Source organism: Mesoplodon bidens (genome assembly GCF_964165515.1).
Source record: "Mesoplodon bidens genome assembly, chromosome: 7".
NCBI classification, from domain to species: Eukaryota; Metazoa; Chordata; class Mammalia; order Artiodactyla; family Ziphiidae; genus Mesoplodon; species Mesoplodon bidens.
The window spans coordinates 36841784-36958817 of record NC_138164.1 but is presented as its reverse complement, the minus strand read 5'-3'; the positions used below and the strand labels follow the sequence as shown (position 1 = coordinate 36958817).

Genomic DNA, 117034 nt, shown 5'->3' with positions numbered 1-117034 from the left:
GATAAAAGTCTCTAGTAGAGAAATTTTATCAGAGCCTAGTATTAAGAGCTGTAGAGCCACAAGTTTCCCACGATACAGCCTTAGCAGAGGCTGTTAAGGCAGTGACAGAAAATTTGTACCGAGGGAAATAGCAGAAGAGTTTGCCTACAATTCACGAAAATGATCCCTGCACTTGGCCTGAAGGAAATCAGCAAAATTTGTAACAGCTTGTGTATTTGTATGCGGGATTGAGAACGAGTTTAATTTTTTAATTTCTCTGAATTATCACGTAATATTCAGAAGATGCTCTCTCTGCCTAGAAGCCACCCCACTGGGATAACTATGCCTACGGAGTGCCTTTGCCTATGACTCCTACTTGCTAACAGACTGGCAGCCTGGCCCCAGGGCCTGGTCGCTGCTCCCAGTGCAATGGTGGATATGGTGTCAACGGTTGCAAAATCAAAGCCCCTTACATCCTCTCCATGCCTCGGTCCCACCCCCCACCCCACTCACCATTGATGTTCAGGAAGGGGAAGGTGTCCTGGATGGGAACGTGGTGCTGTGACTGGTCCAGCTCACCTTCCTCATCTTCTTCATCCACACCATTATCTTTCTCATCCCAAGGAGCAGATCCAGTGGATCCTACACGAGAAACACACACACACACACACACACACACAAAGGTCAAAAGTGAGGCGCTCACGTTGCACTGTCATCCCTGCAGCTGACCCACTGTTCAAGCTAGGCACTGCCAGCACAGAGGTTCCTTGGGTTCAGTGTGCACCCTCAATGCCAAAGAGTGGGAACCAAGGGTGTTCACCCCACTCCCAGCTCCTCCTACGGAGCCCCAGTGCAAGCTCTCATCCCCTCCCCTATCCAGGAGCTGCACACCCTACTCCCTTCTCCTAGAAATCTTTTAATTCCTACTCTAAACCCCTTTCTACACATTCGCATCCCTTCTAAGGACCCAAGGAGCACAGCTTCTCTCCTTTATAAGCTTACTGTGAAGACAGACCCTCCCCTCATGGCAGAGCCTCACTAGATTCACTGGAGGTCAAGTCTAAATTATCTGGCTCTTAGTCGGAACTGGCTCAACATTGAGTAAATATAGGGATCAGGTGGTATTCTCCTAGGAAAAATACCATACAAATTAAATGATCACTTACCCATCATTTATAAAGAGAACTTAATAGCCTTCATAATGTCATGGCAATTGATTCTTAGAACAGCCTTTGAAATACGCAGGAAAGATGAGAACCCAGATTTTATAGTGGAAGAAGCTGAGGCTCAAAACGTTGAATGACTTGATTCAGTGTCCCACAAGTAGTGAAATGGAAAGACCGAGGTTTATAACTCAGACCTTCTAAGTTTTAAGCCCTCCTTCTTCTAAACTACCTGGCCTCTCTTCTCAGTGTTGAGTCCCAAGAGAAGTTATTTTTTATAGAACTCAATACCCCCTCTTCTTTCTAATGCTTTACTGTTCCACTGGGTGGGCAGGAAGACTGTGCTGAGTTTATATCTTTTGTTCTCTGGGTTCTTTCTAGGGACAGCATTTCTTGCTTTATTTACCAGTCTTCAACTTTGTAAGCGAGGCGACTTTCAAGTCGACTATCGCTTTAAGGGTCCAGCCCGGAACCTGGCACACTGTCCACCTTCTCCCCAGCAGCTGGGGCCTCACCTGGGTTAATGATAGAGCCCTGGGGCTGGGGGATGTCACACCCTTGATATATCTTCACTGGGTTCATGGGCACCTCCTTGGTGCCGTCGTACATCAGGTTGAATTCCCTGCTCTTGTCGAGCACACAGCGGAGCTGGGCCTTCCATTTAGCTGGGTCGGGGTCGTCCACCCCTTCCTGGTACTTCCCCTGTCTCCACAGCCCAGGCCTGAGGGATAGGAAACTGCAGTGAGTGCCTGCTTGTTGCCCAGAAACACTGGAAAGTGTGCCCGCCCTCCCTCATACAGACACAGATACACACAGCCCTGCCTGACCGCCCCATCACCCCAACTCCAATTTACAGAGATGGCAGCAGAAAACACCACGCTGGGGACCAGGCAAGGCAGGGCCTGAGACAAATTAAGCCAAATGCAAATACAGTATTTTAAAAAGAGGAGCCTCATCTCAAGTGCTTGTGCCAGCATCATCTGTCAAGACTACAATGGCCTTAATGAAAGGTTAAAAATAAAGAAAAATCTGGAACAAGTATACACCAAAATACTAATGGTAACTTTTGGATAGCAAGATTTCAGGTAATTTTGTTCTTGTTTGTTTGCCTTATTTGTTTTTCACATGAATTGCTTATATAATAAGAAGAGAAAGGGAGGTGGCGTATGATATGAAGAATTTAGGCTTGCAGTTCCCTCTCCCTTCAGTCTTTAACCTGATGCACAAATAACTGTAGAAACCAAGTACCTTTAGGAGTAGCAGCCCATAGGAGGGCAGGAAGCACGCTCTGGGGGTTCAGCTGGCCTCAGTGCGAGGCTGAGGGCCTCAAGTCCTAATAAACTCACACCACCTGCCTTTCCCTGCTTCCTCAAACTCCCACATTGGGAACATTTTGCTGGGAACACCAGTGGCTGGTGGCCTGGGCCAAAACCAGTGTGGCCCCGCCTCTCTGGTTTTCAATTTCCAGGTCTAACAGGCATCTATGTGTCTGTTCACGGGATATCAGCTCTCCCCCACTGTTAACGTATCTCAGATGTCTACACTTTCTTCAGGGCTGTGACGTATGTGCTGGTGCAGAAAAGGGGGATGTCTTTTGCAGAGGACTCAAGATCAAGAGAACGAGATGGACCGGCCAGACTGCTCCCACTTGATGTTAGGAAGATAAGGTGGCCATGTAGTTAGAATTCTGCAGGGGAACATAGCCTATAGAGTCTATGGGTTTGCGGATCCACAACTTTTATTTTTTCAGTAATGCCAACCAAGCTCATAAGAGACTGACATATAATCCAGAATGCCAGTCTACTCGTTTTCAAAGGGGGATAAAGCTGGTCAGTGACCAGCATGGTTAAGTCCAATAACCTGGACATAACCATGTATGATCTCAACCAGTAACTCCTGTATCTGGTTTCTAATGACAATTCCAAGAACATAAGACCCACTCAACATTTAAATCCAAATTTTCAGATGACTCCAAAGCTAAATGGAAATGATTTGATATTGAACTCTAAATCTGCATTATCTAGACTACCTCTTACCCAGTTGGGTAACCCAGAATCGACAGTAAGAGGCTCCTGCTTTCCCAAAAATCACAGGGCGTAAAAATGAAAAGCACTGGAAAGGCAAGACCCCCAGTGAATTTGCAAAGCTGCTCTTGTGTCTTTTTCTTTTTGACCTTGAAGCCAGGAGAAATTCTAAAAATACAAATGTATTAATTTTTAAAACTTGACTTTACTGAATATTGTTCAGATCCCCAAGCCTACAAAAATAATTTTATTTTTTAAAAAATGCTCCCTCTTCAGACTATACTACAAAGCTACAGTAATCAAGACAGTGTGGTACTGGCACAAAAACAGAAAGATAGATCAATGGAACAGGATAGAAAGCCCAGAGATAAACCCACGCACATATGGTCAACTTATCTTTGATAAAGGTGGCAGGAATGTACAGTGGAGAAAGGAAAGCCTCTTCAATAAGTGGTGCTGGGAAAACTGGACAGGGACATGTAGAAGTATGAGATTAGATCATTCCCTAAGACAATACACAAAAATAAGCTCAAAATGGATTAAAGACCTAAATATACGGCCAGAAACTATCAAACTCTTAGAGGAAAACATGGGCAGAACACTCTATGACATAAATCACAGCAAGATCCTTTTGGACCCACCTCCTAGAGAAATGGAAATAAAAACAAAGATAAACAAATGGGACCTAATGAAACTTCAAAGCTTTTGCACAGCAAAGGAAACCATAAAGAAGAACAAAAGACAACCCTCAGAATGGGAGAAAATATTTGCAAATGAAGCAACTGACAAAGGATTAATCTCCAAAATTTATAAACAGCTCATGCAGCTCAATAGCAAAAAAACAAACAACCCAATCCAAAAATGGGCAGAAGACTTAAATAGGCATTTCTCCAAAGAAGATATACAGACTGCCAACAAACACATGAAAGAATGCTCAACATCATTAATCATTAGAGAAATGCAAATCAAAACTACAATGAGATATCATCTCACACCAGTCAGAATGGCCATCATCAAGAAATCTAGAAACAATAAATGCTGGAGAGGGTGTGGAGAAAAGGGAACACTCTTGCACTGCTGGTGGGAATGTGAATTGGTACAGCCACTATGGAGAACAGTATGGAGGTTCCTTAAAAAACTAAAAATAGAACTACCATATGACCCCGCAATCCCACTACTAGGCATATACCCTGAGAAAACCATAATTCAAAAAGAGACATGTACCAAAATGTTCATTGCAGCTCTATTCACAATAGCCTGGAGATGGAAATAACCTAAGTGTCCATCATCGGATGAATGGATAAAGAAGATGTGGCACATATATACAACAGAATATTACTCAGCCATAAAAAGAAACGAAACTGAGCTATTTGTAATGAGGTGGATAGACCTAGAGTCTGTCATACACTGTGAAGTAAGTCAGAAAGAGAAAGACAAATACCGTATGCTAACACATATATATGGAATTTTTAAAAAATGTCATGAAGAACCTAGGGGTAAAACGGGAATAAAGACACAGACCTACTTGAGAATGGACTTGAGGATATGGGGAGGGGGAAGGGTAAGCTGTGACAAAGCAAAAGAGAGGCATGGACATATATACACTACCAAACGTAAGGTAGATAGATAGTGGGAAGCAGCCGCAGAGCACAGGGAGATCAGCTCGGTGCTTTGTGACCGCCTGGAGGGGTGGGATGGGGAGGGTGGGAGGGAGGGAGATGCATGAGGGAAGGGATGTGGGAACAGATGTATATGTATAACTGATTCACTTTGTTATAAAGCAGAAACTAATAAAAAATAAATAAATAAATAAATAAATAAATAAATAGAAAAAATACAAAAATAAAAATGCTCCCTGCCTCAAAGGAGTTTACAATCCCTTAAAGGAGACAGATGAGTCAATAGATCAGAAATATAGATACTATGTGAACACCAGTAAAACTGCCTAATCCATAAAGAGTCGGGGGGTAGGTATGGTTGGCCAAGTTTGTCAGAATTTATGATTCTAGGGCTGAATCTTGAACATGGGTAGAAGTTAACCAGGTGAGAAGTGTGGGTCACGATACTCTAAGCAGAAGAAGCTTTATGGGCAAAGGCAGAGGCTGAAAAGCACAGTGCTTAGGGGACCTACAAGCAGTTCAGGTTGCGTGGAGGCAGCATGAGATGAAAGTCTGGGCTTGTAAGTAGGAACCATGCCAAGGAGTTTGGACCTGATTCTTAGAACACTGAGAACCACTGAGAGATTTCAGTAGGTTGTGATGGGATCAGATTTAAGTTTTAGAAAGAACCCTCTAGCTGCAGGACTGAAAAGGGTTTGGAGGGAGGCAAGGCATGAAGATAACACATAGTCTCTATATAAACCATATAATAGTGTCACTAGGGTCTGAACTAAGGAGGTGGCGGTAGGGATAGAGGATACAGGTAACGAAGGAGCCGTTAAAGACGCTGAGTTGACAAAGCTTGATGATGAACTGAGTCCTTGAAGAAGGTGAGAGAGAAATCAAGGATGATTCCCTGGTTTAGGGTTTGGGAGACTGGGTGGGGGGTGATGCTGGCCACTGAGATAGGAGCAGGTTTAGAAAGATGATTTCCCTTTGGAAATGTCGGATTTCAAATGCCTGTGGAAGGCCTAGGGGAGGAGGCCCAGCATGCCCAGGGCAGTTTTTTATCCCCACTCACCTCTCACATCACCTGAGGGACTCTCCCTGCCTGCCTCCAGCCTGGACGAAGGTCCACCAGATTACGGACATCTCTGCCCTGTGGGCAAGGACCAATTTCGTTTCATTTCTGTATCCCTGCTCAGGCTTTAGCACACAGTAGGTCAATGTGTATTTGTTGAATTGCCTCAAATTTACAGAAATACACTTCTTGGGGAATGAATAAGTTGCTATTACGGATGGAAGACCAGGAAAACAGCTATGAGCAGAAGGCCAAGGAGACACTGCAGAAAGTGCTGGAGGAGAAAATGCGTGCACAACAGCAACCGCAGAGCAAACAGGTGTGGGGATGCTCCATAATCCTTGGGGCTGGGAACCCTGGGGCAGTCTGGGTGGCAAGGGAGCCAGCTGCACAACTCCCTGGAACCCCCAAGGCACCACCCTCTCCTCTGATCTCCCTCAGCGGTCCCTGGCCCTGGCCGAGCACAAGTGTGAAGAGTGGAAGAGCCAGTACGAGAGCCACCCCCAGCATGCAACTGTCCCCTACCCTGCCAGCCCAGTAATCATGAATGCCGTCTTCCTTCTCTTTTTTACAATGTGGTACATATGGATTTTTTTTGAATGAGATTTAACCAGCTTTTAAACCTTTCTTCTTTCTAACAATATCAGTACTCTCTGACTCTCCAAATGCGCCTTTTCAAGTTGATTTAATTTATGGAAAAATCACCCTTCATACTTTCCCTTTCTTTTTTAAACCTCCCCATGGTAGTGGAATGTAGTAGAAGGAGATTTGGCCTGGGAGTTTGGACACCAGGGTTCTAGCGGCAGTAACCCACAGTTACACACGTTATATTATTAAAGAAAAAAGTAACTTACAGAAATGTATGAGGCCATTATGCACATACACACAAACATATATTCACTCATATATCCATAAAAAAGTAGTCTGGAAGGTTCTATAAAATGTTAAAGGTGTTCATCCCAGGGTGGAGGAGATATACGTTAACTATATTACCCTCTTAAATTTTTACAGTAAATATATATTACTTTTATAATTTAAAAAGCCAAACTTTTCATTTTTAAAAACCTAAAACATGAAAGAAAACTGGAAAACCAACAAAATTAAAACAATCCCTAAGTCTGAGGCAACGATTTCTTTATCCGAGTACAAGTGATGAATTAAAATACTAAGAATGGTGTGTGACACCTTAAAGTATAGAAAAAAATACAGTAAGGCAAGTAGGCATTAAGATAATAGAATATAAAAAGTTACCCAGATATATTCAGACAATGGACTATTATTCCAGTAATAAAAAGAAATGAATTACTAATATGAGCTACACGGATGAGTCACAACAACATGAGGAGCCAAAGAAGCCACGTGCAAAAGGGTACTTATTGTATGCTTCCATTCATATGAATTTCTAGAATAGGAAACACTAATACATAGTGAAAGAAAGCATGTCAGTGGTTGCCTGATGCCAGGCCTGGGAAACTGACTGTAAAAGGACAAGAAGGAACTTTTTGCAGGTATTCGAAGTGTTCTGTATCTTGACTTTGGCGATGACAATATAGATATACACATTTGTCAAAACTTATCAAATTACATGCTTAAAATGGGTACACCTTGTTGAATGTAATTCATACTTCAATAAAGTTGATTTTAAAGTTAAATTAAAAAGTCACCTATGGGGACTTCCCTGGTGTCACAGTGGTTAAGAATTCGCCTGCTAATGCAGGGGACGTGGTTTCAAGCCCTAGTCTGGGGAGATCCCACATGCCGCCGAGCAACGAAGCCCGTGCGCCACAACTACATAGCCTGTGCTCTAGAGCCCGTGAGCCACAACTACTGAGCCCGTGTGCCACAACTAGCGAAGCCCACGTGCCTAGAGCCCATGCTCCACAACAAGAGAAGCCACCACAGTGAGAAGCCGGCGCACTGCAACAAAGACACAATGCAGCCAGAAATAAATAAATTAATGATAATTTTTTAAAAAATAGTCACCTAGATGTCTGAGTGAGACAGAGTCCCTTTCAGCTTTCAGTCCCAGCTCTTCTCTGAAGCCTCCCCTCGTTTACCCTGGCAGCATGTGACCACTTTGCATCTCTTTAACACCTTATATTTATCGGTTCCATTCAGATTTGGTGCTTGAAAAGTTTTGTATATTTTATGTCTATCTTCCATTAAACTTGGTTCCTCTAAGGCAGGAGCAATCATCTCTTTCATAAATTGAGACCATTACAAAAACAGAATTATGTTCCCTTTCCTCCCAATCAGGGGAATTTGAAGTAGGATTGATGAAATCCTGGAAATCATAAGCAAAAATGTCATTTCTGCATTTTTATGGCCAGAGGGTCCTGTGTTTTCATCAGATTCTTGAAGATATCACAGAGCCCAACAATGTTAAGAATCTCTGCTTTGAATCCATGTGCTTTCACCCAGCTCTGTGGTACAAGGCACCCTGCCCCTGGGGCAATCTGTCTGTGGTCCCTGCAAAGATGATAAACCCACATCAAAGACACTCACTCTTCTGCATGTCAGTGGACTCCACTGCCATCTCTTCCTCCACAATGACGTCACTATCGCCATCTTCAAGATTCATTTCTGTCTCATCTAGAACACTGTCTTCCTCCTCTTCCTCCTCCTCATCTTCCTTGGAGACATCCTTTAATGTGGCAAGTGGTCTGTTGTAACCAGAAACTTGGTCTGGTTCACTCTATGCTTCACTTTCAGAACTTGAAGTATCTATAAACTCTCTGACTAAAAGGAAAATGGGGTTTTTAAAAACAAAAATTATACTGTTCTTGTTGCTACCCCACGACTATCATCAGGCCCACAGTGGAACCAAGTTCAGACTTTTCTAAATAAAAACTAGCTTTTCTGCAAATATGCAATCCTATCTATTCAACCAGACCGAGCACCAAATTTGTTTAAAACAGCTAATCTAGCTATGATTCTAGAAGCGCTTCCTCTTCTTTGAACTGCTCATGTTCCACATGGGAAGACAGCAAACTAAACACATGGAGCTTTAGGTTATAAGGCGATCTAACCTATGTGTCAGACATTTGGCACCTTTAAAGGAGCAACAGGAAAACTTACAACAAAAAAGTGTACTTTATTTCTGAGTCTGTGGTAATGAAATAAGACCTTTGATGATTTTGCACTCTATTTTATGTTAAGCAAACATGACATTCCCTCTTAGGATTCACCAAGAGCCCTCTGGTAAGCCTCCTTAACAGGTTCTAACAGGCTAATCTCTCAGGACAGTTCCATACTCTATACTATATTAGTTATCACAATGGCATTTTAACAGACATCTGCACTTAAAACTAAGCAATATTACTAAAATATAGCTTACATCTAAAATCAAAGAGAGTGGAAATGTAGCCAAACTTTACTACCATATATAATCTTAAAAGTAACAGTCCAGAATCTACTATCATAAAGAAGGTATAAAGCATTACCAGTTGACAAGTCTGTGGTTTTGCTTCCTTTCTGGAAACCCTGAGAAGAAACAGGCAATGTTAAACTTTAACTACTAGTAGGTAGCAATTAGGAAAAGTCTAATGATACAACTTTAAATGAACATGGCAGACTATACCGTTATAAATACATTATATCTATTGTCAAGTAAAAACTCCATATGCATTTGGACAGGTTTTGGAAGGATATGCCAAATAGATAATAAGAGACGAATGAAAAAGTCTAACAAGACCACATGACAAATACTACAGTCACACAGTAACAGGCTCTCATCCAAAAGATGGGAAATTTTGGCAAATAAAAGCCCTCGGGGTTCACCTTTTCTAGCAAATTTCTTAAGTAGACTATCCCTCTAACTGTTGATAAAGCAGCCCAAAGGGGTGGGATGAGCACTAAGATCATAACTGAGAGTCTGGACACTTAGAGAGGAACCCACAACTACCCAAACATTAGTTTCCTCATGGTCATTGAATAGATAGGTGATGTCGAGGGTCCCAAGCAATTCTTTTTTTATTTTTTTTAACTTCTTTAATTTATTTATTTTGGCCTGCTATGGGTCTTCGTTGCTGCGCCCGGGCTTTCTCTAGTTGCGGCGAGAGGTGGCTTCTCTTGTTGCGGAGCAGGGGCTCTAGGCTCGTGGGCATCAGTAGTTGCACCACCCTGGCTCAGTAGTTGTGGCTCGCGGGCTCTAGAGTGCAGGCTCAATAGTTGTGGCGCACGGGCTTACTTGCACCGCGGCATGTGGGATCTTCCCGGACCAGGGCTCGAACCCCTGTCCCCTCCGTTGGCAGGCGGATTCTTAACCACTGCGCCACCAGGGAAGCCCCCAAGCAATTCTTTAAAAACATATAAAACGAAAACAAGCTTATAAAATCTCTGCCCAGTCGCCACACAGGAGGCGTGCCGTCTAGCATAAAACTACAGGCTCAACAAAGGGTAGGAAGACCGGCGAAGAACCCCACCTCAGGCGGGAAGCCGCCAGGATCCCCGGGCGAGCTAGGCCGGCGCTGGGGCAGCGTGGCACGCGGCGGGAGCTGCCCTGTCACTACCCCCGGGGCACCGGCGGACCAAACGCGGGGACACGCGGGCTCCCACCGGGAAAGGACGCCGGCAGCGCCGGTCCCAGCCTCGCCTCTCCATACCTGTCATAGAAGGGATGCTCCTCGCCGAAATCCCTTAGATGCTTCTTCTGCTTTTTAGTTAGGGAGTTGAGCAGCTGGCTCTGGCTACGGCTCCGGCTCCGGCTCCCGCGTTTGCCCATGGGGAAGACGTCAAGTCAGCCAACCTCCAAGAATCGCGTCTTTCACCTGGAAGTCGTCTCCTCAACCCACTCACGCGGGATTGCCAACGGCGCTTTACGGCGGAAGCAGGGTGCCATAAAGCAGACCCGCTTTACGTCGCGCTTGTACGACAGGCGTGGCTGTGAGAATCAGCCTGCATAAACATGTAGTAACTGAGATGGTTGAATGCAGTGCCTTTCTATTATGCCATAATACAAATACCAACTAACATTTAAGGCTGCCGGTGCATCTCAATTCATCCTCACAACAGTAAACAAATAGACCTTGTTAATAAGCCTGATATTGGAGATGAGAAAGCTGATGCTTACAAAAGGTTACATACACACTAGCAAGAGAGGAGATGGAAACCTAATTCTCTCTGATGCGACCACAGGCTTTTCCCACTAGGATCTGCCACATGCGTGTGCTGTGTGAAGAATGAGGACGCAAGGCTGAGATTCCCGCCCTTACCCTACCCCCTCATTTTCTGAAATTATTGCAAGGGCCCTTGGTAACACATCTGTTCTGGCATTTTTCATGTTATAAAAGCAAAAACACATCCAGAGAGGTAAAGTGACTTTCCTAAATCACCCGGAGAGTCGATGTTAGAGAAAGCAGTAAAACTCAATAAAGTGTCTCAAAACTGAATTGGGGCAAATTGGGATGGAAAACTTTTAAAGGGTAAGTAACTTTTCTATATCTGGGTCGTGGTGGTGGTTACACCTGGTATACAATTACCAAAAATAATCAAACTGTACCTTTGAAATTGGTACATTTTAATGCAAGTAAATAATAATCTCAATAAACAAAGAGGTAAAAACAGCGCAACTGGACTTAATACTCTAGAGACAGGCAGAGTGTGCAGGGATACTTAAAAACCACAGGATAGGGCTTCCCTGGTGGCGCAGTGGTTGAGAGTCCGCCTGCCGATGCAGGGGACATGGGTTTGTGTTCCGGTCCGGGAGGATCCCACATGCCGCGGAAAGGCTGGGCCCGTGGGCCATGGCCACTGAGCCTGTGCGTCCGGAGCCTGTGCTCCACAACGGGAGAGGCCACAAGAGTGAGAGGCCCACGTACCGCAAAAAAAAAAAAAAAAAAAAAAAAAAAAGAATGCATATTGTAGTCTTCAGGATGACTACTAAGAGAATAGTAGAAGAGTGAAAAACTTAATTAATGTGTGATTTTGGTGAGTCAAGGATGAATGCTATTGTCTTACTATTACTAAAAGAATAGTAAAAAAGTGAAATATTTCCAAGCTAATAGAGGGCGAAAGTGGAATAAGAGAAAACCATCCACTAAGAAGAAGGCAAGAAAGGAGAGAAAAAGGAACATAGCACAGATGGTACAACTGGTATTGAGCAAGAAGGTAGATTTAAACCCCAGTACACGAGTAATTACATAATATAAATGGACTAAAAGTCAAAGATTGTCAAACTGGATTTTGTAAAAATGATATGCTATTTGAAGGCATATGTCTAAACCTTAAGACAAAAATTGACAGAGAACATATGAAAAAGATATGGTATGAAAACTCTAACCAAGAGAAAGCCAGTGATGAAGCTAAATGACAAAGGAGACGTTAAGGGAGAAACACTACTAGAGATGAAAAGGGACATTTCATGATGATCTAAAGTTTTGCTCTACAGGAAGTATTAGGATTCTAAATTCATATGCACCTAGTAACACAGCCTCAAAATATATAAAGCAAACATCGTTCATATTAAAAGAAGAAACACACAAATGACAAACATGTTGAGATTTTTAAAAACATTCTCAATGATGGAACAAAAAGACAAAAAAAATCAATATGAGAATTTAAGTTGGAACATCATTGGCAAACTTGATTTAATGGATCAATTCTTTCTTAGATAATTTCACAATTAAGATCTGAAGGCAGTCTAGGGTAGTGGTTACACACAGGAGCTTTGGAGTCAGGCAGACCTGGATTCAAGTTCTGCCACAACTACTTTATGCAAGTGAACTTGGATAACTTCCTTCACCTCTGTGAGCCTCAGTTTTCCCGACTGTAAAGTGGGGTTAATACCAGTATAGACCGCATGGGGTCATTGTGAGGATGAACAGAGATGATGCAGGTGGAGTGCTTGCCCCAGAGTGGTTCCCAGGCCGACCTGTCCCTGCCATACCTTGCTCTTTTCCCACAGCGTCATAGAGATCAGGCTCTGCTCGGTACTGCTCCTTTTCAGCTCCACCCTGAGCTTCCTCATTTCTTTTTCCATGCCATGGATTTGCTGAAAGAGTTCCAACAACAGGGAAGTCAACTTCAGAACTCATTTCATCCGGTTCATTAAGGCAGAAACCTAGTCTGGGATTCGCTTCATTCCTTCCCTTGGGGGACGATTCCACATCTTTGAGGCAAAGTAGACTTTCTTTCAACGGATGCAATGAAAGGGCTGGGTGAGGGAAAATTTGAGTTTCTTTTGAAGATCAGCATGGATCCTGGATTAAACAGTACAAGATACCTATCCACTCATTAGAGTCTCTTTCCTTGGGGCACATTTTTGAGTTCAATCTAAATAAGGGCTGTTTGGAAGACACAATGGGCACAGTTTGGAAGAAAAGAACAATGACATTTTTCTTTTATCTCATTTGAGGCAGAGAAGTGTGCTCCTGACAGAGAGAAGAACACACGTCTCCTCCCCCCGTCCCAGGCACCGTCCTTCCCAACGGATGGAAAACGTATGCCTGGTGATGTGCACGAGGGTTCGGGCCGGTACAGGGGATGAACATTTACATTGAGTGGTCAACTTTTCATTTTATAAATTTTTATGTTCACCTTCCATACAAGGCCAGTGATACATTTGCTTTTTATTTTGTTTTTAGGAATTGTTGTAAAATTGAATGTATTTAAGTAAAAATACTTCAAGAAGAGTTGTGTTAATAACAGTGCTCAGGGCTGTGCTAAAACTTGTGACAGTGGATCATGAAAGTCTGGGCATCACAAGTCCAGGGGTAGGGACCACGTTGAATTTCTAGCAGCATACGGTGGCCACCTCTCGTCCCTTTCCCCAGGGGAATCCTGATGAGGGGCCTTGAGCCAACTGCCCAGAAAATCTGGGGAGCGTGTGTTTTCCATGGTTTTTTCATCCATCTCCTTGAGGCTAGCAAATCAAAGAATTAGGAGACTACATTAACAGACAAACACCCAGAAAGCCCCAGAGCTTGTGCTAGCTAATGGGCCAAGGAACCCCTCCAAAACCCTCAAGGCCACAATCTAGGCTTTCAGTGGACACCTAGGGGGCAGGAGGTTCAACGCACGGTTTTGCAGAGTTTTAACTCTTTCTCTTGGGCTTCCCACTTCTCCTTCTGGTCATCTTCCTTCTGTAACTCTTCTTTCAGCACTGAGCACTGTGGAGAAAAAGGACAAGGCCACGGGGGCTTGGCAGGGGTTCCCAGTACCTGTGTTCACGCCCAGGAGTGTTTCCTGCTGTATAACCCAATCACACCTCTGAATTCTGAGAGGCGAGACCATTTGTGTGATGGGAGCACGGGATCCTACAGTCCTTCCCAGTTCACCCCTCTCATGAGTTCTGAGGAATAGAGCGTCTAAGTTCCTCTTCAAAAGCCAGCAAACTTCACTGCAGGCGAAATCCAGCTTTGTAGAGTCTGGGTACTTAGGGTGAAGGAATTGGGATGTTTTCACGCTGTGACCGGTGAGGGTGGAGGGGGCCGAGCCAGTGAGCTCGGGTCCAACTTAGGGCTTTTGTGCAGGTTGCATCTCAAAGACACAACTGCCCTGACTGGTGTGGAGGGGTAAACGGAGCTGTCTTGCCCGAGGGCGGCTTGGCAACTGGCATTAAGTGCATAAGGATGGATGTGCCTTCTTTTGAACCTGCAATTCCCACTTTAGGAATGTACCTTAAGGACAATGACTGGAGAAATAAGTGAATCTGTAGTTTCAAGGATGCTCTTCACAGAATTGTCAGTAACAGTGGAAGAAAAAAAAAAAAAGAGGAAACATCCCAAGTGTTGTTTAGAACAGCAGACCACTTTATAACACTGGGTACATCCAGGAGAAAGTATGTAGCTTTTAAGACGAATGATAAGAGCGTTGATTTATTAGAATGGGAAAATAATAAGTATTTAAAAATTTAAAAAATGTGCATAGTACAAATTCACTATAAAATGATTGATTGATTGATTTCTACGCAATATATAGAAACAAGACTGGAAAAACAGACATGAACATATTAACACTGATTTCTCAAGGTAGCATTTCCTCTCCTCTCTTTTTATTTTTTCTTCTCAATGTCATCTACTTATTTTTCTAAAATTAACACATATGATGTATGTCATTAAAAAAAAGGCATCTCAAATGTTCACAAGAGCAGTACCCTTGGTGGTGACGAGCCCTTGTGCTACTGGCCAGAACAGTCTAGAGGAGAAGGGACCTCATTCCAAGGTCAATGAGGAAGGGGAAACGGGGACATAAATCATCCAAATGCACTTCAGGAGGTAGAAGAGCCAAGCAGGTGCTGTCTTTGCAGATTCCTTCTACTTAGCACCAGCTCTGCATTCCCTTTCCGTCCCCAACACACACACACACACACACACACACACACACATACATAAAACAGGTATAGCACATGCCTGGGAAGACAGTCTGCTTGGGAGAAACGAATGCAGAGGGCTTGGCCAGGCAGCCAACCTCGGGCAGAGGCAGAAGAGCACAACTAAAACCAGCCTCCCACTTCTCGGAAAACGATTTTGTCAACCCCATTTCACAGATGAGGAAATGGAGGCCAAATAAGTTACAATAAAAGAAAGCTCTGGGATTGGACCCTGGTCTGTCTGATCCCAAAGCTCATGCAGTGCCTTTCACCAGCTCCAAACTGGGTATGGTACTACGTACCAGGTATTACCTACTGTGTCTTTTCCTTGGAACCTCAAGATCTGTTCTCACCCCACCCCCATGCAGACCTAGCTATCGGGGATCCTCTGGGAATCTCTGAGTTGCCACCTGAGATGAAAGCTTTGAGGTTTTACCTTGACTCACAGAAACAGGCACATCATACAAATACTGAGAAATCTTATCCTCTAGAGTCAGGATTCTAAAGTTAGCATTGAAGGCAAGATTTGCAAATAGTCAAAGTTACATGTAAAAAGCTCTTTGCTTGCCTACCATGTTCATCTTCCATAGAGGCATTCTACACACTAAAGTCTAAGGAAGAAATGAGAATCTGCGTGTTTGCATCTGGATCTTCAAACGTTCTGCTTTGAAGACAATTATGAGAACCAGTGGTGCTGGGACCACGATGCAGCCGTGTGTCATCCTTGCTCACAGAGAGATCGTATTCTGCTTAATATTAAACTTTGCAATGGCAGTATATGCTCATAGGTGTGTTTGTTGCTGGGAATAAACAAACTCATTTATAATAGGGGTTAGAAAATGTTTGCTGGATTTGAAAATCTGTTATGCTTATTCTGAGCCTCATACATGCTGTCCTTTGAAAGGCTTCAGAGAAGTTGGCCACCTGCCCAGCAGCTACCCTCCCTGTGTCCTTGGGCACTGGCCTCATCTCACCACCGTGTGTCATGTGACTCCACTGTGTCTGCTTTTCGCAGCTACAATTTGCTGATGACCCGACACTCACTCTGGAGCTGAGGGCTTCGAGCTGGTGATCCTTTTCTTTGTTCTCACTTTTCAGTTGATTCACCTCCTGTTTTCATTGTTGAAAATGACCATCCTTTACTAACACGTCTCTTTGCAAAGATGACACCATCTCTGTAAAAGAACCAAACAAACCAAAACAAAAGACTCATGGAGGTGAAAGAGGCAGGAAGGATTATTGGCAACACCATGGCTGTCAGCCAACGTTCGGACAAGACCTTCCAAGCCTGGGCCACCACCGGTGCCCGCCTAGAACTGGGGAGGCTTTTTCCAAGGGTCCCAGAGCAGGAATGGGAATGAGAGCAAAGTCCACGGAACAGGGTTTGAGGCTTCAGTGAGAATGAGGGGCAGTCAGCACCAGCGAGAGGAGAAGCCTTTGGGGGCCCCTTGTGGGCACAGGCCAGGCAAAGCTGGGAGGAGAGGCCACACCATGGGCCTGGGGAACAAAGGCCCAGCACAGGGAAGGTCTAGGAATTCTTCTCCAGAGGCCAGGAGACGGGTGTGTGGCAGAGGGCACTGCTGGACGCTATTGATGGGGTGGTTGGTTTCACAGTCCTCTGAGTTTGGACCCCTCTCTACCACTTATTAGCTTCATGGTCTTGGACAAGCTATTTCACCTCCCACTGTCTGTCCCACACAGATTTATTGTAAGGGTCAAATGAGACAGTATGTCCCAAGAACAAGAAGTGGCTAAATTATGTTTGTTCCATGGCGCCTATGATTTTTCTCGGCAGCCAGCTTCCAAAATGTCCCCAATGATCCCTACCACCTAGAATTCATGCCCTGTGTAGCCCCTCCCACCCTGAATAGGGCTGCCATGGGTAACCAATATGATACTGTGGAAATGACGGACTGTTTCCTCTCAGGCTGAGTCATAAAAGACACTGTGGCCTCCTCTTTGCTCCCTCTTGAATCACTCACTCTGGGGGAAGCCAACTGCTGTGTTGTGAGGACACTCAAGCAGCCCTAGAAGGAAGCATGTGTGCTGAGGGACTAAGGCCTCCAGCCAATAGCCACATGAGCAGCCATTCTGAAGGGGGATCCTCCGGCTCCCCCCGAGGCTTTAGATGACATGACTGATGCTCCAGCCGACATCTTGACTGCAACTCATGAGAACTAAGTCACCCCCCTCTCAAATTCCTAAACTACAGAAACTGGGGGAGATAATAAATATTGGTTGGGGTTTTATCCATTACATTTTGGGGTAACTTGTTATGCAGCAATAGATAACTACTCCATTACTGTAGTATCATTTTTTTAACATCTTTATTGGAGTATAATTGCTTTACAATGGTGTGTTAGTTTCTGCTTTATAACCAAGTGCATCAGTTATGCATATACATATCTCCCCATATCTCTTCCCTCTTGCATTGTAGTATCATTTTGAATAAAAGTGGGAAGAAGGGTGCATAAATGCAGTGGTATTAGGTTATCTCCTACGGTTCTTTTCTTGAAAGAACATCAGGCCCAGTTTTAGTGGTAGGTATCAATCAAGAATGTCTATGAAATAAAGCACAAAATGCTCCAGAATTTCATTTTAAAAATGAGCTTTGCCTCCAGGACACAGTTCAGTTACTTGGAAATCCCTCTGGGGCTTGCCACACCTTGAGTGGGTCCAGCCCATCTCAAGCGTTATCCCAACCCAGGTCTGTCCGACTCCCTGATCGGAGAAGGTGGGATCTGAGACAGGCTTGATGCTTGGATGAGGTTTCACTGGCCGACATACGGGAGGAAGGTGAGGACCAGCGAGTTCATCCTTCCATTCCTGGTGCCCAGAACAGCACCTAGCCTGGGGGAGGTGCTCAGAAAATATCTGAGGACATCCCAAGTGAGGGAGGAGCATAAGCAGAGACGTGGGGGTAGCAGGGGGTGGGGCTGGGTGTGATTAATTTGCAGAGTGAGGCAGAAGAAAAGCACAGATTCATACAGAGATGGGGATTCACGTGCGACTCAATGCTATGTCTGGCTTCTACACCTGTGGGCATGTTTCCTGTTACGCGCCGGCTGCTTTCAGAGTGATGTGCCCCTCCGAGGCTCACTGCCTCCTCCCTGTCACCTGCTTCTCTCCCTCCCCTCGTCTGTGAGTGGTCCCATCCTCTTCAGGTCTCTAGGCATGTCAGTTTCTGCTTAAAAACCTCCACTGGATTCCCAACACCCTTGGAATAAAAACCCAGACCCCCCGACCCTGAGCAGACCCACAATCCCCTGTTCACTCCATGCAACCTCTCTTGCCCTTGGCTTGTCCTTGCCCACGTGAAACAGGTCCTCTCTAAAAGAAGGACATAGCCGTGGAGGATACAACATAAACTGGTTAGAATCAGCTAGGTCCAAGGGGGCGTAAGATTCGACTTCCAGGGGGACTGGAGCGTCATTACAGACTCATTGTAATACATGAGCGAAATGACACACCCACCAGTACAAGGACAGTTCCGAGGCTGACCATAAAGGTCAAAAAGTGGGTGGTGGGGCTTCCCTGGTGGCGCGGTGGTTGAGAGTCCGCCTGCCGATTCAGGGGACACGGGTTCGTGCCCCGGTCCGGGAAGATCCCACATGCCGTGGAGCGGATGGGCCCGTGAGCCATGGCCACTGAGCCTGTGCGTCCGGAGCCAGGGCTCCGCAACGGGAGAGGCCACGGCAGCGAGAGGCCTGTGTACAGGGAAAAAAAAAAAAAAGTGGGTTGTGGCCCAATTCCTGGAAATCCCTGCCCCTTCCCCAAAATATTAGAGTTGTCACAATCCTCCCACTCATTAGCCAATAAAATTACCCACCCCATAAAAATTAACCACCCCATATTTAGGGGCCTCTAGCCTTCTGAGATGGCCCACACTCTGTCTGTGGAGTGTGTTTCTCTCTAAAGAAATCCACTTCTTACTTTGTCTCTCACTGGATTCTTTCTGCATGAGACATAAAGAACCTGAGCTTTATTAAGTCCCGAGACCACATGCGTGATCTCGATTAAAAGATAGTGGGTTCTCATGAGTGGGTTCTGAGTCCCAGCCCACGGGTTCAAGTCCCACCTGAGTTCCATGGTTGTACACCCACTAAGCTGGTCCCCCTTGGCCTCCCCCCTTGAAGCACTGGCCACCACGACACACAGTTTATTTTCTCCACAACACCACTGCTCTCTGAAGTGGGCTTGTTTATTCATCCGTTTACTTTTATTGTCTGTCACCCCCTCCCGAATCTGTGAGTACAGGAATCTGAGTGTCTTGCTTGGCTCTCCCTCCCCAGAGCCTGGAACGGGGCCTGACACCTAGTAGGAGCTCAAGAAACATGTTGAAGCAATGAAGGAATCCAGGGAATCAAAGCTCAGCCACAGCTGTGCGTTGGCTGCCCCTCTCCCAACCCAGGCCCTTTATCAGGTAACCACCTCTGATCAAATTAGAAAATGGTTTCCCTTGGGCCCAAGTGCACTCGGCTGAAATGGGTGAGACAATGGGTGCCTTAAAGGAGTGACCCCATTTTGTCCACGCTCTAGTTTGCACTCAGGCTGCTTTGTGGAACCACCCAAGCCACAAGGCGACCTGTGTTCTCCCTGGTGGGGCCAGTGCTCAGGAGACCTTGTAGCCAAGAGATACCATTCTCTCAAATATTTACCAGGCCCTGCCCTCGGAACTGGGTGGCAAGAAACCTCCACTGAGGGAGAACTCTAATGCACCGACACGGGTGATCCCTGAGGCTGCACCCAGGTCACGGGCACAGGTGTGCTGGTTGACTGGTGATGTCTGCAGGGGGAGGGCAGAAGCTCTGGGGCCTGAATGCAGAAGGGCCTCACCTGACGTGATGGCGGTCTCCCTCCTTAAGTTCTCGGCCTCGTGCTTCCGGGAGGTGATTTGTAAGTTTCTCTCAGACAGGGTCTGGCACAGCACCTGGTTGAAGCCTTGCTGTAGGGCACTGATCTGTGGAAGGAGGCAACACACAGTCAGAGGGGGCCAGCCAGTGCTGCAGGACACGCCGGTACTTCTCCAACATTGGGCAAAGAGTCGGGTTGATCTTGGATCGGGGTGTTGGGGAAACCAAAGTTTTCAGTTGTCACTAGTGGAAGGGGCAGGAGGGAGCCTGTTCCTTCAGTGACCACCATGTCATCGGTCCTCGAGACATGGACCTTATCTTTGTGGCCACCCAGGGGATCCGGTGCTGCTGTCTTCCTATGACCTGTGGGTTTTCAGCCATAAATAGACCAGCTGTTGGTTCCAGATCATCCAGCACTGACTGGATGCACAGCAAAGTTCAAGAGCCGGGAGCAGGTTATGAAATGAATTCCCTCTAATGAGAATAGAGGGTAGTTTATACCTCACAGAACACTCCAGAGTTTACAAAGCCCGTTCACACATGCTACACTGATACTCGTCACAGCGTTGCTGAAGGCTGACGTTCCCATTAATGTGCCCATTTTGCAAGGGAGCCAGGTTGAGACTCAGAGAGGCGAGGCCCCCTGCTCGGGATCATGTGGCTGGTCAGACGTGGAGTCTGATTCAAACCCAGTCTTTAGTTGCCTGGATCCTCCTTCCCAGGTGGCTCTAGGAATGAGCGTGAGAAGTTGGAGGCTGTAAAGCATGGCATGGACTCGGGAGCCGGACTGTGGCTTTCAAGTCCTGTCTCTGCCAGTTAACGGGCTTTGTGAACACAAGGAGGACACCATATTCTGTTTCCTTTTGTTCAGTCTGTACGCAGGGTGATGGTAGTCCCAACCTGATAGGATTGTTAGAAGTATTTTAATAAATTAACATGTGTACAAGTGCTCAGATCATGCCTGGCACACGGCTCAGGGGGATGAGCTGTGACCGTCCTCTCCTCTGACTACCCACGGGGTGTTTTTTTTGTTTTGGTTTGGGGTTTTTTTGTTTTTTTTTTTTGCGGTACGCGGGCCTCTCACTGTTGTGGCCTCTCCCATTGCGGAGCCCAGGCTCCGGATGCACAAGCTCAGTGGCCATGGCCCACAGACCCAGCCAATCTGCGGCATGTGGGATCTTTTTGGACCGGGGCACAAACCCGTGTCCCCTGAATCGGCAGGCGGACTCTCAACCACTGAGCCACCAGGGAAGCCCTCACGGGGTGTTTTAGCTTGAGCTTCCCTCTTCCTTCTCTGTGGAAGGTAGTTGGTAATCTTTATGTGTGCATTTGTAAGCCTAGCCAGGCTCACCTAAACACCAGTGTGGTTGTTATTAAGAGGAAATACAGGTGCCCCAGTCCGGGAGGATCCCACATGCCACGGAGTGGCTGGTCTCATGAGCCATGGCTGCTGGACCTGCGCATCTGGAGCCTGTGCTCCACAACAGGAGAGACCACAACAGTGAGAGGCCTGCATACCACAAAAAAAAAAAAAAAAAAATTAGGAAACTCCATTTTGCTGGTGTAGAGAGGAAGGCTCAGAGGGATCCAATTATTTGCTCACGATCATCCTTCTAGGAAGCAGCAGTGCTTGGATTAAAACAAAGTCCTCCCCAGTTGAAAGCCCATCTCTCGCCCTCTGTGCTTGCATACAGAACAGGGGCTGTCCTTTTGTACCTCCACACTTAAATACTCAGCACAATTTGTCCTAGGAGCTAAATGGGCCTGGCCAGGGCCCTTAAGGCAACAAATGAGACCAGTAATCCTCAGAAGGGCTCTTCGTGTACTGCCCATTTATGGCCTGTGGTTTGATTGATCCATCCATTTCCAGGGATAAAGCTGTGTCCCATTTTCAGTTTTGCTCCACAGTTGTGGGTTTAGTTTAGATTTCCCATCTCACACGTGTTCATCCAGAGCCAAGGCGTCTCAGAACATTTGGCATCAAGCAACAGAAACCCACTGCAACTCGTTTAAGCATAAGATAGGACTTTATTGAAAGTAGCCTGGGGCATCCTATAGGACAGTGAGTGAGGCCAGGCTAAGGAGAGCCCAGAACTATCTCTTTCTATGAAGGACTGTTTTCTCCGTGAACCTCTGCTTCATGAGTCTCCTCTTGCAGATCAGCTTTCTCTGTGCACGTGGCTCCCTGGTGGCTTTCAAGTTGATTAGATCCAGTGCAAGTAGCCAGTCCAAAATGACCATGGTTATGGTCACCCAAGGCCACGGGACCCACTTTGGGAAACACTGTTCAAGCAAGGACCCTTCCCATGGAGAGCGGGGCTTCATGCTTTATCCCCAGAACCCAGAACAGTACCCTGGCACATATCTGTGGAGCTCCATACTTATCTGTGGGTGGATGCAGCTGACTTAGCTGCACACACACACCAGGCAGCGCTCTGCACTGCAGTCACAGTTGTGCTCCAACACGATCTTTTATCTCAATCATCTGCTTGTGGCTCCCCTTTTCAGAACTGTAACTGGTCTGAGAAAAGTGAAAATCAAAATTGAGACCAGGTGGAGTATCCACTGTGGGCCCAGCACTGCCTGATATGATGCAAAGGCAGGGCCCGCCTTCAAGGACATGGACTAAATTTAGGATCCGACCTTAAAAGGGGAATTTATTGGGAGGACACAGCATTTCTTGTGGAACCCAGGGGCAGAAGTACAGCTGGGCTTTCCAAGGCATCAGGATCAAAGACCAGAAAGTCATCAGGACACAGCTATGTCTGAGGTCTCATCCTCATGTCGGCCTCTTTCAGCAGTCATCTTCTCTCTGTGCTGAGGTACGTCCCCTGCTTCACTCACCTGTGGCCCCTTAATCCCTGATACCACATTGCCCAGCCCAGGACCTGGGAGAGATAAGCCTAGCCCAGCCCAGCTTCTGATTGGTTCTCCTGGGTCAGGTGAACACATACCTATCAGCTGTGACTTGAGAGGGTGCAGGTCACATGGCACCAATATGGCTGCTGAGATTCCTCCTTTTGGGTGGGGGGGGAGTGCTGGGGGAATTTTCTTTGCTCTTTCATATCCCTGGGGCCAGTTAGGGCCCAAGAACAGGTGAGGTGGGTGGCTTTTGATTTTTCTCCCCTGTCTCTGCCTTTCTTATATTTAGTCTAAGAACAAAAACACAGCGGAGAGGAAAGGAAGGGCCAGGGTCTTTCTTCTGGTTTTTACCTTTTTAGCTTTTTCTATACTGAAAAGAGAGAGAGCTCTGAGAAGTCTGAACCAGTGAACAAGCAGGATGAGTGCGCCTTCGGGAATTTTGAGGTGAAAGTGACCTCCTGCTTTGGTTTTAATTTACTCTTGCAGATAACTTCCTTGTCTTCCTAGGCACTATTCAGGGCTCCAGCCTATTGCTACCATTCCCAGCTAACATTCTCCCTGCCTTCCTTTTAGACGGAGGTGCATCCATGCTCCATAGTTTACGTACTAAACATCCATGAGCTATTCTCTGAACAACATGAATAATTTTCTACTTGATTGTTTCCACACATACAAAACAACTAAGGTCCTTTGTGTAATTCCCACAGCACTCCTGCCGTATAGGAAGAGTCCAGAAGTGTTCAGATCAAAGTGGGGGGCTGGTCTCTAATGAGTTGAAGATTGAGCCCCGTGTTGGTTTGCTAAACACAGTGATGAATTCCCACAAGCTTAGTGGCCTAAAACAACAAACGTATTCTCTCATGGGTCTGGGGGCTGGAAGCCCCAAATCAGCATCAGCTGGGCTGCAATCAAGGTTTTTCAGAAGGAACAAACTCCCTTGGATGCTCTAGGGAGGAGTCCATCCCTTGCCTCTTCCAGCTCTGGTGGCTGTTGGCATCCAAGGAAGCCCTGCCCTTTCTTTTTTCCTCCTGTTTGTCCTCAACAGGGGGAAGCATTAAGAGTAAATGAGGGGCTTCCCTGGTGGTGCAGTGGTTAACAATCCGCCTGCCAATGCAGGGGACACAGGCTCGAGCCCTGGTCCAGGAAGATCCCACATGCCGCAGAGCAACTAAGCCCGTGCGCCACAACTACTGAGCCTGCGTTCTTGAGCCTGCGAGCCACAACTACTGAAGTCTCCATGCCTAGAGCCTGTGCTCCGCAACAAGAGAAGGCCATGGAATGAGAAGCCCGCGCAACACAACAAAGAGTAGCCCCTGCTCGACACAACTAGAGAAAGCCCGGGCGCAGCAACGAAGACCCAAAGCAGCCATAAATTTAAAAAATAATACTAATAATAAAAAAGTAAATGCATTAGCAGATTTTGGGTGTCCTCTCATCGTTAGTGTATTGCTTTCATTCCTAAGACGCTAAAAAATTGGAAACCACTCCACTTACCAGGAACACACTTTGCAACACGGATCCAGGGGAAGCTGTTTTCTTCCGTAGACACTTCATGACCCCGGTTTCCAAAACAGCAGGCACTGCTGGCTCTGCCAAGTTGCTGGAGAAGGGCACCTTATCTGCAAAGTCACGAATCCAAATGGGCCCCCATTGCCAAGGGTGGAAGGAAGTTGTTTGGCTTAGCTTCTTTGGGGATCAGAAGATTGGGAGTTCTGGTGGGGGGACTGCAGGTACCTTGCTGTCCCTTGGTACAACGTCAGGGGAAAGAAAGGTCGCTGGTAGCTTCTCAGAACTACCAGTTGGGGCTGTGCAGAGCGTCTTAGTAAATGCCATTTTGGTTGCAAATAACAGAAACTCAAACCGGCTGAAGCAAAAAAGGGGACATCTACGGGGAAGAAAAGATGGCTCCTGCCTGTCCAGACTCCTCCGCTTTGCTTGCCCGTTGATTCTCTAACCTTCCGCATTTCCTTTCAGTAAACTCCTTTTCTGTTTAAGTTAGCCACAGGAGATTTCTGTTGGTTGCAACCAGAGAATCTTGAGTGATACAAAAAGTCCTAGTGGAACCCAAGGGCAGGCATTGGAATGGGCCTTTCCAAGGAAAGAAACCAAGAACCAGAAAGTCATCAGGAATCAGGGCAACTTTCTGCATCAGTTGGAATGCCTTCAGCTTTTTTTTTTTTTCCCTTCATGGAGCTCATAATCCATTCATTTATTCAATAAGCAATTATTGAGTGTCTATCCTGTGCCAGGCACCCTGCTAGGTCTTAGAGTTCCATCCAGGTATAAAATATGCCAAGACCCCTGCCCTCAAGTAGTTCACATTCTAGTGAAGATAAGACATGTGAGCACATAGAGTATATTCACAACACAGAATAAGAAGAGCTATGCCATGGACACATATACACCAGCAAACATAAAATAGATAGCTAGTGGGAAGCAGCCGCACAGCACAGGGAGATCAGCTCAGCGCCCCGCGACCACCTAGAGGGGTGGGACAGGGAGGGTGGGAGGGAGGGAGACGCAAGAGGGAAGAGACATGGGAACACATGCACATGCATAACTGATTCACCCTGCCACAAAGCAGAAACCAACACACCATTGTAGAGCAACTACACTCCAACAAAGATGCAAAAAAAAACAAAAAAAAACAAAAACAAGAGCTATGCCAGAGGGATGAAGCATGACTGTCTTCATAGACCTAGAAAGCACAGATGCAATTATCCTGGTAGAGAGGGCCTGGGCAGAGAATCGCAGGTAGGTGAACCTGTGTGCACAGAGAACATGGTATGTATGAGAAGCTGCAAGTTTTCAACATCCGTGGAGCAAAAGAGTTCTTGTAAAAGTAGTGGGAGACGTGGCTGAAGAAATTGGTTGAGGATGAAGCATAAAAAACCCACTGAAGTGTGATCTTTTTTTCCTGAGGAGGCATGGGGGAGCCCTGGAAGATTTTTAAGCTGTTTGAGGACATGGTCAATTCTCTGGGTTTCAGAAAAGTCCCTCTGGAGTCTGGGATGTGGTGAAAGTTGGGCTGGACCTTGCACCAGCGGGCATGCTCAGTCGCTCAGGAAAGGTTTTCGCTCTGCCTTGGGAAATTTTTCACGCCGCTCTGGCAGAGGAGCTCGCCCCGCCCACGGCTTCTCCTCACTGGATTGGTTGAACTCAGGGAGGCTACCAGGAGGCCCAGTTGACCTCCCAACTCCACACCCCCGCCCCCGCCCGTTAACGCTCTGGGCGCGCGCTGCCTTCAGCTTTAAATAACAGAAACCTGGATGTGGGTAGATGGTAAAAATTTGGAGCCCCTCCCAAATGAACTCTAGCCATGTGGCTTGCTTTGTCTGATGAGATGTTGGCAGACACATGGCAGGTGGAGACTTGAAAAGTGTGCTTTGGGGCTTTCTCTCTCCTGCTGCTCTTGGAAACCTGTACCCACCACACGTGGCCTGGTCTGGCCTGCTGGGTGATGAGGGACCACACCAGGCAGAATCAGACGTCCCAGCTGAGGCCTTTCTAGACCAGGGTTTCTCATTCTCGGTACTATTGACATATTGGATCAAATAAGTCTTGGTTGTGGGCAGCTGTTCTGTGCACTGCAGGATGTTTAGCAGCATCCCTGACCTCTACCCCGAGATGATAGGATCACCCCCACCCCAGTTTAACAACCAAAGTGTGTCCAGACATTGCCCAATGCCCCCTGGGTGGCAAAATCGCCCCCAGGTGAGAACCACTGTCCTAACCCAGCTTGCCGGGCAATGACCAGGCAGGCATGTACACGAAGCCGCCCTAACCTAACCCCAGCCAAACCAACCAGACCAGTACAAGTGGCCAGCTTGACGCCTGGAATCATGAGAACTAATAGTTGCCATTTTAAGTCACTAACTTTTGAGTGATTTGCTCCACAGCACAAACAGGTACATCTGACTACAGTGGCTGAAACTGAGAGGAATGATTTATTTATACAACAGGATGTACAGAGGTAGGCAGTTGAGGTACAGTGCAGAGCACAGTGATGCCACTAGGCTCCCACCCAGGCTTTTCATGTCTTTCCACTCCACTGTCCTTTGAAGTGGGCTTTGGTCTCTTGCTTGTTACCTGGTGATCCCCAACATGGCTGCTCCAGCTCCAAGTCCGAGCTCCAGGAGAGGAAAAGGAGACAAGGCAAAGGGACGAAGAGAAAAACTTTCTCCTAGCAAAGCCTTGTCTTTAATTCCAGAAGGGAAGCCCTGCCCAGGGCCTTCACCTGCATGTCACTGGCCAGAACTGAACAACACAGCCAGGTCTAGCTGCAAGGGAGGCTGGGAAATGAGGGCATTTCCTGTGCTGCTTATACAGTAGAGGGAGGCAATGACTAAGGGGCTTGTAGTGTCTGCTGCACTGTCTCACTGGGGGTCGTCTTGGTTTCTTCTTCTTCTTTTTTTTTTTTTTTTGCCACACGGTTTGGCTTATGGGATCCTAGCTCCCTGATCAGGGATTGAGTCCGGGCTCTTGGCAGTGAAAGCGCAGGGTGGACTGCCAGGGAATTCCCTGGGTCTTGGTTTCTTGTCTCTACCTGTTGCTTATCTATCCTGGCCATCTCTTTCTAAGACTGGCTTTGTTTCTCCAAACACAGTGGGAGAAATGGCCACCCCAGCTGGGAACTGCACCAAGACTTTCAGCTCCGGACCCTTAATGACCTGTGTGGTAACTCCGTGTCCCACTTCCAAATATCAAGGGCACAGGTGCTGATTGGCCCAGCTTGGGTTAGAAGAGAAACCTGATTGGTCTCGCTTGGGTAGACTATCTACTGATCAGCCAGTCAGGTGTGGCCAAGAGAGCAGCAGTAGGTAGGGTAAACCTGGTTGGGGAATGTGCATTCTCAGAGAAAGGGGTGTGTGGCTGAGGAGACACCTAAAGAACCATCTAGTTCAAGGAGTGAAGAAAGGACATTGCCATTGTGGGTTGCAATGTTGATATGATAAAGATTAACACGTCCTTTGAAAGACCTCAAATACAGTGGAGCCACATAGGCATTACATTTAACTTATGCAAATTCAAATATTTGTATTCAACCAAAGTATTTTTTTCCCACACAATTTGGCTTCCAAACATGAGCCAGCTACTTAACTACTGCCTGACCAAGTGATCTTTTCTGGTGCTGGAGATTGCTGTTTTGGATTTGGGGGATATGGTACAGTATAAGTAATATGTTCTTTATGGAAAACTGCTGGGATTTTCAAGATTATTTTTAAGGTCAGGTGATGCTCACCCTTCTCACTGTGTAAGAAGTACCTTTAGTGGAAGATCATGCAAATCATTTTTCCCATTTCCTTCTAGTTTTAATCAGTATAAAGAATGCATTTGGTTTTAAAATATCAAAATACTTTTATTGTGGCTTTTTAAAAATAAAAAATAAATGATATTCATGGCTTCTGGCTCTTCCTCCTGTTTTGTTTGGTGGTCTCTGGCTGTACAAGAAAGGCAGGGAGAGAACAGATGGCTGGAGAGAAGGCAAAAATGAGGGTCTCTTCAAACACCACGGGAAAGGGGTGTGTCCACCTGGGCAGTGTGTGTTCTTTGATGACTGGGTACTTGGTCTGTCCTGATGGCCTGGGACTTGACCTACTGGGCTGTCTTGGTGCGGCAGAATGGGCAGCGTGAGATGGAGTTAGAAACCTGGGTTCCAGACCCAATTCTTGAATTTACTAGCTGTGTGACTTTAGATGGGCCATTTAACCTCTCTGGGCCTCAGCTTCCTCATTTGTAAAATGGGGAACATAATGCTATTTACCTCCCAGGGCTTGAGAGAGGATTAGACGAGAAGTGTTTTGAACACCGTAGAGCGCCATATAAACATGACTCACTGTTATGGAAGCAATAAAACTGGTTGCTGTTCACATTTATTATAATCAATTCAGATATAAATGCACTATACCATGGCCCCAACAGCCCTGAGGTTACCATTCTGTCCTGTGGCCCCAGTACATGCCCTGGGTTTTCTCAACTGCGGGCTTCTGAGAGCTCCTTGGAGGTGTGACATTTGGGTTTGTCACTACCCAAACACATAATTGCATCTACCACGACTAGGAGTCTGAATTTCAAACTTATTCTTCATATGCCTGTGTATGTTTACATTCATAATATCTGTGAAAAGAACCCCTCTCCTCACACACTCCAAAATACAGTATTTTGCAAAATACCAGTCTAGGAAGCAACACACTAGGGTAGCAACCTTTAATGTCCTAAAAAAGCATCTTAGTAGTTTGACGCAGAAGAGTTACACTGACTCACGGAGGATCACGCGAGGCCCAGCGGGACGACGTTTCTAGTTCCTTCCACCAGGTTTAGAAAACAGAAGGCTCTCGCTGGATTTGCTGGACATTTCTCTCTTCAGCATCTCCCTTCCTTGGTCCATATTTGGGGTGCCTTTTCTGGCTCCAACCTACAACAAGCAAGAGCAACAAATGCCCAAACTCTATAATTGTAGGGAGATCCCCAAATATTTCTCAAATGGCATTTTTTTTTTTACTGAAAATAAAATCTTTGCTGTAAAAAGTATTTATATACACACATAGACGTGAGCAAAACGAAGGTAAAATGATCCACCATTATCACACTACCCACAGGTAACCTTATTCACATTTTGGTGTACACTCTTCCAGATACACAGATAACGTTTTCTTCTGACATTTGCATCTTTTTTTGAACCAGGAGTTTCTGATGATAGGCAATTTCATTGGGATGGACTTTCTCTCGAAAAGCTGTTACTGAACTGAATGCCTTATGTCTCTGATGTCTTAGGAGGGTAAAATGCAGCATACTCTAGGAGGTCTGTCTAACCCTTTTCTGAGCACTACTCCTGGATCCAGGCAGCCATGTGTGTGACTCTGTCCCTGGTCATAGCTGATCGGGCACTTGGCACGGGCTGGGCTTTTAAGATGGTCACTCCCAGGATTTGGGTTATGGGTTCTAAGATGCTACTTGCTTCCTGGGCTGGTCCTTTGAACTGGGGGACCATGAGGTCATTCCTTCCTGTCACATGACTGGAGAGAGCAGAGATCAGGGGAGCCACACAGAGACACAGAGAGGAGATACGGCCTATGTGTGCATGTGCGCATGCTTGTGTGTGTGTAAAAGAGATGATGCCTGAGATCTGATGGCTTACCAGTTCTATTTCGAGGCCAGGCTCACTTTCAGCTCCCAGTTTTTATGAGGCACTCACCCCTATATCCTTAAAAAAGCCCCCTCCACCCGCCTTTTTCTTTTTGTGGTACGCGGGCTTCTCAGTGTTGTGGCCTCTCCCGTTGCGGAGCACAGGCTCCGGACGCGCAGGCTCAGCGGCCATGGCTCACAGGCCCAGCCGCTCCGCGGCATGTGGGATCTTCCCAGACCGGGGCACGAACCCGTGTCCCCTGCATCGGCAGGCGGACTCTCAAACACTGCGCCACCAGGGAAGCCCAAGGCCCACTCGTGGGGAAGGAGTCGCCCAAGTTACACTTGGCAAGGAACCTGGAGGAAAACTTTCTGTACTGAGGAGATCCTAGACACCAAACTTCTAAGCTCAGGCTGGAGGGCAGGGAGAATGGGAAGCTGGCTCTTTGCTCTTAGCCGAAGCACCATCTGCCCCGCTTCTGTTAAAGCCAGAGGCAGCGTGAAGTTCCAGGGGGTCTCACATCTCAGAGAAGCACAATGTTCCCACAACATCCGGGGCCCATCCCAATATCTCCTCTGCCATTTCACATCCGCAGGTGGTCCTCAGACACAACCTAGATGTAGGGCAGTTTCTGCCTCCTCCCAGCTCAGTCATATATGTGAGTGAATAAGTAACAAACTTCCAGTCGTTTCCACTTTGCAGGGTGGCAAACGTCTCAGATCAAGTGGGGCCCTCAGGATGCTCTCTATCCTCTTAACATCCTGCTCTGGGGAGTAACCACCTTCTGGTCTTAGCACAAGGATGCTGGTTGAGAAGCTTCTATTTTCCAAATATATCCCTCACCTAGAATATCTTCGTTTCTTCCCATGATAATTTGGTTGCCTCAGCATGACTGTGGCCTTTTATCAAACTTGAATGTCTCCTCTCTCATATTCAACCAAAATGTGTTTGGCTTTCTAGCTTCCTGAGAGCTCGCCTCTACTGTCTGCAAAGTGGGAACGTGGACTGGCTTAATTGCAGTTCCAGGGCTGATTTGTCAATGGCAATGTTTCAACATGTTCAAGATTTCATAGTCTTAATTCTCAACTTTGAAGAGAATTCTAGAGGATGCTTCCTTGAAATTTAAGAGAAATGCCACTGGAAATGTATCAGGTTTATTACCTGGAGGTTTATATCCTAAAGGAGGAAAAGCTAGCACTCACCTGGGTGTCAGATCTGCACTGATTCCCAGCTCTCCTACTGAGCTGTGTGGCTCTGGACAAAGAAAGTCTCTGAGCCTCAGACACCTCATCTGTAAATTGGGTATAATAACAACACCCACCCCATAGGGTTGTTGTGAAGCTTAAAAGAGATACTGCATGTCGAGTGTTTGACTCTGTGCCCAGCACATGCCAAATGCTCAGTACATAATAGATGTGGGATAACTGTCCACTGGGCTTCTTGCTGACGTCCTAGGGTTTTCTCTCTTCTCTCTTCTGGCTCACCTGGAAATGTGAGTTCTGCATCTTTGAGTTCTTCATCAGCTCTACAAACATTCATCTCTTTAACACAGAAAGAATATTGACAAAATTTAGCTTATGTTCGTCTTTGCCTTTTGCATCAGAGAAAAATGGATTTTTCTCAACTTTCAGATGCTACCCATTTGGATGGAATGTTGAGCCTTCCTAGGTGAGGAGGTGAGGATAGAGTTCTGCAGAAGCGGGTGTGGCTTTGGGGTAACGCTACACTGTCCTGCTGCACCTTTTAGGGAATCTCTGTTCCAGATTCCAGCAGAGAAGGAGGTGGTCAACCAAGAAGGCTATGAAGGATACTGTATTCTTCTTGGAGGACAGATCTGCTTTAGCTGGAAGTAGAGCCTCCTAGATCAGTGGAAGAGGCTGTAGATGTCCAGTGGCTTTCCACCCAGTGGAAATGTTGAAAGCCCCAGTGGCTAACCTCCCTGGCAGGGACTACAGGGGCCTGTTGGCAAGCCAGCATCACTGAAAACCTGGAGCTTGCCGCTCCCCTGGGGTTTGATGACTATTGCTGACCCTGATCTGCTCAAGACCCTGCACCTCAGGGGCAGCTCATCAAAGAAAGAGCATCCCCTAGGCACTGGAGACACAAAAGTGAGAGGGAACTGGGGTCTCCCTTGCAGACTGACTCTCCGCAGGTGAATGTGCAGTGGTGTCAGGAAGGAGACGTTCTCCTAGAGCCCTGAGCATCACTGGGGTCGCCAACCTGATTCCTACAGCAGCCAGGAAAGTAAAAGAAGTGGGTGAAGTGAGCTGGGGTGGTGGTGGACAGCAGCAAACACACGAGCCCAGCGCCTTTCTAAGGGGCCTGGAAGATGGAGGCTTGTGATGGTGGCTTGTGGGTCTGTGGGCCTAGGGTCACCAGATCTTCCAAGTTTCCCAGAGAAGCTGGAAATCCAGAGTATTCCAGGAAACTGCCCTATTTTGAAATGTAACTTAAAAAAAACTCCCATGAGCCAAATGGAATATATCTGTGGGCTGCCATCTTGCGACACCTGGTTCAGAACCTCCCTGCTTGGTGTCTAGTTGGTGCTCAGTAAATGTTGGAGGGGTTGCCAGATAAAATACAGGATGCCCAGTTAAATCTGAATTTCAGAATGAAGCCAACAAATTTGTGAGTGTGAATATGCCCCGTGTAATATTTAGGACATTTATACCGAATAGCTTTTGTTGTTTATCTGAAATTAAAATTTAACTGGGCATCGTGTTTTTGGTTTGTTTGTTTTCCCCTCAATCTGGCAACCCTACCGGGTAGTCACAAAACTCAGGGAGGAAATAAGGCTGTCTTTTGGGACAGGGCATAGGTGCTTACAAGACTCTTCCATTCTCCCAGAAGGATGCTAACTCTACCCTCAGAGGACTGTCCGTGAAGGCTGATGGGCCCGTATTGAACTGACAATTGCCCTCCACGCATTTTCCGTGGAGAAGGCCTCGAGCCTGCAGCCACTCATTATTTATCACAAACTCCGTTGAGACAATCACTATCCAAATTCCCAGATATTATAGAGCAGGGGTTAGTTTTAAACCAACAGCCTTCTTCTCTCCCACCCCATCCCCCCCCCTTTGGTTTGCAGAACCGTTTATCCAAGCAAAATCCCATGAGGAACTTGGAGTATAAGATAACGGAGAGCTTCTCTGGCGGGAGAAAGGTGTGTGTGCTTTGAGAGTCACACCCTTCCATGGCACCCAAAGGCTCCAGGGAACCCCAGTTTGAACATTGCTGCAAAATTCCTTCCTGGATTAAGTTCCATCAGTGGGCAGCTGGGCACTGAGGGCAGAGCCTGGCCCCTGTGCACCTGCTTTTCCTGAACTTTACTGAACTCACTGGGATGTGATGAAGGGGGTGGGGGAGGGTCTTTTTCTTTAGCCTTCTTCTATCCGTATGCTGCATAGGCCTGGCCACATGGTTCTACTTCATCATTGTGGGCGGAAGAGCACCACCCGAAGCCCCTCCAATCCCACGCCCCTCCTACACAACATCTACCAATTGTGGGGCTTCCCTGGTGGCGCAGTGGTTGAGAGTCGACTTGCCGATGCAGGGGACACGGGTTCGTGTCCCGGTCCAGGAGGATCCCACATGCCGCCGAGCGGCTGGGCCCGTGAGCCATGGCCGCTGAGCCTGCGTGTCCGGAGCCTGTGCTCCGCAACGGGAGAGGCCACAACAGTGAGAGGCCTGCGTACCGCAAAAACAAACAAAGTAACAAACAAACAAAACACACAAGTGGCACGGAGGAAGCCAGAATCTTGAGAATACCTGGGCCCAAGGAAATCTTGGAAGATAGTGAGTTAAAGAGAATAGTGAGGATAATGACGATGGTAGGAGAGCATGTATGCTTTGTGGTCCTATGTGCTAAGGGTTTTGTATACAAGCTCCCATTGGGAAGGCTACGAGCTAGGTGCCATTTTTATTCTCATCTTAAAGAAGAGGGATCTGAGCTAATTAAGCAGAGGGAAGGTTAGGGGGTTTTCCTGGCTGAGACCACAAGGCAAAGCAGTGGTCACGCCGCTAGCCAGGACTTGATTGGCTGGAAATTTGATTGGCAGGAGAGCTGAGCGGCTTCTCCTGCCAGAAGCAGCCGGTGCCCTTCAGCCTTTCTTACACTTCAAGCCCTAAGAAAGGGCTTGCGTGCTTCCCAAGTGGCAACTTCTGTGCATTTAAAAATTTCCTCTTGAAAATCCCAGCCTTAGCCCATTCACAAAAGGTATCCGGGTCCTTTCTTGGCCGTGGCCCTAGTCGTATTCACCAAAGAGAAGAGCACGTCCCATAAGAGCTGGTGGCTTTGGGAGGACCGGGGAAGGCGTCGGCTGGCTGGAAGCTCCCTGAAAGAATTAGAGGAATCCCCACCCATCCATGAGCTGCCTATTCTTCCCCCTTAGAAACGGGGCTTGTGATGTGCCAGGCACTGCAGGCATTTTGCCATTTAACCCTCCCGCTGCCCCACGCAGTAGGCCCCTTGCTAACAGTTTTGGTTGCTTTTGTTGAGGAACCTGTGATACAGAGGTCAAGCCACTTACTCAGGGTCATTCGGGGCAGCGGTGGGGCTTGACCCCTATTTGTTTGACTCCAAATCTGGCCTCTGAACTCTGAGAGACACTGCCGGCTTCTCGAGTGATGTGGGAAGTGGATTCGAGTGAGCACGGCCTGGGCCGCGGTTCCCGTCCCTCTGCCACATGGACAGAGCCACAGGCCCAGTTCGCTGTGAAGGCCCAGCATCTTATACCAAGTCTCATTTTCACAGCCAGAGATATTAGTGTGGAAATAGGACTTTTGATTCTTGAAAGGTCTGCTTGGTGAAGAGATGGTCAAACATTAAAACTACAAACTCCATTTTTGGGGGGGGGGGCAAATCTGAGGCTTAAGATGTGTCATTTCATCTCAGTGCTTCAACCTTGCCACCTCTGTGAACGGGTGAAGAGTTTCAAAGTTTTATACAGGAGGCTAAGAAACTAAGGCTCCTTGTGAAAATACTAAGTGTAAAACTTAGAAAAGAGGAATTCTACTTTCTGTTAATTTCTGCTTAAAGACAACGAAGATATACTCCCTGGAAGGAACGGATGCCAAGACAGATGTATACAAGTGCCCTTTAGGATCCAGCAAAACATAAAATGTAATATTGTTTTCTTCCTGACAAACAGGGATTTCTGACAACATATTAACAACAAGCCTGAAATGCAAACCTGAGTCCTGGAGTGAAACCCCCAGGAGCAATGGTGCGAGGTATCCAAGGGGGCCACCCTGGTAAGGGAGACACAGAAGGAAGGGGTGTGGAAAAGTGAACCTGGGCGGGGGAGGGCAGCAGGTGGGGAGGAAATCCTGTTTCTGCCACTTAGTAGCCAGGGAAGGGTACCCTCTGTCAAATCAGCTTTCCCCTCTCTCTAAGGGGACGACACTTGCCAGCATCCCTTGCGGGTTGATGGGAGAGATGAAGCATGTGCGGTGTGGAGCAGGTGCCTGCCTCTTGGTAAGTCTTTCCCCCAGTTGTGCATTCCACGAATTTGAAAGCTACTAGTTGTAGCTCTTCTGGGGACCCTGACACAGGTTCAACTTGGCCATTTCAGACCCTTCTCAGCTGAGGGATATCTAGCGCCAAACAGGCAGGCATGTCCCTTGCCTTGTGTGTGAATGAGGCAGCCCAGGAATAAAGCATGTGAAGCCTGATTATGTAAATCCTCAGGCTTTCAGTACATGACAGTGGCCTTTTTTGGGCCCTTCGCTGTCCCATTCTGTGGTCTGGTGTCTCTGCTTTGGGGCCTAGTCTGCCAAGCCCTTGGGGCGGGTGGGGGCACTTCGGGGAGGGGTGAGCTCTCCAGAGGGCACATCAAAGGGAAAGTCACAACTCTGTCACTGGCCCAGCTCTCCCTGGCATTGCTTGGTGTGAAAGGAAACTGTCCTCTGCCTGAGGTAGCCCCATGACATATGCAGACTAAGGTCTGTGATGTTTAATTCACAGCAGTGAGCACTGGAAACACTGCATCCAGGCTCCCTCAGAGCAGGACAGCCACTTTTTCATTTTTGGGGCTCTAAGCCAGAGAGACTGCTGTCTGGAAACCTATTGCCTGGAAGGTTCGCAGGATGGGGGGCAGGCTTCTGCAAGGAACTATCTGACCATCACCTCCTGGTTGAGGAGAAGGACACCTTCTATGACCTTGGCCTCCTTAGAGCTCATGCAGGCAACAAACACACACATACAAATACACACACATGCCAACACACAGCACATACTCACATGTACACACATACACGCAAGCATGCGTATACAAATACACAGCCCCATGTCAGAAAGACTGGAGTACTATTCTGGCTACTCAGAAGAGCAAACCCAGATCTTTATTCTCAGAGAGCTTATTCCTCGGTGTATCCCTGGCACCTGGCAGAACAATGACAGTCAGAATCGCCGCCTTTGAAAACACTCGGGCTGTTCACTCAACTGATTGTGGTCATCATTGCAGGAGGCAGGGAAGTCAGATCATGACACTGGACACCCTTAAACTCAGTACAGTGCTGTGTGTCAATTATGTCTCAATAAAACTGGTGGAAAAAATAGTTATCTGGATAGAAAGAACAAAATAAAATACACGAATTATCAAAAGTTAAAAAAATACAGACGAGCTAGACTATGAGTCTCAGAAAGCACTGTTCACAACAGCCAGGACATGGAAGCAGCCTAAATGTCGATGGAGGAGTGGATAAAGAAGATGTGGTACAAATATACAGTGGAATACTACTCTGCCATAAAAAAGAATGAAGTAATGCCATTTGCAGCAACATGGATGGACCTAGAGACTATCATACTATGTGAAGTAAGTCAGACAAAGACAAATATCATTTGATATCACTTATATATGGAATCTAAACAAAATGATACAAATGTGCTTATTTACAAAACAGAAACAGACTCACAGACTTTGAAAACAAACTTATGGTTACCAAAGTGGAAATGTGTTGGGGAGGGACAAATTAGGAGTTTGGGATTAACATATGCACACTATTATACATAAAATATGTAATCAACAAGGACCTACTGTATAGCACAGGGAACTCTACTCAATATTCTGTAATAACTTATATGGGAAAAGAATCTGAAAAAGAATAGATATATGTATATGTATAACTGAATCACTTTGCTGTACACCTGAAACTAACACAACTCTGCAAATCAACTATACTCCAATATAAAATAAAAATTAAAGAAAAAGAAAGTTTAAAAAAATAGAGGCAAGCTAGACTATGAGTCTCAGAGAGGTTAATCTAACACATATATATGGAATCTAAAAAAAAAATAAAAAAACAAGGTTCTGATGAACCTAGGGGCAGCCAGGAATAAAGACACAGAGGTAGAGAATGGACTTGAGGACATGGGGAGGGGGAAGGGTAAGCTGAGACGAAGTGAGAGAGTGGCATGGACATATATACACTACGAAACATAAAATAGATAGCTAGTGGGAAAGAGCTGCATAGCACAGGGAGATCAGCTCAGTGCCTTGTGACCACCTAGATGGGTGGGATAAGGAGGGTGGGAGGGAGACACAAGAGGGAGGGATCTGAGGATATACATATGCATATAGCTGATTCACTTTGTTATACAGCAGAAATGAACACAACACTGTAAAGCAATTATACTCCAATAAAGATGGTAAAAAAATAAAAGCTGCCTGAAGTCACACAGTAAATGGCAGAACAAGAGTCTAAACCTAAGTCTGCCTAACGCTAAAGCTATTCTGCCACCTTCCTTTGCAATGAGCGAAAGCATTCTGTGCTGCCTGGATTCCACTGGGACCTCAGTTGGCTGTTTCTAAAGGGAGCTGAGGGGCAGCCTCAGAGGCTCTGCTCCGAGCAGGGACCTCTCACCTTCTGCTGCCTGATCGCCCTGGTGACCCTCTTCTCCTGGTGCAGCCGCTCTTCCATGTGCGCCAGGGCCTCCTTCAGCAGCGCCTTTTCTTCGGCCTCTTTGGAGATGTCGTCCTTCAGCTTTGCCACCTGTGACTGGTACATCTGAACCGACACTTTGCTCTGCCTGAGCACACGGGAGAGACAAAGTCTCTTTTCTCCTCAGCTTTCTCACTCACCACCAATGCTCCCGACCTGGGAGATCCTCAGAACACTTCCATATATGCCTGGCTTCGCGGTTTCCTTACAAGTGGGGGGAAGGCTGAAGATGTGGGGACTGGAGGGCAGAATAAATAGCCCATTGGCTGTGGACGTGCAGCATGAAGGGGGCAACGGTTATGCTACCAGCCCCTCCCAATTTCCCAGAGAGGGTGGGGGAACGGATACCACTGAAAATAGGGTGGAATTACGAAAAGCACACACATGGTGAAACATCAGACACATTTATAAAAGGTGCACCTTATTCCTTAACAGTAGGGTACTTTAACTGCTGCTTTCTTGCCCAGAGACTTGGGTCCATAAGGCCCTGAGTCACCATACCGCCTCCCCCCTCCACACCCAGGCCTCTGTCCTCTTGTCCTGGTCCCTACGGGTCTGCAGCTGCACCGAGGTTTAGCCTGGAGAATGGAGGCCTGGGCCTTTTGCCGGGGACACGGGCCATACTTGAGCTGTTCAATGTCCTCCTCGTATCGTCTCAAAAGCTCTTCTTTTCTCTGCAGCTGGTTCTTGAGTAGGGTGATCTTATCAAACACCAGGTACAGGTCTCTTTGTCGAAGCTGGTAGACTCTCTCCCTCTCTTTTGGGGAGAGGTGTTTCATGGACACGTGACCTGACATATCTTTGATGTTCATCAAAGTCCCGAGGGTTTTGCTCATATCCATGTACTACGAGAAAGCATTTCTCAGGTAAGAGGCCTGGCCCAAGACCGCTGGTGGCCACTTTGAGGAGGCAAACATCTAACTCTGTTTCATTCATTTTCTGCAGTTGCAGAGAAGAAACACATGCTTTGCAAATGAGTGCATTTGGGGTTTTTAGTACGACTTTCATTTTCCCCCGCATCCATTTACACTATGCCTTTTTGAGAATTGGGGTGGGGGAGGGGGAATGACAACAGACATAAACATTCATTCTTACTACCCAGTCTTCCAAGGAATTGGGCTCTGCAATTTCCAGCCCATGCTGGGATAGGAGATGGGTCTCGTGGAGCTACTGTAACAACTAAACATGTATGTGGAGTTGATGTTTAAACTATCTGCAGGGCACACAGGTTTGGACAGGAGGGGACTGATGCTGGGTATACCTACCAGGTTTTCACTGAGATCTAAAGCGTCAGCCACATCCATTTTCCCTAACTTCTCAGAGACCATGATGGACCCTGGGCTGGAAAAGCCATTTTGAGGCTGAAATTAAAAAAAGAAGAAAAACTCTCTTGGCATTCCATTATGATTTTCTACATCCAGAATAATAACCCAAAGAATAATGGAAGAACTGGAAAGTTACTAAAGAATAATTTGAGCGAGTTAATTTTTTTAACATCTATATTGGAGTATAATTGCATTACAATGGTGTGTTAGTTTCTGCTGTATCAAAAAGTGAATCAGCTATACGTATCCATATATCACCATATCCCCTGCCTCTTGCATCTCCCTCCCACCCTCCCTATCCCACCCCTCTAGGTAGACACACAGCAACGACCTGCTCTCCCTGTGCGATGAAGCTGCTTCCCACTAGCTATCTATTTTACCTTTGGTAGCGTGTGTGTGTATATATGTCCACGCCAAGAGAGTTGGTTTTAAATCCACTCTGACTCTGTGAACTGCTTTCTTTATGACTGTGCTCCTACCCCTTCAGAGCACAACTGCCTTTGAAATGATGCATCACTTGTGCCGTTCTTTGGCCACCGTCTCGTCTGTCTTCCCTTTAGGCCAGTGGTTCTCAACCGGGGGTGACTCTGGCCACCCTACCCCCTCCAGGACATTTAGCAATGCCTGGACACATTTGTGGGTGTCATAATTGCTGCTGGCGTCTAGTGGGTAGAGGACAAGGATGCTGCTAAACACCCCATGATGCATAGGGCAGTCTCCCAAACAAAGAGTTACCTGGCTCAAAAAATCAGTACCGCTGATGTTGAGAAGACAAGCTCCAGAAAAATGGAGACCATGTGGCTTTTGCTCACTATCTCCCTCCTTGTGCCCAGCATGGCACCTGTCACCGAGTGGTGCATAGTGGTCATGTTTGTTGAATGAACGAATGAAGGTTAAGTGGAAAATGGCCTCCCTCCTTTTTACTAAAGGAATCTCATTTCTGTGCAGCAGAAACCATACCCTCACAAAATTCGGCCCAACCTTCTCCTAGCTCTGGAACCTGGTGGGTGGGCATCCCTTCAGAACCTTTCCAGAGACAATGCAGATAGTGTTTGCAGCTGCATCTCCCTAAGACCCCAACCAGCCAGCTGGCTGCTGGAAGCCCAACTGACTGCATGGAAAGGCCACCAGACTGAATAGGGGACCTGATCTGAACGACTACAAATAACCATAACAAGCCTCCTTAAAAAATAAATTGGCTTTTAATGCTTGCCATGAGCACCTCTTAGCCCTAGCATTTGTTGGCACTACCCTGAAACCCTCTGAGATTAAAAACAAAACAACTACAAAAATATAAATGCCCCAAAGTGACTGTGATAGATAAGAGTGGACATATTTGTCTATGTACCTATGGAGATGAGAATAAAAGAGGGTATCTGAAGATGACAATAAACCGGGCAGATCTGCTGCAAAAAGAACCTGAGATGCTGTTCAGTGTCTTCAGCTACCCTGAGCTGCATCCTCTGTACCTCTCCAGACGCCCCCTCTTTTCCTGAGGGGAGGGTCACTAAGGAAGAGCCTGGGCTACAGGATCCAACCACACAGTCCCCACCTGGTCTCTGCAGGCTAGCAGACACACCACCAGGGACACACCCCTGGTGTGTCTTCAATCATTATTCTGTGACCTTGGGTGAGGTACTTGACCTCCTGAAGCCTTACTTTTTCTTATCTGTTAAATGGGGACAATAATAGTAACTATGACACAAGGCTGCTACGATGGTTAAATGACATAAGGCATGGAGCCGGCTGAGCTCAACGCCTGGCACACAGTAAGCAGTTCACAGATGTCAGCTATTCTTCCTCCTGCTCTTTCGTTTAATTACTGCCAACCTTGGAGGATTGAGAGTTGGGAGGTTTCCTGCTCTGTGGTGTCAGTGGTGGGATGAGGGCTTGTTGCCAAGGGGAAGGTCAATCTTGGAAGCAGGACCATCAGGACGTGAGATCCAGCTGAGCTCCCCACCTGGAGACAGGCCCTCTACTCCCAACCTCAGAGAAGGAAGGTTCGATTTTATCAGGAAAACCAACACGTTTCTGAAGACTCACATCTCTAGACGTGTGAGCAAATGTCTAGAAAAATTGTAGGAGAAAATGCTGGTACAGATAGGATGGCTTTATTATGTTTTCCAAAAGCTGGTTTAGACTAGCTGCCGCAGCAAGCCACGCTGACCTGAGCTGTCCATTGTCATGTGTCAGTCAAACACCCGATCAAACATCCATTTAGGATACACGGCACCTTCAACCTAACAATCAAATTACTTCTGAAAATCCTGGAAAACACAAACTATGCTCCCTAAGAAAGGAAGGTTTTCTTGGATAATACTCTTTAAATACTGTTTGACAATAATAACTATCATCTATTAAAGTGCTCGCTATGAGCTAGGCACTGGGATAATCACTTTACATGATGATCTCCTTTAATTTTTCCATCATCATTTTACAGCTGGGAAATGAAGTCCCAGAAAGGTTAGGAGCCTGCCCAAGGTCACAGAGCTTGCAGAGCTGGGATTAGGACACAGGTCTCTGATTCTAGAACTTGTGTCTTCTTAATCATCATGGCTCCCTTCTGCTGCCCTTTATGTGTTCATGTTTTTCAGTTTATAGCAAAAAGCAAATGTTAGGCAAGCTCATGACATAATGTTGTACATTAGCTTGTTGGATATTTTCTGCAGAATATAACATGTGATGTGAAAAGGAGGGCCCAGAGATTGACCTGGCCAGCATCAGTGCAATGCTATATCATGCTGTACATGATGGGAAGCCGCCTTTCTATTCAAACATTGGATCACTATTACGGCCAGGCACCGACCAGTCCATACAGGTGCCAGCCCATCAGGGAGGACCTGGCCTCGAACCAATGATGTATACAGTGGTGCCAGGGCACACGGCTCGTGTCTGTCCTCATGCCCACCCTCCCCACGTGTCAGTCAATGCAGAGACAAAGTTTCTTTGGTTACCGTTCCGATCTCTACTCTTGAAAAAGTTGGCAAGTCAGGTTTTACGTCCAATATTTTCCGAACATTTTTTTCCATCCCGAGGGTCTTTAAGTCTAGAAATGATCCATCCATGTGGTCCTTGTGATCTATAAAAGAAAAAGTTTACACTCAAAAGAAAGGCTCAGGAAGAAGTTACTGCATGTAAAAGTCACAGCTGCTATTTACTGGACCCTTACCACAGGCCAGTACTAATTAGCTCACCATCCTCCCTTGGCAGGTGAGGCATCGAGGCCCAGAGAGGTGAAATGACTTGTCCAAGGCCACACAGCTCATATGAGGCTGCAGCCTCCCAGGGCGGGGGCACTGAGGGGGAACCTTCGGCCACAGGTGTGAGGATGGACTTGAACCCAGGCTTCTGTGTCCTAGCCCAGGGCTCCACCCAGCAGCAAGCTTGGCTTCTTGAAAGCCCTATTCCCTCTAAACAGGGTATTTATCTTGGGAAGTTCCGCAAGGTTGGTCCTTGCACAGCATCAGTCTATGAAAAAGTTTTCACTGGGCCACAGTGAAATAAGAAAAAGAGGGACAAGGTTCTGAGTTTTTCATGAAATCCTGTTTATTTAATATCAAGGCCTGCTCTTGACCCTGAGCTCATGCCTACCCATCTATTTTTTTTTCCTGCCCATCTTTTTTTATAACTCTGTTTTTTTAGTTATGAAATGATGGGGATAGAAGATGGTGGTCCTGGCAAATTGGTTAGTCCCTAAAGTGAACCCTCAAGTCTGGGGTCCACGGTTCTCAGCACAGAGGGGGTGACTAGGCAGGAGGAAACTTACTTGACAAGCAGGCCTTCTCAAGTTCTTTAATTCGTGCACGAAGCTCAGATAAAGCCTTTTTCTGACACTGAATGACTTCCTCATGTCGGGACGCTTTGCACTTGGCCCCTAGATCACTGAAGGACTGCTCCTGCGGCCAGAATGGTGAGGACAGCAGCTTTATCAGTGATCACAACCTCCCTCTCTTGTATTTGAAGAAACATGAACAAATCATGGATTAGCAGCAACCCTGTCACTTACTCAGTACCTTGGAAAATATCATTACAGGGCTTCAGCAGAGAAGGAATTTAAAAATTTCATTTCGAATACAAAGTCACATCTAGGAAGATTTCCAACTTTCCTACCCACTTAGCATCACTGTACATAAGAGATCCCCCCTGTGTTCCCTCCCCACGTTTTCTTTCTCTTGTTCTTCTAATGCTCTTCTAAGCTGGGGTTTCCACTTGTTGTCATTCTGGTCTCATCTCTGAACAATCACATCAATTTGCTCCTGGAGGGGCTTTTTTTTTTTTGCCGGCACCATGCGGCATGCGGGATCTTAGTTCCCTGACCAGGGATCGAAACCGTGCCCCCTGCAGCGGAAGCACAGAGTCTTAACAACTGGACCGCCAGGGAAGTCCCTGGAGCGGCCTTTTTTTTTTTTTTTTTTTTTTTTTTGCGTTACTCGGGCCTCTCACTCTTGTGGCCTCTCCCGTTGCGGAGCACAGGCTCCGGACACGCAGGCTCAGTGGCCATGGCTCACAGGCCCAGCCGCTCCGCGGCATGTGGGATCCTCCCGGACCGAGGCATGAACCGGTGTCCCTTGCATCGGCAGGCGGACTCTCAACCACTGCGCCACCAGGGAAGCCCCAGGTGGTTCTTATCGGCCAACTTGGGGTAAACCTTCTTCTATGACTTTGTGGCTGAAAATGTAGTCTGCAGAGCTGTGCTATCGGTACCAGCTGGGAGCTGTTCAGAAATGCAGAATCCCAGGCTCCCCCGACCCGAGACCTGCTGAGTCAGAATCTGCATTTCAACAACATCCCCATATGATCTGTGGACAGCTTTGAGTTGAGAGGTGCCACTGTAAAGTATCCTGTAATTGGCTGGTTTCTGGAAAAGTAAGTAGCCGTTTTGGCCATGTGTTTCCCCTGATATGCATGAAGAGAAAGCAAAAGACTGAAATACTATTGGTTGGTCTTGCACACACTTAGACACAAACCAGGACCCGCAGTAACGACTGGGATTTGTATCAATAAAATCAGCTGCGGTATATAAACAAAGTATCATTTCTAGACATTTCAATAAGCTTGCCTCTTCAAGTTGATCTTCAAGTTGATCTCTGAGTTTTAGGATTCAAGCTTCATGTTAATTCCTCCTACATCATTCACCCTCTTTAATTAATTTAGCTCCCAACAAGGAGTTGCTGAGATTCCTCCATCTAAGTACGCACCCTCTGTTTCTCATAGGAAAGCCCATTTCATCAGTTTCCAGTAGTAAAGAGAAGGACGGGGACCACCTTACCGATTTCTCTTCCATTAGCTGCTTGACTCTAGCTTTCACCTTCTCCTCTTGCTGTAGCCTTTCCTCGGTCAGCTTCTCCTTCTCTGCCAGATGCTGCCGAGTTTCCTGAGAACTGTTGATCTTCATCTGAAATGAGGGGAAGGGGAACTGCAGCTGATGGGGGACAGGACTAACGCAGGAGTCATTTCCACTACCTTTGGGGGCGGGACAAAGGTTCACGAAACTTTCTTCAAAACACAGAAAAACGATGCTTAGCATAGTAACTAATAGCTAAGTAGTAGAGCATCGTGGTTAAGAGCTCAGACTCTAGATCTAGATAGAATCTCAGCTCTAGTTCTTTCTAGACACTTCTTCGTATAGAAAATAAGCGGGTGAACTAAGGCAGGCCGTCTTCCTCCTCATTCATCCCTGCCGGCCACTTGGGTGTGGGATTCCGTGGAGAGCACAGGCCCGTGAAGGGGCTCTGCAGCACGCCTACCTGACCTACTGCCCTTTTCAAATTGGCTTTAATGAGGTTTGCTCTGTTCCTCATTTCTTGCAGTTGAAGCAATTTCCTTCTGGAATCCTCCCGAAGCTTCTCTTCAACCTGAAAGGATGATGAAACCGAGGGCTTGCTGCTAATGTGATCATCATGCCCTCTGGGGAAACTCTTCTTGGGGGGTGCTAGTGGCAGTGGGGGAGTCCCTGAGGGGTAGGGACAGCTGCAGCCCAGCAGCAGGGGTCACAGGCATGCACAGGGTGGAGGCAAACTCACAGGGAGTTGCCCCCTACGGGAAAGGGATGAGCTCTGCATCCGGGGCTCAACTATGTTCTACCGCACACTCCCATCCCAGCTCGGTCCCTAACAAGCCGTACGAGACTCGGAAAGTTATTTCACTGCTCCGTGACTCAGTGCCCTCATCTGTCAAATGGGGATGATGATACTAGTATCACTGCATAGAGTTATTGTGGGGATTCAATGTTTGGCATAGTGCTTAAGGGCTCTGTGAGTGTGTTAAGTACTGTTGTAACCTATGAAAGGTGGACGGGAATGTCCGCCGTACAGTCTCTTTCTAATAACTCGTGATGGGTACTTGGAAATGTTATGATTGGGTTTATTATCATAACTGTTTGTCATTACCACTTTGAGCACACTCACTGGTGGTAACCTCTATGGAGGCTTGCTAAAGCAATGTCTATTAAGAATTGCAGCCTGCAAACGAAGGCATTTAAAGTGGAGAAGCTTGCCTACTTATCCCCCCTTGCTTGGGTAACAGTCAACGCACGGTAGGCTTGGGAGTGCTCCACGCTACCCTTGGCTGGCCAGTGTAGGCCTCGCAGCTGCTCAATTCTTGGATGCACCTGCTGAGCCCTGGGCCCTGGCACTAACAGGAAATGAGGCAAACTCTCGTAAATAAATGGAAAGTGTTTGTGCTGAAACAAATTCACAGGCTGTTTTTTTAGGGATCTGAAGAGGGGGATCACAGGGATCTAATAAAAGACCCAGAAAAGCCCTTAAGAGATTTCTTCTGAGTAGTGTGGTCCAGTGGAAGAGCCTCTACCCAGCTCCGTTACCTTGGAAAAGTCATCTAAACTCTCTGGGCCTTAGTTTTCTCCCAGGTCTAAACATGCTCTGACTTCTATGTCAGCAGCCTGTTTCATGTGCTACAAAAGCCAAGTCCAGCCTTGGACTCTGCCCCTGTCTGTGTTCTGCATGAACAGCCCCCGTTCCCAGCCCCAAGCCTCAGAGTCACCTTCAGCGGCCGCCCTGCTCCCTCTCTCACACTCGGTCGTCTCACGCCTGTCCTCCAGTCCCTCTCACATGCAAGCTGGACTGTGACAACTGGCCTCCTTGCCTCAAGTTTAGTTTCTTCCAGTGCAATCTTAACGGTACTGTGAGAGTTACCCAGCTGTAAGGCAGCTCTGTCCAACAGAACTTTCTGCAATGGTACAGGTACTCTGAGCGAGGCTGTGTTGTCTAATACGGCAGCCACCAGCCACATCTGGGGATCAAGCACTCGAAATGGGGCTGGTGTGACGGAGGAACTGAATAAATAATTTTATTTAATTTTCATTAATTTCAGTGTAAACAGTAGCATGTGGCTGTTTGCTACGCCAGGGTAACTGAAGTCAGAGGAACCTGCAGTCAGACAAAACCGACTGTGCCATTGGGCTAGTTACTTTACTAGTAACTAGTAGCCTTGACTTTCTCATCTGTAAAATGGAGAGGATGATTTCTAGATCACAGTGCTGTTGTGAAGATGAAGAGATGAAATGTTCAAGGGAACACCTAGTAAGTGAGAAATTGTAACTATCATTGTCACCCTGATTACTGTCCACGAAGGTCATTGCATCAGTCACTTGTTCAGAAGCCATAGTAGCTCCCCACTGCCTGTGTGGTACAGAGCCCAAGCTCCTGAACTAAGGCAAAACACCAAGCCAGGGATTCAAGAAGCAGCTACGAACTCTGAACGAGGTAAATAAAACTGAATCCACCCCTAGATAAACCATAATAAAACTGCTGGAAATCAAGGGAAAAGACAATCTTAAAAGCAACCGGAGAAAAAGACAGATTATGCAAAGGTACAACAGTTAGGCTTACAGATGACTTCTAAATAGAAATAATAGGAGCCACAAGACAATAGTGACATATCTAATGTGCTGAAAGAAAAGAATTGCCATTGTAGAATTCAATACGCAGTCAAATGTGTTTTAAGAGTGAAGGTTAAATATACATCTCCAGGCAGACACACAGGCACATGTGAGAATTTGTCATCAGCAGAGCCACAATGAGGGAAAACATTAAAGGGTATTTTCAGACACAAGAAAAATGAACCCAGGTGGGTGATCAGAGATGCAGAAAAGACAAGCAACAGTAAGGGTAATGTGTGGATATGATACTGACTATAGAAAAACACTAATAATGTCTTGTGGGGTTTTAAGTATGAAGAGGAGTTTAGAAAATGACAGCAATGGCTTATAAATCTGGAGGGGGTAAGTGAAGTTAAGGTGTTTGAAACTCATTGCACTGTCAAGGAGAAGGGCATAATTATCAACTACTATTGCCTCTTGGTAAGTTAAGAATGCAGGGCTTCCCTGGTGGCGCAGTGGTTGAGAGTCCGCCTGCCGATGCAGGGGACATGGGTTCGTGTTCCGGTCTGGGAGGATCCCACATTCCGCGGAGCAGCTTGGCCCATGAGCCATGGCCGCTGAGCCTGTGCGTCCGGAGCCTGTGCTCCACAACAGGAAAGGCCACAACAGTGAGAGGCCCGCGTACCGCAAAAAAAAAAAAAAAAAAAAAAAAAAAAAGATTGCATATTGTAGTCTTCAGGATGACTACAAAGAGAATAGTAGAAGAGTGAAAAACTTAATTAATGTGTGATTTTGGTGAGTCAAGGATGAATGCTATTGTCTTACTATTACTAAAAGAATAGTAAAAAAGTGAAATATTTCCAAGCTAATAGAGGGGGAAAGTGGAATAAGAGAAAACCATCCACTCAGAAGGAGGCAAGAAAGGAGAGAAAGGAACATAACACAGATGGTACAACTGGTATTGAGCAAGAAGGTAGATTTAAACCCCAGTACATGAGTAATTACATAATATAAATGGACTAAAAGTCAAAGATTGTCAAACTGGATTTTGTAAAAATGATACGTTATTTAATGGCATATGTCTAAACCTTAAGACAAAAATTGACAGAGAACATATGAAAAAGATATGGTATGAAAACTCTAACCAACAGAAAGCCAGTGATGAAGCTGAATGACAAAGGAGACGTTAAGGGAGAAACACTACTAGAGATGAAAAGCGACATTTCATGATGATCTAAAGTTTTGCTCTACAGGAAGTATTAGGATTCTAAATTCATATGCACCTAGTAACACAGCCTCAAAATATATAAAGCAAAAATCGTTCATATTAAAAGAAGAAACACACAAATGACAAACATGTTGAGATTTTTAAAAACATTCTCAATGATGCAACAAAAAGACAAAAAAAATCAATATGAGAATTTAAGTTGGAACAACATCATTGGCAAACTTGATTTAACGGATCAATTCTTTCTTAGATAATTTCACAATTAAGATCTGAAGGCAGTCTAGGGTACTGGTTACACACAGGAGCTTTGGAGTCAGGCAGACCTGGATTCAAGTTCTGCCACAACTACTTTATGCAAGTGAACTTGGATAACTTCCTTCACCTCTGTGAGCCTCAGTTTTCCCGACTGTAAAGTGGGGTTAATACCAGTATAGACCGCATGGGGTCATTGTGAGGATGAACAGAGATGATGCAGGTGGAGTGCTTGTCCCAGAGTGGTTCCCAGGCTGACCTGTCCCTGCCATACCCTGTTCTTTTCCTGCAGCGTCATAGAGATCAGGCTCTGCTCCGTACTGCTCCTTTTCAGCTCCACCCTGAGCTTCCTCATTTCTTTTTCCATGTCATGGATTTGCTGAAAGAGTTCCAACAACAGGGAAGTCAACTTCACAACTCATTTCATCTGGTTCATTAAGGCAGAAACCTAGTCTGGGATTCGCTTCATTCCTTCCCTTGGGGGACAATTCCACATCTTTGAGGCAAAGTAGACTTTCTTTCAACGGATGCAATGAAAGGGCTGGGTGAGGGAAAATTTGAGTTTCTTTTGAAGATCAGCATGGATCCTGGATTAAACAGTATAAGATACCTATCCACTCATTAGAGTCTCTTTCCTTGGGGCACATTTTTGAGTTCAATCTAAATAAGGGCTGTTTGGAAGACACAATGGGCACAGTTTGGAAGAAAAGAACAATGACATTTTTATCTCATTTGAGGCAGAGAAGTGTGCTCCTGACAGAGAGAAGAACACACGTCTCCTGCCCCCGTCCCAGGCACCGTCCTTCCCAACGGATGGAAAACGTATGCCTGGTGATGTGCACGAGGGTTCGGGCCTGTACAGGGGGTGAATATTTACATTGAGTGGTCATCTTTTCACTGTATTGATTTTTATGTTCACCTTCCATAGAAGGCCAGTGATACATTTGCTTTTTATTTTGTTTTTATGAATTGTTGTAAAATTGAATGTATTTAAGCAAAAATACTTCAAGAAGAGTTGTGTTAATAACAGTGCTCAGGGCTGTGATAAAACTTGTGACAGTGGATCATGAAAGTCTGGGCATCACAAGTCCAGGGGTAGGGACCACGGTGAATTTCTAGCAGCATATGGTGGCCACCTCCCATCCCTGTCCCCAGGGGAAACCTGATGAGGGGCCTTGAGCAAACTGCCCAGAAAATCTGGGGAGAGTGTGTTTTCCATGGTCTTTTCACCCATCTCTTTGAGGCTAGCAAATCAAAGAATTAGGAGACTACATTAACAGACAAACACCCAGAAAGCCCCAGAGCTTGTGCTAGCTAATGGGCCAAGGAACCCCTCCAAAACCCTCAAGGCCACAATCTAGGCTTTCAGTGGACACCTAGGGGTCAGGAGGTTCAACGCACGGTTTTGCAGAGTTTTAACTCTTTCTCTTGGGCTTCCCACTTCTCCTTCTGGGCATCTTCCTTCTGTAACTCTTCTTTCAGCACTGAGCACTGTGGAGAAAAAGGACAAGGCCACGGGGGCTTGGCTGGGGGTCCCAAGTACCTGTGTTCACGCCCAGGTGTGTTTCCTGCTGTATAACCCAATCACACCTCTGAATTCTGAGAGGCGAGACCATTTGTGTGATGGGAGCACGGGATCCTGCAGTCATTCCCAGTTCACCCCTCTCATGAGTTCTGAGGAATAGAGCGTCTAAATTCCTCTTCAAGAGCCAGCAAACTTCACTTCAGGGGAAATCCAGCTTTGTAGAGTCTGGGTACTTAGGGTGCAGGAATTGGGATGTTTTCACGCTGTGACCGGTGAGGGTGCAGGGGGCTGAGCCAGAGAGCTGGGGTCCATCTTAGGGCTTTTGTGCAGGTTGAGTCTCAAAGACACAACTGCCCCGACTGGTGTGGAGGGGTAAACGGAGCTGTCTTGCCCGAGGGTGGCTTGGCAACAGGCATTAAGTGCATAAGGATGGATGTGCCTTCTTCTGACCCAGCAATTCCCACTTTAGGAATGTACCTTAAGGACAATGACTGGAGAAATAAGTAAATCTGTAGTTTCAAGGATGCTCTTCACAGAATTGTCAGTAACCGTGGAATAAAAAAAAAAATGAGGAAACATCCCAAGTGTTGTTTAGAACAGCAGACCACTTTATAACACTGGGTACATCCAGGAGAAAGTATGTAGCATTTAAGACGAATGATAAGAGCGCTGATTTATTAGCACGGGAAAATAGTAAGTATTTAAAAATTTTAAAAAGGTGCATAGAATAAATTCACTATAAAATGATTGATTGATTGATTTCTAGGCAATATATAGAAATAAGACTGGAAGAACATACATGAAAATATTAACACTGATTTCTCAAGGTAGCATTTCCTCTCCTCTCTTTTTATTTTTTCTTCTCAATGTCATCTACATATTTTTCTAAAATTAACACACATGGTGTATGTCATTAAAAAAAAAAGGCATCTCAAATGTTCACAAGAGCAGTACCCTTGGTGGTGACGAGCCCTTGTGCTACTGGCCAGCACAGTCTAGGGGAGAAGGGACCTCATTCCGAGGTCAACAAGGAAGGGGAAACGGGGACATAAATCATCCAAATGCACTTCAGGAGGTAGAAGAGCCAAGCAGTTGTTGTCTTTGCAGATTCCTTCTACTTAGCACCACCTCTGCATCCCCTTCCCGTCCCCAACACACACACACACACACACACACACACACACACACACACCCCACATAAAACAGCTATAGCACATGCCTGGGAAGACACTCTGCTTGGGAGATACGAATGCAGAGGGCTTGGCCAGGCAGCCGACCCAGGGCAGAGGCAGAAGAGCACAACTAAAACCAGCCTCCCACTTCTCAGAAAACGATTTTGTCATCCCCATTTCACAAATGGGGAAATGGAGGCCAAATAATTTACAATGAAAGAAAGCTCTGGGATTGGACCCTGGTCTGTCTGATCCCAAAGCTCGTGCAGTGCCTTTCACCAGCTCCAAACTGGGTATGGTACTATGTACTAGGTATTACTTATTTTGCCTTTTCCTTGGAACCTCAAGATCTGTTCTCACCCCACCCCCATGCAGACCTAGCTATCAGGTAGCCTCTGGGAATCTCTGAGTTGCCACCTGAGATGAAAGCTTCGAGGTTTTACCTTGACTCACAGAAACAGGCACATCATACAAATACTGAGAAATCTTATCCTCTAGAGTCAGGATTCTAAAGTTAGCATTGAAGGCAAGATTTGCAAAGAGTCAGTTACATGGAAAAAGCTCTTTGCTTGCCTACCACGTTCATCTTCCATAGAGACAATCTACACACTAAAGTCTAAGGAAGAAATGAGAGTCTGCGTGTTTGCATCTGGATCTTCAGGTATTCTGCTTTGAAGACAATTATGAGAACCAGTGGTGCTGGGACCATGATGCAGCCGTTTGGTCATCCTTGCTCACAGAGAGATCGTATTCTGTTTAATGTTAAACTTTGTACTGGCAGTATATGCTCATAGGTGGGTTTGTTGCTGGGATTAAACAAACTCATTTATAATAGGGGTTAGAAAATGTTTGCTTGATTTGAAAATCTATTATGCTTATTCTGAGCCACATACATGCTGTCCTTTGAAAGGCTTCAGAGAAGTTGGCCACCTGCCCAGCAGCTACCCTCCCTGTGTCCTTGGGCACTGGCCTCATCTCACCACCGTGTGTCATGTGACTCCACTGTGTCTGCTTTTTGCAGCTACAATTTGCTGATGACCCGACACTCACTCTGGAGCTGAGGGCTTCGAGCTGGTGATCCTTTTCTTTGTTCTCACTTTTCAGTTGATTCACCTCCTGTTGTAGTTGTTGAACTTGACCATCCTTTACTAACACGTCTCTTTGCAAAGATGACACCATCTCTGTAAAAGAACCAAACCAAACCAAACCAAAAGACTCATGGAGGTCAAAGAGGCAGGAAGGATTATTGGCAACACCGTGGCTGTCAGCCAATGTTTGGAAAAGACCTTCCAAGTCCTGGCCACCACCACTGCCTGCCTACAATTGGGGAGGCTTTTTCCAAGGGTCCCAGAGAAGGAATGGGAATGAGAGCGAAGTCCACGGAACAGGGTTTGAGGCTTCAGTGAGAATGAGGGGCAGTCAGCACCAGCGAGAGGAGAAGCCTTTGGGGGCCCCTTGTGGGCACAGGCCAGGCAAAGCTGGGAGGAGAGGCCACACCATGGGCCTGGGGAACAAAGTCCCAGCACAGGGAAGGTCCAGGAATTCTCCAGAGGCCAGGTGACGGGCGTGTGGCAGAGGGCACTGCTGGACACTATTGATGGGGTGGTTGGTTTCACAGTCCTCTGAGTTTGGACCCCTCTCTACCACTTATTAGCTTGGTGGTCTTGGACAAGTTATTTCACCTCCCACTGTCTGTCCCACACAGAGTTATTGTAAGGGTCAAATGATGCGGTATGTCCCAAGAACACAAAGTGGCTAAATTATGTTTGTTACAGGGCGCCTATTATTTTTCTCGGCAGCCAGCTTCCAAAATGGCCCCAGTGATCCCTACCACCTAGAATTCATGCCCTGTGTAGCCCCTCCCACCCTGAATAGGGATGCCATGGGTAACCAATATGATACTGTGGAAATGACGGACTGTTTCCTCCCAGGCTGTGTCATAAAAGACACTGTGGGCTCCTCTTTGCTCTCTCTCGAATCACTCACTCCAGGGGAATCCAACTGCTGTGTCGTGAGGACACTCAAGCAGCCCTAGAGAGAAGCATGTGGGCTGAGGGACTAAGGCCTCCAGCCAATAGCCACATGAGCAGCCATTCGGAAGGGTGATCCTCTGGCTCCCCCCGAGGCTTTAGATGACATGACTGATGCCCCAGCCGACATCTTGACTGCAACTCGTGAGAACTAAGTCACCCCCCGCTCAAATTCCTGAACTACAGATACTGGGTGAGATAATAAATATTGGTTGGGGTTTTATCCATTACATTTTGGGGTAACTTGTTATGCAGCAATAGATAACTACTCCATTACTGTAGCATCATTTTTTTAACATCTTTATTGGAGTATAATTGCTTTACAATGGTGTGTTAGTTTCTGCTTTATAACCAAGTGCATCAGTTATGCATATACATATCTCCCCATATCTCTTCCCTCTTGCATTGTAGTATCACTTTGAATAAAAGTGGCAAGAAGGGTGCATAAATGCAGTGGTATTGGGTTATCTCCTACGGTTCTTTTCTTGAAAGAACATCAGGCCCAGTTTTAGTGGTAGGTATCAATCAAGAATGTCTATGAAATAAAGCACAAAATGCTCCAGAATTTCAGTTTAAAAATGAGCTTTGCCTCCAGGACACAGTTCAGTTACTTGGAATTCCTCTGGGGCTTGCCACACTTTGAGTGGGTCCAGCCCATCTCAAGCGTTATCACAACCCAGGTCTGTCCGACTCCGTGATCGGAGAAGGAGGGATCTGAGACAGGCTCGATGCTTGGATGAGGTTTCACTGGCTGACATATGGGAGGAAGGTGAGGACCAGCGAGTTCATCCTTCCATTCCTGGTGCCCAGAACAGCACCTAGCCTGGGGGAGGTGCTCAGAAAATATCTGAGGACATCCCAAGTGAGGGAGGAGCATAAGCAGAGACCTGGGGGCAGCAGGGGGTGGGTGTGGGTGTGATTAAGTTGCAGAGTGAGGCAGAAGAAAAGCACAGATTCATACAGAGATGGGGATTCACGTGCGACTCAATGCTATGCCTGGCTTCTACAGCTGTGGGCATGTTTCCTGTTACGCGCCGGCTGCTTTCAGACTGATGTGCCCCTCCGAGGCTCACTGCCTCCTCCCTGTCACCTGCTTCTCTCCCTCCCCTCCTCTGTGAGCGGTCCCATCCTCTTCAGGTCTCTAGACATGTCAGTTTCTGCTTAAAAAACTCCACTGGATTCCCAACACCCTTGCAATAAAAACCCAGACCCCCCAACCCTGCCCAGCCCCACAATCCCCTGTTCACTCCACGCAGACTCGCTTGCCCTTGGATTGTCCTTGCCCACCTGAAACAGGTCCTCTCTAAAAGAAGGACATAGCCGTGGAGGATACAACATAAACTGGTTAGAATCGGCTAGGTCCAAGGGGGCGTAAGATTCGACTTCCTGGGGAACTGGAGCCTCATTACAGGCTTATTGTAATACATGAGCAAAATGACACACGCACCAGCACCAGGACTGTTCCGAGGCTGACCATAAATGTCAAAAAGTGGGTGGTGGGGCTTCCCTGGTGGCGCGGTGGTTGAGAGTCCGCCTGCCGATGCAGGGGACACGGGTTCGTGCCCCGGTCCGGGAAGATCCCACATGCCACGGAGCAGCTGGGCCCGTGAGCCATGGCCACTGAGCCTGCGCGTCCAGAGCCTGTGCTCCGCAACGGGAGAGGCCACAACAGCGAGAGGCCCGCGTACAGAAAAAAAAAAAAAAAAAAAAGTGGGTGTTGGCCCAATTCCTGGAAATCCCTGCCCCTTCCCCAAAATATTAGAGTTGTCCCAATCCTCCCACTCATTAGCCTATAAAATTACCCAGCCCATAAAAACTAACCGCCCCATATTTGGGGGTCTCTAGCCTTCTGAGATGGCCCACACTCTGTCTGTGGAGTGTGTTTCTCTCTAAAGAAATCCACTTCTTACTTTGTCTCTCACTGGATTCTTTCTGCGATGAGACATAAAGAACCTGAGCTTTATTAAGTCCCGAGGCCAGATGAGTGATCTCGATTAAAAGATAGTGGGTTCTGACTGGGTTTGAGTCCCGGCCCACGGGTTCAAGTCCCACCTGAGTTCCATGGTTGCACACCCACTAAGCTGGTCCCCCTTGGTCTCCTCCCTTGAAGCGCTGGCCACCACGACACACAGTTTATTTTCTCCACAGCACCACTGCTCTCTGAAGTGGGCTTGTTTATTCATCCGTTTACTTTTATTGTCTGTCACCCCCTCCCAAATCTGTGAGTACAGGAATCTGACTGTCTTGCTTGGCTCTCCCTCCCCAGAGCCTGGAACGGGGCCTGACACCTAGTAGGAGCTCAAGAAACATGTGGAGCAATGAAGGAATCCAGGGAATCAAAGCTCAGCCACAGCTGTGCGTTGGCTGCCCCTCTCCCAACCCAAGCCCTTTATCAGGGAACAACCTCTGATCAAATTAGAAAATGGTTTCCCTTGGGCCCAAGTGCACTCGGCTGAAATGGGTGAGACCATGGGTGCCTTAAAGGAGTGACCCCATTTTGTCCACGCTCTAGTTTGCACTCAGGCTGCTTTGTGGAACCACCCAAGCCACAAGGCGACCTGTGTTCTCCCTGGTGGGGCCAGTGCTCAGGAGACCTTGTAGCCAAGAGATACCATTCTCTCAAATATTTACCAGGCCCTGCCCTCGGAACTGGGTGGCAAGAAACCTCCACTGAGGGAGAACTCTAATGCACCGACACGGGTGATCCCTGAGGCTGCACCCAGGTCACGGGCACAGGTGTGCTGGTTGACTGGTGATGTCTGCAGGGGGAGGGCAGAAGCTCTGGGGCCTGAAGGCAGAAGGGCCTCACCTGACGTGATGGCGGCCTCCCTCCTTAAGTTCTCGGCCTCGTGCTTCAGGGAGGTGATTTCCAGGGTCTGGCTCAGCACCTGGTTGTAGCCTTGCTGTAGGGCACTGATCTGTGGAAGGAGGCAACACACAGTCAGAGGGGGCCAGCCAGGCCTGCAGGACACGCCGGTACTTCTCCAACGTTGGGCAAAGAGTCGGGTTGATCTTGGATCGGGGTGTTGGGGAAACCAAGGTTTTCAGTTGTCACTAGTGGAAGGGGCAGGAGGGGCCTGTTCCTTCAGTGACCACCATGTCATCAGTCCTCAAGACACGAACCTTATCTTTGTGGCCACCCAGGGGCTCCGGTGCTGCTGTCTTCCTATGACCTGTGGGTTTTCAGCCATAAATAGACCAGCTGTTGGTTCCAGATCATCCAGCACTGACTGGATGCACAGCAAAGTTCAAGAGCCGGGAGCAGGTTATGAAATGAATTCCCTCTAATGAGAATAGAGGGTAGTTTATACCTCACAGAACACTCCAGAGTTTACAGAGCCCGTTCACACATGCTACACTGATACTCGTCACAGCGTTGCTGAAGGCTGACGTTCCCATTAATGTGCCCATTTTGCAAGGGAGCCAGGTTGAGACTCAGAGAGGCGAGGCCCCCTGCTTGGGATCACGTGGCTGGTCAGATGTGGAGTCTGATTCAAACCCAGTCTTTAGTTGCCTGGTTCCTCCTTCCCAGGTGGCTCTAGGAATGAGTTTGAGAAGTTGGAGGCTGTAAAGCATGGCATGGACTCGGGAGCCGGACTGTGGCCTTCAAGTCCTGCCTCTGCCAGTTAACGGGCTTTGTGAACACAAGGAGGACACCATATTCTGTTTCCTTTTGTTCAGTCTGCACGCGGGGTGATGGTAGTCCCAACCTGATAGGATTGTTAGAAGTATTTTAATAAGTTAGCATGTGTACAAGTGCTCAGATCATGCCTGGCACACGGCACAGGGGGATGAGCTATGACGGTCCTCTCCTCTGACTACCCACGGGGTGTTTTTTTTCTTTTCTTTTGGGTTTATTTTGGGGTTTTTTTGCGGTACGCGGGCCTCTCACTGTTGTGGCCTCTCCCATTGCGGAGCACTGGCTCCAGTCACGCAGGCTTAGCGACCATGGCTCAGGGGCCCAGCCACTCCGCAGCATGTGGTATCTTTCCGGACCGGGGCACGAACCCATGTCCCCTGCATCGGCCGGTGGACTCTCAACCACTGCGCCACCAGGGAAGCCCTCACGGTGTGTTTTAGCTTCAACTTCCCTCGTCCGTCTCTGGAGAATGTAGTTGGTAATCTTTATGTGTGCATTTGTAAGCCTTGCCAGGCTCACTTAAACGCCAGTGTGGTTGTTATTAAGAGGAAATACAGGGGCTTCCCTGGTGACGAGGTGGGTGACAGTCCGCCTGCCGATGCAGGTGACGCGGGTTCGTGACCCAGTCCGGGAAGATCCCACATGCCGCGGTGCGGCTGGGTCTGTGGGCCATGGCCGCCGAGCCTGCGCATCCGGAGCCTGTGCTCCGCAATGGGAGGGGCCACAACAGTGAGAGGCATGTGTACCACAAAAAAAAATAATAAAAAAAAATAAAGGAAATACAGGAATCGTGGGTGGGAGCACCACAGGCCGGCTCTATCTATGGCTGCTGTGAGCACCCTCTAAGTCCATGGCTCAGAGCCCCCTCAAGGGCGGGCCCCCCTCTAGGGGTCTAGGTCTACACGTGGGGTGTGGAAGGCTCTCCATCAAATGCAACGTTGGTAAGGGCCCGAAAGTAGCTGCCAGGCCTCGGCCTCCACAGAGCAGGTACCCGAGAGGCCGGGAAAGAGAGCTGGGCCCAGAACCCCCTCCCTCTCGGTTTGATGTGGCCAGACTGCTTGTTCTGAGTGGCCCGGACATTCCCACCTCAAGGTGCACTGTGGGCCTTTGCCCTGTGATTTTTCAGATGTCAGGCCTCAGTACTTCACAGGGACACGTTTATTGGGGCATACATGTCAAGCAATCCATAGACAGGACAAGAGCTAGCTTGTTTTTTTTTTTTTTTTTTTTCGCTGTACGCGGGCTTCTCACTGTTGTGGCCTCTTCCGTTGTGGAGCACACGCTCCGGAAGTGCAGGCTCAGTGGCCATGGCCCACGGGCCCAGCCGCTCCGCAGCATGTGGGATCTTCCCAGACCGGGGCACGAACCTGCGTCCCCTGCATCGGCAGGCGGACTGTCAACCACTGCACCACCAGGGAAGCCCCACTAGCTTGTTTTGATAGATCAAAATGGAAGTGATAAGGAGAAGGATGCAATTTCTTTTCTTTTTTTAAAAATAAATTTTATTTATTTATTTATTTTTGGTGTGTTAGGTCTTTGTTGCGGTGCATAGGCTTATTGTGGCGCCTTCTCTTGTTGCAGAGCCTGGGCTCTAAGCACACGGGCTTCAGTAGTTGTGGCAAGAGCGCTCAGTAGTTGTGGCGCACAGGCTTACATGCTCCACGGTATGTGGGATCTTCCCGGACCAGGGCTCGATCCCGTGTCCCCTGCACTGGCAGGCGGATCCCTAACCACTGTGCAACCAGCCAAGTCCTGGGTGCAATTTCTTTGTTCTCCTAAGGTAAGGTTGCCAGATTTAGGGGAGGAAAAAAGGATGTTCACTTAAAATAGGATTTCAGATAATGAATAATATTTTAGTGCAAGTGTGTCCCATGCAATATTTGGGACACACACTAAAACGAAATTCTAAAATTCAAATTTAACTGGGTGTCCTTACTTTATCTGGCAACCCCACCCGAAGAGAGTTCCTAAACTTCAGTTATTCATATACCACTTTCACCATTTTTCCCATGTCTCTTGGCTAGCCCCACTATAATTTCTTAGCATTTTTCGTAGAAGCAGCTCCCTTTTTAAACTTAAAAACGTGCATTAAATTAAAAATAACTGTTATAAGAATAAATAGAGACTCAGTGTCTTAAATAAAAATAATCCCTCCAAAAGAAGAAATACAGGAATTTCCCTGTTTATCATCAGACCAGGTTGCGGGCATCACTCTAAAAAAAAAAAAAAAAAAAAGATTGGGGGGAGGTGGTGGGCATGCCCAGTTAATGGAGTTCGGGCGTGCTGATATGGCCACCAGATGGCGCTCACAGCCTTTGGTCTTGGTTTGTGTCCTTGGAAATCTTGTCATTATTACTCTGGTAGAGTTAACAGATACGTCAAGGTCTCACAAGTTTTCTGACTCGTTTCATACACCATCATGGTTCAGAGTCTAGGACATTTGGGGCAGTTACACTTACTTTTTCCCTGGGGCACATGAGACATTATTGGGGGGAGGTCTATGCTGGAAGTTGCGGGGACACAGGCCACTCTGACCCCCACTCTCCCCAAGGCTATACTTTTGCATGTTTGTGCTTTGGAAACTTTGAGTAAAAAAATTCTTTCACATCTTACTTTTCTCTGTTGGGGGGAACTACAACTTTTCCATAAAAGGTCCTTGGAACACTGAAAGTGTTTGTAAGCTCTTCTCAGCTTAATGCTTTTATTTGCATGATACCAGAGATAGAACACACAGAGACAAACTTCCGGGAGGGAAAACATACGTTCCCCTCTAAGATTCCAGTGGTTTTGACAGATTTAAAATATTTCAATCTGAGTGTCAGAGTTTTAGGATTTTGGATTGCTGGAAAACTCCAAAGACTCTTCAAACCTCTTTGATACTTTTACTATCAAAGTAAATATCCATATTGTTTGTAATGGCATAAATTCCAAGATGTTTAATGTCTGTTAAGCTGTGTAATAAAATGGGCACTGAATCATAAGAAAGTTAAGAGTGCTAGGAGGAGTGATTGTTTCAGGATGATAATTTGGCTTCTAATTACCACAGGCGTATAAGAGCACATGGAGGTAAGAATTTTCTAGTGATACTGTAGCAGATCAAAGATCTCTGAGAGCAAATCATTATGCACACACCTTCGGGGACCAGGGAAAACACATAAAGTAATCAGAACCATAAATCAACCTGCCATGTGGCTTACACTTCTGGTGGAATGCTCTGCAGGCAGTAGAATACTTAAGAAACTAAAATGTCAGTGGATGAAACTCGATTTGAGTTCAAACCGATGGAGCCTCTGGTTCATATATGCCTTGCTATAAAATATTCTTCTTCAGTTATAAGTGAAGCTCCAGGGGTAGGGGAGGCAACAGCACGATGCATCAGTGTAATTATTTCTAGATAATTTCTTTGTAAAAAAACATTTTTCCCCCAGATATCGGCAGCCACTTTAAATAATACTCAAATTGGGACCGGCTGATATTCAAAGATATGTGGAAATTATATAATATTCTATGTCAAATATATTTCAATTATTTAAAAAAAGGTATGTGGGGAATTGCCTGGCAGTCCAGTGGTTAGGACTCTGTGCTTCCACTGCTGGAGGCCTGGGTTTGATCTCTGGTCAGGGAACTAAGATCCTGCAAGCCGCGTGGTACGGCCAAAAAAAAAAAAAAGGTATGTAGGAATAATTCAGCCTCATCCATGTACCTGAAAAAGACATGTCACTTTCTCAGGAAAGCTCTGAAATGGGAGAATAACTGAAAGGAATATTTCAGCAAAATTGTGTTCAGTTCAAGAAAAAGATGCTCATTAATGTGTCAGCTACATGTCAAGGTAGCTGTTTGCACTAATAATCCCTACAGGACCTGTTACTTTCATTGTTTTTTCAAAACCAGGTTTGAAGGAGAGTCATTAGTTCCTTTAAATATTAGAGCATGTATTTGTTGACTTGTTTATTCTGTCTCCCTCACTAGAGCATAACAGGGGGAAGGATCATGTCTGTCTTGTTCTCTGCTGAATTCTCAGAGCCTGGAAGAGGGCATGGCACGGGATAGGCCCCCCAAAATATTTCTTTGGATTAATGGACGGATGGATGGATGGATGAATAAAGAACAAACAAACAGACACGGTCCTAACAGAGTTCTAGAAGGTTACTGGGCCCAACCTTTGCCTTCATGGAGCTTACAGTTTCCTGCTAGAATCTCCTAGGTTCACCATACACAATCTGTGTCCTTTCTAGAGCACCATTTCTAGGATTGAAACTGTGTACCTAGAATCGGTTACAGAGGGAAAGACAGTAAACAGAGAACAAGAGAACAAAGGCCCCCAAGCATTGACTATGGTTTTTTTTTCCTCTCTCCTTTTTTAAAATGTTTATTTATTTATTTATATTTTTCTTATTAGTCACCCATTTTATACACATCAGTGTATACATGTAAATCCCAATCTCTCAATTCATCATACCACCACCCCCACCCCCTGCCGCTTTCCCCCCTTGGTGTCCATACGTTTGTTCTCTACATGTGTGTCTCAATTTCTGCTCTGCAAACTGGTTCATCTTTACCATTTTTCTAGGTTCCACATATATGCGTTAATATAGGATATTTGTTCTTCTCTTTCTGACTTACTTCACTCTGTATGGCAGTCTCTAGATGCATCCATGTCTCTACAAATGACCCAATTTTGTTCCTTTTTATGGCTGAGTAATATTCCATTGTATATATGTACCACTTCCTCTTTAACCATTCGTCCGTCAATGGGTATTTAGGTTGCTTCCATGATCTGGCTATTGTAAATAGTACTGCAATGAACATTGGGGTACATGTGGCTTTTTGAATTATGGTTTTCTCTGGGTATATGCCCAGTTGTGGGATTGCTGGGTCCTATGGTAATTCTATTTTTAGTTTTTTAAGGAACCTCCATACTGTTCTCCATAGTGGCTGTATCAATTTACATTCCCACCAACAGTGCAAGAGGGTCCCCTTTTCTCCACACCTTCTCCAGCATTTGTTGTTTGTAGATTTTCTGATGATGCCCATTCTAACTGGTGTGAGGTGATACCTCATTGCAGTTTTGATTTGCATTTCTCTAATAATTAATGATGTTGAGCAGCTTTTCATGTGCTTCTTGGCCAGCGGTATATCTTCTTTGGAGAAACGTCTATTTTGGTATTCTGCACATTTTTGGATTGGGTTGTTTGTTTTTTTAATATTGAGCTGCATGAGCTCTTTATATATTTTGGATATTAATCATTTGTCAGTTGCTTCCTTTGCAAATATTTTCCCCCAGTCTGAAGGTTGTATTTTCATCCTGTTTATGGTTTCCTTTGCTGTGCAAAAGCTTTGAAGTTTCATTAAGTCCCATTTGTTTATTTTTGTATTTATTTCCATTACTCTAGGAAGTGGATCAAAAAATATCTTGCTGTGATTTATGTCAAAGAGTGTTCTTCCTATGTTTTCCTCTAAGAATTTTAGAGTGTCTGGTCTTACATTTAGGTCCCTAATCCATTTTGAGTTTATTTTTGTGTATGGCATTAGGGAGTGTTCTAATTTCATTCTTTTACATGTAGCTGTCCAGTTTTCCCATCACCACTTATTGAAGAGACTCTCTTTTCTCCACGGTATATCCTTGCCTCCTTTGTCATAGATTAGTTGACCATAGGTGTGTGGGTTTATCTCTGGGCTTTCTATTCTGTTCCATTGACCTATATTTCTGTTTTTGTGCCAGTACCATATTGTCTTGATTACTGTGGCTTTGTAGTATAGGCTGAAGTTAGGGAGTCTGATTCCTCCAGCTCCGTTTTTTTCCCTCAAGACTGCTTTGGCTATTCGGGGTCTTTTGTGTCTCCACACAAATTTTAAGCATTTTTGTTCTAGTTCTCTAAAAAATGCCATTGGTAATTTGATAGGGATTGCATTGAATCTGTAGATTGCTTTGGGTAGTAGAGTCATTTTCACAATATTGATGCTTCCAATCCAAGAACATGGTATATCTCTCCATCTGTTGCTATCATCTTTAATTGCTTTCATCAGTGTCTTACAGTGTTCTGCATACAGGTCTTTGTCTCCCTAGGTAGGTTTATTCCTAGGTATTGTATTTTTTGGTTGCAGTGGTACATGAGAGTGTTGCCTTAATTTGTCTTTCAGATTTTTCATCATTAGTGTATAGGAATGCAAGAGATTTCTGTGCATTCATTTTGTGTCCTGCAACTTTACCAAGTTCATTGATTAGCTCTAGTAGATTTCTGGTGGCATCTTTAGGATTCTCTCTGTAGAGTATCCTGTCATCTGCAAACAGTGACAGTTTTACTTCTTCTTTTTCAATTTGGATTCCTTTTATTGCTTTTTCTTCACTGATTGCTGTGGCTAGGACTTCCAAAACTATGTTGAAGAATAGTAGTGAGAGTGGACATCCTTGTCTTGTTCCTGATCTTAGAGGAAATGCTTTCAGTTTTTCACCATTGAGAATGATGTTTGCTGTGGCTTTGTCATATATGGCCTTTACTATGGTGAAGTAGGTTCCCTCTATGCCCACTTTCTGGAGAGTTTTTATCATAAATCAGAGTTGAATTTTGTCAAAAGCTTTTTCTGCATCCATTGAGATGATCATATGGTTTTTCTTTTTCAATTTGTTAATATGGTGTATCACATTGATTGATTTGCATATATTGAAGAATCCTTGCCTCTTTGGGATAAATCCCACTTGATCATGGTGTATGATCCTTTTAATGTGTTGTTGGATTCTGTTTGCTAGTATTTTGTTGAGGATTTTTGCATCTATATTCATCAGTGATATTGGTCTGTAATTTTCTGTTTTTGTAGTACCTTTGTCTGGTTTTGGTATCAGGGTGATGGTGGCCTCAGAGAATGAGTTTGGGAGTGTTCCTTCCTCTGCAATTTTTTGGAAGAGTTTGAGAAAGATGGGTGTTAGCTCGTCTCTAAATGTTTGATAGCATTCACCTGTGAAGCCTTCTGGTCCTGGACTTCTGTTTGTTGGAAGATTTTTAATCACAGTTTCAATTTCATTACTTGTGATTGGTCTGTTCATATTTTCTATTTCTTCCTGGTTCAGACTTGAAAGGTTATAACTTTCTAAGAATTTGTTCATGTCTTCCAGGTTGTCCATTTTATTGGCATAGAGTTGCTTGTAGTTGTCTCTTAGGATGCTTTGTATTTCTGCGGTGTCTGTTGTAACTTCTTTTTCCTTTCTAATTTTATTGATTTGAGTCCTCTCCCTCGTTTTCTTGATGAGTCTGGATAATGGTTTATCAATTTTGTTTAACTTCTCAAAGAACCAGCTTTTAGTTTTATTGATCTTTGCTATTGTTTTCTTTGTTTCTATTTCATTTATTTCTGCTCTGATCTTTATGATTTCTTTCCTTCTGCTCACTTTGGGTTTTGTTTGTTCTTCTTTCTCTAGTTCCTTTAGGTGTAACGTTAGATTGTTTATTTGAGATTTTTCTTGTTTCTTGAGGTAGGCTTGTATAGCTATGAACTTCCCTCTTAGAACTATGGGATGCTTTTGCTGCATCCCATAGGTTTTGGATCGTCGTGTTTTCATTGTCATTTGTCTCAAGGTATTTTTTGATTTCCTCTTTGATTTCTTCAGTGATCTCTTGGTTATTTAGTAACGTACTGTTTAGCCTCTATGTGTTTCTGTTTTTTACAGGTTTTCCCCTGTAATTCATTTCTAATCTCATAGCGTTGTGGTCAGAAAAGATGCTTGATATGATTTTAATTTTCTTAAATTTCCTGAGGCTTGATTTGTGACCCAAAACGTGATCTATCCTGGAAAATGTTCCGTGCGCACTTGAGAAGAAAGTGTAATCTGCTGTTTTAGGATGGAATGTCCTACAAATATCAAGTAAATCTATCTGGTCTATTGTGTCATTTAAAGCTTGTGTTTCCTTATTAATTTTCTCTTTGGATGATCTGTCCATTGGTGTAAGTGAGGTGTTCAAGTCCCCCACTATTATTGTGTTACTGTTGATTTCCTCTTTTAGAGCTGTTAGCGATTGCCTTTTGTATTGATGTGTTCCTATGTTGGGTGCATATATATTTATAATTGTTATATCTTCCTCTTGGATTGATCCCTTGATCATTACGTAGTGTCCTTCCTTGTCTCTTGTAACATTCTTTATTTTAAAGTGTATTTTACCTGATATGAGTATTGCTACTCCAGCTTTCCTTTGATTTCCATTTGCATGGAATATCTTTTTCCATCCCCTCACTTTCAGTCTGTATGTGTCCCTAGGTCTGAAGTGGGTCGCCTGGAGACAGCATATAGATAGGTCTTGTTTTTGTATCCTTTCAGCAACCCTGTGTCTTTTGGTTGGAGCATTTGATCCATCCACGTTTAAGGTAATTATCGATATGTATGTTTCTATGACCATTTTCTTAATTGTTTTGGGTTTGTTTTTGTAGGTCCTTTTCTTCTCTTGTGTTTCCCACTTAGAGAAGTTCCTTTAACATTTGTTGTAGAGCTGGTTTGGTGGTGCTGAATTCTCTTAGCTTTTGCTTGTCTGTCAAGCTTTTGATTTCTCCATCGAATCTCAATGAGATCCTTGCTGGGTAGAGTAATCTGGGTTGTAGGTTCTTCCCTTTCATCACTTTAAGTATATCATGCCACTCCCTTCTGGTTGGTAGAGTTTCTGCTGAGAAATCAGCTGTTAACCTTCTGGGAGTTCCCTTGTATGTTATTTGTCATTTTTCCCTTGCTGCTGTCAATAATTTTTCTTTAATTTTTGCCAAGTTGATTACTATGTGTCTCGGTGTGTTTGTCCTTGGGTTTCTCCTGTATGGGACTCTCTGTGCTTCCTGGACTTGGGTGGCTATTTCCTTTCCGATGTTAGGGAAGTTTTTGACTATAATCTCTTCAATATCTTCTCGGGTCCTTTCTCTCTCTGTTCTCCTTCTGGGACCCGTATAATGTGAACGTTGTTGTGTTTAATGTTGTCCCAGAGGTCTCTTAAGCTGTCTTCATTTCTTTTCATCCTTTTATCTTTATTCTGTTCTGCAGCAGTGAATTCCACCATTCTGTATTCCAGGTCACTTATCCGTTTCTTTTGCCTCAGTTATTCTATTGATTCCTTCTAGTGTGTTTTTTTTTTTTCAGTTATTGTATTGTTCATCTCTGTTTGTTCTTGAATTCTTCTAGATCTTTGTTAAACATTTCTTGCATCTTCTCGATCTTTGCCTCCATTCTTTTTCTGAGGTCCAGGATCATCTTCACTATCATCATTCTGAATTCTTTTTCTGGAAGGTTGCCTATCTCCATTTCATTTAGTTGTTTTCTGGGGTTTTACCTTGTTCCTTCATCTGTTACATAGCCCTCTGCCTTTTCATCTTTTCTGTCTTTCTGTGAATATTGTTTTTGTTCCACAAGCTGCAGGATTGTAGTTCTTCTTGTTGCTGCTGTCTGCCCTCTGGTGGATGAGGCTATCTAAGAGGCTTGTGGAAGTTTCCTGATAGGAGGGACTGGTGGTGGGTAGAGCTGGCTGTGGCATTGGTAGGCAGAGCTCAGTAAAACTTTAATCTGCTTGTCTGCTGATGGGTGGGTCTGGGTTCCCTCCCTGTTAGTTGTTTGGCCTGAAGTGACCCAACACTGGAGCCTACCCAGGCTCTTTGGTGGAGCTAAGGGCAGACTCTGGGAGGGCTCATGCCAAGGAATACTTCCCAGAACTTCTGCTGCCAGTGCCCTTGTCCCTTGGTGAGCCACAGCTGTCCCCTGCCTCTGCAGGACACCCACCAACACTAGCAGGTAGGTCTGGTTCAGTCTCCTAGGGGGGTCACTGCTCCTTCCCCTGGGTCCCAATGCACACACTACTTTGTGTGTGCCCTCCAAGAGTGGAATCTCTCTTTCCCCCAGTCCTGCCAAAGTACTGCAATCAAATCCCACTAGCCTTCAAAGTCTGAGTCTCTAGGAATTCCTCCTCCCATTGCTGGACCCTCAGGTTGGGAAGCCCGACGAGGGGCTCAGAACCTTCACTCCAGTGGGTGGACTTCTGTGGTATAAGTGTTCTCCAGTTTGTGAGTCACCCACCCAGCAGTGATGAGATTTGATTTCATTGGGATTGCGCCCCTCCTACTGTCTCAGTGCGCCTTCTCCTTTGTCTTTGCATGTGGGGTATCTTTTTTGGTGAGTTCCAGTGTCTTCCTGTCGAAGATTGTTCAGCAGTTAGTTGTGATTCCAGTGTTCTTGAAAGAGGGAGTGAGAGCATGTCCTTCTACTCCGCCATGTTGAACCAAATCTGACTACGGTTTTAAGCAGAATTATGCACTGAGGCCAAAATTCATCAATGACCAATTGCTTTTTTATCAACTTTGTTGCGATATAATTTATGTACAAGATCAGTGGCCAATTTTAAAGTAGTTCTTTAAAACTTAAAAAAATTTTTTTTTCTTTTTTGGATTTAGTTTCAGGAGGAAGGAAGTTGACTGGTAAATCCAGACATTCTGGGTGGAGATTTTTTGGTGAAATTCCCTATAAATGAACCAGCAGCTGCCTTCAGGGTTTGATAAAGGCCTCAGTGTTTGGAACACTGTGGGGTTCCTCCTCCCCACCTCCAGCTCTTTCTGGCTGGGTCTGGGTGGGTGTGAGAAGTGGTCACTGAAGCGACAGGACTTGGGTGGAAATGCAAAGTGGGTGTGAAAGCATGAGGTGTACAAGGTGGCAGAGCTGAGCCCAAGTCACATCACTGCCTCTCACTTGCTGTGCAAGCTGTAACAAGCTCCTGGGCATCTCTGAGCGTGCCTCAGTCTCCTCATCTGTAGAATGGCATGTGTCAGAAGACTGAGGTTTAACTAGCTAATGAGGGGACTTCCCTCATGGTGCAGTGGTTAAGAATCTGCCTGCCAATACAGGGGACACGAGTTCAAGCCCTGGTCCAGGAAGATCCCACATGCCGTGGAGAAACTATGCCCGTGGGCCACAACTACTGAGCCTGCACTCTAGAGTCCGCGAGCCACAGCTACTGAAGCCCTCATGCTGCAACTACTGAAGCCCATGCTCTGCAGCAAGAGAAGCCACTGCAATGAGAAGCCCACGCACTGCAGTGAAGAGTAGCCCCTGCTCACTGCAACTAGAGAAAGCCCGTGCACAGCAACGAAGACCCAATGCAGCCAATAAATAAATAAATAAATAAAATAAAATAAATAAATAAATAAATAAGCTAATGCACCCAAAGCACCTGCACCGGGGCCTGAACATGGTAGGCACTTAATCAAATCTAATATTGTTCTTACAAGGCTAGAAATTTGCCAACCCTCCACTCCCTGGATCTGCACTCTTCTCCATGCTGTGCTGACTGCCCATTTCTAACTACCCGGGTGGCTCCGCCAAGGCTCTACCTGAGAGCTGTCACCCTGTGTTGTGACCCCAAGACCCCGACCCACTTGTCTCTGAGCCCTACCTGCTTTTTCAAGCTCTGGATTTCTCTCTGTTGGGCATCGTCCTCTTCATGCAGAACCTGAAACTTGGGCGGGATCACCCTCTCCTTCTGCCTGGAGGCAGCTGTTTCCAACAGCTTCTGCCTCAGGTTGGCCACTTGGTTCTGCAGGCTTGCTATCACCGTGTCTTTGTATTTAGATTCAAGTTCAAAATCGGAGAGACGGCTGACTTCTTTTCCCAGCAGCAGAATTATTTCATCCTGGGTGGAGGCCAGATGGGAAATTTACTAGGTGTGGGTCTGGGTGTAAGGCTGAGCCCATTTAAAGAAAGACAGGAAAAATATGGTATCATTCTTTGGGAAGGTGAGGGCAGGCAGGGAGGGAAAAAGCAGACTTTCAAGGCTATCTCTGTCACTTGGAAAATCTCATAGAGACAAGAATTGGGTTAAAATGATGTACTTGTATATAGACTCCTGTAATGGATGTCTGTACCTCACAGGTACGGAAACTTTCCTTTCCCCGAGAATTAGACTTTCATATTAAGAACAACCATCCCACTTGGGAACTTTTGTTGCTAGAAAGTTTACTTAGAGTGTTTTCATTTATAATATTCAGCCTAGCACACCGGGGACCTAGGAAAGGTAGTTAGGAAAACAACATTCTGTTTGACCACATTCTGCCTATAATGAGGGTTATTTGTTTTAACTTAAAACATTCTGAACTATTTGTTTTCCCTTTCCTCTCTTCTAATATTTCCTGCCTCTTTTGGCTATTCATGTATGAATTTTTTCCAGGTAACTCAATCTGGAAAGTAAATGAGACAGGAATACTGATTTATTTGCATGGGCTCATGTAAACTTTTGGCTGGAAAAACAAAATTGCTGGTAGACTGTACCCACAGGTATAATTAACCCTGTCCTCCATCTCTCCAGTGATAAAGCTCTGCAGCCAAAGAATTGGTTAGGTTTTCAAAAAAGGAAAAAAAATTTCCCCCAAACTTCTCACCAGACGTTATCAATAAAATGTCAGAAAAACTGAAGAAGAAGAAGAAGAAATTCCCCAGAGGCCTTTTCCAAAGCAGTCACGGGAGGAGGTAAACGGGCAATTTCTGGGCCAGCTCATTCCCAGGAGAGCCGTGCAGTCAGCCTCACGACCTGCTAGCTCCGTGACCTGGGGAAGGACAGGGTCTCGCTCATGAGAAAGCCTGTCTGACACAGCCAGCTGCTGCCAGGGGCCGTCCTTTGGGTCCTTGTGAAAGTTGGTGGCAAAACTTCAAGAGAGAGCATCAGACATATTCCCTACTCCTGGGCAGTTTCCCCTGTTTCACCCTGTTATGATCAGCCAGGTGCTTATTCATTTTTCATGCAACAAACATTCAACGGGCAGCAACTAAGTGCCAGGCCCCGTGCCAGTGCTGGAATATAAGAAGTTTGCAGAGAGCAGTGGACAGCTGTGGGTTCTGCTTTCCTGCTGAGGGTCCCCTTGCCCTTCTTGGAGGGAGTGTTCCTCCTTCCATTTGGTCTGGGTAGGACTGTCAGTCATGTGCCCTGCTCCTTCCTGTCCCACCTCCCCATGTGCATGTGGCCCAAGCTGGTCAATCAGAGATTTCACACATCGATTACAGAGGGAGAGGATCTTGCCTTCTTTTGGATCATGTAGGCTTGTTTGCCTGAGTTTGTCTTTTCTAACACACAAAGCCAGCCTTATGAAGAAAGCCAGACACTGAGGGAAACAGAGGGGAGAAGTTGGTAGTGGGGAGGTGTTCTGATGACATTATTCAAGCTCCTGGATCTAGCCATACCTGAAGCTAGTGGCCCTTTAAATTTTCCAATAAGATGAGCTAATCAATGCTCCCCCTCAAGCTAATTTGTTTATTGTCACTTGAAGGAGTCCTGGCAAGTCAGGGTATAAACGACTTATCAAGAGAAAGAATTATTTCTATTATAAATAGAAAAAATGATAAATGGCTTATAAAAATTTTCTATAAATAGAAAAAATTATAGTGGTTGCACTATATTTCCAAGTTAAAATTGAGGCAGGTTGAAAAATGTCTACAAATACTTTGCAGTTTTGCCATCCAGTCTATTTCCTCACCCTCTAGTCTGGGCTGGCCCCGTGACTAGCTTTAACTAACGGAATGTAGTGGAAGTGATGTTGCATGATCTCCAGGCAAGTTCTTACAGGCTGTGCAGCTTCTGCTCTGACCCCCTGGGAACCCTGAGACCACTGTGCTGTGATGAAAAACCACATGCACAAAGGGGCGCACCAGTCCAGGCGTCCTGGCTGAGGCCCTAGATGTGGGAAGGAGGCCAATGGAGACCGACCACCAGCCTGGCCAAGCCAGCGGCTGACTGAGGCCGCATGAGTGAGGCCAGGGGACACGAGCAAAGGAACCTTCCAGGTCAACCCATAGATTCTGGGGAATAATGAATTGCTGTTTGAAGCCGCTAAGTTTTGGGATGGCTTGTTACACAGCGATAAATACAGAATCTGAGTGTGGCTTCTCGCCTTTCTGCAACATTTTGCAGAGTCTGGTCCCAGGATGCCTGGGTTGGAACCCCCTGCCTCCTGAAGGTTTGGATTTCCGTGTCTGACAAGAACCCCAGGTAGGTCTGCTCCTCACAAACTCTGAGAATTGCTGCAGGAGCAGGCCCTGGCCCTGAAGGAAAGCGAGATATTATAGACTGCTTCTTTTAGAGTAACTTTCAAGTCGTGTCTAAGTGGGGAGAAATTGACCTGGGCCCTTCCCAGGATGGCTTGAATCCACCTGTTCTGCTCGCATCCCTGTTTTAAACCTCTCTGGTTCTTTAACGAGTCTCTCGGCCCAGGCCTCCCTGACTTCAGGGCTCAATTCCTCCTGCTAGGAACGTGTTTTTGCATCACTGTTCCATCACTGAAGGTTGACCAAGTGATTACTGTGTGGGAGTTAGAAGTACCCGCTGAGAAGCTAACCAGACCTCGCTTTGAATCCTAACACTGCTCCTTGCATTGGACAGCCTTGAACACATTACTGAACCTCTCTGAGATTCAGTTTCCTCATCTGCAAAGTGAGGGTGATAAAATCTATTTTGAAGATGGTGAAGATTAACGAGCTAATAAATGTCAAGTGCACAGGACATGGCCCAGCACACAGTAGGTGCTCAGTACCTTGTAGTTGTAGATGTTATTTGGGATAAAATGAGCAGTGGCCAAACCTGGCTGAATGTCTTGGGAGGAAGAGGTGGTTTCTTGGAAGTAGGAAAAAGGGACAGTCCTTGAGACACAGAGAACAAGAGGCAGTGGCAATCTCTCCATGGTCCCTCTTGCTGCTGTAGCTCTGTGCTTCCCCAAGACCCCTCACCTTATCGTGCTGGGACAGGTCCTGGTCCACAAAAATTTCTCTGTAGGGCCCTGTCCCAGGACTTTCCTCGGCCACTGATTGTTCCGACAGTTCCGCGGCGTTGGTCCACACTAACACACAAGGTCAACAGAGAATGCAGAGGAGACAGTGAGTTTCCCCAAAGTCTTAAAGAATATTTTCAGATTAACCTTCACATTCATGAGACTTATGCACTGAAAGCATTACAGGAGGACTGGAAAGGGTAAGAGCTGCCTCATTTCTCTTCCCCAGCATTAACTGAACTGATGCACTGTGGTGTGTCTCTTTCCAGACTTTTTTCTATGCTGCATAAGAGCTGAGGACCTTGGGCAAGTCATTTGCTCTCTCTAAGCCTTCGTTTCCACATACATAATTCAGGATCCCTGATAGTCTCTGTTATAAAGGGCTATCTGGAGATTAAATAGAATAATGATATAGAGCAGGGCTTGGCAAACTATGGCCCTGCGGCCAAATCTGGAATTCTGCCTATGTTTGTAAATAAAGTTTTATTGCAACATAGCCACAGTGATTGATTTACATATTATTTATGGCTGCTTCCCAGCTACAAAGGCAGAGCTGAGTAGTTGCAGCAGAGACCATGTGACCCACAAGTACTACAGTATTTACTATCTGGCTCTTTACAGGAAAAGTTTGCTGACCCCTCACGTAGAGCATTTAGCCCTAAACATTAGCTATGTTTGTTTTATTGCAGCCATATCTTTTCAAAAAACAAAAATGCATTTACATGTCAGAGATGCTTATCCAGCTTACTTTTCAGCTAACAATATCAAAAACATCTTCCCATGTCAGTATTTGAGGCTGTACTGGGTTCTTTTCAAGGGTAGCATTGGGGTCCATTGTACAAGTGTGCCAAACGTGTTTAACTAGGATCCACTTGACAGCCATTTAAGCTTTCCTATATTTTTTCTTATTTACCCCAGTATTACAAGGCCTTTTGATATGACTTTCAGGGAGTATGGCATTGTGTTTGGGGGTCCCACTCTGTATCACATCAGACATCTCGCAATTCACTCACATCAACACTGAATACATTTCTTTTCATTGGTGTAGAAACGTTTGTCAAGATTTCTATAATTCTACGTGTGAGATCACTTGGGCCCAAGCAGCGTATTTTAAATTTCCAGGTGACTATGGTTTCTGGACAGTCACTGCACATTCTTATCTTCCTGTGAAGTGAGAAGCTGAACAAATTGTTCTCAGTGGTGATGGAACTTTCATGAGTCTTAACATCAATGATGGATGAAGCAGGCACTGTCATGTTTGTGGACATTCATCATCTATTCATTTTGCTTCTGCCTTTTTTATTTATGCATTTTAGAGTCAAAGATTCCTGCCCCCCAGCCAGGTCTCAAACCTGTTTGTGGACCCCAGAACCTCTAGTGGACATAGCTGATGGCCTGTGGTGCCCGGAGAATGCACAGCCTTGCGTGTTGAATGAACAGCCCTGGCCACAGTGGTTCCTGGGGCGCGAGGAACACAAGGGCCTGGAACTTCAGCAGCTGCCCATTTTCTCTCCCTCCACCTCCCCAACTAGGTCCATGATTAGAAAACTTTTATTTGAAGCTCACTGCCCCCATCTGACTCTCTTGGATCCTGAGCAGCTAAGTCCTAACTGAGTCATAGCAGCAGTGCCTGATAGAGAAATGATGGGAGCTACAGAATGCAATTTTCAATTTTCTAGTAGTCGCATTAAAAAGGTAAAAAGAAGAGATGAATTTTTTAATGATCAATTTGATTTAACCCAATACATTAAAAAAAACATCATTTCAACACGTAATCGACAAAAAATATGGAGATATTTTATATTCTTTTTCTTCGAGGCATGAAGCCTTTGAAATCTGGGGTTTATTTTACACTGATTGTGTATCTCAATTTGGAAAGTGAATTTTCAGGAGGAAGACTTGATCTGTTTTCAGATTCCTCAAGAAATCGGCTCCCACTGGAGGAAGGTACTGCCTGGCCTGTGTCCCCAGGGAGGGCCACGGGGTCTGACCCTAAATGGGCCCCTGTCCAGTCTCAGCTTAGAGTTCTGGCATCTGATGCCATCTCTAGGGGTGACTCCGGCTGCCTCTGCGACCCTGTCGTGGCTGTCTTGAGGGACCCTTCCCCGCAAGATGATGGCCGGAGGGGGGACTTCATAAAACTTACAGAACAGGCTGATCGATGGGGTCCCTTTATTAGGGAAGGTGTGTTTACCGAAAGTCTTTGTAGGGCTAGAATTTGCTCTGAGACTTGCTTTCCTTACACCCAGGCAGGGAGGTGCGGGAGCAGTTACCCCTCACCTGCCGCAAACTTCTTTACCGGCTACTGTTATTTATCAGAAAGAACCTAAGGGCCATGTATGACCAAACCGGCTTAACTCTAGATGCTGGATCCTTCGGAGGTCCCAGTGGGGAGAAGCCCCAGGTAGGGTCGGGAGGGCTGGGGCGGTGGGAAGGCGGATATGGGGACGCAGGCACTTTAAGAATTTTCGGGCATGAGCTGTTGGCCAAAGGGCAGGGAAGTTACTTTAATATTTTAACAACCCCCAGCTGTCCTGGTGCGCTCCAATTATCACCAGTGTGCAGCAGGGGCAGTTTGTGTGCACCTTAACTGTGTCTTTCAGACATTGTAAGTTGTAAATAAAAGTTAAATAACAATCATGCTTAGGTAATAACTTAATTTTTAAATTTTAATATTTAAAATTTAAATATTAAAATTATTAAAATATTAAAATTTAAATATTAAAAAATTAAATATTTTAATATTTACTGAATGTTTGCTATGCACCTGGCGCTGTGCTCAGCACTTACACGCAGGATACGATTTCGTCTTCATAACAACCCGGTGAGATAGGCATTATTATTCCCATCTCCATTTTATACGTGAGAGGTATGAGGCACAGAGACGTCAAGTCATCTGCTCAAGGACACACAGCTGGTAAGTGGTAGAGTCAAGGGATGAACCTAAGTTTGTTGGATTCAGAGCCTATGCTTTTAACCACTATGCAGTCAATGTATTGAAGTGGGAAGATGTTTATGATATATTATTGAATTTTAAAAATCAGGTAGGGAATTCCTTGGCAGTCCAGTGGTTAGGATTCTGTGCTTCCACTGCAGGGGGCACAGGTTCCATCCCTGGCTGGGGAACAAAGATCCCGCAAGCTGAGCGGCACGGCCAAAAAAAGAAAAAAAAAGGTTACCTATGTTAGGTTCATATGATCCCATTATTGGGAAAAAAATATATATATATATATGAATCAAGATGCTATTTTAATAAGTCACTCCACATATTTTCTTTTCTCAGTAATTCTTCCCCACCTCCCATGAGCTCTTGCCATTAAGATTTGGCCTTGGAGCTGATGTTTTATTGCCTTGTGGTAAAGGAAGGATGAGTATTAACTAAAACAGGGTGATTTTTCCCCCAGGCAAAATGACGTTTTGATTTTTGACAATGTCTGGAGACATTTTTGAGTACCACAGTTAGGGGTGGTGGTGGTGGTGGTGTTGCTACTGGTATCTCTGGTGGGTAGGAGTCAGGGATGCTGCTTAACTTTCTACAGTGGACAGGACAGATCCTACAACAAGGAGTTATCCGGCCGCACATGTCACTGTGCCAAGATTGAGAAACCCTGACCTGATCTGCAGTAAATAAATCCTTGGCTTTGGGTTTTCAAATAGAATTTTTCAAGTCTAAAGCAAGGTGACAGTCTAACAGTAAACTAATTTAATTGGAAGAGCCCAGCTTTGCTAAGAGAGGAAAGAGCTTTCTCGGAACCCTTAAAAAGAGGTGTTTTCTGTCAAGAGACAGCATGGAGGACTGGAGAACAGAGTTTTCTCTAAAGCGTGGAGTAGAGAGGCCCAGACAGAAAGGAACTCCCCATGACACGGGAAGATGAAAGTCCTTTTCTGAGGATGGGGAGTGTGTCAGGGGAACGAGGGCAAACGTTTGGAAACATGAGACCTGGCTGAGAGGCTGAGGAGATAGAGCCCAGGTAGATGTGAGGGAATCTAAGCCATACGAATCATCCTTCATTTCTCCAGGGGGGATGCAAGTCTTTTAGAGAAGCCCCAAGTTCAACATGGCACTGGAGAAACCGGTGATTACAGTGGAAAAACTTAAATGGCGGAGTGAAAAAAAGAAAAGAAACAGCCCATGTGCCATGTGTCCAAAGGACGCATTAAAAAAACAACCCCCAAAACCCTGTATATATGTTCATAAAACAGAACATGATCCATACAACAAAATGAATGAATCTCAGAAATACTATGCTGAGTGAAAAAAGCCTTCCACAAAGGAACATGTACTACATGGTTCTGTGTACTTGAGATTCTAGAACAGGAATATCTAATCCATAGCGGGAAGAGAATTCAGAAGAGTGGGTGCCTCTGGGGCCTGGGGCTGGGAATTGACTGGGCAGGGACATGAGGGAACTTTCTGGGGTGATGGTAATGTTCTATATCTTGATAGGAGTTTGGGTTACATAGGTGTACACGACCGTCAAAACTCAATGAGCACACTCAAGATCTACACCTTTCATGGTGTCGTAGCCAGTCTCCAAGATGGCCCCACTGATTCTTGTCTCCTGGTATTCAGACCCTTGCATCATCCTCTCCAATACTGGATGGACTTTATATTAGTTAGCTGGGGCTGCCATAACAAAACACCATAGGAGGTCTTAACAAAAGAAATTCATTTTCTCACAGTTCTGGAGGCTGGAAGTCCAAGATCAAGGTGTGGGCAGGGTTAGGCCTCTCTCCTTGGCTTGCAGACGGCCACCTTCCTGCTGTGTCCTCACATGCCCTTTTCTCTGTGCACGTGCATCCCTGGCGTCTCTCTCTCTCTTCTTACAAGGACACCAGCCCTTGGATTAGGGCCCACCCAATCATCTCATTTTAACTTACTCATCTATTTCAATACACTATCTCCAAATATGGTCACATTCTGCGATATTGGGATTGAGGCCTCAGCATATGCATTTTGGGGGAATGCAATTCAGTCCGTAACAAAGCTTCTCTATGTAACCAAGGATATTGCAGAAATGACACAGTTTGATTCCTGAGGTTAGATCCTAAAAGACATTGCAGCTTCTGCCTCACTCTCTAGGACCACTTGTCTGGAGGAGCTGGCAGCTTGAGGATGCTCAAGCAATGTATGGAGAGGTGCACTTAGTGAAGAACTGAGGCCTCTTACCAAAAGCCATGGGAGTGACCCATCCTGGAGGTGGGTCCTCCAGCCCCAGACAAGCCTCCAGAGGACCACAGCCCAGCCACCACCATGACTGCCACCTCATGGACAAGCCTGAGCAAGAATCCCCCAGCGAAGCCATTCCCAACTTCCTGACTCAGAGAAACTAGGAGATAATAAATGTTTACTGTTGTTTTAGGCCATTACATCCTGCAGTAATTTGTTATGCAACAATAAGTAGCAAATACAGGTTTGGGCACCAGGAGTGGTGCAAAATTTAACAAAAACCCTACAATGTGGAGTGGTTTGGGATGGAACAGTGGCCAGAAGCTGGAGGACTTTGGCCAAGAGTCTTTGAGAAAGCCTGAATAATCTTAGTAGAAGCCCGATGGCCTTTGAGGAGGCAGTGAGGGAAGGGTTCCAGGAAAGTGAGGAAAATGTTACTGGGGTTAAGGGATCCTTGTCAGGTGGTGGCAGAAGGGTTCCTAACACATTGCCTGTGGTCATGAGGAAGGTAGAAAATGTTTGTGATGAGGCTGAATGGTCTAGCTAGAGAGAGTCCCAGACAGAGTCTTGGAAGGTGCTGCCTGGTTACTTCTTGCTACTTATAGTGAAATGTGAGGGGGAGAGACAGTTAAAGGAAGGGCTGTTAAATCAGGGCAATGTTCTGGGCTTGAAAATTCCTTGCCTCTCCAGGTGGCAAATGAAATGTAAGAAACAGGTTCTGGGCAAAGATCAAATCAACGGCACTCTCAAGAAAACACAGTCCAGAGAAGAAGCTGAGGGTGTGGTTGTAAAATCCTTTGTTAAGAATACAGATCCAGGGCAGTGTCCAAGAGAACCCTTCGGTCAAAGAACTGGGCTTCTAAGAAGCTTCTGTCCTTTGTCAGTCTTTGCAGAAGCCCATGGTGGAAGGGCTTGTGACAAAAAAGTCTGTGGGCGTGGTTTTTGCCTGATAGGATGAACCCCAATAAGAAGCACTGCCAACTCAGACTGACAGAGACCCACAAAAGTCAAAGAAGCGTCTGGACCCCCAAGCTTCTACAGGCAGGAAGCAGGCTATAAAACTATGCAGCCACATCCATGGGACACCTTTCATAGGAAAGGGAGGACGACTCAGAAGGCGGAACTCACGGACCAGGGGCAGAGCCAAGAGCCCTGGAAAGTCATTTCTGGGCAAGAGTTGGACTGAAGCCCAGTCAAGGAACTGCCGATATTTTCCCAGCTGGACTTCAGAACTGCTTTGGGCCAGGGACTCCTGTGTGCTTCCTGTTTTTCTTCTTTTGGAACAAGAGGAGTGTATGTAGCAGTGATGCTATGTCTGTCCCACCAATATGTGCTGGGTGTGTGAGGGACAGACCCTTTGTTCAGAGGTCTTCAGATTTCTGGAAGTAGTACTTGATGAGCTGAACGTAACGTACTACACCCATGAGCCCCATCTGTACCTGGACTTGATTTAGACGAGATTCTGGAATTTGAGCCGATGCTGTTACTGGGGTGAGATTCTGGGGGGCCTCGGGAGAGAGGAGGAGGAGTGTGAATCATTGAGGACCCGAGGGCAGGCTGTGGTAGCCGGCCTCCAAGATGACTGCTGATAATCCCCGCCTCCTGGTCTTCAGGCCTGTGTGTAGTCTTCTCCCACACTGGAGGGTGACGCCCTGGGTAACCATCAGGATACTGCAACAATGACAGAGCATGACTTCTGAGGCTTAGTCACAAGAGATGTTGCCATTTCCATCTTGTCCTCCAGGATCACTTGCTCAGGAGGAGCAGCTGCCGTGTCATGAGAACGCTTGAGCCACTCTCTGGGGAGGCCCATGTGGTGAGGAACCGGGGCCTCCTGCTGACACCCATGTGAGCAGCCGTGTTCAAAGTGGATCCTCTGGCCCAGGTCAAGCCTTCAGATGACTGCAGCCTTACGAGGGACCCTGAGCCACAGCCGTCCTGCTAAGCTGCTGCCAAATTCCTGACCCCACAGAAACCGTATAGATGATAACACATGTTTGATTTGGCTTTAGGCTACTACGTTTGGGGAGAATTCGTTATGCATTCATGATAACTAATACACATTCTGTGTTCATTTTACATGAAGGAGACAAAAAATGTTGAGTTCTAGTTAATGGTATATGTGCTAAAACATTTAGGGGGAGGACTACAGATGTGTGCTATTTATTTTGAAATGCATCCAAAAAATAAGATGGATTAATGCAGGACAAGAAGGATGGGTAGACAGAAATGTAATAAAGAGTACAGCAAAGTGTTAGCGGTAGAATTAGGAGGAGAGCTGTCTCTATAAAATTCTTTTTGCTTTGCTGTATGTTTGAAAGTTTTCACATTAAAATGCTGGTGGGGGGCTTCCCTGGTGGCGCAGTGTTTGAGAGTCTGCCTGCCAATGCAGGGGACACAGGTTCGAACCCTGGTCTGGGAAGATCCCACATGCCACGGAGCAGCTGGACCCGTGAGCCACAACTACTGAGCCTGCGCGGCTGGAACTTGTGCTCCGCAACAAGAGAGGCCGCGATGGTTAGAGGCCTGCGCACCGCGATGAAGAGTGGCCCCTGCTCGCCGCAGCTGGAGAAAGCCCTCGCACAGAAGTGAAGACCCAACACAGCCATAAATAAAGAAATAAATAAAATTAAATTTAAAAAAATGCTGGGGGTAAATGGCTGAGTAATTTCTTAACTTGGGTGGTTGGTACATGAGCGTTCCTTAGATGATGATGATGATGATGTAAACTGCAGAGATACCTTTCATTTGCTCCTTAGTCTGTTTATTTCAGAATAATAACTATTATTTGAATGGCTGAGGGAAGTGACTAGGTGAGTGGTCCTGAGTGAGACCAGGGAAGGGTGTGGAGGCATCGAGAGACCTGGGGACTCAGAGGGGTCTGGGGCTGGGACACAGAAAACAGAGAATGGGACCTTCACACCAGTGGCCACAGAAGAAACCTGGGAATCATGCCAGGGACTAAGTCGACCCAGCTACTCTGCCAGTAAGCCTGGCAAGGCCAAGAGGATGGTGACAGACAGGAAGTCTCCTCCCCAAGTGCCATGAGGCCTTCTGGGGGGGAGGGGGGGAGAAGGAAACCCTGATGGCTGTGTGTCCCCAAAGTGACCAGGCTGTGAGTGACAGTCACTGAGATAACCAGCCTTAAATTTGACCGAAAAGCGTTATTTTAGATTAGATTGAATACATAACCTCCAGAGAAATAATTTTCTCCATAAGCCTCAGTCTCCTCTTACCTGTAAAATGGTAATAAAATATTTAAAAACCTCCTAAGGCAAGAGGGATTTCAGTTACCAATATGTCTGTACATCTGAGTTGAAGTATATAAATTTAGATTCTGATACAAATTCATATATATTCATATATATGTACAAACACACACACACACACACACACACACACACTCACCACAGAGGTACTGACGTGTGCAGATGGGCAGAGCACAGTCTTGGAGGAGTTTGTACCAAAAAGTCAACAGGGAGAATTCTGGTGATAAGGGTGACAGCTTATCTTTTACTGTTTTCTAACTTTCTGCTTATCCCAATTTTTTCACATTTGATTATGTTCTACTTCAGAACCAGAGAACATAAGCAAAAGCCAGAGGAAGACAAATATCATACCATATTGCTTATATGTGGAATCTAAAAAAAGGTACAAATGAACTTATCTACAAAACAGAGATAGAGTTACAGATGTAGAAAATAAACTTATGCTTACCGGGAATAAGAGAGGGGAGGGATAAATTGGAAGAGAGGGATTGACATACACAATACTATACATAAAAGAGATAACTAAGAAGGACCTACTGGATAGCACAGGGAACTCTCCTCAATACTCTGTAATGGTCTATATGGGAAAAGAATCTAAAAAAGAGTGGATACATGTATATGTTGAACAGATTCAGTGTGCTGCATACCTGAAACTAACACAACACTGTAAATCAACTGCACCTCAATAAAAATTTTTAAAAAAAGGGGAAAGCAGAAACTGAGACCCGTCCTCCTAGCAAAAGCCCCTCCCCAAAGCCGCCAAGGAAGCGCCCATGAGTACCTTGCCTGATGATGGGAACGCTGTGGGCGGCTCTGTCCACCTTGAAGGAGAACATCTTCTCGCTGGCACTCACGGGCCGCCTGTGGGAGGCTGGTGGGACCATGGGGGGCTCGGGGGACCCCTGCGACCAGCTCCTCTGCACTGGCGCTGTCCAGATGCCCGGGTAGAAGGGGGTCTGTGGTGGTGAGGGTGACTGGTTCAGTTCCTGGGTGGCCCAAGGTGGCTGTGGCCTTGGCCAAGGTGCTGGGCCCCTCACCCATGGGAAGGAGACCTGCAGGGGCAGACAAGAGGGTCAGGGGAGGTTACGAGCAGCTGGGGTGGTCTTCACCTTTCTGTCCCGGCGACATAATTGCTGCCCTAGATTTCGGCGTATAAGTCACTTCTCCCAAGAATCCCTCCCACACTCTCCCCAAATTTGGGATGGCGGTCCCCACCATGGGTCACCTTGCACACTATCGCACCACCATTTATTGGGTGCAGCCTTCGTGCCAGGCACCCAGTCAAGAGATTCACATGCATTACCTCATTTAATACCCCTGATGCTCTGTGATGAGCCCGAGGCTGAGCAAGACCTAGTGACTTTCCCAGGACCACAGATTTGGCAGTGAGCATCTGAGCTGGTACAACGCCACCTCTGAGCTCTGAGAGGCTGACAGCTTTTTGTCTACCTTGCTCAGCACCGTATCCTCAGCTCCTAGAATAAACCCTTGGCACATACACAGTAGGTCCTTAAATATTGGTTGAAAGAATGAATGAACACATCTCCGAGATTCAAGCCCAGCTCTCCAGGACACACACATCCACACTGTGTGTCTCCCTGGCACTCCCATTCCACCTCTTCCCCGAAGCCGAGAGCTCTGGGGTGGCAGGCACCCCAACTGGCTCGAAACCCAGCTGGCTCATTAGCCTGTGATCCTCAACATCTGCCACATCTGATTCTTGGCAGACGCTCCATAAGTATCTATCGAGGGAACCTTTTTTCATCTGACCCGGCGGAAGATGTCTCTATCTACTTTCATTAGAGAGCACATCAAAATCCATCTACACCAGGAGAAGCAAATGCTGAGAGGTGCTGACACCTGGCTTTTTCTTGGTTAATGCTGTTGTGGCCGTCCCTCCCTGTGCCTAGTGGTTAAACCGTGACATCGTGAATGCTACCATTTACTGTAATTACTCACCGATTTCTCGCGATAGCCCTGAAGGGGAGGAGCTCTCCTTATTCCTAGCTTACAAATGAGGCTTGGAGAGGTTAAGGACTTCACCAAGCTCAGGTGGTGGTGGAGAGGGTGGTGGGACTGGGGTTCTGGAAAGCTCTTTCCCTCTCTGTCTCTCTCTCCCTTCTCTGCCCCAACCCCACCCCCAGTCGCTTGGCAGAAAAAAACACACTTTTCAAGGAAGAAGCTAAGTTCAAAGGTTTGCCGCCTGTGGCGGTCACGTTTCTCTTTCTGCAGACTGCAGACACAGAATGAGAAACAGGACAGAATGCTTCCGAAATAGGAGCACTGGCAGACAGAACTTCCTATAGCTCCAGCTGGATTGTATTCAAGAGGAAGGTTCTCCACTCACTCAGGTTCCCAAACCAGTCTTTTAGCTACAGTCTTTCCCAGCCAAGTCAAGAATCTGGTGAATTCCCCTGAAGACTTTTTTGGAGTCAGGGAGAACACTGTTGGGGAAAATCAAACTCCAATTGCCTGGCGACACCTGGCCCAGCATTTATGATGACACTGGCCCCGTTGAAACCTGTTTCAGGAACGGACTTGGCAGTGTTCCAGAACTCTGTTACCTTATGTGAAGATTCGAATTTCTCTCCACTGTGGGCACCTCGGTCTCCACCTAAGCTTTCTTCCTTTCTCTCCTTTCAGAAGCTGAGGTGTCCTGCTCCTGCCTTGCACTCACTTCTCCATCCATCCGATCCCTTCCCGTCCTCTCCTCTGGGGCTGTCTTGCCTCAATCATTCCTACAACCTTTCCTCATCGATTTAATAAAGATTTATCGAATGAAAGGGCTGAAGGTGGGAAGGGGGAAATTTGAATATGTTTTACCCCCGCCTGATAGAAAACAAATCGAGAGACCACGGGTAGTGTGGAGGAATTCCCTTTTGTGCTGGGATGCTCAGGTAGATGTGCCTCACTGCCCACTAACTGCCAGGGTGCTAAAGGGAGTGCTCATATCTCATGACTCAAGTGGTTCACTGCCGTAGTGGACAGGCCGCAACCCACCTGGCTCTTCTGGAAATTCCAGGAATCTCCCTCCCAATCTGTCGGCCCATTGCTGTGGGTGGGGCTAAGCAATCAACCAATCACACTCCCTGGACATACTGATTGGTTCAGTGGTGGGGCAAGTGATGCAATCAGAGACAAGGAGACCCAAGAAGACTTGGCTGGACACCAGGATCTGGAGTGACCTGGTGGGACTTCAGAATGCAGCCAGCATGAGGGAGTGGAGCCCAGACATGGAGAGAGGGAAGCTGTTTATTCAGTGGTGTTAGTATAGTCACATTTCTGTGAGATGGATCTCCAGAACTTTTTCGTCTTGCAAAATGTAAACTCTATTAACCATTAGACAACAACTCCCCATTCCCTCCGCCACCCAGCCCGTGGTGACCAACATTCTGTCTCTATGAATTGGACTACTCTAAGTACCAAGTACCTCAAATAAGTGAAATCACATGGTACCTGTCTTTTTGTGACTGGCGTATTTCACTTAGCATAAGGCCTTCAAGGTTCATCCATGTTGTAACATGTCAGAATTTCCTTCTTTTATTTTATTATTTGTGTGTGTGTGTGGTAGGCGGGCCTCTCACTGCTGTGGCCTCTCTCGTTGTGGAGCACAGGCTCCGGACGCGCAGGCTCAGCGGCCATGGCTCACGGGCCCGGCCGCTCCGCGGCATGCGGGATCCTCCCGGACTGGGGCATGAACCCCTGTCCCCTGCATCGGCAGGCGGGCTCTCAACCACTGCGCCACCAGGGAAGCCCTTCCTTCATTTTTAAGGCTAAATAATATTCCACCATACAGTTTAGAGTGTATATTTTTTTATCCATTAAGCGTCATGGGCACTTGGGTGGTTTCTACCTCATGGCTATTATAACTATGCTGCTGTGAACATGGTGGGGAAAATAAGGAAGCTGGTTTTGAGCACTGGCTGGGGTGCTACCCTGAAGTGCTCCATCCCTGAGGCTGGCTAGAGCTGGTTTCTGTCGCTTGCAGCACACAGAGCCCGAACGATAGGGCCCCTAGTGGGAAGGAGCCAAAGATGTATAAACGCAGCAGAGACTCCAAGCTCTTCGGGTTTAAAAATTTAAAAATAAAGGTTTTTTTTTTTTTTTTTTCTCTGAAGCATGTTGGTTGAGGGTAGCTTTAGTTGGATGGTTAAAGTTGGTTTTCTCTAGTTTCCCGGCTTGCTTTATCAAAGGGAAGGTCAAGGTTTTCTCAGAAATTGCTGCTGGCAACTACAACGATACAGGCAGGGAGAAAAGCAAACATAAGAAGAAGACTCACATTAAAAGCTAGCTCTGGGCTGTACAGGAAGCATGGGGTCAAGGTCAGTTATCAACAAGTTTGTTTTTATTATTTATTTATTTTAGATTTAATTCTATTTATTTTTGTCTGTGTTGGGTTTTCGTTGCTACGTGCAGGCTTTCTTTAGTTGCGGCGAGCGGGGGGCTACTCTTGTTGTGGTGCGCAGGCTTCTCCTTGTGGTGGCTTCTCTTGTTTCGGAGTGTGGGCTCTAGGCGCATGGGCTGCAGTAGCTGGGGCACATGGGCTCAGCAGTTGTGGCACGTGGGCTCTAGAGCGCAGGCTCAGTAGTTGTGGCGCATGGGCTTAGTTCCTCCACGACATATGGGATCTTCCCAGACCAGGGCTCGAACCTGTGTCCCCTGCACTGGCAGGTGGATTCTTATCCACTGTGTCACCAGGGAAGTCTTCAAGTCTGTTTTTAGAAACTTTAGTTTAAAAATACATGCTAATGCCTTTTCTCTTTCTTTGTGTCTGTTCTCTGACCATATGGTATGTTGCCATGGTTGGGTTTTTTGTTTTGTTTTTGAGGTAGCATATGTGATACTCCTGATTTCTTTTCCATACTACCTTTAAAATAGCAGGTTGGGGCTTCCCTGGTGGTGCAGTGGTTGAGAGTCCGCCTGCCGATGTAGGGAACACGGGTTCGTGCCCTGGTCAGGGAAGATCCCACATGCCACAGAGCGGCTAGGCCCGTGAGACATGGCCGCTGAACCTGCGTGTCTGGAGCCTGTGCTCCGCAACGGGAGAGGCCACAACAGTGAGAGGCCCGTGTACCGAAAAAAAAAAAAAAGCAGGTTGTCAACCACCTGGATTAACCATGACCACATCCACGGCTGAATTTATATTAGCTTTAATAAACACAGGTCAATGATTTACTCAAGAAATCACTATCCATTTTTTTTCAGATTATCTATTTGTTCTTTGTGTTATTTCCCCAATATCTGCTTCTAACCCTGAAAAGAGTGTAAGTTGAATGGGACACCCTAAAAAAAATTCGAAGTAGTTTGCACATCGAGTGCCTACAGTACACATGAATTCTGCCAGGAAGCCCTGGAGCCTGCAGAGAAGGTGGAAACTTAGACCTTGCCCTTGGAGAGCTTGTTATGTGCTCTGCCATTTGTAAGTAATTGTGGACAATACAATGACTATGAGCCACTGTGTAGAGAAGCCACAGATGTGCCACAGACTGTGCTGGGCACTTAATGCATGTGGTCTCATCTGATCTCCAGAATAATCTTGCAGGAGGCATTTTACCCCTCATTGTGTGGATTAAGAAACTGAAGCTCAGAGAGGTTAAATGACTTGCCCAACGTCTCACGGCCAGGAAGTGGTGACACAATTTGACTCCAATACCTGTGCTCTTAGGACTTCTAGGTTACTCGAAGTCATGATTTATTACTTGCTTTCCATACTCACAAACGGATCTTAGACGACTGGTTAGTGAATGATAGGATATTTTCCAAGTTAAAAAAAGGAAATGAACATTAGATGGTGTGAAAAAACACAAGACATCGCATGGGCTACTTAGAAATGGGATTTTCTAGGAACACTGACAACTGTCTTATGGAAGTGTTATTCTTTCTGGTACATGCCACGCCCTGGAAGCAGCTCAGAGGACCCCAGCCTCCATCCGGGAAGACCTGTGGTATGTTCACTGCTGTACCAGAGGAGTGCTGGGGCCTGCTGGTACCCGCCCACGAGAACTGATTGTTAAATGTCCAGGAATTTTGCCAACTGGTTGAGAAACACAGCCATTAATAAGAATTAACTTACATAAATTTACAATTAAATTATATCAGAAACAATTGGTATACAAACTTAAAAGTCACCCCTTCCTAATTATTTTACTCTATTTTATTATTACCTATGCTCTTGAGGTTATTTCACTCTACTATATGTTTCTGTTGGAAATGTTACATAGTAATGTGTTACCACACCTCTCTTTCCTTCTCTGTATTCAGGGATGCGTCATTGGGAGCTTGAAATTGACCGTGGAGTGCATATTACACCATAGAAATCAGGAAATGTTATAAATGAGGGCTTGGTTTTTAAAAAGTTTTATAAATAGGTTTAATAATGGTGGTTCATGTAGAGCTTGATTTTGTTTGTTTGTTTGTTTTGTTGATTGCCTAGACTTAAGACAGTAACGGAGAAAATGTTAACAATGCAGATTATACAAAAGCATGTTGTGTCTTAGCCGTTATGTTATGAATAGAGCAAAAAATTGGGGAAACGTTCTTCGAGTATTTAAAAATTATTATCTGATGCAGCAACAAAGTCACTCATGTCACTGATGAACATGTGAAGTTCTAACGTCTTTCTTTTTTCACTTGTATTATTCATAAATCCAAAATATCCAAAAATACCCATCAGTGCTCAGGTTGGGAACTCTCTCATTCGTCAACTGCAATGAGAAATTGGCTATGGATACAAGAGTTCACCTAAAGTCAATGAAAGCATTCTGTGAGACTCAGCTGGCTATATAGAATTTACAAGAAAGAGTACTGTATATTTTGTTACATGGATAGACTGTGCTACACATTCTTTATATCAGTAAACCTTATGCTATGCATCCATGTACTTTACTTTTCCCAGAGAGCTGGTCATTAAATATTTACCAGCCAATTGCTGGCTGTGCTGGCACCCAGCAGAGTGCCTGATACTCATGGTAGATGTTCGCTGACTGAGCTGAACAGTTGGCAAATGGAGTGTAAATAAAAAGCACTTTGATTCTGGGGCTGGGATGGGGAAAACACATGCTAAGCCTGGTGCATCTTGTAACAGCAGAGAGTAAGCAAGTGCCCAAAACGAAAAGGTGGGGAGATGCTCAAGGACACAGCAAGCAATCTGAAAGAGCTCCCAGTGGCCAAGGCTGGAAGAATTTGAGCGAAGAAATATTTAATGAGTATTGGATTATAATTCAAAGTGTAAAATCAGTATACATGGATCCATACTGACATAGATACATTAGTGAGTAAATCCATAAAGGAGGGAGAAGAGACCGGCTTCCTTACAGAAGAATTTAACATACATAGATGTGGAGCTTAATTCCCATGGTCTGGAAGGGCCTGGGGGGTAGGGGTGATGGTGGCGAGCAGGGACACTGACCGCAGCATGGAGGAGCCATGGACCTGGAAAGACAGAATGGAGACTAGAAAACATGGCCAGTAGATCTCAGAAGCCAGGAGAGGGTGCTACTTGGTGCCAGGACAAATGGCCTTTATCTCAACAGCTACCGGGGTGTCACCGTAACTCAGAGACGGGTAATAATTCTATGTCCCCAAGAAAAGGGTAAATCATGTACGGGGCTTCAGTGTGAGAAATCAGGGTTATACATTTAGAACACAGAACCGCCATGTTATACATTATTTTTAGGTTTTGGAACTTAAAAGAATTAAGTCCCTTTGAGCTGTTCAGAAAAGCCATTCGTTTGGGGTTTTCCCAGCTGTGTTAAAGGAGATCTGGCCCATCTAATTTTCCCATTTTCTTGTAAATCTTCAATCTTACGGTTTTTCCTTTCCTTTCAAGTTCTAATCAGCTTCCTGGTCAGTCCATAAAATGGGAAATAGAATCTAATGAGAAAACAGCCGGATTTTTGCAAATAGCTTTTGCTACCCCTAGACTTGGCCTGCTTCAATTGGGTCTTGCCAGATAGAGAGACGGAATGAATGAATGAATGAATGATCATCAACTAAGTTCAGAGAAGGAACAACGTGGTTCTGATTTGGTAACAAAGGGTGTGGTCTGCCAGAGGAAGCAGGACGCGGCCGGGTTCCTGACCGAGTCTGGGTTCTGTCTCAGCAGGATGCTAAGGGTTCAGCCCGCGCTCCCGTCTCCACCTCCCCCGATGTCATCTGCATCGCCTGTAGACATCTGGTGACAACACAGCCTCAGGGGTCCTTTTGTGTGAGTTTCTGCTGCAGAGGCCGAGCCTGAGGCTGTCTGCTGCCCCGTGCCCTCCACTTCACTGGTCTCGGGAAATCGCCTTTGATATGAAACACCCAGCCTCAGGAGTTCTCATCACATAAGTAAGTCCCCACGGGACCTGTAAGAGCACAGGGTAGAGGAAATCCTACAAGGTTAGGTAGGAGATGACAAAGCTTGACCAGAAAGAGGCTTTGTTCTGAAGGACACCATACTCTCTGGTCATTCACTCAGTTGCCGGCTTCTCAACCCCCGGTACAGTAAAGCCACATCCTCCTCAACAACGGGCCCAATTCAGAGGTCCCAGGAACGTGGAAACACCACCCTTCTTGGGGATGGACAACTAAGGCCCAGACTCTGAGCTTCTCATCACACCAGTTCACCACAGGAGAGAAATGAGCAACTCTGCTTCCTTGGAGACTGGCCTGGGACTTTTCCAATGGAAAAGTGGATTATTCATCATTTTCCTCCCCCCAGATCCCTAGTGGCAAATCCCGTTAGGAAGGCTCCACTTAGGCAATAGGAATGCTTCCTAATGTCATGGACATCTTCTTTGTTTTTGCCTCCCCCGCATCCATTTCTTCCATCTTCTGGATGTGCACCTTAATTTTTTTGCAGGGAAGACACCCTTTCCCTGACAATCCTGAGTCCATAGAACTCTGACCCTTCCACCCCAGGGGTGAGACCATAACCCAGGTCTGGCCAATCAGAGCATTCCTGGCCCCTGGCCTCAGTGATTGGTTCAGGGGAAGCCACGTGATCCAAGCCACTGTCAATGAAGATGCTGGCTCTATCCCTGGAACTGCTACTTTGTAGGGTGCTGGGGCTGCTGGTGGCCACTTTCCTACAGGTGAGGCAAGAGTCTGTCTGAGATTGGGAAGCTAACAGGGAAGAAAGAGTCAGATTCCTGACCATGATTTGGGCGCCTGGATCCAGCTGGACCTAAGCTGCAGCTTTTGGCCTTTTCAGTTCCATGAGCTTTTTTTTTTTTTTTTTTTTGCCTAGGCTAGTTTTAGTTGGTTTTATGACACTTGCAAACAATCAAATTTCCTGGACAGTATGCTTACTGAGACTTTAGCATAAGCATCACTATGTACTCAGAGTGAAAGTTGTTTTAAAGGTTATGACATGCTCAAATAAAACCCACCAGACTGTCATCATGCACCAAGTTTACCTTTCAACTTATAAAAGTAAAGCAGCATCTCCAGAGAAGAATGATTTAAGACCAAGGAATCAATCATAAGACAAGTAGTAAAACGCTGCTTAGAGAAACTTAGATAGATAAATAGTCCTCTAGCTACAGCAGGCTTCAGACTACAAACCCCAAATTTCTGCTTCAAAAGTGACTCAGGGAAGACATTCCATAGTTTCATTTATTTCGTTTTTTGGCCTCGCCGTGCACTTGTGGGATCTTAGTTACCTGACCGGGAATTGAACCCAGGCCCTCAGCAGTGAGAGCACTGAGAGCACTGAGTCCTAACCACTGGACCACCAGGGAATTCCCAACAGTCCACAGTTTTAAAAGAAAACTTTCCAGTTGAAGAAACAGGTAAAATTTATAATATGCATCTGTTGTATATATAATATGTTAATGTCTAGTACATTTATCAGATCCATGTCAATGTAATTATATTATTACTATATTTGCAAATGCATATATATGTGTATGTATATTTAGAACCACATATTTCCAGCTCTTTTTAAAAGAGGTATTGAAAAGCCTGTTCAAAATTTAGTTTTCCAGCTTGTCTGTTTTTTCTTATTCCTCAGTAAACTTAAGCAATTAACCAGCACATTTCCTGGCACACAGTAAGGCTCAATCTGAGTGAGTTCTTTCTCCCCAGCTCCCCCCTCTATTTTAAGTTCTTCTTTTAGAAACCAAGTCAAATGAAAGAGGCAGGACTGCATAGTGTTACAGGCAGAGGCTGGTCAACGTTTTCTGTAGAGCCAGACAGTAAGCATTTCCAGCCCTGTGGGCCATAGGATCTGCCCAGCTTACTCTGCCATTGTAGCCGACAACACAGGCAATACTGAAATGAATGGGATGGCTGTGTTCCCAGGAAACTTTACGGAAACAGGCGATGGACCGCACTTGGCCCTGGGCCATAACGTGCCGACCTCAGGTTAAGACCTTGGGATCCGGCATCACACAGACTCTGGTGCGGCTCCCGGCTCTGCTCCGTCTCTGGGACCCTGACGAGTGTGTCATTTCTGTGCCTTGTCTGTAAGACACAGGGATACCAACAGCCATTTCTTAGTCTGTGAGAAGTGGGTGAGACAGTGCACGTGAAATGCTGGGAACACGTCCTGGTCCATAATAAATGAGCATAAAACATTAGCCACCAGGTGTGATCACCATCGTCAAAAAAGGAGAAGAAAGGGCGCAACTGAATTTGTCCAGGAACGGCAGCAATATCCCTGGTAAAGAGTTAGTGGGTAGACTTCCCTGGGGGCTCAGTGGTTAAGAATCCGCCTGCCAATGCAGGGGACAGGGATTCGAGCCCTGGTCCAGGAAGATCCCACATGCCGCGGAGCAACTAAGCCCATGGGCCACAACTACTGAGCCTGTGCTCTAGAGCCCGCGAGCCACAACTACTGAGCCCGCGTGCCACAACTACTGAAGCCCACGCACCTAGAGCCCATGCTCCGCAACAAGAGAAGCCACCGCAAAGAGAAACTCGCGCACTGCAAAGAAGGGTAGCCCCCGCTCGCCGCAACTAGAGAAAGCCCGCACGCATCAACGAAGACCCAACGCAGCCAAAAATAAATAAATAAAATAAATAAAATAATTAAAGAAAAAAAGTTAGTGGAGCCAGGGACTTCCCTGGCCGTCCAGTGGTTAAGACTCCACGCTTCCAATGCAGGGGGTGCAGGTTTGATCCCCGGTTGAGGAACTAAGATCCTGCATTGGTGTAGCCAAAAAAAAAGTTAGTGGAGCCAAACAAGCAAGGAAGCCAGATAACTGAAAATGCAGTTTCTCCTATTATCAGTGGCTTTCGTTTTTACCCACATAATGAATCATCCCCTGTCAGCGTGTGAAATTGCAGGTTGGACTGGGAATTGCAAGACCTTCCTTAACCGCTGGGCAGTGAAGGACCTGCCTCGGCTCTCACGGCCCCACGATGCTTCGTGCTACTAGGAAAAGGCTCCAAGGGACTCAGGAGAGCCGGCTTTTAATCCTGCCTCTGGATCTATATGATTGATGCCTAACCTTGGGGAAGTCACTGAAACTCTCTGAGCCTCAGTTTATGCCATGATAGGGGTGGTCCCAGGGACCTCTATAAAAACAACTGAAGGGGGAAAGGGGACCTGGGATTAATGAGTAGCTCCTTGGCAGAAATTGGAAATTGAAGCTCAGAAAGGTAAAGCTAGTTGCAGCTGGCATTTCAACTTGGGTCCATCCAACTCCAAAGCCCTTGCTTTCTCGATTGTGTTCTGCAGAGCTTCCCCATTAAAGCAGCAAGGAATATTGGCCGACAGAGGGCGCTCTTCTCGCAAGACAGGACGTCATGACATTGCAGGGACAGAAGACAGTATCCAGGAGCCACGTGGGAGAGTCTGGCTGGACTGGGAACAGGGCAGAGCAGGCTACAGGGAAGGCCAGACACAGGCAGTCATGGGGATGGGGCTGCCGACAAGGAGCTGTCAACCCCCTCATGGAACAACTCGGCACGTCATTTGTGGCGCCTGGCTTCCTTTTTCATTCTGGCCATTTCCATCCGTTTTGCCGTATTTCAGAACAGAGAAAGACATGATTGATACATACGGGTGACGTGGGTTTCCTTACTCAGCTGCCTTGTAAGAACGGCGCCACTGTGACTAGCACAGCTTGTTTCCACACCTCCTTTCCCAGAGCTCAGAAAGCACGAGTAAAGGCAACAACCAACAAAACCCACAACACGGCGGCACACCTGACTCTGGGACTTCAATTTCCCACGCCTGGTGCCAAGACTCTATGGGATTAATCAACGGTTGCTTCAGGGCATTGCAGATGGCCCTGCGGGTTATGTCCTGCACAGTTTCAGTGGGCGCCATCCACATGGACTACGTTGTGAATGGTGACCCTGGAGCTGTGCAATATGGCAGCCCTAGGTTATACTTTGATGAGAGAGCTATAATTTACACAGTATGGTCCTGGGGGCTCCCCTGGTGGCGCAGTGGTTGAGAGTCCACCTGCCGATGCAGGGGACACGGGTTTGGGCCCCGGTCCGGGAAGATCCCACATGCCACGGAGCGGCTGGGCCTGTGAGCCATGGCCGCTGAGCCTGCACGTCCGGAGCCTGTGCTCTGCAACGGGAGAGGCCACAACAGTGAGAGGCCCGCGACCACAAAAAAAAAAAAAGGATGGTCCTGGGCACAACCTGGCTGCCAATGCACTTTGTCAAACAAGAGTTTTTCTTTATATTTTTCCATCTTGTATGTTATTCTATGGGTAATTTATCTGCAAATGTATTTATCTGCTAGCGGGGGCAGGTCTTGGGAGGTTTCCCTGTCCATAAGGACACTTACAAAGGAGGCATCTTGGCTGCTCCATGCTGGTTTGCTTGACTCTAAAGCTGAGGGTTATCATGTGCTTATTAGGTGCCAGACGCTGGACTAAGCAATTTACGCACTTTGCCCACTTAATACCACAGTCACTCAAGGTGGTAGGAACTATTGTTACAGGAGTGGGGACCGAGGCCCTGAGAGGTAGATGATTTGTGCACGTCCAGTATAAAAGCCGGTCAAGAGCAGGGCTGGGACGGCGCTGGAGTCAGCCTGACCTCAGGGCACGTGCTCTAACCACTGAGACATCTGCAAACACATCTGGATTCCTAACCGCCCCGCACCTCACCCGCCTCCCCCAATAAAATGCCGTCACACCCTCCTCTATTGGTTAGGGTCACCACAAAACCTGAAATAAATGCTTTCATTTGGGAACTCTTTGTCGGGAGAAGAACAGTTCTCATCATACTGAATCTGTATGATATCAGGGCAGTCCTCCGTGGAAACTCCATCCAAGGAGGAAACACAGCGCCCTCACCAGGGACCCCAAAATCAATTGGAAACAAGAATAGGCCGGAAGCAAGACGGCCACGAATTTTTTAGAAAAACTGGGCTTCAAAATATTTGATGAGAGATGCTCCTCAATACCTCTCCCTTTTCCCCTCTTCCTTTCTCTTCTTTTAAATAGCCAGCAGCTTGGGGTCATCAGGAAGTGGAATTTGTAGGAAGGTGTCAGTCAGTCCACAGGCTGCCCTCACACGGACGCTGCAAAGGACCCCTCCATGAATATGAGCATCATGGATGGAAGCTCCTCAAGCTGGGGACGCCCCGGCAGAGAGCACTTTTGAGAAGATGGGGCTGTGGAGAGTCCTGCAAAGTGTCCTGGGCACAGGCCAGGGCAACACTTGTGCAGCTGCCTGCAGTCAACTGAGGAATGAAGCAAGGTGCAAGTGCGTGTAGGAATAAGAATTGAAAAAATCCGTGCATATTCGAGTGACCGTGAGAGTATGCTTTCCTCGGTGTGAAAACCAGTCAAGGCTACTGCTCCAGCTAGCATCAGACTAAATGGTTTTCTCCCCTCCTTTTTCCGCAAGTGGGGATAGTGTTTAATTTGCACTGACTAGCTGTGTGGCCCTGGGGAAATTACTTAACCTCTCTAAGTTTCGGATTCCTTGTCTGTCAAATGGGGATCATGGGAGAACCCATCTCATAGGTTGCTATGAGCGTGAAATAAGGGAGAGCAGGTGAATTGCTTAGCACAGTGCTGTTCACGTCAGTGATTCCTCCTGCTGCTCTCCTGGTTTCTCTTCTTACAAAGCATCTTCTTCCGTCTTATCTACTCAAGGTTAGAGGTCGTCATCACTTTTTCCCACAATTATATAAGAAGCACCTTGTAAAATAAAGTCCCCATTCCATAGATGTACACCCGTGTGCATAACAAACTTACTCAAAATGGCCAAAAGGTGGAAGCAACCCAAGTGGCCATGGATGGATGAACAGGTAAACAAAATGTGGTGAATCCATACAATGAAATATTCAACTGGAATGAACCATGAGGATATCATACTAAGTGAAATAAGATGGTCACAAAAGGACAAACAATGTAAGATACCATTTATATGAGGAACCTAGAATAGTCCAATTCACAGACACAGAAAGCATGGTGGGAGGGGAGGAAGGAAGCAGGGGGTTTGATGTGATGGGCATAGAGTTTCAGTTTGGGAAGATGAACAAAGTTCTGAAGATGGATGGGGGTGATGGCTGCACAACAGTGTGAATAGATTTAATGCCACTGTGAACTGTACACTGAAACATGGTTAAGATGGTAAATTTTATGTGTATTTTACCATAATTTTGAAAATTAAAAGTTAAAAACAAACCCCAAAATGAAATACCTCCAAGGTTTCTCCGAGGTTTGGGGTGATAGAAATGGAGGAAAATGTTCTGAGAGCAGGTTGTGGTGATGGCTGCACAACTCCATCAATATATTCAAATTGATTGAATTGGACACTTCAAATGGGTGAAGTTTCTGTTATGTAAATTGTACTTCAGTGAAGCTGTTAAGAGCAAGCAAGCAAACAAACACATGCTGTGATCCGGAGGAAACTTTGGAGGATGAAGGAGCTGTTCACTGTCTTGATTGTGGCTATGGTTTCACAGGTGTACCCATATGTCAAAGCCCATCCACTTACAGACTTTAAACATGTGCTGTTTATTGCATGTCAATTATATCTTACTAAAGCTGTGTTTTAAAAAGGCAGAAGAGTATTCCATATATAACGAACTCCTTATAATATATTAAACTCCTTAGAATATATTAAACAATATAATTTATTAAACAATGCCCCCTTTGGATGGAAATTTAGGTTTCAAATTTTATGCCCCTATAAATAATAGTTCAATAAATATCTTTGTAGGAAAAAAGAAGAAAAAAATGCAGATATTGTTTGCTGCTCCCCCTCTTCTTCTCCCCACGGGCAGGCCACAAAGTCAGAATTTCCCAGGGAGGGGGCCTGGGAACCTGTAATTTGACTGAACATTCCTGAAAAATTCTTGGAATCAGACATGTTGGGGCACATTGAATCAAACTTCATGAACTTGGATTTTCAGGCTTGGGAGTGTGAAATCCCCTTTTCTTTGATCCCTAAAAAATTCTGTAAGTGTTCCATACAAATGATTCTAAATTTCGGTTTCCCTCCTATTGGCGGTGCATCAGAATCATCAGGGAGCTTGTGAGAATGCATATTCCCAGGCCCTACTCCCAGGGAGGATGTGTATGGTTGCCAGATTTCGCATAAATAAAGAAATGAATAAATCAATATATAATAAACTATAGGGTGTCCGTTAAATCTGAATTTCAGATAAACACCAAATAATTTTTTTAGCATATGTGGTTCCTTGCAATAGTTGGGCCACACCTGTACATAACAATTATTTGTTGCTTATCTGAAATTCAGATTTAACTGGGTGTCCTGTATTTCATCTGGGAATCCTAAGTATGAGTCCTCAGGCCTGGGGTGAAGCCCAGATCTGCACTGTTGGTCTGCTCCCCACGTGCTTCTGACGAGGGGGATCCTTAGAACCCATGTTGAGAACCCCTGATCAGGTCAACACCTTCTATGTCAGGAGCCCCTCCTCAGGGCGGCCAGTGGATCCCAGTGCATCCCACAAGTGAGCACACTTTAATGTTGGTCCAAGGAGGAAAAGGGGGCTGAGAAGCAGCAGGAGAAAACTGTCCCAGGTTTTCAAAGCCAAACGTGGTGGATACGGTGTCACGGGCCCTGCAGCCTGAGGGACGGTGCTCATCTTCTCTGAGTGAGTATTTAAGGCTGCCTAGTGGACCCACACCCCAGGATTCTGTCTAGATTCTCTAAACTTTATTTATTTATACCCAGCCTCGTCCCAGAAAGGACTTTAAGCCTCGGAGGTCTCAGTCCATGCAGGGTTCTTGGTGCTGGCGAGTGAGGTTAACACGCCGTCTCTCTGGGACACACACGACAGGTATTAATTGTGTGCTCACCACGAATGGGCATTATTCTGGGAGCTTTACAATGATAACCATCTCATTTAGCCCTCGAGATAAGCCTGCAAGGTCATTGCTGTCGTTGGCCCCATTTTGTAGATGAGGAAACCGAGGTTCCGAGGGGTCCAATGGTTTGTGCAAGAGCGCACCGAGTAGGCCAGTGGCAGAGCTGGGGTTCTGACCCAGGACTGTGTTGCTAACCAGCCCCCATCCTGCCTCCCTACTGAACCAGATACTTCTTGTCACTGAGCTTTGCTGGGCGAATTTTGGGTTACGTTCCGCTTAACCTGGGGCCATACTTTAGGTCCTGATCCCGGGAACATTTCTGATCCGGTGTGATAACAGCTGGCAGGCCTTGAGCGTCTACTCTGGCCAGAGACTTTGACTTTTTATACATAGATACTCTCTCAACGCCCTGCACCGCTAAGAAGACCCAGACCCAGGCATACAGAGAAGCCTGGCCGAGGTCACAAAGCTAGGAAGTTGCAGAGCACTGATCTGCCTAAAAAGGAAGCATCCATCTCTGCATCTTCAGAAGCACACACTTGCTTTCCACCTCCCCTCGCCAAGCTTCACTTTTCAGGAAAACGCTCTCGCTCCGGGCTGGTCGCTAGGCAACCCTTGCATGTAATTCCACGAAATGCCCAGAAGAGGGCGCGAGGACTCGCTCTCCCCGGGCACCCACGCGATGGGGCTGAACTTCGCAGAATCGCGAAAGCAAGAGTGACGCGCTCCAGACGAACTCCACCTGTGGCCGTACCCGAGCCCTAGGCTGCACGGAAGGTGGCACAACACGGCACCTCTGCACCCCACCCCACCCCACCCCCGCAGGGGCCTGGACTCACCGAGGCTGGGTTTTCGATGACCAGTTCGTAGGTCAGCCCTCTGGACCCAAACCTCAGGATGTCTCCGGGTAGGAGCTTCACAGCCACGTTCTGAATGTGGCACTCATTGACGAACGTGCCGTTGCAGGAATTGAAGTCGTGGAGAACAAAGCTGCTTTCGGCCTCATTATATTCAATGAGTGCGTGATGGTTGTCGACGTCTGCAGACTGAAATGCAGAAGGGGGACAGTCAGAGCCAGCAATAACAGGAATAACAAGGAATAACTAGTGCCACTGACACTGGGGGCCCCAATGTGCTAACCACTTCATCTGGCTGGACAGTCACTGCAATCCTCATTTTAAGAGGAGGATGCTGAGGGTCAGAGAGGTTAAGTGACTTGCCTAAGGCCACACAGCTAGTGAGTGGAGGGTCACCAGACCCTGACAGCAGACCCAGAATAGATGCCCAGTTTTGGGGTAGGGCGTCAGGCAACACAGAGGCAAGAGGGAACTCGGGGGGAATTGGCCAGGAATTGGCCACTTGATAGTTCTCTGATCCCATGCAAGTATCCTTTTGTTTGTCCCGAGTGGCAAGATAGCAGAAATGGCCCAACACAAACCAGAAAGGTCAGTTGGCAAGTGACAACTGTCCATTTACTGCAAGTGTTGAAGTTCAGGGGAGGTTTTGTAATAATTGTTGTTTTCATTTGTTTGTTCTATTCATTTTTAAAATAACATGTTTTTTGTAATAATGCAGAAAATGAGAACTAGAGAAAAACACAAAGAAGACACTAAAATCACTTAGACTCCCGTCCCCCAGAGGCAGGCACCGAGAACACGGTGGTTCACATCCTTCCAGTCTTTTCTCTATGCTTACAATCTTTTTAAAAAGTTTAAACACAATTGAGCTCACACCACAAAACATAGTTTTATAACTACCTTTTAAAAGCCTTGGTGTACAATGAAGGTTTTTCCCATGTGCTTAATTATTACTGTTGCTTCTTAAAAGCTAATCAGAATTTATCTAACCAAAGATGATCTATTTTTCAATAGGGGCCCTGGTGTGACCACATTTCCCTCAAAAGAGAGAGACCCCAGACAGTGATTTGTCAGTGGCCTCAGAAACCTCCTGTGTAACCACTTTAATAAGAAGAATGAGCAAAACTCGGCACCAAGGAGGAAATATCACATCCCCACCTGGCCCCGGCGCCCTGGACTATGGGCTGCAGGGCACGTGCGAAGTCCTGTGTCTTCTCAGGACACTGCCTATGAGCCATCCACTCCAGCCTGAGACTTTGCAAATATTTTCTAAGTCACTCTTCTCAGAGTGCCTCACCCAAATTTCATAGAGAGTACTTGGACTTAGAAATCTATACTAATGTCCCACAATATAATTATAACCTATAGCTTATATTAATAATAGCTTATAGTATATGAATAGATAATAATATAACTGCATATATTAGTAGAATATATTAATGACACATTATGTGTAATTACACAAATGCCAGGAAATTTGCTAAGTGCTTTACTGCATTATCCCGTTTCATCTTCACAATAATTCAAAGGGATACTTCCTCATTTCAAAAAAATTTAATTTTTTATTGAAGTCTAGTTGATTTACAATGTTGTGTTAGTTTCAGGTGTACAGCAAAGTGATTCAGTTATACATATATATAATATCTATTCTTTTTCAGATTCTTTTCCATCACAGGTTACTGCAAGATATTGAATATAGCTCCCTGTGCTGTACAGTAGGTCCGATAGTTACTCATTTCTTAGATGAGGAAACTGAGGCATAGAACGATTAAGTGTGCCCACAGTCAGCCACTTTGACTCGCTTGGCTTGTTCCCAGGTTTGCCTGATTCAAATGACTGTGCCTTTACCCACTTTTCAAATTCCTACCAAACACTTTGGCACTTAAAATACTGAAACACAAGAAGAAAGCAGGAGTAGCTCTATTAATTTCAGGCAGAGCCAACTTCAGAGGAAGGAAAGTTATCAGGGATAAAGAGAGGCGATACATAGTGATAAAGGGGTCGATTCTCCAAGCAGACATAACAGTCCTTCACTGTATGTACCCAACAATAGAGCATCAAAGTATGGAAGGCAAAAACTGATAGAACTGCAAGGAGAAGCAGATGAATCCATCATGGTAGCTGGAGACCTCAACAGCCCTCTGTCAGTGATGGGCAGACCCACCAGGCAGAAAATTAGGAAGAATGAAGTTGAACTGAACAGCACTACCATCATCTGGATCTAACTGGCAACCACACAGCTTCATCCCACAGCAACAAAACACACATCCTTCTCAAGCTCCCATGGAACATTCATGAAGCAGACCACATTCCAGGCCACAAAATATACCTCAACAAATGTAAAAGGATAGAAATTATGCAAAGTACGTTTTCAGAACACAATGGAATTAGGCTAGAAACCAATACCAGAAAGACAGCTGGAAAATCCCCAAATATTTGGAGATTAAACAACACACCTCTAAATAACAGATGGGTCAAGGAGGGAGTCTCATGGGAAATAAAAATTTATCTTGAGCTAAATGAAAATGAAAATACAACCTATGAAAATTTGCAAGATGCAGTGAAAGCAGTGCTTGGAGGGAAGTTTATGGCATTGAAGGCATACATTTGAAAAGATCTAAGCTTCCACCTTATGAAACTAGAGAAAGAAGAGCAATATAAGCCTACCACAAGCACAAGAAAAGAAGCAATGAATGAAATAAAGAGCAGGAAAACAATAGAGAAAAGTCAGCAAAATAAAGAGCTGTTTGGTTTTTTTTTTTTTGTAAAGATCAATAAAATTGACAAACCTCTAGCAGGATAACCAAGAAAAAAAGAGAGAAGATACAAATTACTCAAATCAGAAATGAAAGCGATGGCATCACTACTGATCTCATGGACACTGAAGGGATAATAAAGGAATATTATGAATAATTCTATGCCCACAGATTTTATAAGTTAATGAAGTGGACCATTTCCTTGAAAAACACAATCTACTGAAACTCACACAAGGAGAAATAAATACTCTGAATAGACTCATATCTAGTAAAGAATTTGAATCAATAATGAATAACCTTCCAAAATGGAAAGCACCAGGCCTGGATGGGTTCACTGGTCAATTCTATCAAACATTAAGGAAAGAATGATATCAGTTCTAAATAATCTCTTCCAGAAAATAGAAGAAGAGAGAACACTTCCCAGCTCATTCTGTGAGGCCAAGCTTATTCTAATAGCAAAACCAGATAAAGATATTGCAAAACAGGAAAATTGCAGACCAATACCTCCCATGAACATAGATGCAAAATCCTCAACAAAATATTAGCAAATTGAATCCAGTGATGTATAAAAAGACTTCTACACCACAGTCAAGTGGGATTTATTCCAGGTATGCAAGGCTGGTTCAACATTTGGAAATCAATTAATGTAATCCATCACATCAACAGCGTAGAGAAGAGAAATCGCATTATCATAACAGTAGATGCAAAAAGAGCATTTGACAAAATTAAACACCATCCATGATAAACTAACAAACCACCAAACCACCACAACAACTCTTGGCAAATTAGGGATGGAGGGGAACTTCCTCAACCTGATAAAGTACATCTATAAAAACCCTAAAGCTAACGTCATATTTAATGGTGAGAAACTAGAAACTTTCCAATTAAGATCAGGAATAAGGTGAAGATGTCCCCTTTCACCACTCATTTTCAACATTGTACTGTATGTCCTAGCTAATGCAACAAGGCAAGAAAAGAGAATAAAAGATAGATTGGGAAGGAAAAAGAAATCTTCTTTGGTGAGGTGTTTGTTCAGATCTTTTGCCCATTTTGCAGATGGCATGATTGTCTATGCAGAAAATCCCAAAGAACCGACAGAAAGCCCTCCTGGAACTAATGAGCAATTGTACCCAGGTGGCAGAATACATGATTAATATACAAAAGTCAATTGCTTTCCTATATACCAACAATGAACAAGTGGAATATGAAATTAAAAACACAACATCATTTACATTAGCACCAAAAAAAAAATGAATTACCTAGGAATAAATCTCACAAAATACTTAGCTATGTGAAGAGGTATATGAAGAAAACTACAAAATGTTGATGAAAGAAATCAAAGTAGTCTAAATAAATGAAGAGATATTTCATGTTTATTTGAAATTCCTTAATGATATATGATGTTTAACATCTTTTCATATGCTTATTTGACATCTGTAGATTTTCTTTGGTGAGGTGTCTGTTGAGCTCTTTTGCCCATTTTTAAGTTGGGTTGTTTGGTTTCTTACTGTTGATTTTTAAGACTCATTTATATTGTTTATTTATTTATTTTATTGAAATGTAGTCGATTTACAATGTTGTATTAATTTCTGCTGTACAGCAAAGTGATTCAGTTATACATATATATACATTCTTTTTAAAATATTCTTTTCCATTATGGTTTATCACAGGATATTGAATATAGTTCCCTGTGCTATACAGTAGGACCTTGTTGTTTCTCCATCCTGGATGTAACAGCTCACATCTGCTAACCTCAACCCCCCACTCCATCTCTCCCTCAACCCCCTCCCCCTTGGCAACCACAGTCTGTTCTCTATATCCATGAAGACTCATTTATTTTGGATACATGCTTACAGCATCTTTATTCATAACTGCCCAAAACTGGAAGCAACCAAGATGTCCTTTAAAAGGTAAATGGATAGACAAATTGTGGTACATCCATACAATGAAATACTAGTGATAAAAATAAACGAGTTATCAAATAACAAAAAAGACATGGAGGAATCTTAAATGCATATTGCTTAGTGAAAGAACCTAGTCTGAAAAGGTTACATACCGTATGATTCCAACTGTATGAAATTCTGGAAAAAGTAAAACTATAAGGAGAGTAAAAGATCAGTGCTTGCCAGGGGCACAGGGGCTCTGGGGCTCAGGATGAAGATGAGGGGCACAGGGGATTTCAGGGCAGTGAAAATATTTTTTATGATACTGTAATGGTGGATACTTGTCACTATACATTTGTCAAAACGAAAGAACGTACAACGCAAAGAGTGAACCCTAATGTAACCTATGGACTTAGTTAATAATAGCATATCAATATTGGTTCATCAGTTGTAACAAATGTACCGCACTAATGCATGAGGTTAATAATAGGGGAAACTGTGTGTATTGGAGGGGTGGATATATGGGAACTCTCTGTATTCTCTGCTAAAATTCCTGTAAACCTAAAACTGTTCAAAAAAATAAAGTATTAAAAAAAATGAAAACACATTAGCTCTTTGGAAAATGTCACCCACATCATCTTCATCACAATTGCCATTGATCTTTGTGTCCTTTGAACCTTTGATAACCCATGAATGAGAGAAATTCTGTCTGTGACATTTTGTTTGTCTCTTGCCAGGCTTCACTGCGTTCAGTTCCTCAAAAACTGTCAGGCCATTATTAAGACATCAAAGCAAGCAGGAAGTTTTCAATGACTCCACAAATTTCTGTGAGCCTCTACCACATGTTAGGCCAGGAGACAGCTTCCTAGTTCGGTCCTATAATATCACTCGCTCCCTTTACTTGGAAAATTGCTAAATGCTGCTCCTGGACAGACGCCCTGCTGCTAATACAGACTGAGTCTATAAGCCCCAGCCTACTGAGCTGTCCCACTATGAGATGAACTGTTATTTATTCATTATTATTTTTATTATTATCCTTATCGTCCTCTCACATATTTTGAGGGCTTCCTGTGAACTGGGCCCTGCTGAAGCATTTTGTGTGCATTTTTATCATTTAATCTGCATGACAGCCCTAAACAGGGACTCTATTGTTATCTCCATCTTAGAGATGAAGAAGCTGAGACTCAACAGGTGAAGTGAGAGGACAGCATTACCTTGATCCCAAACCCAGACAAGGACACGACAGGACAACCACAGACCAATATCTCTTATGAACACCGACACCACAGTCCTCAACCAAACAGGAGGAAACCGAATGCAACAGCACAGTAAAAGGATCATACACTATGACCAAGTGGCATTTATTCTTGAAATGCAGACCTGATGGTTCAACATATGAAAATTAATCCACGTAATACCTCACATTAACAGAAAGAAGGAAAAAAATGATCATCTCGATGGACGTACAAAAAGCATTTGACAAAATGCAACACTCTTTCATGATAAAAGCACTCAACAAACAGGGAATAGAGGGAAATTACCTCAACATAATAAAGGTCAAATATGAAAGGCCCACAGGTAGCATCATACTCAAAGGTGAAAGACTGAAAGCTTTTCCTCTAATTTCAAGAATAAGATAAGGATACCTGCTTTTGCCACTTCTATTCAACAAAGTACTGGAAGTCCTAGCCAGAGCAATTAGGCAAGAAAAAGAAATAAAGACATCCAAATTCGAAAGGAAGAAGTCAAATTATCTCTGTTCACAGGCAACATGATCTTACATGTACAAAATCCTAAAGAGTCCATGAAAAACCACAACCCTCTTAGAACTAAAAAATACCATTCACTAGCAAAATCGTAGGACACAAAATCAACACACAAACATCAGTTGTGTTTCTATATGCTCACAATGAACAATCTGAAAAGGAAGTTAAGAAAATAATTTCATTTACAATAGCATCAAAATGAATAACATATTTTGGGATAAATTTAACCAAGGTGGTAAAAGATGTGTACACTGAAAACTACAAAGTGCTGCTGAAAGAAATTAAAGACACAAATAAATGGAAAGACACCCTGTATTCGTGGGTTGGAAGACTTAATATTGTTAAGATGTCATTACTACACAGCAGGATCTACAGATTCAAAATCCCAACAGCAGTTTTTGCAGAAATAGAAAAATCCATCCTAAAATTCATATGGAATCTCAGTGGACCCCAAATAGCCAAAATAATCTTGAGAAAGAAAAGCAAAGTTGGAGGTCTCACACTTCCTGATTTCAAAACTTACTGCACACAAAGGTACAGTAATCAAAACAGTGTGATACTGACATAAGGTCAGGCACATAGGCCAATAGAATAGAATAGAGAGCACAGAAATAAAAGTTTGCATATATGGTCCAATGATTTTTGACAAGGGTGCCAAGATTATTCAATGGGGAAAGAACAGTATTTTCAACAAATGATGCTGGGAAAGACTGCAAAAGAATTAAGTTGAACTCTTACCTTACACCATGTATAAAAATTAACTCAAAGTGGATCAAAGACTTAAACATAGTCTAAAACTATAAAACTTTTAGAGGAAAGCACAGGAGGAAAGCTTTATGACATTGGATTTGGCAATGCATTTTTGGCTATGATACCAAAAGCATAGGCAGCAAAAGTAAAAATAGATAAATTCAACTATATCAAAAATTAAAACTTCTGTGAATCAAAGGACACAATAAACAGGGTGAAAGGCCATCTAGAGAATGGGAGAAAATAGTTGCAAATCACAAATCTGAAAAAGGGTTAATATGAAGAATATATAGAGAACTATAACTCAACAACAACAACAAAAAAGAACCCCCAAATAACTTGATCAAATATGGGCATAGAACTGGAATAGACATTTCTCCAAAGAAGATATATAAATGTCCAACAAGCATATAAAAAGATGCTCAACATTACTAGTCATTAGGGAAATTCAAATCAAAACCACAGTGAGATACCACCTCATACCCATTAGGATGGCTACTATCAAAAACAAACAAACAGCAACAGAAAATAACAAGTGTTGGCAAGGATGTAGAGTAGGGGAACACTTATGTACCGCTGAGAATGTAAAATGGTGCAGCTGATATGGAAAACAGTAGAGCGGCTTCTCAAACAATTTAGGATAAAATTATCATATGATCCAGCAAGTCCACTTCCGGGTATATACCCCAAAGAATTGAAAACAGGAACTTAAAGAGTTATTTGTACACTCATGTTTATAGTAGCATTATTCACAATTGCCAAAAGGTGGAAGCCACCCAAGTGCCCACTGACCGATGATTGGATAAGCAAAATGTGGTCCATCCATACAGTGGAATATTATTCAGTGTAGGAGGAAGGAAATTCTGACACATGCTACAACATGGATGAACCGTGAGGACATTATATGAAATAAGTGTCACAAAAAAGCAAATTTTGTATGATTCCACTATGTGAGGTACATAAAGTAGTCAAGCTCATAGAAACAAAATAGAACGGGGGTTGCCAGGAGCTGGGGAAGGGGAAACGGGGGATTGTTGTTTAATGGGTACAGTTTCAGTTTTGCAAGATGAAAAATTCTGAGGCTGGTTGCACAACAATGTGAATAACTTACAACTACTGATCTGTACACTTAAAAGTGGTTAAGACGGTAAACTTTATAGGTATTTTACCACGATTTAAAAAATGGCTAAGATGAAGGGACTCACTCAACATCAGGATGCTGGCCCAGGGCAATATCAGGGTTTGAACCCGAGTCTAATTCCAAAACTTGTACCTTTGATTTGTACCCTGTGATTTTCAGAGTAGAGAGTGATTTAATAATGAGAGAGGAGACAGGCAGGACCTAATATACAAAACAAGTGCATTTTTTAAGGCTCCTGCATTGAAAATGTCTTTAAAAAGTATATAGTGAGTCCATAAAATATTGAGACGTTTCAATTTCTATTAAGAATGACCATCTGCTCTGATGACCCCTGTGCTTTAAGGAAGCCTCCTCGGGAAGCTGACTTAGTTATGACATTGCCCTGAGGTTCACTGACATTGTCGCTGAGGTTCGACGTGTACCTGGAACCGTCCTTTGGAGCTAGGTTTCAACCTTGCATCACCTGGCACTGGGAAGCCCCATCTCAGACCATAACCTCCCACTCCCGGCCTTCCTTATCCTCTGTCTCGTCCTCTCCTTGAGTCACGTAGCCTTTGCTCCCTGTTTGCTCCCTAGGGGTAATGCCCTATGCTCAACCAGCCTGGGCCCTGTTCAAGCTCACCAGCTCCTTCAAGCCCATCCCGGCCCCCAAACCCTCCTGCCACCCTCACACTTCTGTCCTGAGGCTGGCCCAGTGCCCTTTGGGCCCCCCAGCCAGCAGGTCCCTGCTCTCAGGCTTTTCATTCTACTTTGACAACAGCCTCCTAGGTCTTCACCTCCTGCACCTGCCTGCATCCTCCGTCTGCTTCTCCCGACCCTCCTCCATCCCTTTACACGGCGCCCTCTGCCCAGCAGGCCCACCTGTGCGGCTACATCCATGGGCTGATGGGCTCCTTGTGTCTGGTTTCTGGTTGGGTTTGGCCAATGGGGGGGTTAGAGATCAGAGCAGGGAGAGAGCTTGGGGTACTTACTCCCCTGGCTTCCATTCTCTGGGGCCACACAGCTTCCCTCAGAGGACTCTACCCAGCCCTCGGGGTCTCCAGGTCCCAGGAAATGCCCCTGCCCCTCACCCCTCAGCTCTGGGGGTGGGAACAGTCCTCACTCATACTAGCTCTGGGCCCTGCACTATCCTTTGTGGTTTCTCTGAGCCCTGCCCACTCCCTATGGAGTCCCTTCAGGAAACTCCCCTCCATCACTCCACACCCCTGTGAATGTGCCTTCAGCTCCCTGCCAGGACCTGGACTTCCCAGGCTTGGAGAAGCTCCTAGATGGGACCTTCAAGGCTTCTCTTAGCTGCCAAGGGCTTCCGGGTGGTCCTGCCTTCATCCCACCCTGGTCTGGTCCCTCTCCTCAACCATCTCCTCTTCTGCATCCTCACCTTGACAGTGTAACTTCCGTCTAACCTGTGAACGTGCTCACCACCCCCTCGGCCTGGAAACGCCGCCCCTTCCCCCTTCCTTTCCTTTATTGTCAAATGGCTTCAAGAGGGTCCTCTCCCGCTGGGTCCTCAACCCACTGCCATTGCCCTCGGGGGCCTCCTCGGGCTCTCGGCCTCCCTGTGACATGAGACACAGTTTTCAGAGAGAGGCACGTGGCCTGATGGTTCAGGGGTTGGGGGAGCAGGGCAACGTGGTGGTTGTTAGAATGGGCTCGAGTCCAGCTCTCCTACTTCCTAGAAGGGTGACCTTGGGCAAGTGATACCTCAGCTTCCTCATCTGTAAGGTAACAAAAGGACAGTCTTATAAGCTACTGGTGACGTATAAATGATATAATACATACTAAAGCACTTAGAAGAGAACATAGGGCAAATGAGAAATGTTCTCTATTATGAGCAAGAGGATGGGCTCTGGAGTTAGAAAGCCTTGAGTTCAAGTCCCACCTCTGCTACCTTCCAGCTGTGCAGCCTGGGGCATGGTTCTTTGCTTCTCTTTGGTTGCTCCCTGAGCAGCAAAAATGAGTTTGATAAGCTGGGCTTCGTAGGATTGACAAAAGGTACTGCTTGGTGACATGTTCTAAGGAGTGGGATAACATTTTTGAAATTAACTTGTGTGTGTGTGTTTGTGTGTGTGTGTGTGTGTGTGTGTGTTTTATCTATTTCTTTTAACCTTTTGGTTCTAGGCTATCCCATCCCCCAGCCCCATCCCCCCACTGCCTCCAGAAAGGGATGTAGTGCAGAAATAGTAAAAAAAAAAATGGGGTTTTCAAAAGAATAAGGATATGAGGAAACGGCCAGGCGCTGGTGAGATGACGGGTCTGGGATTGGAAGGAAAGAAGAAGCTTCTCTGCTTCCCCGTCAGCTGGATCCTTCCTCCCCGGTCTCCCCGGGAGAGCCCTGTGGACCGGCAAGGCCTCAGGAGAGGCTGGTCCTGAAATCAGACTGCCCGAGCGTGGTGCCCAGTGCCCCAGCCTCCCTCTGTGACCTCAGGCAGGATACTCAGCCTATCTGTGCCTCAACGCCCTCATCTGTAAAGTGGGGCAAACAACATTAACCTCCTAAGGATGAAATGAGTTAATACACTCGAGAGTGCTCAGAACAGTACCTGGCACAAAGCAAGCTGTCTCTGTGATGAATACCCTCAGCCTGGCAGCAGCTCTCTGGCTCCCTCACCTCTCTGACTGCTTCCAGGTCTCCACGCCGGGCTCCTCTCCCTGCAGATGTCCATTTCCTCCACACTCTGTCCATGGGCTGGGGCCACTGTGCCACCCCCTGGATTCGCAGGTGTGTATTTCCAACCCCTGGTTCATCTCCAGGCCCCAAACTGCCTGGCTGCTTCCGGGATGTTGAGGTGCTCACTCAACCAGTCCTGCTTCCTGCCCTCTTGGTAACGGGATTATCACCTGCCAGCTCATCCAGCCATCTTTCTCCATGGCCTGTGGCATTGATCCTACTGATTCTTCCAGAAAGCTCTCAGACCAGTCCCAAAGCAACGGTCCAGTCAGGTGGTAGTATTAATGTGGTGGGCAGAATGGTCTCCCAAAGATGCCCATGCCCTGATCCTCAGAACCTGGGAATATGCTCCATGAGGTGGCCAAAGGGACTGTGCCGATGTCAAGGTTACTAATCAGTGCTCTTAAAAGAGGGAGACTAAGGACTTCCCTGGTGTTGCAGTGGTCAAGAATCCGCCTGCCAATGCAGGGGACACGGGTTCGAGCCCTGGTCCGGGAAGATCCCACATGCCATGGAGCAACGAAGCCCGTGTGCCACAACTACCGAGCCTGCGCTCCAGAGCCCACGAGCCACAACTACTGAGCCCACGTGCCACAACTACTGAATCCGCGTGCCTAGAGCCCGTGCTCCACAACAAGAGAAGCCACTGCAATGAGAAGCCCGTGCACCGCAACAAAGAGTAACCCTCGCTCGCTGCAACTAGAGAAAGCCTGTGCTCAGCAACGAAGACCAAACCCAGCCAAAAACTTTTTAAAAATTTTTTAAAAAGTGGGAGACTATCCTGGGTTATCCAGGTGGGACTAATTGAACTCCACCAGTCCTTAGAAGCAGAGAACTTACTCTGGCTGGATTGGAGAGATAAGTGGTGTTTCTTGCTGGGCCCCCACTTAACAGCCCCAATGCTCCTCTTCCTGGGAAAGCACCAGGTCAACGTTTCCTCTTTACCCAAATCCCCCCCTAGATGGCACCACCTCAGTCTGTGGCATGAATGAGGATCACAAGAACATTCATCTCACATTTCACTGACAACCCCCATTCTCGATTCCACAGGGTGGAATTTCCCTAGCTTAGTCAATTATCTTGTTATCTCAGTTAACTGAGAATTTCCAATTTAGATATTAGATGTTCCCTAAGCTAAATTTACACTCAAAAAGTGAAGCTTCTGTTTTTAGAAGCTTGAGTCAGCTCAGTCTGAAACTCAGCCCCACCTCCCCCGACTAGCTGTGTGATTTGGGCCAGTTCCTTAACCTTTCTGAGTCCCATGTCCATGTCATCAAATGAGGATAATAATGATAATAGTAGTTCTCACCCGCACAGGATTTGTTTTGTGGATATAATTCTATAAATACAGAACATACATAGATGATGTATAAAGCCATGTGAGATGCAGTAAGTAGTCCATAAATGTATGCTGTAGCTGTTTGCATTATGTATGCTATTCAAAAGATTATGATCTTTCTTTCATCTCACATCCATCAGAATGGCTAGTATAAAAAAAAAAGGGAAATAACAAGTGTTGGTGAGGAAGCAGGGAAAGTGGAACCCTTGTGCCCTGTTGTGAGAATGTAACTTGGTGCAGCCACTATGGAAAACAGCATGGCAGTTCCTCAAACAATTAAAAATAAAATTATCATATGATCCAGCAAGTCTACTTTTGGGTATATATCCCAAAGAACTGAAAGCAGGGGCTTGAAGAGATATTTATACACCCATGTTCATAGCATTGTTTGCAACAGCCAAAAGGTGGAAACAACCCAAGTGTCCATCAGTAGATGAATGAATAAACAAAATGTGGTGAATCCACACAATGGAATATTATTCAGCCTTAAAAAAGGAAGGAAATTCGGACACATGCTACAGCATGGATGAACATGGACATTATACTCAGTGAAAGGATATTATACTCAGTGAAAGAAGCCAGTCATGAAAAGACAAATACTGTTATGATTCTACTTATATGAGATACCCAGAGTAGCCAAGGTCATAGAGACAGAAAGCAAAACGGTGGTTGCTGGGGCTGGGATGGGGGGACAAGGGGAGTTGTTGTTTCATGGGTGCAGTTTCAGTTCTGCAAGATTCAAAGAGTTCTGGAGATGGATGGGGGTGATGGCTGCACAACAGTGTGAATATATTTAATGCCACTGAACTGCACACTTAATAAAAGTGGTTAAGATGGTAAATTTTATGTTATGCATATCTTACCACAATAAAAAAAAATGAGAAAAATGAGATCACGATCTAGCCCTTTCCTCTGAACTTTTTCCTCTTGGAAGCCCTCCATCTGCTGGTGAGAAACTAGTCCCATCAATTGCTGTGCTGGGTACTGACCAATGAAATCAGCCGCCAGTTCCCAAACAGGGGACAAAACATTCCCTGAGGACTGGTGAGACCTAACAGGTGAACCACCAGAGCAAGGAGCACTTGGGGAGAAGCCAGGGGTGAGGTGGGGGTGAGGGGGGAGGATGGGAGCACGACCCAGGCAGGAGGACAAGCGCGATGCAGATGGGGAGCCAGCAAGTGCACCCTCCCAGGCCTGTTTCATTCCGTGGATTTCCCCACAGAGAGTCCACCTGTCACCTTATGTCTCAAAATGCAGGTGTTCGCTTAGAATAAGAGAAATGTGAATTAAAATGACACAGGTACCATACTTCACCCCGTAGATCAGTGAAGATCCAATGGGGGGTCAGCACCCTAGGCTGGGGAGGGAGTGGGAGACGGGCGTCCACTGCTGGCAGGACACCACATCCGGAAACCTCTGGTGGACAATTTGGCCATGCCCATCAGAGCTACAGCTGTGTGTGTCCTTTGACAGAGCAGACATACCTGCATGTCCGTGAAATTACACAAATAATAGGAGAATCCCAGCAGCCTTGTTTAATAATAATAAACAAGATTAAGGTGTAGGCTCTGGTTCTTTCCTGAGAGGCAGCCCAGAACTGACAGGGGCCAGGAAAAGGGACGAGAGTCATCTGGCTGGATGGGATCTGGGGTATGTGTATGAGATCAGTCTGGCTTCACGACCCTCAGATCCCACGCGAGAAGGGCTGACACAGGCTGGAGAGATGGCTAAACCCATGAGAAAGGAGATGCCTGGCAGGACACTGACCACCGAGGGTGAGGTGTGGACACCAGCATTTCAACCCCCTGTCATGTCTGTTCTTTCTTTTTCTCTTCCATCTCCACCTTCCTAGCTGCAGCCCTGCACTGACTTGGGCTGTCCTAGAGCTCAGTCTTCTAGGGATCCTGGGACTTCCCCAGGGTGGGACTGGGGGAGTCCCTGGGGAGGGGGTAGGGTCAGTCAGCCCTTCATTGTTTACCCTTCGCTTCTCTTTTCCTCAAAACAAAGTTTATTGAAAGAATACACACACACACACAAGCAGGAGCTCTGCTGATCAAGAAGGGAGAGGGAGGGAGCACTGATGGTGGGGTTCTCAAAGTGTGGTCCTGGAACCAACTCCAGGGACTCCATTCCCCCCACCTGAACCTGGGGAGCATACAAATGTGAAGATTCCTGGGCCTTACCCCAAACCCACTGGGTCAGAATGCCTAGGAGTTCATGTTGAACAACCACTCTTAAACATGAGGAAAATCCAACAACCACTGGCTTTGGTGTTTCTTCATTCTGGAAGAACTGAGTCCCTTTCTCAGCAGAGTTTAAATAACAGCCATATCCAACTCTAAAAAATACAGTTTACAAGGCACATCAAATCATATAAATTATAACTTGCAAGGTTTAGCTGTGAAATGAGCAAGGCTGAGGCTTTTGAGCCGTGTAAAATGGGAGAGGGGAGATTGTGAATAGAGCTCCTGATGGCTCGTCTGCACACAGCAGCCAGGATGTTCACTGGCAGGTCTCCCCCTTGTTTACAATCCTTCAAGCCTTCTTCCCACTGCTTTTCAGATAAAGATCAAAACCCTTATGGTGACATGAAGGAGGCCGACTTGTCCCTTAGCCCTCCTCCTTCCCACTCTGACTTCTGGACGCCCTGGTTTTCTCTCAGTCCCTTGGGTTCACAATATGCTCTTCCACCCCAGGACCCTTGCACATGCCATTCCCTTCTCCTATTGTCTAGTTAAGTCCTCCTTGTCTTCCATATTCCTTTCCTTTACAGCCCCAATGTTGGAATGGAATTAGTCACACCTTTGTGGGATCATTTGACTTATTTCTCTCTCTCCTGGCAGCTTCCTGATGGCAGGGACCATGTCCAGTTCTGACATCACTGTACCCCTAGACTTGGCTCGGTGCTGAGGCTCTGGGTAAATACTGTGCAATGAATGAGTGATAGCAACAGTTATCACTGTTGACTATAAACAGTTCTCACTAGCCTGGCTATAAACAGGCTTCCTACTGCCTTAGGGAACCAAACTCCTTACAGGATATAGAAAAAAGTCTGGAGGGTAAAACCCTGCAAATATCAATATTGATTTTTCCCTGAGCCAAATGATTACAAGTGACTTTTATTTTCTTCCTTATATTTTCCTTTCTCCCAATTTTTAAAAACAAGAAGCATGTAACTACCTTCCATTATCGGAAAGAGTAAATGATGTCGAAATACTACAATACCAATAGTCAAAACAACATGTCAGCCTTGCTGATGAGTAGAAATCTTTAGAAGCATGACTGCCTATTCTTTAGGATTGATCCAGGCAAATAAAACAAACAATCTTTTTTATTTGCTAGATGTAACCTCTGGGTAATTGCAAGGATGATTTTTAGTAATATAAATCCCTGACATTTTTTTTTTTTTTTTTGTGGTACACGGGCCTCTCACTGTTGTGGCCTCTCCTGTTGTGGAGCTCAGGCTCCGGACACGCTGGCTCAGCGGCCATGGCTCACGGGCCCAGCCGCTCCGCGGCATGTGGGATATTCCCGGACCGGGGCACGAACCCGTGTCCCTTGCATTGGCAGGCAGACTCTCAACCACTTCGCAACCAGGGAAGCCTAGTGACGTATTTCTTAAGCTAAGTCTGAGGAGCAGTAAGCAGTCAATTATTTATATACAATGAATGCAACTCAATTTCTGTCTCGTTAATAACTGTCCTCATTAGTTCCCTTTTCCAAATGGCTTATTAATGTCAGTGGGTCCTCATCTCAACCCTGTGCACCACTGAGGATTCTTCTCAGTCTCTGTTTTATGAGACCATAATAATGATCATTGTGTCATTCACTGAGCACCACATGCCAGGCTCTTTATATGCATTTCTCACTTAATCCTCAGAATAACCCTGTGAGGTAAGAGGTTTACAGACAGGGAAAAGGAGCTCAGAGTGATTAAGTAATTTGGTTGAAGTCACTCAGCCACAAAGTAGCCTAATGAGATTCAAACCCAGGTCTGTCTATCTCCAAAGCCCGTGCTTTTAAAAATTACTACAGTTTTCTAATATCATAGTCAGGTTCAAAACAGAGATCTCTGTCTCTACTTTAGCCAGACAGGAAATAAAACGACCCCAAATCTATGCCTTGTTAGGATAAAGAAGAAACTACAGTTCTTCTTCTTCTTCTTTTTCCTCCCACTTTGCACACTGAACAGATGTTCTGTGTCCTTGAAGGGAGACCATATCATGGAGGAGAATCTCACGGGGAGGTTCATGGAGTTATCTTTAAATCTGTTGCATTTACAATAAACATTCTCAGAAAACTAGGAATAAAGGGGGAAATTTCTCACTTGGTAAGAACATGTATAAAAACCCTACAGCTAACCTCCTACTTAATGGTGAAAGAGTAACTGCTTTCCCCTAAGGTCAGGAACAAGCGAATATAAGGATTTATACACTGCTCTTGTTCAGCAGAGTCCTGGAAGTCTTAACCAGGGAAATAAAGCAAGGAAAAGAAGATTAAAAGCATTCAGATCTCCTTTTCTGAAAGAAGAAATAAAATTGTTCTTATTTGCAGATGACATGATTGTTTATGTATAAAATCCCAAGAAATCTACAAAAGCCCTTATATAAGAAAGTGCAGTTAAGGTTGCAAGATACCAAGAAGCATACAAAAATCAACTGTATTTCTATATACTGTCAATGAACATGTGGACACCAAAATTAAAAATATAATACCATTTACAATCACTCAAAAAAAAAGAGAGAGACATACTTAAGTGTAAATCTAACAAAACACGTACAGGACTCGTATGCTGAAAACTACAAAACACTCATGAGAGACACTGAATAAATGGAGAAATATACCATGTTCATGAATTGGAGGACAATATAGGAGTATATCAATTATTCTCACATTGATATATAGGATAAAACACAATTCCAATCAAAATTACAGCATGATATTTTGTGTATACAGACAGGCTTACACTAAAATGTAAATGGAAAGGCAAAGCAACTAGAAGAGGTTAAAAAATTTCTTTAAGGAAAAGTGGGAGGAATCACTCTACCTGATTTAAGACTTACATAGCGACAGTAATCAAGGCTATCTCATAATGGTAGATCCATTATGACAAATAGATCCATGAAACATAATAGGGAACTAAGAAGTAGCCCCCATAGAAAGTATGGCCAGATTATTTTTGACAAACTTGCAAAAGCAATTCAATGGAGAAAGGATAGTCTTTTCAACAAATGGTTCTGGAACAACTAAATATCCACATGCAAGAAAAATGAACTTTGACCTAAATCTCACATCATAAACGACAGTGAACCCAAAATGGTTCATAGATTTAAACATAAAACTATAAAACACTTAGAAGAAAACGTAAGAGAAAATCCTCAGGGTCAGGGACCTTGTGGCATGTTCTTAGACATGACACTAAAAGCATGATCTATAAAAGAAAAAATAACTACCTGGACTTCATCAAGAGTTAAAGCTTTTGCTCTGTGAAATACTCTGCTAAGAGAATGAGAAGACAAGCTACGGATGGGAGAAAATATTTGCAAACCATCTATCTGACAAGGGACTCATATCTAAAATACATAAAGAATTCTCAAAACTCAATGGTAAAAAAACTAAACAATTCGATTAGAGACACTTAAAAGATATGAAGAGATATTTCACTGAAGAGGATATGCAGAAGGCAAACACGTACATGAAAAGACATTTAACATCACTATCGATTTGGAAAATGCAAGTTAAGACTATGATGAGATACCACTACACACTTACTAAAACAGCTAAAATGAAAAACAGTGTTTATGCTAATTACTGGTGAGGATGTGTCTCATACATAGCTGGTGGAAATGAAAAATGGTACAGCCATGCTGGATAAGTCTGGCAGTTTCTTTACAAACCGAATATATATAAACACATATGTTAATCCATGCAATCATACTCCTGAGCATTTATCACAGAGAAATAAAAACTTATGTTCACACAAAAACCTGTACACAAATGTTTATAGTACATTTATTTGTAATAGCCCCAAATGGAAACAAAATGTCCTTCAAAAAGTGAATGGTTAAACACAGGTGATACGTCCATACCGTGGACTATTACTCAGCAATAAAAGAACAAGCTAATAACCTAAATGGATGTCAAGGGCACTACACTGACTAAAAAAAAAAAAAATCAATCACAAAGGTCATACATACATGATGAAAATTATAGAGACGGAGAACAGATTAGTGGTTTTCGGAGCATGGGGACGATGGTGGGAGGAGGAATTGTGACTATAAAAGGAGCATCACAAGGGACATCTCTGATGATGGAATACTCCTATATCCTGAGGGCCACACCCAAATCCACACGTGGTAAAATGGCACAGGTCTCCACACATGCTTCGTGCCATTCTCTCTACTATTTGTGCATCTATAATTATTTCAAAATAAAGTTTAAAAAATCTGTTGAGTGAAGTCTGAGAGTGGTCTGCCTTTCACAGTCCTAAAGGGATTCCATTGCATTTCTCTTTCTGCTTCAATATTTTAATCCCTTTCAAAATGGTAAAAGGCTCAAAGCCACTGTTTGTATAATTCCTTACTTACAATTTCTTCCAACTTCCTTGGCTGTCAATGAGCTGGGACTGTGGACCAAGCCACAGCTAATTCAGAGAATGGAATGAAATGAAGTGAGAGAGCACTGAGGCCATGCCCAGGGCTTACCCTGATTTACTACTTGGAGGTACGGGGGCACGGGAGGGCTCTGAGGGGCCCATAGTCTCCAGAAGCTCTGGAAAGGGCGAGAGGCCATTGCTCAAGCTGGGCCCTTCAGGTGGCCGTGGCTGCCAGACGCAGAGCAGGTGAAGGTCAAGCATCAGCTCTAAGCCCACCTTCCAAACCACGCCATCAGGGTGGGACACTGCAGACACAGTCAGCAAAGGACACAGGGCCCATCGCACTTTGCACTGTGCTCATTCTTACCACATGTGCCAGGGAGACCCAGCACATGCCGGGATTGGTTATTGGTGGCACACCGAGGAAGGCTGGGACTGTTAGCCAGAGGCTGTGCTTTACAAGAGACTGGAGTCCACAGAACAGTAAGGACTTTTGGTGGTGTGAGGGGTAGGGAGGGTCGGGGACTGGCTAGGAAGAGGTCTTACCTCTAAAACAAGGTCTGAATTTTCATGCCTTCCAATCGTAGTGCTTTTATTCAGGACAAAATAGCCTTCTGCACTCTTTAGATAGGCTTTCATATTCTCTGCTTTTCCTATAACAGGTTTTCAGAAAACAATTTTGTTAGAAAAATACAGTCCTCTAATTATTCAGTGTCATATTTAGAATGAATGGAATACACCATAATGTCCACAGGAGAAGTCAGCAGAGGTAGGAGTGGATAGCTGGATTTAACAACGATCACAATGATAATTCCGCACATATTTAAGACTGTCCTTTTAACAGTGATAGCCGGCATAGATGAGCTTGCTTCTGATCACAAGAGGACATC

General features: G+C 45.6%; 1 protein-coding gene across 1 annotated transcript; it reads right to left on the bottom strand.

Moving 5' to 3' along the window:
* Positions 1 to 29075: 29075 nt before the first annotated feature.
* Positions 29076 to 116783, bottom strand: LOC308620759 (forkhead-associated domain-containing protein 1-like; the record flags this gene model as incomplete). The annotated part of the gene is made up of 17 exons (XM_081240671.1): positions 29076 to 29285; positions 37860 to 38025; positions 38562 to 38782; positions 39203 to 39298; positions 42217 to 42341; positions 43029 to 43158; positions 44532 to 44657; positions 45016 to 45117; positions 48857 to 48961; positions 49984 to 50073; positions 52330 to 52460; positions 56119 to 56227; positions 68355 to 68591; positions 71672 to 71781; positions 80933 to 81203; positions 97229 to 97435; positions 116691 to 116783. The coding sequence occupies 17 exons, from the start codon at positions 116781 to 116783 to the stop codon at positions 29169 to 29171; spliced, it is 2436 nt and encodes an 811-aa protein (XP_081096797.1). The 3' UTR covers positions 29076 to 29168.
* Between the last annotated feature and the right edge of the window lie 251 nt (positions 116784 to 117034).